General features: G+C 42.5%; 1 protein-coding gene across 1 annotated transcript; it reads left to right on the top strand.

Moving 5' to 3' along the window:
• Positions 1-24,709: 24,709 nt before the first annotated feature.
• On the top strand, positions 24,710-133,141 carry LOC126456239 (glypican-6). Its single transcript, XM_050091992.1, has 11 exons — positions 24,710-24,770; positions 26,250-26,456; positions 60,995-61,216; positions 92,813-93,047; positions 96,462-96,618; positions 96,912-97,077; positions 106,077-106,207; positions 106,459-106,635; positions 109,572-109,687; positions 117,206-117,387; positions 130,255-133,141. The coding sequence occupies exons 1-11, from the start codon at positions 24,710-24,712 to the stop codon at positions 130,599-130,601; spliced, it is 2,001 nt and encodes a 666-aa protein (XP_049947949.1). The 3' UTR covers positions 130,602-133,141.
• The last annotated feature ends 11,038 nt before the right edge of the window (positions 133,142-144,179 follow it).

Below are 144,179 nucleotides of genomic sequence, written 5' to 3'. Positions count from 1 at the left end.
CTGGTGACTAGCAATCGAATCCTCCAACAACAGTACATGTATAAAACCACCGTCTAGTAAAAGACAGATAACCTGTCATCGTGTTTAATCGCAGAGTGAAATAACTAAAGCGATTTACTTTGTCAGAACATCACTAAAAGCACTGAGAGAGATCAAGTGCCAACACACTAAGAATCTCGGTCAAAGATCTGTCATTACGTATGTGATGACGGCCATCCTTTTCGGAGTCTCACTTCTGATGCAAACACGTATTCATCTGATACGTACATTTCACACACATCCCTTCTTTAGGGAAAACAGACATTCGTGAACTTGAACAGGATGGTATTATCCTTCCATGCATTCAGTGATTGAAAGAGAAAAGGCATGAAACGATCACTGATACATACAACCGTACCGCCGTCATAGCCTGTTGTACGAGGTATGTTCTTTAAGTAAGTGCCGTTTTGAAGTGAAAAATAAAACAGTTTTATTTGTACACGAAAGCCTGCACTCTACTCTACTTCTCTGCATAATTCGGACCAATATTAAGACACTTCTTGTATCGTAAAACCAGCTTTTGAATACCATTCTCGTAGAAATCCGCTGCCTGATTAGAAAACCGTTCCAACACTGTCACTTCGGCATCGTCGTGGTGCTGACCACTCGGGCGCTTTTTCAAATGCAGAAACATGTGGTAGTCACAGCGCGTTAGATCGGGGCTATACGGATGATCATCAAGTTGTTCCCAGCCAAATGATCCCAGCATTTAGATTGGCAACTTGTGGACGGGTATTTTCACGAAGCTCACATGATCCCCTTACTCAGCAAGCCAAGCCATTTGTTTTGGATTGCACGGCGTAGTTTTTTAAGTTCTCACAATAAGCCGTAGAATTTATGGTATCACCACAAGGCAAAAAATCCATGAGAAAAACACCGTCCTGTCCCAAAAAATAGTACACGTGATTTTTCCTGGCTGAAACTGTTTACTTAAACTTCACTTTCTTGGGTGGTGTTGAACTTCATAATCCCATGGATTGCTGCTTTGATTCGAGTGTAACGTAAGCCACCCATGTTTCGTCGCCTGTGTCAAATTGGCTAAAAAACTCACCTTCCCCGCTCTCCCGTTCTAAAAGAGTTAAACAACCGGCTGAAGGTTTGCTTTTTTGCAACTCAGTCAGCATTTTTGGTAGCCAGCGTGAGCACAGATTTCGATAATTTAAACATTCCGTACCAATTGCATAAAGCCCACTTCTTGATATTTGAGGAAACGTATCGCGTAACATCGAAATCGTAAAACGTATGTTCTCTCTCTCTCTCTCTCTCTCTCAAAACTTTCAGAACCAAATCGTCAGTAATGACTGAAAGTCGCCCACTTCGTTCCTCATCATGCACAGTCGTATGGCCGTATTCAAAAACATTCACCCATCGCTCATAATGCGTTCTCCATACACCTTACTGATCTGACGGTGAATTTCAACTGCTTTCACACCTTTAGCATTAAGAAAGCTAATCACAACGCATATTTCACAGACGGCGAGATTCTCGATCGGACGAAACGTTTTAAATACAAAAAAATGCACTCCGTCTTCAGGCCACGAGTGGCCTGCCGGGACCATCCGACTGCAGTCTTATCCTCGTTGGAGGATGCGGATAAGAGAGGTGTGGGGTCAGCATACCGCTCTCCCGGTCGTGAGATGGTTTTCTTTGACCGGAGCCGCTACTATTCGGTCGAGTAGCTCCTCAGTTGGCATCACGAGGCTGAGTACACCCTGAAAAATAGCAACAGCACATGGCGGCTGGATGGTCACACATCCAAGTGCCGGCCACGCCCGACAGCGCTTAACTTCGGTGATCTTACGGGAACCGGTGTATCCACTGCGACAAGGCCGTTGCCATTTTAAATACAAACAAACGCATACGCGCTGAACGACTCTGTTATACTGTCTGTGGTTTGTCAACGGAGGGCGATACACAGCGCGCATGCGTCACATGGCGACCGCACCATTGCAGTGGCGGCATTTAAAACGGTACGTACTTCAACAAGACGCCTCTTATATTATTCCTTTACTGCCTTCCCTCTTGAATATCATTTTGGAGCAAATACGATTCTTCGTAGTGAAAAAGTTTCAAAAATCGAGCGTAAATATTTTCGCGCAGGGTGGAATTCGGACGTTGCTCAAATCGATGTCCGTGATCGCCGTATAAAACATCAAAGGAATACTCGCATCGTGGCTTAACTGAGTAACCGCCTGTGTGGAGTATACGCTTCACAGTGCTTTCATTCGGTGGACACACACACACACACACACACACACACACACACACACACACACACACACACAAAAAAAAAAATTGGCGGGAAGGGATTTGGGTAGGGTACTATTTCTATGACGGTGTAATGGTCGGACAGATTTTTTTTGCTATTTCTGCATCTCATCTATGTGTTTAATCACTGACTTCTTGATATACATACTCTTTTTTTTTAATTTCCTTGTGTTCTATGCAGATTTCGTAGGCAAAGCTGTTTGGCATGGTCTTGCAGTTGGCTCTGAGCACTATGGGACTTAACAGCCGAGGTCATCCGTCTCGTAGAACTTAGTACTACTTAAACCTAACTAACCTAAGGCCTACACACACATCCATGCCCGAGGCAGGATTCGAACTTGCGAGCGTAGCGGTCGCGCGGTTCCAGACTGTAGCGCCTAGAACCGCTCTGCCACCCCGGCCGGCGGTCTTGCAGTTGCCTCACCGTCTTCGTTACACTTTCTTTCAAAAGCTGACTTGGTTCACCGAGGCTCATTTCCAGAACAGCGCTGAAATCCACACACATCTAGGAATTCCATACTCTTACGAGAGCATAGCAAGGAATACAATACTGTCTTTCCAATCGCAAGCACGTCAGTATCACAAGAGTAAAATGGGCGATCTCATTTGCGTGTTATTCGCAGTAGACATGCAAAAGATAATAGTCCGCGACCAACCTGACGGATTTTGTGAGTTTATTATGACGCCTACATAGTTTTATATGGGTTAATCAAGGATTTTTCCGTATTGTGGGCAGGATTGTTGCAGCATTTTCTCGTTTTGACGGCTGGAAATTTTTCAACGAAATAAGAGTTCCGTCTGCGACAGCCTATTCTAAAGTTGATTATTATTAAGTCACATCACGTTTTGCCAGGTTGTCCACAAAGCGTTTGTGAAATACCTGATCCACGGCGAATGGACATGTTTATGTGCCTTTTGCAGTAACCATTTACGTAAAGTGCATGGAAGTTCATTTTGTTGCCCCACTTGCGCTATTTTTATTATCCAAAGCGTTAGTGAGGAAGAGAATATAGTCGAACTGATTTTCTGCTTATAGAAAGACATGCTAGAAGTGAAGTGAAGTTGGGTGGCAGGAGGATTGGATTGGATTGGATTGATTTGGGGGAAGAGACCAAACAGCGAGCTGATCGGTCTCATTGGATTAGGGAAGGATGTCTAGAACGATTTAGGGAAATCACGGAAAACCTAAATGAGGATGGCCAGAGACGGTTGAACCGTCGTCCTCCCAAATGCGAGTCCAGTGTCCTAACCACTGCGTCACCTCGTTCGGCAGATTGACTTGCATAGTACGGACTGCTGACCCAACCGTATAGCGTACAGCAGGGGTTCGCAACAAAATTTTCTCGAGGACCCCCTCGTCGAGCATGATTGGTACCTTGTCATATCACAGTATCAAGTACCTAAAAATGCCAAATTAAGAGTCTTTTTATACGTTTTCTATTTTTGGTACTTAGAAAAAACATTGACATATTCATTATTTAAAAAATATTGAGCGGCCAAAACAAAAAAATCTGTTATCATACGAAATATATTTAATATATTTTTTATTCTAATAGCATCTTGCGGACCCCTCTGGCATAGTTCGCGGACTCCTGGGGGTCCGCGGACCACCTGTTGGGAACCACTGGCGTACAGCATTAATAAGCAGTGAACGACAGGTGTCTCATTAGAAGCAGTGGTGGTTCGAAGAAAAAAGTAGTGGGGGGGGGGGGGGGGGGGGAGGGAGAGGAAAGTTTCAAAACTGACATAAATTTCACACAGCTTAGGTAACAACTATAGAAGTTAAAGCCTGAGTTAGAAAACTTAACTGCGCTTTCGCAAATTTTGACGTAATCCGATCTCAGAAGAATGAACCTGAAGTTACAATACAAATCATTAAAACCTGTAAAAGGCGTTACAACAAAGAACGACAATAATTACATAACTTCTGCTAGGGAACAGTTAAAATTTAAGCTAGAATACACAATTTCCAATTACCAAATAACATAAATCTCAGTCACAGCTTTTCAAACAGTATCTACCTGTGGGAGCCGATGCATCTCATTAGAAGCAGTGGTGGTTCGAAGAAAAAAGTAGTAACAACTTGGAAGTAAATAGCGATTTTCTGTAACCAACACCAAGTAATAATTACCACTCAGGAGCTTACAGCATGACAAATTAAAACATTGACTGAAGTGGGGTCGCTTTAAGAAGATACCAGACAGTTGCAGTGGGCTGGGCGCAGCATCTCCGCTTGCGTGCTGCACCCAATCACGGTACGCGATTTTGTAAACGTCTCTGCAGCAACGCCTCAGCGTTGCCAGAGCTTTATAGGCGGCTGTTGTCTCCGCCTGCAACCGTCTGCACTTTGTAGTCGAAAGCTGTGAGGGATCCACTTATTCCGACCTAACTATAGCTTACAACACGACAAATCGAAACCCACATTACTTAAGAGCCTGGCTCCAAATAATAACCCACAGGTGCAAGCCCCACTGTCAAATAGCTGCTTCCTGGTTTCTTTAACAAAACATCAGTGGTCAAGGTAGCCTTTACACTGCGTTAACAAAGAGCAGCATTTGGATAGAAATACATTTGTTACCACAAACAACAAACATAACTCAAACATAAGGGATGGAACTTATACACATGTTACTTGCAATAGCTATAGATCTGAATGTTAACAAAACACGACCAAATTGTGGTCACAGCGCTGTTCAGACGTTGACATGAGAGTAACAACTTGGCTTTCAGACGTAACCAGCGCGCGAAAACACCATTTTAAGCAGTACAAAAATCCCTACCGCTCTTTGGAGGACTGAAGAAAACCACCGACACATAGTTCTATAAACAAGCTGGAATTAAGACGGTGGCGATAGGATACCACAGTAAGAATAGCTGACAAACACAAGCAATAGTCTGCCACAGTGTCACCAATTAATTGCAGGCCCCGCGAGAGCTCACTCCACAGAATTCCAAAATAGCACACACTCCTGATCGGCTCGTCAGGATACTAACAGAGCCCTTCGAGGCATATGTGTCTCTGTCGATGGCAAGTTAGACCACGCCACTACACGCTGCTGCCGACTGCCCCGGCGCCTCCAGTCACACGTCGCTGGGAGTCACCACACAACCAATGGCGCTACTTCTCGAAACCGAAACGACGGCAACGCGCACGAGCCCAAATAGCCTTCCGCTTGCTGCACAAGAAACCCTCTGACGAGAAAAATTCGAGAGAACAATCGAATCATCGTGGAATATAGAAGGCGCAGAAAAACGATCATAAAATAATTTGACAGAGCGAGGTGGCGCAGTGGTTAGCACACTGGACTCGCATTCGGGACCTGCGACCGGCCATCCTGATTTAGGTTTTCCTTGATTTCCCTACATCGCTTCAGGCAAATGCCGGGATGGTTCCTTTGAAAGGTTCTCCTGCTTAGCTGAGGGGTTTAGTGTGCCTCGCAGGCAGCGGGCCCTGGTTCGATTCCCGGCCGGGTTGGAGATTTTCTCCGCTTGTGGACTGGGTGTTGTGCTGTCCTCATCATTTCATCCTCATCGCCGGCACGCGAGTCGCCCAGTGTGGCGTCCGCTGCAATAAGACGCATGGCGGCTGAACTTCCCCGGATGGGGCCTCCCGGCCGTCAATGCCGTACGATCATTCCATTTCTTTCCTTTGAAAGGGCACGGACACCTTTCTTCCCCATCCTTCCCTAATCCTAATGGACCAATGACCTCGCTGTTTGGTCCCATCCCCCGGAATCAACCAAATAATTTGACAACCGAACGGCTCAAGGGCATTCCTCCTACACGAAGCCTACCAGTATCTAATAAAGGCCTCAATCTGTGTAAGAAATTTCTGAGAATGTGCTTTTGGAACGCAGCAGTTTATAGAAGTGCACCGTAGACTCGGGGAAAACCGGAAAAGAAACAATCAAAGCATTGGACACAGGATTTGCAGAAGACAGTGAAAATTAAATGGGCTAGTGAGAAATCGGTTCTACGCAGTATCGTTGTAGAAAGAAATATGCGGAAGACACTGATCGGTAGAAGTGACAGGAATCACAACATAGGTTAAAGACACCAAAGAATGTCTTTCACAGTACTAGAGGAAGCCATAAACGGCAAAAACTGTAGGTAAAGATTCGATCTACTCAGCAAAAAATTGAGGATGTTGGGGTACAAATGCTACGATGAGAGGAAGGCATGGCGGGCCACATGAAACGGTACAGAATTAGCAAAAAAAAGTAAGTATCACATCCCCAAGGAGCGCCCGCCGGATCAGACACGAGAAAACATAACATGCCCTCTATTGAAAATTTAGATCGCATAACTGGTGCTCACAGACTCGTCGCTTTTCGTTCGTCAACTTGTTAGCCTGGAGTCGTGAAGAGTAAGCAGTTTTCATCGAGCTCTTTACGAGAACACTTGTAGCTTCTGGCTTGGCTGGTCTAGCCGAGCTAGGCGCCACGCACCGCCAGGGCAGGTGTGACGGCGGGAGGTGCCCGGCAGCTGGGAGGTGAGCGGACCGGTTCCCCGCAGCTGCCGGCGCCGCATTCCTGCGCGCGCATCTGTCACCAGCAGCTGTTGCGGTCGCATCCGTTTCTTTCGTCTGCCGCCTTCACCTACTGGCACCTCCGCTGACGTCTTCATGTACCAGCTGGGGGCCGCACCGCTGCCTCTACCGTGCCTCGCCGTCCTGGAATGTTCCTCTTGGTGCGTCGCGAAGTCGGGCAACCAGTCTATAAAGTGCAGCCACCGTTACGATAGGACGTTGAGAGGATGGACTTAAGTTTTGTATCCATATACTTCACATTCTTGGTGTTTTGACGGGATCCCGCAGCTTCGTCTGACTTACTCGCCTGTAAATGTATAAACTATATTTTAAGGAGCGGTATAGACTTATACCAATTATTAGAACAGGATATGTGCTTTGGTGTTGGCCTCGTTGGTTGGTTTTATCTGACCTAACAAGTCGGTTAAGCGATCTAACATTCCATGATCTTACCCCTAGTAGGTCAGACTTGCTTTTTCCCAGAAAAGTCCTCTACAGCGGTCCCCGCCAGGAGATCCGAATGAAGGACATCATTAAACCGTATAGTTCAGCCGTATATCTGCAGTAAATGTAACAGCTGTATATTCCTCTTGCTTCCAGCCATTCGCAGTACCAGTGTAGTGTTCTAACGCCAGAGGAGTCCATCGTTAAGACTGTTCCCCATGTAACTTCTGAAAAGACTGCAGCCTCTCTTCAGGCACAACACGTTAAGTTGGTGTCTGTACGATGGCCCGCCCGATGTGGTTGCACCTACGGTACATCGTCATGGCACGTAAGCCACCCCACGACGCCAAGGGGACAAAGTCCACGGTTCGTAGAGTGATACATATACTTTCAGCTAACTGACTAGATTTTGCTACTGTTTCTAGGGACTGCGACACGTGGTCTAGGAGTTGCGTCTTTGATACCGGGTTCGATACCCGCCGCTGCTTAAATTTTGAATAACAATCATCGGCAATGGCGGCCGAAGACTTCCGGCATAAGACGTCATCCTCATTCAGCAACGGTCTTGTCAAAGAGGGCGGAGGAGCAGATAGAGAGGCACTCTCTTGGTCGTAGGGTGGGAAACTGCCCCCCCCCCCCCCCCTAAAGACAGAAGAATCAGCAATGATCAACGGATAAACGCATCCTCACAGTTCCGAAGACTGCAAGAGGCGACAAGTGCGAGAATTATCGCACAGTCAGCTTAACAGTTCATGCATCCAAGTTACTGACATGAGTAATACACAGAGGAAATGAAAAGAAAATTGAGGATCTGTTAAATGACGATCACTTTGGCTCTAGGAAAACTAAAGGCACTAGAGAGGCAATTCTGACGTCGAAGTGAGACTGAAGAATAATGAAGACACGTTCATTGGATTTGTCGATCTTGAAAAAGCGTTCGACAGTGTAAAATGGGGCAAAATGTTCGAAATTCTGAGAAAAATGAGAGTAAAATATGGGGAAAGGCGGGTAATACACAATATGTACAAGCACCGTGGGAAAACAATAAGACAGGGACACTAAGAACATAGTGCTCCAGCTAAAATGGGTGTAAAACGGGGTGTAGTCTTTCACCCCAACTGTTCAGTCTATACATCAAATAAGCAGGGTGTAGTCTTTCACGCCAACTGTTCAATCTACACATCGAAGGGGCAGTGAAGGAAATCAAAGAAAGCTTCAAGAGTGGATTTAAAATTCAGGGTGAAATGATATCAATGATAAGATTCGCTGACGACATTGCTATCCTCTGTGAAAGTGAAGAAGACTTACAGCATCTGTTGAATGAAATGAAGTCTAATGAGTACAGAACATGGATTGAGAGTAAATCGGAAAAGGACCAAGGTAATGAGAAGTAGCAGAAATGAGAACAGCGAGAAGCTGAACATTACAATTGTGGATCACGAACTAGACGCTTTTAAGGAATTCTGCTACTTATGCAACAAAAAACCTATGACGGACGGAACAAGGACATCAAAAGCAAACTAGCAGTGGCGAAAAAGGCGTTGCTAGCCAAGAGGAGTCTGCTAGTATCAAACATAGGTCTTAGCGCCATGAAGAAATTTCTGAGAATGCACGTTTTTAGCACAGCACTGTGTGACAGTGGAACATAGACTGTGGGAAAATAAGAACAGAAGAGAATCGAAGCATTTGAAATGCGATGCTACAGCAGAATGTTGAAAATTAGATGGACTGATAAAGAAAGAGGAGGCTCCCCGCAGAATCGGGGTGGAAAGGTGCATGTGGAAAACATTGACAAGGAGCAGTGACAGGATGACAGGATATCTGTTAACACATCAGCGAATTACTTCTACTGTACGAGGAGGAGCTGGAGATGGTAAAAACTGTAGAGTAAGATATAGATTGGAATACGTCCAGCAAATAATTGAGGACGCATGGCGCAATTGCTAGTTTGAGATAAAAAGGTTGGAAAAGAATAATAATTCGTGGCGGACTGCATCAAACCAGGCAGAAGAGTGACGACTCTGAAAGGGAGATGAGAAAACTGTGCAGTTAGTAATGTAGAATCTGACATTATTCGAGGTTTCAGTAGTTCTAAGTTCCAGGGGACTGATGACCTCAGATGTTAAGTTTCATAGTGCTCAGAGCCATTTGAACCATTTTGAACCAAATGGATATAATTAAAATGCAGGTAGTCACAGAGGTCCAGTGTTGTATATAACTATCGTGTGGCAGCGAAAATTGATAAATATTCTAAAGCGTTTATGAGAAACCGTGTTATGCTGGAAAAAAAATAGTTCCAGTTTTAGCAACTAGGTGCAAGTCTGGCACTGCGTGTGCAAGAAAGACTTACGGAAATGTTTTCGTATGTAGTGGATTAGGTACAGGATGCAGACAGAAAAAGTTTTATAAGTGAGAACGGCATAATGTTGATTTTATTATTAACCGACACTTCAACAATTTGTTCAACATAAGCACTGTACACATCGAAGAGATGCTGTATAGCGTCACATTTGCACCTGGTGACAAAATTGGCACTAATTTGAATCGGTTCCGCGTCAACGCATTAGCATGTCTAGCAAGTCTCGCTGCCATAAGATAATTAGAGCCTACACTAGACCTTCATGAGTAGCTTACCTTTACTTATAACCATTCTGTGTATATCAATCTGCGACTTAAAAATAATCACTTGGCCAAATTGGTTTTTGTATTTTTATTTATTGGCTTTTCTCTCTCTATCCTAATACAGTTATTAAACCGTAATACTTAATTCTTAAAATTTCTTTCCGTGTTTTAAGTATGTCGGATACAATATTTTTCTTGCGTATGTAGCGAGATGTAACTAGTTAGAAACGAAGATTCAGAATTGAAAATATATGGTACTGCGTTAGGTGAGTTAAAACAGAATAGAGGTACAACTATAATGTAAGGTACATACTACATAACTAAATAATTAATAGATTTACATTACTGATAAAAGTACTGTCGTCATATTTGCTACATAGGTCCTACAAGTCAATTACAGTTAATCGTATTAACTCGCTTAAATTAACAGGCAAATTGACACGTTTGTTATACCTGTTACAAAGTGATTTATCAGACGGTATATATCTATGTTGCGTGTTGTGTACTCAAGAAGAGAGTGAGTTCCGTCATCCTGTTCCCTCTTCTCTACAGCAGCATATGTTAGACTGTTTTCTTTGATTGTCGCAGCCAAATAACATGTGGCTCACATCCTCCTTGATTCCATATTCACAAAGCAGTGACTCAACTTTCTCTCGGACGCATTTGTGATTGAAGCTCAGTCGTGCTATTGCGAATATAAAATTTTCTGCCATAACAGCTCTTCGTGTATCAAGGTTTCCTTGATTTCGAGGATTTCGCTTATTATTTAATTCATTTCTTTTTAGTCGTCTGTATTTTCGTAGGAAGTTGTTTGCGGCTATGTTAGAATGTTTTTCTTCGCCATCAGAAGTAGTTTTATGGTAATAAATATACAGTACTACAGCTTTTGGCGGTTCCACGCCGTCGTTCTTTAACGACTTCAAGCATTTGCAGCATTGTCTACAGAAAATATTGTGAAGTATTGTTTGTCGATGGCGGTACTGTTGTGATGCGACGTAACTCTCAAATAAGTTTTTGAAAGAAAAGTCAAAACGTAACGTAAATAACACTCGGGGATTAAACTTGGGCCAGTTCCTACTGGCCGACTTCTGCCTCCAATGCAGTGCGAGGAGCGCTCCAAGCGGCATACTGGATACTATTATTTAAGAAGTCTTCGAGTCACATATCTGGGAATAGTCTACACTGGGGCATCGTGTCAAATGCTTTTCGGAAATCTAGAAATATGGAATCTCCTGTTGCCCTTTATCCATAGTTCGCAGAGCCAGTAAGTTATCGTATGCCCACGGATCAGCGCGGTTTTAGAAAACATCGTTCATTCGGAAGTCAGGTCACCCGTACGTCACATGATACACTGCGAACTATGGGTGAAGCGTAACAGGCTAGATTCCATATTTCTAGATTTCCGAAAAGTGTTTGACTCAATGCCCCAGCGCAGACTTATAGCCAGATGCGAGAGTGGCTCGAAGACTTCTTAAGTAATATTTTCCAGTATGTTGTTCTCGACGGCGAGTGTTCGTCAGAGAGAAGAGTATCGTCAGGCGTACCCCAAGGAAGTGTGATAGGACCACACACATTCTCTACGCGCGTAAGTGGTCTGGTCGACAGGGTAGGCAGCAATTCGTGGTTGTTTGCTGATGATGCTGTGGTGCACGGGAAGATGTTGTCGTAGAGTGAGTGTAGGAGGATATAAGATGACTTACACAAAATTTCTAGTTGGTGTGAAGAATGGCAGCTAGCTCTAAATATACAAAAATGTAAGTTAAAGCGTATGAGTAGGAAAAATAAAACCGTAACATTAGGATACAACATTAGTAGTGTCGTGCTTGAAACAGTTACATCGATTAAATATCTAAACCTAGCGTTGTAAAGCAATATGAAATGTAACGAGCATGTGAGAGTTGTGGTAGGAACGGTGAATGACCAGCGTTGGTTCATTGGGAGAATTTTAGGGAAGCGTGGTTTATCTGTAAAAGAAACAGTCTGGGAGACGCTAGTGTGACATATTCTTAAGTACTGCTCGAGTGTTTGGGATCCGTACCATGCCGTGTTAAAGGAAAACACTGCAGCAGTTCAGGGATGGGCTGCTAGAATTGTTACCGGTAGGTTCGATCAACATACAATCCCTGGACGGAAAACGACGTTCTTTTCGCGAGGCTCTATTGAGAAAATTTAGAGAACCAGCATGTGAGGCTGACTGCAGCACGATTCTACATACATTTCGCGTAAGCGCCACGAAGATAAGATCCGAGAAATTAGGGTTTATACGGAGGCATATAGACAGTCGTTTTCCACTAGCTCTATTTGCGAGTGAAGCAGGAAAGAAAATGACTAGTAGTGGTATAGGATATCCTCCGCCACGCACTGCGCGGCGACTTGCGGAGTATGCAGATGTTGATGTAATGGTGCTGGTGCCTCTTTATTCAAGCAGCTCATCGTTTAGCCTCACATGGGTGAGTAGATCCCATTCCATACTTCCTAAGTAAGGAAAAATCTGAAGTACTGGGCACCAAATCAACGTCATTCGGGGCGGAAGGCAGTGTCGTTACCTATTCGGCTACGGAAGCGAACTGAAAGAAAATTACTAACTTCTGATTAATTATGGTTGACCTCGCTGCGAGCCGGCCGAAGTGGCCGTGCGGTTCTAGGCGCTGCAGTCTGGAACCGCGAGACCGCTACGGTCGCAGGTTCGAATCCTGCCTCGGGCATGGATGTGTGTGATGTCCTTAGGTTAGTTAGGTTTAACTAGTTCTAAGTTCTAGGGGACTAATGACCTCAGAAGTTGAGTCCCATAGTGCTCAGAGCCATTTTGAACCTCGCTGCGTTTATACTCCGTCTATGCTTCATCTCTGTATGAAACAGGAAATTAGTAATAGGTAAAAGTGAAAAAGAAAAAAACAAAAATTCCATGAAGGATTATGTGCTGCTCGGTTTCTTAGTGATGAAATTCTGAATTGTGGGTCTAAATGTCTGTGGTTTAGAGTCCCGATGACGCTTAGTATTTTTATTTGCCCAACTTTAACAAACATCTTTAAAGTGGAAATTATATAGCTGCAATATGGTTTAGACTCCTGTTGATGTATATGATCCCACTTCTGGTCACCAATGTTAATGTATACGGGCAGGGAAGGGGGAGAAGATTGTTACATATGCCACGTGACGACAGTGTGTAGGAGGCCGAGCGGTCAGGACTTGAGAGTGGGCATCCAGGGTTGACGTTAAATGACAAAACAGGTACAATAAAGAGGATGTATTTCAATGTGCGGTGTACAAGGGGCGCGCCAAGGGTCTTAAGTTACCAGGTTTAGGCCAGTCTTGGAGGTCGACAATTAATTGAAATGGGCAACGGAAGGGGAAGCGGTTCATGTTAACTTACGTTGGCGGCCGGTCGTGAAAAGCAGAAACAGAAGCTCTGCCTTCAGAAAAGACGCCTGTTCTGCTCGAGGTCTGGATTACAAGAGAGAAAGGCAACTGTGTTCCGCACCGCAGTACACTCCAGCGTCCACACACGTCACCTATATCCCGCGCACGCTATTGGCTAAAACCAATGTCATGAATTCGCTAGCAGTTTCAGCAGAGGTCTCAGGGCGTCTCGTGTCAGCAGCTTTAACTGGACAGAACTGCCTCTTTTGAAAGACGAGCAACTTGTGTCACGTTGGCACAGCGTAAGTTTCTCTGGGAGTAAACTTGTAAAGATTTGACTGGGCCTTTGAAATTTTTTTTAAACCAATTCCCTAAAGTATTCCATGACTGGCTGTCACCACGTACATTTCACTTCAAAGTGTGGCTTCCCTGTAACCGTATAGGTAATTCAGTTCAGAGGTCGGAGGAAGTCAACGTCATACCTCATATCCGACCATGCCTTGTAAAGCTTTCTGCTGTTCAAAATCGGGTCCAGGACACAATGTTGCTGCCTGGGCCCTTGCCTCCCGGATCCATAGGGATCCGCCTGAAGTACGGTATCTAACGCTGCTACGTTGAGGGTAGGAACCCCGCCCTCTCGTTTAAAGCAGATAGTAACACACTTACTTCTAGTCGAAGCTGTAAAACATTTTTCTGTCTTAAGCAATGGTCTCGCTTAAATGTGAGTTAGTGGTTTTTGTATCAGTTCGTTTAGCGTTACCCAGAATGCACTACAAGGAGGCGAACTGTCTCAGGTTTTGCTTTCCAGGTAACTAATAACACTTTTGCATTCTTGTAATTTTTTCCATTCCTAGAATTTGTCTCCTGTTGCTTCATGAATTTTAAATCCGGAAAAGACCATTCCTTCTTTTTGTTTTTTGAGAAATAGCTCGCAGTCTTGGTGTCGAGTTCATTTTTTTCAGTACCTCAAGGCACCTATATATGTCCGGGCTTCAGGAGTAGAATGAACTGCTGTACTTGCTTTGGAAACTTTCACTTTCGTTGGTGGTTTCTGTCTTGCAACTTATTTCCGCTCACACGGATGGAGGAACGAGTACTTTGTTGTCTGTATGAGTATGTGCAAATAGTTGCAGAACGTTTGTAATTTTTCACACACAGACAAGTCCTCAAAACAGTCACCAAATATATCAAGATCCAACATTGGCAAACCAGGTATATAACACAGAAACTTCAGATTTCTTTCTGGAATAGTACTCATGTGCAAATCCCAACGTTTGTATCTTTCGCTGCCAGCTCTGTTTTAAATCAAATTGACAACCTTAAGTTCTTACATTAGTCGACGCTTCACTTCCAGATTTCATTATGCTTTCAAGAAAGTCTGAAAACATTGTAAACGAAGATAATTTGAGACATACAACATTTGTAAAAAAAAAAAAAAAAAAAAAGAAAAAAAAAAAAAGAAAAAAACTGTTGAGAAGACACGTTGATAATGTGAAGTTCTCTTATCGTGCAAGAAAGAAGAAACTATTGGAATATAAGGTTCATTAACAAGCCCATGGATCGTAAATAGATGACAAAAAGCTTTGTGTAATACTTGAAAAGTTCCATCAACATATATTGTGTCACATTAAGTATTTTGGGGATTTCAGATTCACAGAATGTTATAACATTCTTGCCAGTATCATTATGGAACAACAAATCCGCCCCATCTGTAATTTTCACACTTAATGTCTTCCAAACAACATAAGCCTCCTTAATTCTCATAGGTAATTTCGGTAAAATTCTCCGCCTAGCTTTGTAAATAGAGTAATGAAAGCTGTCGACATCTTTTAATGGTTACTTCTTTCGTGTATTCTCCTGTCAGTTGATTACACATCGGTTTTTGAGAGTCTCTCACATATATCTTTGTAGCTTCCCTCTTCGGATCTCAAACTGTTTTCTTCCTCAGAATTTTATCACCAGTTATTACTGCGTTGTTGTAGTTGTCTTGACTCTCGAGCACAGCGGCCTCATCAGTGGAGTCAGTTTTGATAAAAATTTTGCAGCTATTAACGTTGCACGTCCATTACTCTACGCACACCTCAGTAGACACGGAGGGCTCGGTGCTACAACCTGCTGGTACTTACACTTTTTCGGGAGGTTTGAGTCTTCCTACCTGCCAGGCCAATCAACTAACGGGAGGATGGGTCCTGCTCTCTTCAGAGCAAATCTCAGATTGATGGCAGCTTTGCCTTCTGTAAAGGAATACATACAAGTCTCATTAATCTGGTCCTTACTTTTTCTTTTCTTGTATTTACTCACCAACACTAATAGCATTATGTTGGCTTTACTGCGTACTGTATTCAGCATCGTACTTGCCTTCTGCTCAGAGGCGGCGGTGTGGCGGTCTCACGCACGCGCAATAAACGCAATGTTTTCAATAAAACGCGGCCCCATTAGGTGGATACACAACATCATTACCGGTGGGAGGTCCGGATGAGGCGCGCCAAGCAGGCAGTTTGCGGTGCTGAGACAGCGGCTAAGAATGTTGTACGGCGGTCAAGCCCGGCTACCGCGGGCATTATAACCAACAGAGGCGCGCCCGCGCCTCAGGATAATGGGGTGTGTCGGCGGACGCCGGCCGAGCCGCAGGAATGCGCCGCACTCGGCACGACAAAGGCGGCGTTTTTGTGTCCTTACGATTACGCGGCTCCGAACGAAACATGAGTCACCGGTTCCTCCGAGAGGGAGAGGACAAGAATGTGGTAACGGTGCGCTCGTCGCGTGTGTCTGCCGGCTACCTGTCTGGCGGCCGCCACCCACCTCAGTATCTGAAACACACACACACACACACGAGAGCTGCCAGGATCACCTTCTCCTCTCGGACAGAGAGCAGTAGTTCACAAAAACTCTTCGTCCGTACCGTCCACTCCAGATCGACGCGCAACCTCATCCCTGCTCCACCCCATACAACTTTCTCGTGTGCCAGTTTTTGGTCTTCTCCATAGGAGAAAATGAAGCCATTAGGATGACAATGCCAGCGGACAGACCACCAAAAGGAGCATTCATATAAAATTCTCTCCCTCCCTCCCTCCTCTCTCATCTCTCTCAGTATCTCCCCTTATACACGCGCACGCACACGCACGCGCACACGCACGCGCACATGCACGCGCACACACACGCGCGCACACACACGCGCACACACACAAGCCACCTGCCTCTTCAATCAAAGGTAGTTGACAGAATGGGCTAAAGAGGGCCAACATGTTTCAACCTCTCATATCGCTATCAATACCACTAACACACATACATGACATGACATTCTCCTAGAACTAATAAGTCACATACGCTGAAAACGATTGTTACTAGGTTAATCAGCGACACTTAAGAGCATAGAAATCATACTGCTAAAGCTACCAGTCTGGTACATGTGATGTCTCTTCTTTCGGACATGTCTTTAATTCCTTTGAGTCTGCAGCCACTATGAATCGAGACAGAAAGGAATTGTGATGACGGCGAATGATCCCTTCAGTGCAAATGCTCGCGAAACTGGAACTCTTACGAAAAAGAGGGAGGGCCGCGAGTAATGAGGTTAATGAACAGGGGCACTACATCAGTAGTATGTGGTATAAGGTGAGAATTTGGGTCCGATGGGAGGCGTGCTAGAGTAGTCCGTGCGCTTGTGATGTGTCCGGATGGCGCTGTCGTCAGCACATCTGCCTAATAAGTAGGAGACGCAGATTCGAATACTGATCTGGCACAAATTTTCAACTTGCCCCATTGGTATAAATCAATGCCGACTGGCAGCTAACGTCTTCAACTCCTTTGTGTTCTCCCGTCTGCGACAGTTGGCCATGAGCGCTATTATAATATCCCGATAGCTCTGAAACGCCCGGAGCAACTTCAGAAAAATGGGCACACACATGACTTACCATCTTGGAAACAAATACTTTGGGTCTACGACACCCTTTTTACTGTAAGGCTGGAGTCGGGGGCTGTGAAGAAAATGGCCCATACAATAATATCTCTGGAATCCACGAAGAAATTAAACTTCGATCGTACATGTTTCGTGGTTTTTTTTCTGTCGGGGAAACAAAATACCGTTAGATTAAGACGCTCTCTAGCACCCTTAGGGTTATGGTGTGGTTGTAAAAACCACGAATACGAGATATATTAATGTCGAACCCACAGTTTTCGCGTTAGCTAGGCAGATCTGTGACTGTCCTCATGATAGTTACTTCTAGAGCTGGGATTGGCCGTAGAAATGGTTGACAAGCATAACTCTGAAATGCTTGAAGCAATTTAGCTAGCATCTTCAGAAGTGAAGTTGATAGAACCGTAACATGTGAAAATAATGTACAAGGATCGATATTAGTGTAGTATCTGCGCTTTTTAGAATATCTAGGTTGCTTTACGGCAATCTCGATCACATTTCGCATTTGGAATGGGGTGGTAGTGGAATGTGGAAATAGGCATAGCAGTGAAGTACTTGCTGATCAGTTCCCTGTTGCTGTTGTTGGCTCAGTTCTAAAGACCGGCTTTTATGCGCGTCTCTACGCTAGCCTCTTCATCTCTGCATACCTACTGCAATCTACATCTATTTGATCGTACTTGCTGAATTCATCCCTTGGTCTCACTCAATAATCCCCCCCCCCCCCTCCTCCCGTCCTCGCCGCACTCTTGGCAGGCACCATACCACATTGGCGATCCATAGTTCGGGATGTGGCTTGTCAAACGATCCCTTCTTTTAGTCAAGTTACGCCACAAATTTCTTTTTTCCCTATTCGAGTCAGTATGTCCTCATTAGTCAGCATATATAATCTTCAGCATATCACATATCAAAAGCTTCTGTTCACTTTTTGACTGCAGTTTTGATCGTACAAGCTTCACTTCCTACAAGGCTACACTTGAGACAAATATCTACAAAAATACTTGCTTACACTTAAGTTTATATTCGATGATAATTTTTTTCAGATATACTGTTTGTTTGCTATTCCCGCTCTACATTTTATGTCGCCTCTACTTCGGCGATAGTCACCTCTGTTGCTGTGCACATAAAGGAGGTCATCAACTTTTAGTGCCTCGCTTCCTAATCCCTTCAGCATAGTCAGATTTGAATCGCTAACAGTTCATTATCCTTGATCTGCTGTCGTTGATGCTTCTCTTACAACTTCTTTTTCAAGAGACTATCCACTGCTCTTCCAAATCCTTTACCGTCTCTCCCAATACGATAAGTCATTTCCTAATTTCAAAGTTTTAATTTTTTTCCATGAAAATTAATTCCCTTTCCACATTTCTTCTTGATTTCCTTCACTGCTTGTTCAAGGTACATACGGAATAACATCGGGGATAGCCTGTAACCTTGGCTGACTCCCTTCTCAACTATTGCTTCCATTTCATGTCCTTCGACTGTACAAATTGTAAATAACCTTTTGATCCCATTACCTTATCCCTACTACCTTCAAAATTTCGAGTAGCGTAATCCAGTCAATATTGTTGAAAGCTTTCTCTTAATCTACAATTTGTGTAAATATAGTGATGTCTTTCTTCAAACTACATTTGAGATCTATTTTACAGTTACTATTGTCTTGTGTGTTCCTACACCTCTTTGGAACCCAAATTCCAATCCCCCCCCTATTTCCTGCTTCCCACACTGATGTGAATAATTCGCTTCAGAGGTTGCAACCATGACTTATTAAATTGATGGTTCGGTAATATTCAAAACTGCTAGCACCTCTCTTACCTGTCTTCTTTGGTGTTCGGGTTATTCTCAATATACATGTACATGAGTACTTTGTAATTGGCAACTAAGTACCATTTCCGCTCTCTAACAGCGCGCGGGGGGGGGGGGGGGGGGGGGGGGGACGAACGAACGAACGAACGCTTATATCTTTCCGTGCGACCTCTAATTCCTCGTATTTTCCTATAGTGATAATTTCTCCCTATTTAGGTGGCGCCAACAAAATATTTTCACAGCGTGAAGTAAAATTTGGTGATTCAAGATTCATGAGAAAATCCTGGCGCAACGAAAAATATCTTTGATTTAAACTTTCCGACGTCCTCCGTCAATCTTATCTAATTCGGGTCCCACAACGCATAGCAATACTCAAGAAAAGGGAGGACAGGCGTAGTGTAATCAGTTTCTTTAGTAGACCTGTTGTATTTGCTAAGTGTTCAGCCAACAAATCGCAGTCTCTTGTTTGCTTTCCCCTTAGTTTTATCTACGTGATCGTTTCAGTTTAAGCTATTCGTGATTGTAGTATCTAAGTATTTAGTTGAATTTACAACCTTTAGATTTGTGTGATTTATCGTGTCACTGAAATTTAGCGAATTGCTTTTAGTACTCATGAGGATGACTTCTCACCTTTCATTATTTGTAGTCAATTACCACTTTTTGCGCCGTACAGGTATTACAGTTTTCTTGATTTGTGAGGATATTTCAACCGTCTCATATATCTTGCGTACCAGGTGAAACAGGTTTGTCACGGTATATTCTCCAAGGATGTAAAGAAGTCTGAGGAAATGTCTTGTATTCCATGTGCCTCTCAAAATATTTGATCTGGTGGACATCCGCAACTGTGGAGCATATTTATAGAATAAAACTCCGCTTCAGTTGCTAGTAATTTTCTAAATTTATTCCACAACCGGTTTCAAAGCTTAAAGCTTCGTCTTTAGGTGCCACCAAATGAAATGATAAATGTGTGGCGGTCGGGCCAGTCAGTCATTGAAGATCACGTCCACGTCTAAAAACGCATGGGAGTGTAGGACCAGCAACCACAGGACCTTCCTGGACAGCACGACACGGAAGTGACTAGTGCCGTGTGCCTCAGTTCGACGTGTTTCATTGCTGTCAAATCCTTCTCGTATCATCTCTCTTATCTCATCTTCATCTATTTCTTCTGCCTTTTCTATAATATTGCCATTACGTTCGTCTCTCTTGTATAGCCCTTCTATATATTTTTCTATCATTCAGCCTTCCATTGTTAGCTGAGTAGAGACTTGCCGTTTGGCGTTTTAATGTTGAAATATTTGCTGCTCCAAAGGCCGTTTATAAAGGCGGCATCTATCTTTCCCATAAGTATGCTTTTTTTCCCTTCTTCAGCTGTACATTGATCCACTAGCCGTTCTTGCTTTACCATTTTCCATTTTGTATCTGTCTTATTTTTAGACTTCTGTATTTTCTTTAGCTTGCTTCATTTGTTTATTCATTCATTCTTCCTTCCTTCCTTCCGTAAGTTTGGTATCTCGTCTCTTACACAAGGATTTCTACTGGGTTTTGGCTTAATGCCTATTTGTTCTTACGCTGCCTTCATTATTTCATCTCTGGAAGCTACCTATTGACCTTTTATACCTTTCCAATAATTCATTGAGTCGTTATCTAACATTCCTTTGTGAATCTCTCGAGCCACCTCTGATTGTTCCACTCTCGGCCTACGCAGGCGTGAATAGTAGTAAACTTTCTGAGACGGAGCTGCCCAATTATATATCAAAATATATTTTTCAATTGTGTACTACAGAACTGAAATTATCTGGTACCGATTCGATTATTTTCCTCGCGGAATGAACTAAAGACTGCCAACTTTTTTTTACAACTGGTGCTATCTATCTATAAATGTTTTTCATGCAGATAGTAGCAAGTCTTAAGATTGCGCGTTGACATACAGGTTACCTCCATGTCGCAGTGGTTTGGGGAGTTGGCTTCTGTGGAGTACAGCACTTGCGGGCTTGTATAAGTATCTAGTACATGAGAGTACGAAAAGCCTTCACATTGTTTTTACATTCCGCTGCTTAAAACAGACAACATAGGGGCTGAGCCTTCGCTCTCCAATAACTCTGTATCCTTCTATTATGCTTTGAAGTTCGGTTAGTATTACAGATATTGGCATTGGCAATGTTATACAGTGTGGTAAAGGCATGCAAAGTATGTATGAATGTGTCTCTAGACTGTACTACTACTATAATACGGTAGGATATTGTCACCACCTAATAGGAGTTTCATAACCGATTCGCTGAAATTAGGGCTGGCAGCAAGTGGTGTCGCTGAGTTGCTAACGAGTTCCTTGCTTGCTTATGGGTTTTGCTTGATAAAGTGCGTCATTTGTAAGTTTTTTTTTATTAATATGAGTGAGTGTTGTCTGTTCTTTCGACCAGTACTTTTAATAAATGGAATAGAAGAAGGGGGTGGAAAGGGGAAGTGTTAGATGGGAAATCATGACTTCCGGCCGTATAGGGCATATTGCGGTATTGTAATGATGAAAGTAGAAAATTTGTGTAAAATACATGTTTGATCATTAGGTGCTCTTATTTTAAGCCCAAATATCAACAGATTTCAGTCATGAACAATCTTCACCCATAAGGTTCAAAATGGTTTAAGCCACCACATGACATTTGTCATTACTTAAATAATGTGTAGAGCGTGTCATGAATATCGATATGACACAGGACTTTTAAAAGCAAACATACTAAGTGTACACAGAGCAATGCTGATGAGTTCTCATCAGCACTGCTCTGTGTACACTTAGTATGCTTGCTTCTAGAAGTCCTGTGTCATATTCATGACACGGTCTACACATTATTTAAGTAATGACAAATGTCATGTGGTGGCTTAAACCATTTTACATCTTATAGGCGAAGCTAGTCCGTGACTGAAACCGGTTGTTATTTGGGTTTAAAATAAAAGCAGCTGATGGTCGAACATGCATTTTATACATTCCTTTACGGCTGTTGATAGTCACCTTCCAAAAACGTTTAGAAAATTTGTGCCGGACCGGGACTCGAACCTGGATGCTCCACTTTCCTAGAACGTTGCTTTAACCGACTCGGCCACCAGGACACGCTTTCCGTCCGACACAAATTCTCAACTAATCGTACGCTCCATTGCAACGTCCCGTGTTCATTACACCAAATACGAGTAAATTTTTAATTCCCGCAGGGCTTCGAACGATAGTTGTCCATCCGAATGGAAACATACGCTATAGAGCCGTCGCGATTATATTAATGTAACTGAGGGTTATCTGTTCTGCCAGACACGTTCTACAGTTGCGGCAGCCGTTATAGAGAAGTGGAACACTAGGGTTCGAGTCTCGGTCCGGCACAAATTTTCAACTTTCACCAATGCAGTGTCCTGTGCGGCAGGGAATTAATGTTTACCACCTACCCCTTTCCCTTTCTTCTCCGTTCCTCTACTTAAGAAAAAAAAAGGTTCTTTTTGTTTCTTGAGGTTCTCCTCGACGATTTTCGCTGCGTCTGCGTTAGACAGAACTATCAGATGTTGTAAGAAGATGTAGGACTGTGACACTCCAGAGTACGATCACGGATTCACAGCCTTCCATAGTATGAAAATCACGACCCGCGACTGAACTAGCACCTTTATAGGCGAGAGTAGTAAGACGTTAATATGTGAAAACAGTGGGGGACGATCGATGTCGTTTCCACAAGTGTCGGAGTCCCTAGGCTCCTATTGCAAACAGCATAGGTACGTTGATCATCTCCAGTTGTCTAGGTGCTAAACCTACAAACCCGAAGAAATTATCGGGAATCTCTATACTGACCTGTATGCACTACCAAAATGGACGCAGGGTTAAAGCTGAACCCATACAAAACCCAAACGGTGCTGGTTGGTGATTCTAGGCTCATTACCCCGAAATATCGGGAATCCCTAACATCTTTAATACTAAATGAGACTAGTCTCGACTTCTTTCCTTCTGCAGAGAGTCTAGGAGTGATAAGAGACGAAAATCTAAATTGGGCTGAACACTTAACTGTAATGTGCAAGAAGTCTTCGTGCCGTACAGAAATATAAAAAGCTCTTCTCTCTTGACTTGAAAAAGAAACTTTTACAAAGACTTCCAATTCTTGATTACAGCTATGTTACCCTGCAAGGCCTTTCTCAGGAAAGCTGGTGGCACCTGCCTTGAACTGTTTGCGATTGCCTTAGTTCGTTATATCTGTAATATTCGCTGTTCGATCACATTGCATCATCATCATGCACAGCTATCCTGGCTGCGTGCAGACAAGCACGGAGATTTGAATACTCTGTCTTCTCTGCTGTCTTATCAATGAACATCCCTCCCATATCTCTCCTCGACCTTGACGCTCTTGTCTGAACATCATGGCAGAAACACCCGTTCTCATCTGAACAAAATCCTTTCTGTTACAGTCCGTCGTCTAGCCACCTTTTCAAGGAACAACCTTACGTACTATATTAGAGAACTAAATAAAATCTCCAGCCTCAGACGACAGGTAATGGCACATCTGCTAAAGCAATAATATTATCATTGTCCTTGTACACATTCGCTACTCTTGCACATCCCTGTTTCCAACCCGATTTTCCTCATTTCCCAGTATTCTTACTCGATGTAGTCTTTTTAAATTTTCCTTTTCTCAGAACTTCTAATATCATAAAACGTGTAAATTCGTTTTTTACCTGCCAGTTATTATTGCTATTAATATCAAAGTTATGGTATTTATTGTCATTAATAATAATAATAAGTGCTATTTTCACATTTAGTGGCTGGAGCTGCAGTGGTCCAAGTAATGCCAGTACTAACTTTGTTAGTTCGTAATCAGTATAATTTACTCACACCGCTAGTTCTGACATTCACGTCATTTAAATACCAGTTGTCAAATTAGAGTTGTTATTTTATTAGGTAACTGTGATGTAATAGAGACTGTATGTGTGAAATCCTGGTGCGACGGAAGAGGTGGTCTGATGCCCCTATCCAGATAAAGTTAAATAAGTAAATAAACGGTAGACACGATCACGTTTCTCGCCTGGAATGGATGGAGAAAGCCCTTCGTAAAACACAGCAGATGAAGCTGCTGTGTGTTTATGAAGCTAGCTGTCGTCACATATTCGCCTCCCGCCTCACACGGTTGGCTGTTTTGCTCGTGCACGTGGATGAAGGCTTGCGGGCGCCTTTCTTTTGCGCGAAGACCGCACGAGCCGAACCGGAGAACCGCGTCTCCGCAAACGAGCGACGAGGCCGGCTTGAGGGAGTGCCCGCGGTGGCACTGTGGCAAATTTTGATCTCCACCTCTTTTCTTCTCTCCCCTCCCCTCCTCTGCTCCTCTTCATCCACCGGCCGCTGCTGGCACGCGGGTTGCATAAGCGTCCGGGGCGCTGCGGCGCCGCGGTCTGTAATTACGTCCGTGCTGTGCGAGCCAGCCCAGCCAGGCCCGCTCGCTAATCTCGGCAAATAAAAAGCGGCGCGCGCTCCGCAAACAAAAATATTGCACCGCCCCGCCGGGGGCGTCTCCTTTATTTCTTCTGCGCGCTTCTTTTGTGCCCAAGGGGCATTTCTTTTTCTGTTTTTGCCGCCCCCCCCTCTCCCTCCCGCCCCCCCCCCCCTCAATCTCACGTAGTTTCCTTTTTCTGCCCCCTTTCACTGCTCCTTTCCTGCCCCCGCGATAAAAAGAGCAAAACCCGCTTGCGCGCGCACGCCGTCATAAATTCCGGTCGCATTAAGGATGCGCCACGGCGAGGCGCGGAGCGGCGCGGACAAAGGCGGGCCCCGCCGACTGTTTGCAGGTTGTCTGAGGCCGGCCGCTGCCTGAGATATTATCGCGCCGCCGCGGCTGCCCGCTTTCCGAAAAGGACCCGCCGCTGCACCCAGTGGGTCCTCCGACCGGCCAAACTGGCTGCGTGTGCGCTGAGAAAAGTCCTCAAGACCGTCTGGTGACTGTTTTTCCTTGCATAAGTGCTGCAAAAAAATTATCGTACTGTTTCTAGGAAATCACATGGAACGATCAAATACTCAGTCGTAGGTAAAGCAGGTAGCAGAATTCCACTCATTGGTAAAATAATAGCTGCCCACACGCGAGCGGATTTCCGCGACGTGTTAGAAGCGCTGCCCTGTTTCGCGGGTATATCCAACCCGCCGATCTGTGGCCCGTCGTTTCCCACTAACGTACAGGCCCCGCCTGCCGGACTATTCTCTCAGATCTCATAAATTAGGATATGGTCCTGAGGAGTAACAGCGATCTGCTGATACAGCTGGGTTAAAACAACAGTCTAGATCGGAATAATATTTTGTTAATGACTTCACGTAGTTTTCTTCTTCAGAAAATAAGCACGGTACTAACAAGAATAGCAGAAAGTTACTGGCAGATTAAAACTGTGTGCCGGACCGAAACTCGAACTCGGGACCTCTGCCTTTCGCGGGCAAGTGCTGTACCATCTGAGCTACCGAAGCACGACTCACGAACCGTCCTCACACCTTCAATTCCGTCAGTACCTCGTCTCCTACCTTCCAAACTTCACAGAAGCTCTTCTGCGAACCTTGCAGAACTAGCACTCCTGGAAGAAAGGATATTGCGAAGACATGGCTTAGCCACAGCCTGGGGGATGTTTCCAGAATGAGATTTCACTCTACAGCAGAGTGTGCGCTGATAGAGCTGGTAGAGCACTTTCCCGTGAAAGGCAAAGGTCCCGAGTTCGAGTCTCGGTCCGGCACTCAGTTTTAATCTGCCAGGAAGTTTCATAACAGTGCGGCTTTTTTTACTGTAGTTCATTTCCGTACTTTTAAAGTAGTTCATATCTTCGAGTGAAGAAAATTGTGGCAGTCGCCAGGTGTTTGTACTGTGTGTACCCATATGTTCCTCGAAAGAAAAATCGCACAAGGATATATATATAATTGCAGAATCGTGGACATTCCTCTGAGAATCATGAAAATTCAATATGTTAGGAAGAGGGCCTTTGTTCATTAACAGGAAGTACTTGAAAGACGTGACGAGTTTCACACCAAACAATATGGAACGATATTATACGAGCACTTTAATATGGATGAGAACCACAACCATCACTACTTTATCCTCCTAAATAAGTGATGAGGCTTTCAATTACACTGCGCCTCCAGATGGTAAGTAACAGAAAAGAGCCATTTAGCATCGCTAGCTCAGTTGTAGAAGGTGCGAGAGAGTGGAGATTTGTGAAATAAATGACAAAAGTAAGGAAGAGTTTCTTTTTCTGCGAGTTTTCCGGTTAGAGAACACTCTCCGTGTGTTTCAGGGGTAGAGGTCGTCATTAAAGAGAATTTTGAGACCAGATTTTTAGAGGTGCAAGTGCCAGGTATTAAGCTGTTCAAGAATATCATGCCAGAACCGACTCCAGAAGTGCCCCGGTGCATCCTTGTCTGCGCAGCCAGCGGTGTCAAAAGCCCTCGTCGCATCGCTCCACTCCTTGAGATCTGTGACTCTTGCGTCCGCTCTGCTGCAGGTGAATGGAGCTGGTTTTCTGTAGAGCGTCTTCTTACATCCACGTTAATTCAGACTTTATCTGGGGATTCCACACGTATCCAGAGGGGAAACGACTAGTTTTTGTACCAAACGGTATCTCTCCATCTGAACCAGACCCTTTAAACTCGGCAAGCATAATGAGTGGTTTTTAAATTACGTATTTCAGTCTCGGATGTCACAAACATAGTTATAATCGGTTTCGACGTATTACCAAGTCTTCATCAAATGATCTGAATGCGTCACATAGTAAATTATCAACTGTTAACCTGATGATTTTGTAGTAAATTGAAATCTTTTAGGATGATCTGCGGCTGAAATACATTATAAAAAACAACTTGCAAAATGGGCACTAAGTAAGCCGAGACTGTGCAAAATGAATGGGCTTCTCTGTCGTACACACCGTCCGGACGGCATCATGAAGGCATTTTGCGTCGTTACGTCAAGTTCTTACGCAACGAGCATCCTTTCACTAGGCCAGTAGCTCAAAACTAAAATAAAGAATGTATTTAGAGCTGTACATACTTGCTGTTGCACTCACCCTGCTTGGTAGTATTGTATATTTTTGGATATTCTAACCACCTCAATTTCTCTCATCTACCTCTCCTTGCGGTCACAACTTGGCTATTCCGGTGTACAGTAGCCGGTGCCACCAATCTGTTCTGTCTGCTACGAAGAGTTTTTCATAGACTTCGCCTTTTCTTTCTATACTGCCGACCACTAAAATTGCAAAACCAGCAAAAAGCGAATAACTAAATATTAAAATACAAAGGAATTATAGACATTGGCTGCGAGCGGGCATTGATTGAAATCTATGGGGAAAATTGAAAGTTTGTGCCGGACCGGGATTCGAAAGCGGGTCTCCTGCTTACTGGACAGATGCTCTGATCACTGAGCCATCCGGACACAATGGTCCCTGCAACTGCACGAAGTGCTAATGTAGTGCCCCCTTACCCATTCTCCTTAATACTTGTTGCATTTCGTAGATTCCCGTAAGAGTTAGAGCTTAGTGTGCATCTCTACTGAAAAGATCATTAGCCGTCTCGCATTTGACTTAGCGTTTGTACACACTATCATAGTGAGAAGACTAGTTAATTCGAACTGTAGCTTGTTTGGGGGATACAGGGCTAGTGAACTGAAAAGCGAAGCACTGAATTCGGTTTGCGAATGTGGTCGTATTAGAAACATATTGATTAAAGACTTAAGATATGTAAAATTTACTATTATTATTGGATCAACCATACAAATATAAATTAGGGATAATCTGACTGGGTGTAGACACGACTCGGTAATTTGGCAAGTAGACGATGTGGGATGGGGGGGGGGGGGGGAGAGACTATTTCATCTCGTCAGTCGATGGAATCAGTTTTACATGAACTGAGTGGGAGATACGATGTCAGCATGACGTGTTGGTCGCCCATCGTCACGTGTGTGCGGATTGACAGTTCGCAACTTTCATCTTCCGTGTAATGCAGCTTCGAGGCAATGCCATGGGTAGCTTAACACATTCCTCTTTCTGTAGAGACTGGCCTAATCCATCAGGTATTGTGTGGAACCGGCAGCTGATACGGTGTTAATGTACGTGTTTTCAGTGTCTGCAGCGATTATCTCACAGAGGTGATGTTAGTGTAATGTTTGGAGGCTGAATTCAGGCAGGGAAGTGCGGTTGGTTGTTTAAAGATACGAGCATCGGATTATCAGGAAGGTCCACTCAACGTGGAACGAAAGCATGTCATCAAGTGGCGATAGATGCAGGAACTGTGAAGCTCCGAGGCGAGGTCGTGTTGTTATCAGGTCGTCGACTGAAAAGCGGAACTGAGTGATCCCGTGGAGCGCCAGGGCGCTAATGAAACATCATTCAATTAACAATGATATATTGGCGAGAGATTTACAATCATTCCGTCTTCTTCCCGGCGCTGCCTAGCAGCGACCTTGCAGTGCCCCGCGAGGAACTTGCTGAGAGCAGGTCCTGGTTTTGCCTGTGGTCAATACAGCAGCTCGTAGAAGGATGCGGAGGCTGTGCGTCTCTGCATCTCAGAACGTCTACCGGAGCCTCACCAGCTCTCGATGAGTGAAGCTGCGCTTAGTCTCATTACCAGAATATTGCGTAACTTAGCATTCGGTTGTCGAGATGGCGTGAAGGTGGAAGACTCAACAACACCACGGTGGACAGCCCAAGTGGCGGTCCGAGCATACAGCCGGTAAGGCTGCCTCACTAGTGGCACCCAGCACCCACGTTGAACAGCTTGCAGGCGGGTAGATCGGTTCCATGGAAGATTGGCCCTGTCTCCATCCTCACTGAGTCACTGTAGTGGCCGGCAAGACTTTCAGCTTGCAGATCAGAAGTCCCCTCCAGGGCCGGACGTCTGTGAACTTCTAGCAGTGGACACCAAGTTGGCAGCAGCTTGTAGACACTTGATGAATTCACCAGAGCATTCTGCAACTTAACAGAGTTGGTATTACCTTTTATAGCAAGCTATCACGTGATGACCTCTGCACTGGTGACCGGATGTGCACTCGTTTTCTGAGCCCGTCAGCGTTCTCTGATGCTCTAGCGTTTTTCAGGGATTCACGGGGATCCCTTACGCGAAGTTTGCAACCTGAAGGGCATTCTTATGACTTCTCTAAGTGGAATTATTACATTTGGCCTCGTACAGTAGAGCGTTCTCTCTGCTCCTCACTGTTGTCAAAATGTCGAATCAGTCGTTCTTTGCTTCCCTCTAGCTTAGTCTGATGAAACTGCCTCCTAGCTTGTTTGTACTTCTGAGCATAGCCAGCAGGTGCGCCCCACACAGCGACATTTCAGTCGGTTTGTAACAGAATTTTATTCCTGCGCCTACTTACCACCCTACTGTGCAACACAGTGAATGGGGCATCACATTTATAAAGTCTGAAGACTGAGCCCGTAATAAATTGGCATACCACCATAAGGCATGTCTCTTGTCTGATTCGGACTGATTGCTTACTGCCTGATCCATTTGACAGGTTACTGACTGCTCGCACTGCCTGATCTGCAACTGCTCCGGCTCGTCAAGTTTTAAATGATCCCCCACTATGTCTTCCAAGGTGCTGAATTTCCCGTTGTATCATCTTTGTTCACTGGTAGGCTCCTCGCTTTACAATACCACTCAATGAGCGACACTGTTGTGTCACCATCTTCCCGCAGGGGACAAAAATTTCCAATCTTGTTGTGTCTGCCGTGTAACCTGGGGATTCCGCCGTCGCACTGAGGTGCACCACATTGCGATACTTCAAACTGTGGGCTGTAGCTCCCTAGCGTATTGCACACTGCTAGGATTTTCTTCAGGTGTTTGCCTGCGTTTCTGATTAATCAAGAAAGCAGCGATCCAACAGCAAACCTGTTTATTTGTATTGAGAAGCCCTTTGCTCAAGTGTCTCAAGGTATTTGTAACTCAGCAGGTTGTGGCTTAGATTTCCTTCCTGTTCTGACGGCGTGGCAGCGAAGTATTTTAGTGTATGAAATTTGTTACCCAGAGCTGCCACTCTTGGCAGCATCAAAAGCATTAACATGTATGGGCTCAGGTGGAATATTAGCTTAGATGACAGGTACACTTTTACTACTCCATATCGCTTCAATTCTATGGCAGAATGCGTCATTCGTAGGGGCTAGTCAGTGGTGGCGTACCAGTCTCTTTGGAAGACATGACCAAATGTTTCATTGGGCGAGAGACCTGAGGAACATACTGGTCGGGGCAAGAGCCGAACATGCTCCGTATCGAGATTGTTCAGGATAACACGTACAACATGCTGTACTTCCTTATCTCGTTGAAAAATAATTCCAGACACCTTGAGATAACGCACAGCCACTGGTCTTAAACGTTGGAAATGTTGCGTTTGCTGTCTCAGTTCTCGGCTGTGCGACCCAGAGGTAATCGTCTTGTTTAGCCAATGGCAGCCGATACCATTAACTCAGGTGATGGACCTGGCAACGTTCGCTCTTCTCAGACCCTCCACTCACGGATAAATCCACAGTTCTATACGCAGAGTGAGAACCTGGTGCCACGCCTGAATCCTCTCGTGGGGCGCGTCTCTGCTTCTCCGACAAGGGAAACCACAACAGTGGTCGCCGTAGTGACGCTCGGTGGTGTTCTAGAATCTAAAAGTTGTCACACTGCCCGTGCGAACAGATCCGATTGCTTAAGATTGGCATGATCCTGTATGGCCGAGCTATCGATGTTCGTTCTCTCGGGCGCTACTTTCGTGCGCTGAGATCCAGGATGGCGTTGAGTACGGCCCTGAAACCATCGATTCCATATTCGAATGGTAGTCGACCAACGTGAGCAGCAATGTCGGGCGAGTGATAATCCGCAGTCTCGACAGGCGACGATCGTGTTGCGTGCTGTTAAACGATTCTCCTTAGACGAGGCACAACAGTATCTTCTCATGAACAATCATAACTGAAGTGTCATTTACGAATGCAAAACCCACTGCGTATTCTTCCCTTGCATTCGGAATGTCCGTAAAATACTAATCATTTGCATTTTCAAGCACGCGGAGCACTTAATGCCAATTAGACGTTCGTTGCAATTTTAATGGTCAGCAGCGTAGTAGCTCTTTATGAAATATTTTATCTGTCCACTTGGTTTCACATCACGTTATTACACCAGATTCGACATGTTTGCAGTTTTTCAATTTCTTACTCTTCAAATTTCCCTTGGTCCACATTCAACAAACAGTGCTACACTCTAAACATACATCTGCAGAAATTTCTTCTTCAATTTAATGTCAATCTTTACAACTTTCTTCTTATAAATTATTGTGTGTTCACATGCAAAATCGCAGAGTTACCGGTCTCGAATGTCTCCAGCAACCTCATTCACCCTGCAGTTACCTGTTACTCGACTTGCGTGCTTCATATCCCTAAAATTACGTGAACATGTTTGTTGGTGACAGAAAAATGTTTTCAGAGGCTCAGAACCTCGATATACTTCTGCATCGAGATATGTCATGCTTTACTTACCTTTTTGTCACTGTTAATCTGCTACTTGTGCAGGCATTGCTTCGACTATCTTGTTTAATCTTTTCTCCTAGATAACAAAAATATTCTGTTCTGTCCACTTATTTTCACATTTAAACGTTTAAGAAGTACAAATTTTCCTTTGTGTTACCATTCATTATACACTGCCGCCACTCCACTCGAACTACTACAAATATTTAATTTCGGTCATACTATCATTATTGTTCCTCGCCTGGCACACGTCAATTACTTAGTGTGTACCTGATTGCGCTGAAACAATCAAAACAGAAAAGCAGCAGCAAAACTATTCTTTACATGAAAAGCATTGTAATCACATGATAGAGAGTGTCAATATCAATTATTCCTGTACTGCTCAATAATATAACAACTGTCAGATATTAGCATGTGCTGCCATTCCCCAAGAAACTTTCCAGAACCTGATTGAACGTATGCCTGCGAGAGTGGAAGCTCTCATCAAGGCTAAGGGTGGGCCAACACCATATTGAATTCCAGCATTATCGATAGAGGGCGCCACGAACTTGAGCCATTTTCATCTAGATGTCCGGGTACTTTTCATCACATAGTGTATTTCATTCAATATCATCAAAATGTCACCCTACAGAGGAACACCAATGACGTCTGCTAATTTTAACATTGCTTGTACTTTCACTACGTAGAGATTTCGAGCAGTAGTACAGGCGCTGCATTCACTCAGATTCCCATCCAGTCATATAGGCATAGGTTTTTCATCATTTCCCTGAATCGATGAAGCTAGTTTCGTGGCGATTCTTTGAAATGGCTACAAGAATAACCTTCCTTATCTTCGCCATGTGCGAGCTTCTGCTTTGTCCCTAATCAACACATCGTCGACTTGATTTTAAATTTCTGTTTTCCTCTTCTACACTTTTATCTCGGTACAAATGAAGTAATTTGTAGTTGTATCGGGTCTGCGCGGTACTTCAGTGCTTATAAACCTGTATCAGTACGTTATAGTAACTGTTATTCAGTGTAGCTTACTGTTCACTGTTTATCACGAAAATTACCTACTTACCTTCTCGTTACATGCGAGTCGTCGGCGAAAATCTACGTACCAGCATGGTAATGTTCGCGTATCGCCTGTGATGTATGCAACCCAACAGACAGCAGTGTATAACCAAAGTACCGACCTTGCAGCTAACATCTAATAGCAGACTACATCGAGACAGACCGACAGATGTTACCGTACTGGTTTAGCCATTGGAGGCACGTTTGGGTGGAACCATGCTCCAACTACCGGACTTTCATTGCGATATACGTTATTGATGGATTCCCTAGATCACCTCCGGCGACAGCTGTGGTGCCGTGAAAGTTTCCCAATTTCACCACTTCGTCGATTCACCATTAAACCAAGAGTATCACCAAACTACGTGCCACGATAATCTTGTATTGAAATCGCAGTCCGAACGTGTGTGACTCCTATCGCAGTCCAGTCGTCCTACGTCAGACTTCTCGCGGCCTGCCGAAATGAGTTGAGCAGAATGACGACGTCGATAAAGTGAGTCCAATTTCTTGAAGCGATTATTAACAATAGCTGCAGTATTTATATTAGTTTCGAACCTTACAGGTTCATTAACCGGCCTGGCCTACTGAGGCTGCTCTGACGGTGCCTGATCTTAATAATAAACATCAAAGTGGCAACACATGCTTTGTAAATGTTTGCAAAATGAATGCCACAATTCGCACAGGCCTTTTACCAAGTCAAAATAAAGTCCAATTTCTTTCGCCATTCTCCTCCAACAGTGGTAATGAGCTGTTTATTATGAAATTACTATTAAATTCTAACTTCTTCGTATAGGTACTGTCCTGAATCTTGCTACATGAAAAGACTGAAACTCACGATCCGCTCTTCAGATTCTGTCTGCTAACACCTCTCCCCTAATACGCAAACTCCTCTCAAGCTCTCCCTCAGCTCTCCTGGCGATTTGCGTAGCTGCGCGACAAGGTCTCTCTCACCAGCCAAGTTCCCCATTCGGGACTTTGTTGGATGTAAAGTTTGCGCCTTTTGTTCTTACGGATCCTAAGTGAACCAGTTTCCTGAACTATCATATCTCAAGGTTTATGAAGTTTCATGATTTAACAAAATAAGATAATACATAATTTATTTCAGGAAAAAAATTGTGCTAACAAATAATCGTGCTAAATATGGCAAATATTAATTTCAGAAGAATTGCACGCAGCCGACATAACAGGTGTTACGAGCAAGTTGATAGGTAAATATAAAAATTTGAAAAAATAAATGTCTTTCACATATCAAGAGAAACTAGATATGGTGCTTCTTCACGGAGAATGCTAAAGGAACACGTACAAGGCTACCCCCATTCAACCAACCATTCAACGATTATGCAAAATGTTAAGGGGGCACTGGAATACTACTCAGACGGTAAGGAGCAACCAGAAACGAGCAAAGCGAACGAAATAAATGTTCTGACAGCTGTTCCCCGTAGTTCAGATGTTAACTCCAGAGAAAGTGGAAGTCAGTCCACAGTAGATCGCATTTTGAGCACAAACAGCTCCCATCCGTGTCGTGTGCAGATTCACCTGTGTGAATGCAGAAGACATGTGAACCCTATCGCTCTGTTCTGATGCGACGTCAGTGCTAAAGGTTCTTTCTTCAAAGAATTGTCTTGACTAATGAAGCAACCTTTCTCGTGTCACGGGAAACTGAATGTAAGAAATAGGCATTACCTAATCGCTGAGACCCTGCCCTGGTTGAGGCGGGTGTAACATCAGACACAGAAGAGTGTGGAACTACCGTAGACTACGTGATTGGTCCTTACTTTATTGAAGAAACCTTCACAGGTGAAAAATATACTAAAAATATAAGAAAAATGTTTTGCCGAAGTGTTACCAGCCGTCCCAGAACTGGTAACACATGAAATAGTAGCACTCGTTAGTGGCCAGGGGATGCTCACCCGGCTCTTTCCTGCTCGTTGGGTAGGAAGTGAAGGCGTTTTCGGATGCCCTTCATGTTCTTCTGAGTTGACACCAATTGACTTGTTTTTCTGTGGGGGATAAACACGCAGATGAAGTGTGTGTAGAAGTTTCGTCGACCCAAGAGGATTTAAAACATAACTTCATTGCAGCATGTGCAATGAAATCGAAGGATCTGTTCAATTCACCCAGAAGTTCTTGGATCAGCAACTGCAAACGTGTGTTGGAGTAGAATGTGGACATATCGAACACTTGATGACGTAAATGGAATTTCAAAGAAATTTTTGTGATTTTTGTTGTTGTTGTTCTTGCTGGTGTAATTTTGCAGTGTATGTATGTACGTATGTATGTAGTATGTATGTATGTATGTTAGCATTAAACTAATGACGCGAAGTTGTTATTTAACAAACGTTATAACTAAATCCACTGAATTTTTGAGACTGCACCTTCATTTCTGGCCTCTGGGATTAGCAATATCGGAACAATTAACTGCTGAACCATCCTTCGATGTTACGTCCTTTACCTTGCAGCTGGTGTATTGATCCGACCACATGCATCCAAGTGTGACTAATATCAGTTTTAAATTACATTTCTCCACCATTTCGCTTTCGTCAGCACTCTTTCATCTGCGTCAAGCTGCAGCGCTCCATCAGCCTGACCCGACAGTTCCATATGACAACACCAACTTCCGCATAAGACAGCAATCGGTTATATATATATATATATAATCACACACACCAGCGGTAAACAACTGGAATTACCCTATGTAAGTGTTTTGCTCCTGATGAAACGGAGTAGCTTTCTTCGTTGCTAGTAAAAAAGAAACATATCTGACATATTTCTCACTTTTATACCGTAAAAATGTTTTCTCCCTTAAATGATTAAAAACAGAAAAATCCTAAGTACTTAATATTGTAAATACTCCGAAATTAGTAATTTGGGTTTGAAAAGTGAAGCACTGTTGAAATTCGTCTCTTTCCGAACTTGGATACTCTCAGCAAAAATTACTATGTCTATATTTCATATGGCAAAGTTGATACCGACATCTTCTTAATTAACAAAGCTATGCAAAGAGAATATAGTTCAGTTGGTGACCACTTTTTCAAGATTAATTTGGTTGAAAACTTACTTATGTCTTAAACGTTTCACTGATCTCTGAGAGCCGGCCGCCATGGCCGAGCGGTTCTAGGCGCTTCAGTCTGGAACCGCGCGCCTGCTACCGTCGCGGGTTCGAATCCTGCCTCGGGTATGGATGTGTGTGATGTCCTTACGTTAGTTATGTTTAAGTAGTTCTATGTTCTAGGGCACTTATGACCTTAGATCTTAAGTCCCATAGTGCTCATAGCCATTTGAACCATTTTGATCTCTGAGATGAGCAGTTTAGCACCATCAGCCTTTATGCTTAAAATTACAATCGTATGGAGTATTAGATCAGCTGTGCGACTGGACGGAAGAGTTTCTAGCAAACAACACAGCATGTCATTCTCAACGGAGAGAAGTTTTCAGACGAAAAGGCAACTTGGGTCGTGCCCCAGAGGAGTGTAATAGCTCTATTACTTTTCAAAATATATGTGTAAATGACGTAGTAAATAACATCGGATGTTTCATGAAGTATTTCCCAGAAGATGCTGTTGTATACAGAGATGCTAGAAAATTGTACCGAAATGCACGAAGACCCCCAGAGGATAAACGCTCGGTGCAGGGGATGGCAACTGACCTTCCACATGTAACGTATGGCGTGTACGTAGGCGGAAAAACCCATTATTGTATGACTACATAATTGCACAACAATCAGTTGAAGCAGTCACTTCCTTAAAATATCTAGGAGTAGGCGTACGGAACGATTTGAAATAGAACGACCGTATAAAGTTAATCGCAAGAAAGGCAGATACCGGGCTGAGATTCATTGGAAGAATTCTCAGGAAATGTTGTCAAATGGTTCAAATGGTTCTGAGCACTATGCGACTTAACTTCTGAGGTCATCAGTCGCCTAGAACTTAGATCTAATTAAATCTAACTAACCTAAGGACATCACACACATCCATGCCCGAGGCAGGATTCGAACCTGCGACCGTTACGGTCGCTCGGTTCCAGACTGTAGCGCCTAGAACCGCACGGCCACTCCGGCCGGCGAAATGTTGTCCACCAGCAAAGGAAACAGGTTAAAATACGCTCCTCCCATCAATGCTTCAATATTGCTCGTCACTGTGGGATTCGTATCAGATAGGAATGATAAAGGAAATAGGAAAGATCCAAAGAAGAGCAGCGCTTTTTGTTACAGGTTCATTTAGTAAGCACGAAAACGTCACAGAGATGATCAAACCAACTCCAGTGGCCTAAGTCATATATTGACGACGTAATGACTTTTATATTGATAAGCATAAGGCTGCTGGAAGCCAGCAAGAGCAGCCCAGGATTGGAAATCAGACACACGATGCAGAGAACAGGCAAAACTGGTAGCGTTTAGGTTACTGGAGGTAAACAGTAACGGCAGAGGCCTGCGAATTGCAGACGCACTGGGCAGCTGAAGTTTGACTTCAGAGATCCAACTGGGAACTCCATCTACTAGACACTATTGTCAGGCATCACAGTTAAAGATGGTCACAAGAACTGCAGTAAGCTTGATACTTGCCTCTGGAACCGCAGCCTTATTGGATTTACATAGGCTAGAGTGCTACAACAGCAGTCCCCACTCATGAGAGGCCTCGGGGGGGGGGGGGGGGGGGGGTGTCAAGTGACGTAAAACACTGTTGTCTAGTCATACGAGGAAGGGCAACGACGGTTAGCTTTCAGCTGGATGCTGTTGCTACTGAACGTGGAGTATGTTAATCTAAAATCCAGAAACACACCACTATCAACCGAGTAGGAGAAGAGGAGGTATCTGAATGTGGTTGGCCATTGACGCCCTGGAGGTGCAGAGCCACTCGTCAGAGTGGCCGAAGATTGTACAGTGCCGGTGGTTTGGTGGGCCGACTATGGGTAAGTAGAAATAGTGCGCGTCCACATTCTTTTAAAAACCCATGTCTTTGTATTCAGACAATATTCTCAGCCAGATCATTGGGTGCCAACTCCGTGTTGCTCGTTGCCAGCCTCGAGTAAGCTCAGGCAAGTCTTTTTTGTCACTTTGAGCGCTGCTCTGGAAGTTCGTACTTTGCAATGGTGCTAGTGGTTGTTATTTCTGTTAGCTCTCACCTCATGGACTCAGGCATAGACTTCTGTTGTGCAACCAGTTGCAACCTTTACTTTTTCTCATGTTTAGAACTAGCCTTCATTGGAATAGTTAGTCTGACTAAGTAAGAAGTGTTAATCAGACCCCAGAGTATCTTCGAGTCTCCTGCTGCGAGCATCCTATCGGGTCCCAAGATCTGTGCTGCTTGTAGGTGTCATGCGATTGAGTTTGGCGCTGAGCCACTCAATCAACCTCCCTTCACTGGAAGATTGTCTTTCTGATTTAGCTCCTAACCTCTCTGAAACTGTAAAATAACCTGACACTCCCCTCCCCCACCCTCTGTTTTCCCTCTATCATGCGTTAGGACGCGCTAAGACGCTGCAACAGGGGCGTTCCGCATCACGCTATGGTCTGCTGTTGAAATTCCGCGAGCGTACGTTTCTAGAAGAGTCCAAAAATATATTTCATCATCGCACGTATATCTCGCAAGAGAACCATAAAACTAGAGAGATACGAGCACACACGGAGGCTTACCGGATGCTACCCTGCGCCACACCTGCAAGGTTGCTTTTTGAGTGTAGATGTATACTGCCTGCGAATTGACTGAAGCGTGCCACCTGTGTGCATACAGCATCATCTAGATGTTTATGGAGGCTTCCATATTAAAGGACCCTCAGGTAGGGCCGTGCAGGCCAAGCAGATCTCTGCGTGCGCAAGCTACTGAGGAACGTGTAGCAGATGTGAAAAGGGGCGATCCTGCCGCACGGAGCCGCTCTGCCATGATGCTCCAGGGCCTGTAGTCTCTTGTCCCTACATTCAGAGCAGCGAATAAGACGCGAGTGCGTTGAGTATGCACTTAGGGGTATTTCAGACAAAAGCGAAACGAAACTACAAAGTTGAAGAGCGCTGGAGCCCAGCGTTGACACAGATCTTTTTTAACGTTTGTAAGTTGCATATTTCCCCCAGCGTTTGAGACTTGAGAATGCAAAGCGCTTGCCCAACATAAAGGCGCAGTGCTTACGAGATGTCGGCGTTTTTCTGCACTAGCGGTGTTAGAATCCGCGCCGTCCAACCTGATTGGCTCAATCGCTCCAGGATAATGCAGGGGTGTTTCCGTCCTGTCCTCGTTCCAAAAGTCTCAACTGATCCCATCCGTAATCTCGTTGTCGTCAGTGTTCGGAGATTCCCGATTCACCTCCCTGACCGAAATCCTCTTTTCTTCCCCTTTTACTCTGTTTTTACCCTTTTTTTTAAGGCATGGTTAGTCTTTCTATTCCCATACGTACTTTCTACATTATAGCAGTTGTACCTTTTAAGTCACAGGTGGTCTTGCCTATGATGCTTCGGCATAGTGTTGGGTTCGTTCTCTTGCCGACTTCACTCATTTTGTTTTTTTACCAATGACAACGTGACTGCCCTTTTACGTTTTTCCCTTTTTCCGTTTTATTGTTCTGACTTTACTGAGATGTCCCATTAGCGTAATGGAGCATATTTGAAACAAGGGACTGATGACCTTGCTGTTTGGTCCCTTAAACCTCAAACATCCAACCAACCATCGTTGTCGTCAGAACCTTCCTTCGTTTTCAGAGCGCTAATGTGTGATAGTTTGTAACTGGCGGACAGCAGTTCATTGTTCCACTACATGGCATTCGTCCTTAAAGGAATAATTTTCATCGGTACATTTCGGCAATTGTCTAAATAATGGAAATACTAAGGAAATAATCGTATGTGAGGAAAACTTTTTCTAGGCGATGAGGGTGTTCCTGTTTTTCGTACAGAACCTTTAATATAATACTAATGTCAGGCATCAGACGAAGAACAACAATTTTTACTGAAGACATTGATCTTTGCCATCAAATTCTACACTACGTACTTTCCGTCGGCGTCCTGTACCATGCTTAAAGCCATGAAAAGAAAACCAATTTTCTATTACAGCAAAAATTAAATGGCTCGGAATTATGAATCCGAAAACAGTAATAAATCTTTCTCACTGAATTGATTTATTCGACACACTACCTCTTTGGCAACTTGTCTTACATGTTCAAGAATGTTTGGGTGAAATCCGATAAAAAAAGCTTTGCTGAGTTAGGTCACCATTAACAGTATTTTTGAACCATGACGCAACTGTCATTGGTGACGTATTTCATTCACTGGAATAATCTCAATGTTTCGTCTTAGCACATCTGAACATCAAGGGTAGCTCACAAAGCATGTAATGTGAGGAATAAATAAACTCAGTGGCAAAACTTCAGGAAGGGACGGTATAACCGATGAACTACATAAAAAGGGAGGGTATGTAGTTGCGAAATGAATATATAAACTCGTGTCCAACTTAGAAACAAAGCCAGCTGAGTCCGTAAAAAGGACAATCTACAAGGATTCAGAAATTATTGAGGTATCTCATCAATAGGCACAGCCTACAAAGTGTTCTCTAAGATTCTCTAGAAGATTTAAGAGCTAATAGATGACAAACGAGTGCGATATATAAAGAATCTATTCACCACTGGTCAGATATTTGTACTGAAAGGAGCCATATCAAAATATTTGCTATTCAGCAAAATAGTTGCAACGTTGTTTGTTAATTTTAAGAATTAATTAGAGAATTTTTTTAGAGAAAATGCAGTAGTCTGGAATTTCAAAGAAGATTACGTACGAATGCTGTAAAAGTTAGACTTGGAGGGTAGAAAGGTATAGCGAAAATGTAGAATATTCCACGGATTTTGACACAAAAACAGGAGTCAGGAAAGGAAACAGAATGTCACCACTCTTGTTCAGCATAATAATACAGAAACCACAGGGTGCACTAGGCAGAAGAAGGAATTATCACAGGAATAAAAATAAATGTACTGGCCTTTGCGGATGATGTAAATAACTAGAAGGTGAAAAAACAGATAGAAGAGTGGATCAAAGCAGCATCCAGAGCGTAATATTCACTCAACAAATTGTTATCCAGAATATTTTCAAGAGGAACCAGAATAAGGATATATAAAACTATAGTCAAACCATTACTATATGGAGCAGAAATGACGAGAATAGATAAGTACAGAGCGAGGAAGATAGAGGTTTCGAAATTACAACCCCGCAGATGATGTTTGGAACAATATTTTAGGGAGGAGTACGGCGAAGAAGAAGGAACAGGAAGGAGATGTATGATGAACCAGAAGTTGTTGCTAAGACGGACCTGCCACCTCTTTACATCAGAGGAGGGCATCAAGATTGAGAGCAGTATCAGAGAAGACAGTCGAAGAACGAAGACTTTTAGGTAGACCGAAATAACATAGTGGCACCCGATGGCCAAGGATCTTCAGGTACTTCAAGCGAGGGAAGATGATGCCAAGAACAGAACGCCCTGGAGCAGACTACCTGACGAAGACAAAAGCAACTACAGTTTGCGGGGTCAGGAGAGTAAAGATAAGTTACCCAAGTTGCCACGTCGTCACCGTTTTATCTATGGAGATGGAAAAGTGTATGTCCGAAAAACTCTGTTAACAAATCTTCGTACATTCACCAGGTCTATATCCAAGGTGCATGGCTACCTTCTCGTCTCAACTAAACTGCTGCGTCATGTGGACATCTGTGGCAGCCACAGAGTTTCTCTGGTAACAGAATGATGTGTTGCACTCTGGCCAGGTTTATGCCATGTTTCTTAAAATCCGAAAAATCTCTGACAGTGTTCCACTCCATGACTTCGTAAATAAAATAGTCTTGCGGAATACATCGTGGGACACGTATGTTGCAGCCAGTGTATCTCAAAGAACTGTGTTCGGACTGTCGCTGTTCGTGTTATGGTAAGTACGTGGTAGAGCATTAGCTCTCTGAAGCAGATTGCAGACGACGCAGTTCATCAAAAAACGGCTCTGAGCACTATGGGACTTAACTTCTGAGGTCATCAGTCCCCTAGAACTTAGAACTACTTAAACCTAACTAACCTAAGGATATCACACACATTCATGCCCGAGGCAGGATTCGAACCTGGGACCGTAGCAGTCGCGGGGTTCCGGACTTAAGCGCCTAGAACCGCTCGGCCACTGCGGCCGGCTTTCAGTTCATCATTGGGCGATTACTTCTATAGAATACTGATATAAAATGTAGACTGATCTCAATGAAGTAGGTCGTTTACAAGTGTACAATTAATAATTTTTCATTGCTACGCGATACCAACGAAATTGGATTAATCCAAGCTGTACTCCGAAATTATCGATACCAATATGGGAGGACATTGCCGGTAGAAACAAGCACAATGAGATGGTTCAAAAACTAAAACGTAAAATGTTTACGATCAAACAGATCGTGTTACCACAAATTGAATAACTGCGCCCGTCCGTTATTTTCCAGCACAATGGTGCATCCCCCATATCGTAATTATAGCATATAGGACGTGCTGAATAACGCACTTCCTGAAAGGTGGGTGGGTGTGATGCTCCCATTGCATGCCCCCCGCACTCCTTAGATGTCACACCATTTTTGTAGTGTTACAGCAAGGCTCGCATGTGCAAACCACCAGTGAATGGTATTGCTGCACTTCGTGCCCGAATCAATGAAGCAATGAGACCTGTTGATGCTGTAATGCTGACCCGTACGTAGGCAGACGTTAATGTTCCGCGACCGACGAGTGGAGCGAACACTGAAATTCTTGCGTAACCGACAAATAAACTTTGAGAGCTGGTAAATATTTTATTGCAATCCACGATGCTCTATCTCTAATAGGTTCGGCGTTACGAATTTTTGAAACGATGGCAGGACTTTATGGACACACTCTACACCGCCACGATGAATACAGGTGCAACAGTAAGCGAAAAGTAGGACGATTTTACACCATGACGCGATGTTACACTCTAAGAAGACGTTTATTAGAACCCTTACAGCACTACCAGAACATTCTGCTGATCATAAATTTGTTAACGGCAAAACTGTGTTACTCCAACACCGGCATCCGTAATCCGCGGAGCGGAGAGATGTCACGGCACGGCATTAATCCGGAGGCGTCGGACAGCCGGCGCGAATGCTAAGTGCCACTAACCGCTCCCGGGGAAGCGGAATTTAATAAGCGCGCCTCCCCGCTTTCTTGCATTCTCTTTCGCCCGGCTTCGTGCAGCACCCTGCGCCCACGAAAGCGCGCCAGGAATCGGTGTAATTTCATTTCCGCGCGACACGCGAATCTCGTTAATTGGCGCCGTGGCAACGCGGTCCATTAAGGCCGGCGACACTGGAATTAATTAGGCGAAGCCACCTCTCCCCCCACTACTCGTCTGCCGGACAACCGACTCGTTTCTCGCCGACGCTAACGACGCCGCCGACGCGGATGCCGACGGCCGCCGTCCGTTAGCGACGCAGCAGTTCACTGCTGAAGATATGCCGATAACACTGTCCACGCTAAACTGATAACTGATTACTTGCAAAGAGTTTAGCTGGCAGACAGGTTACGTGACAGACGGCACAATTAGATTTGCAGTAAACGGGCGAGATGTTATTATTCGTACTCTGCTACATACGGGGAGTTTCGAGGTTTTATCCCTAACCTTCAGATACAGATTCTGTATGATTTCAAAGGGAGCGTTACATGATTCTTCTTGCAAAATAGTGGCAAATTCAGGCAACGACGATGCACGTAGATAGCGATCACGCTTTCCAAAGAAGACTACAAAGACTCAATAATATTGAGATATGGCGACTGTGCTGACCACCGAAAATTGCAACAGTAAATCCTCGTGCTCACAAAACCAGTCCTGGAGGACACGAGCTGCATGAGTAGGGGTCCTGCCGTCTTGGGACACAGCAGCTCCATTGGGGAACACAGATATTGTTCCGTGGGATGGACCTGGTGAACCAAAGTCGACACGTAGTTATCGGCGTTAATGCGACCTTGCAGAGAAACCACGGGGCCCATGGAACACGTGATACGGTTGCCCAAATCATCACAGGATCTCATGGGACATAAACTCGGTGGATGCAGTGTGAAACAAGACACATCCGACCAAATGAATCCTTCCATAGTCCAGGTTTTATGACTTCTCCACCACGTTTCCCTGTTCCGCGCAGTTTCACCAGTAATCAGTGGTTTTGGAATTCCAGCTCGCCGTGCAATTACCGGCTTATGGATCTCACTTCGTGTCCTTTTGGTGCTGGTAGGGTTCACGAGTGCGACATTGAGTTCTTTGTAACTTTCGCAGCTCTCGTCACAATTCTCTTCATTGTCCCTCCGACACGACTACTCTACAAACATTTTCGTCCGCATTGTGACTTAGCGAATGATTTTTTTCCACGTTTCCCTTATGCGGTACAAATCTTCGATATGGTGCGTCTTGAAATACCAAACACTTCGGCTCTCTTGGTTACGGAAGCAACCACCATATGGGCAACAACAATTTTCCCACGTTCGAATTCACTTATCTTCGACAGAATGCACTTACAACTATTCTGACCACGACTGACACTTTCAAAATATTGAGCGCACTGCTCAGGTGCCGTACGTGGTCAAATACAAGAGCGCAATCTGCAGACTTGGCCAGAATGTGTATCTATGTTCAAGCATGCATTTTTCGTGGTGTTTCTACATTTCTGCCCAACCACTGTACGTTCAGCTACTGTGGGTTGACACTGGGAAGTGGGAAATTATGATAGTAGCCCTTGAGAGTTTGGAGAAAGGTGCGATGGCATCTCTCTGTGCGAAACTCCTTGCTATTTGCAAGGGTAGTTTCTGAATCTCTCAAGACAATTATGTCGACTATTGTTTCAATTACCACCGAAAAGCGTAGCTAGGATCATAATAATTTGTGGTGGTGATCAAACTTCACCACTTATTCACCAGCCTTCCGCCGTGGCCGAGCGGTTCTAGGCGCTTAGGTCTGGAACCGCGCTGCTGCTACGGTCGGAGGTTCGAACCCTGCCTCGGGCATGGATGTGTGATGTCCTTAGGTTAGTTAGGTTTAAGTAGTTCTAAGTCTAGGGGACTGATGACCTCAGATGTTAAGTCCCATAGTGCTTAGAGCCATTTGAACCATTTGAACCATTTGAACTTATTCACCAATGCGCCAAATTTACCCCAGCAACAGATTTCTTGGCGGAGACTTTGGTTGTGTAAGTCCGCGTATTGGCTGTTCAGAAAACGTTCCACCGCCTCGTCATTCTGGAAATGCCTGTCACGTAACGGTTACTCCAGTCGAAAAAAGAGGTAGACATTAGTGCTGTCATGACGGGAAAGTAAGGTAGTGAGACAAAAAGTGGCATGTCAAAGGAGTGGCATATGAGACTGTGTCCTATGCAGAATGAGTTGCAGTACCTTTTTGTCTTGTCGTCTGCCGTACCTCGTCGGGAAATTTCCATAATATGCTCCTTTGATCATTTGTCCTGCACAAGCATAATCTGTTGCATCATATCATGGCGATACCAAAAACCACTCAGCTCCACCTTGCCCGATAATAACTAGGTCTTCGCGTTTCTCTGTGGTGGTGAGTGCAAAGGCTTCCAATGACTGCTTTGCTCTTCTGTCTCAGGATCGTACTATTACACCCATCTATCATCCATGGTGATCAGACAGTGCAAGAATTCATCTGGATTGGCTGGCTGCTTCGGTTCGGCTTGCTTCTTAAATGGGTGTTAGCAGTCGCGGATCCCAACGATCTTTGTCATACTCAAAATACCGTGCAAGTCGTTGATAACTGATCCATGACAGATTTTGACTTTATCCCACTATCGCCTCGATTGTGAATCTCAGGTCATCGAACACCAGCGCCGCCTCCTCTCTTGAGATTCCCGGCCCTTCACAAGTAAATTGTCTGCTACTTCTTTATTCTTCATTCAGACTTGTCTGACCATATTGGAAGCGTCTGCACCGCCTATCCAATGCAACACACGGTGGTGCACTGTTGCCGTATACATCCACCAACCCTGCATGGACTGCTGCAGCGGCCTTCAAATGCAGAAAACGAATTATCGCACGTTACTCAGATTGACACCGTCGTCGTTTCACTCCTTTACACAGACTCTCTTGTACCAAGAAACGGATGACCTGAAAATCCTGCGTTCTCATCTGAGCGTGAACTTCTATGTACCTTGCGACCCACGTCGATTTATGAGACCCCTTTAGTACGGTACTATGGCGCGGCGATGTCAGTGTTTATCAGGATTGCAGACATGTTCTTGCTAACGAAAAACTGATTACGTAATTTCATTATTTTCTTAGGTGATAATTAAAAATTCAACTACTCTCCGTAGTGACGGTGGAACAGTGTATCCTGCCCATATATGAAGATAATACAGGATGCAAATACCAGCTGAGAAAGCCTGTATAATATGAAGAGAGACGTTAGTTTCAACTTGGCGTATTTACGCCGAGAAAACTTGCCATACCACTTCCTTTGTTTGTTTTGCAGTGAGACGGGAAATGTCCCAGTCGGAGTTGCGCCGCGCCGTGGTAGTTCATATTGGCCCGTAACAGACGGTTGGGACCGGCATGCCGGCGCCCGGAAGGTATGCATCACGCCGCGCAGCAGTGTGAGACCGCCTGCCCCCGCATTAGGTCCTCCCCTCGGCGTATAAATGCATCCTACGTCCCCTTAATGGTTGTTATGGCAGGGGGATTAAACAGCTGCGAGCCTTATCGCACATTTATCACCGGAACAATAACCCACCGTACGTGAATGGAACATTCGTGTCCATAAGAAACGTCTCATGCTGGTCTCATCAATATATTATACGCGGGCGCCCGTAGTTTATCACGAACGTCAGCTCTCTGAAAAGTTTTTGATCCAGTTCAGTATAACTATTGAGCGGCAGCTTATACGACCAACTCCCTTGAGTTTGCTGTTTTCCCTTAGGGAAAGCGATGACGAGCACAAATGGCGGAGACCGTGTGAAATGCAGGGCAACTCAAAATGGATACAGCATTTACTGGCTATAACTACTTACTGCATATCGATATATCGACAAAAATAAAAAAAAATGTAAAAGGATCTTCGAAAATTTTTATACGTATTTCATGAATGTTCTCTATAAATCCTCTTGGTTATATGGGTATTATCTATGTGACTACCGTACGCCATGTCGGCTGCTCAGTGCGTATGCATTCCTGTACATGACATCAGAGGTAAAGTACCTTTCATCTCATCGTAATCAAATACAAGATTTCCCTTATCTAGTATCCTAACTATGCTCATCCATAAGACAAAAACTTCCGCAAACTCCATATCCATTACAGCCGTGCGCTTCTGGCACAAGCTGCCCTGCATTCTGTGTACAATCCAACGTCCTGTTTCCTGTAAGAAGCATTTCCTTCTAATAATGTTTCCCGACAACAAAGTATTTGCTAGTTTAGCACCGTCAAACCGTGAAGAAAATGCTTATATTTTGTCTCGGTTATGCTTCTTTCTCTCTCTCTTCATTTCTCAATCACCTGCGTCACTTTCTTCTCTCCTATCTTCATTAATCGTATTTTATCACGTTTCTCTTTCACCCGTCTCTCATATCTGTTGCTGATAGCTCTCATGATTTAAATCTACCTACTTTTAATTGGTATCTATTGTTGCACGTCTCATGAAAACATCTAAACAGTGTTTGTACTACACTGTAGTAACTACGAAATGTTGTATTCTATATTAGATGTGATGTATAACATGCTTGTTGTAATGTATGTAATGTAAAATATTAAGAATGCCTGGTTAGATGTGAGAGAGGACCTGATGGCTCTAATCTTGCCAGGTTAAATAAATCAGTATAAATTTAAAAAAATTCTAAGTAATAATCCATTTCACGCCATATGTTCTGAAGCATACGTGGAAACACCTACGGATGCGCATTAAAAATGCACAGTTTGCGTTCTGGGGCTGTTTTTAGCAAAGGTGTCACGTATGCAAGGTTCGTCACATAGCCCGAGTCGGCCGGAGTGGCCGAACGGTTCTGGGCGCTTCAGTCCGGAACCGCGCTGCTGCTACGGTCGCAGGTTCGAATCCTGCCTCGGGAATGGTGTGTTAGGTTCAAGGAGTTATAAGTCTAGGGGACTGATGACCTCAGATGTTAAGTCCCATAGTCCTTAAAGCCATTTGAACCTTTTTTTCTGAAATATCGCTTAAATACTTCGTCGAACTTACATTAAAAAGTTTCTGCTATTCATAAACAACTTTCGCATTCACCAATAATAATAGCAAACTCTTGCCTTTCATAGCAACGAAGAAAATATCATCAGTGCCAGTTACTTGTCGGAGGGGGTTGGGGTGGTGGTGGGGATGTGTGGGTGGGGGTGGGGGTGAAAAGAGTCGTCAACTTCCAGTTCGTTTCTTACACTTCCATTTTTCTTTTACTGCCAATACTACCGCTAGTGCCACCATTTACTCACATTTGTTTACTCAACATTTTGGTAGGGTGCAACTCTAGGTATAACCGATCTAGCGCTTTAGGAATCGGTCTACCTTATACCCCAGTGTGTGTGTGTGTGTGTGTTTGTGTGTGTGTGTGTGTGTGTGTGTGTGTGTGTGTGTGTGTGTGTGTGTGTGCCGTATCAAGCTGTGGCATCAGACATTGCCTTAACGCGTCCAAGTAAATGTTTGTTGAAAGACATAGCTTAACGAAGGAAAATGGACTGTTTTTTGAAACTGCCGATGCCATCTGCGAATATTGTTGGCATTTGGAGGTGCTCGATCGTAACGCTAATAGAATATTCTCTGCACTGGGGTGACATAACGCCAATGATTAAATTCTAACACGCAGAATGCCTTCTGTACTGGATCCGCCATTTTCACTTATGACACAAAACTTTCCACTTATGCATCACCACGTATGCGTCGGCTTCCGATTCACTGCGCTTGCACAATGATAGAAGTTTTGAGTTTCCTTTTACATTCACTGTAATTCTTATCTATGTATAGCTTCGTATTAAATCGTTATATTTCCCTGTATATCGTCTTTATTGTAAAATATTATCTGATTTCTTTGTGTGAGTGTTACATTCATTTAGACCACGCTGTAATGTAAATATAAAGATAAACCGAAATATTTTTTATTATAAAATCTTGTAATATGTAGTGGCTGCATGGTCAATACGAACAACTGCGAAAATAAATAAAACAGGAATTGCTAGTGTTGAGTTCAAAAACGTTGTGAATTCCTGAGGGATCAAACTGCTGAGGTCATCGGTCCCTAGACTTACACACTACATCCGGCGAGAGAGGCCGCGCAATCCGTTACATGGCGCCTTAAACCACACGGCCACTCCGCGCGGCGCTAGTGTTGAGTCTCTGCCGTATTATCTTTCGTTCTAAATAAGCCTTTCATCGTCACGCATTCCCAGGAATAGTATACTGTTCGGTGCAGTAATAAAAAAATAATAAACATAGAACCTATACAACAACTTCGCCGTTGCCCGAAACGATTCCGTTTTCAGAAATATTGTACAGCGAATATTATTATCTGGATTTTGTTAAAATTAACCTGTAACTAAAGCAATCGTCAAACAATTATAGGTTGTGGACTCTTTCTTCAGTTATTTACCATTGTCTTTTTTTTAATATGGCATCCCTTCCTCAATAAACTTGTGGAACAAGCACGGTGAATCAGAACAGCCATCTGTCTCCTTTCTTGATTTTAGCTGTTCTTTCAATTCCATTGAAAGTTATTTGTGTACACTGCTTCTTACACAGTTTCCGTATAAAGAGTCTTTACAGTTCCCATTCTGTACTTCGAATGAAGTTCCGGTTTAAAGTGTAACATTTGTAATCTTTTCCAAACAAATTAACTAAAAAAATGTCTTCTGCTGATTTCCAGTGATTTCTTCCGTATCATCTTCAAAGCTAAAATTTCTTCACCAGCTACTTCCCTGGGTCTAAAACAGTGATGATCTTTGTTTATTTGATGGTGTATCATGATTTTAACTCCTTTTTTATTGAATAATGCGTTTGATGTGAAGGACAAGCAATCTCAAATCAGTGTACCATGTAGTAATAATGACGTTCCATCCGTCAAATGGGAACGTTAAAACTGGCGTCCGCTTTGTTACTTCTCGATACGAGTGGACTTAGTCGGCAACTGGCTGCACCTCCTGAGTACTGATAGCTCAGCATTTAGCACCACCTTAGCACAATACTACAATGCCCTGTACTTGTATTCATAACAATAGTGCGTTCTAAATAGTAGCACTTCAGCCTAACATTACTTGTTTATGGTCATGAAAGATGTCAGGTGTCGGCAGGATCAAAACAGCTTCCAGTTCGTCAGCTCACCAATGTTACACGTTTAATTTTTGCCTCAAGACCCACAGTTAGATATATGCGCGGGTGAGGACTATCCGCAGTGATCACTACTTTGCGGATCAAAGCTTACGCCGATGCTGATAGCTGTTGATAAATGTCTGCGGATATCCGCAGTAATAATTACTTGGTGATGAAAAAAAAAAAAAAAAAAAAAACATCGGCAAACGAAACCTTGGGCCAGGAGCAATCACACCGTCACCACTCCGGCTACAAGACAATGTTTTGAAAGATATTAATGTCCGTGGATGTGGATGGCGATGCGGATCTCGTTTCTCTTATCCGCGCAGACCTCTGCCTATAGCTGTTATTCGAGTGACATAGAAAGACACTTGAGCGTGTAATAATCTCATTTAAGTATATCAGGGGGCGAAAAAAATGCAGGGTTTATTCAGCGCTCAATGAAAAAGTTTGTCTGGTAGGCTGACATCACAGGACGAATGTTATCAGAGTCGGTGATGGTAAGGTTTTTCCCTCCGGCGCCAAGAAGACTGGGACAGCACAGCTGGCTACCATAAACAGTGCGCGCCCAGCCCATCAAGTGTTTCTTGCAGCGGCTGGGCTTGCGTACACACACACACACACACACACACACACACACACACACACACACACATTCTCTCTCTCTGGGGAGACGAGACGCGGCCCTCTCTGATTTACTGACGGCTATTAATTAGCGCTCTTGACGACGGCCATAAATTGTCTGAGAGACACTCGGTGCCTACTCGCGTGTCGCTGCTTCGGACGACCACAGTCTGGAGACTGCAGCGCTCAGTGACCAGATGGAACCGACGTCTGACTTACAAGAAAGAGTTGCAGATTGTGATTAAAATGATAAAAGACGAAGTTGACAGAGTATTTTGTTAAAATACAATAATACCTCATTCACTTCTAGACTCAACCATTTCCGACTTCGTTACGTCGTCAGAGTGCGCTGATGTAGCCAGTAACATCTGATAAGTGTTCAACCAAGTTGAAACCGGTCCTTCGACAACAACGTGATTTAGAATGTACTGTACTAAAATACTGTTACCATCAGATGTGATGCTGTGTGTACATATTTAGGTATCATTTCTTCATATACAGAAATTTGTTTTGCAAATTCCATTTATCGTGTGAAAAAGCGCGCCACCATTGACGGTTTTGTGTTCGCCCACCAGCGACGTAGACCAAGTTAGTCGCTGTTACAGTTCATGCTAAGACCTGCTACAGTAAAAAACGCAACCTTCCGAAGTCCCCCTGTTCTTCCATGACCCCTGAATAGCATATTACAGTTACATAGCTGGTGATATTGCAGACGTGGTTTGAACAGTTCGAATGCTCCAACAAATATTACACTGGCATCGTGATTTGGATTGTCGTGAAAAGGAAAACACGAATCCCATTCTCTGTTCCATGCTCTCATAAAAAACTGAGGGAAGAACAGTCGATATGATCTGAGTCCTTGTCCATCTCAATCCACGCTCGGTTCTTGTTGTCACCTTACAAATGTGACGCAGTAGGTAATATTCTTAACACACTTCTGGGAATGTGTACCTTACTGATTTTACCAGTTAGTCGTTTAGTCAACTTCTCTTCGTATCCGATTGTGCTGACCGCCATGATCATCTACGAAAAACATTCTCCTGTGTGGACAAGGACTCATGACTCTTAGCAATGGTATCACGGTAGGTAATTGCGAAAGTGTTTCCATTACTTATGAGATGACTGTAAGCTTCCTCTGATGTGACAGCTAATTTTCATTTGCTTCCCGCCAATTATATTTCGTATAGTTTCACTGTATTTAGAAACGACCAAAATGTACCCCTCCAAATGTTGATTTACGCACTTGATCACAGAAGCCGAAACTCCGACACCTTTCGAAACAAAACACTCTAAATGTCTCCCGGTTTGCTGTATCCATTACTGTCAGACAAGTGCCCGAAAGATAAGTCGCATACAGACCAATAATCGTCCCAAAATATACTGCAGGGGACAATGTTTTTATGAGATTGCAGTGGTGACGCACGATTCGTGACGATACTTCATTCTCACAATCAAAATTCGTACTGCACTTGCTGATTATGAAAACTCGACAAACCGTTAACTTCGCCCTTAAATTTCTTCGCAGTTGCAGAGTATATTGCACAACGTGTTACTAAATATCGAGAATTCATCATTCATGGGTGAAACAGAATTTCAATGTTTGGTAGGGAACAATCTGCGGATGCATAGACAGTTGATTGATCTCGTAAACGTCATCAACTTTACCATGTTGGAGGGCTGCTGCTGTTATTTACAATTGACAACTGGTGTCAATCCGGAACCAATAGAACAGCTGTGGCCAGCAGTTAAAGGTTAACAGTCCAAACGATCGCCGCATGTTGCGTTCAAATTCTTATACCTTCAGTCTACATCAGACGCCCACTATTTAAACCACGTCTCGTACTTTTTTCGTCAGCGATGGTGGTTCGCCTGGTACAACAAACATGTTGATTGAATGAGTAACGAATGTGGTGGGGCCTGTTAGTCATATGAGGAGTAATTTTATTCATCCTTGAATCAATTTTACAAAGATACTGGACTGTTCGAGGCACTACAATTTACGAAAAAATTACATTAATCGTATATCCTGTACCAGAATGAAAAATGCTCCTATCACAGCAGAAAAATGTTATGTTAACCGGGGACCTAGAAACGACGGAGAGGCTCCATCCCCGCCGCAGCCGCAGTGGTCCGCAACCGCACGACGACTACCGCAGTCCACTTCACCCCTCCGCCGCCCAACACCGAACCCAGGGTTATTGTGCGGTTCGGCCCCCGGTGGACCCCCCAGGGAACGTCTCACACCAGACGAGTGTAACCCCTATGTTTGCGGGGTAGAGTAATGGTGGTGTACGAGTATGTGGAGAATTTATTTGCGTAGCAATCGCCGACATAGTGTAACTGAGGCGGAGTAAGGGGAACCAACACGCATTCGCCGAGGTAGATGGAAAACCACCTAAAAACCATCCACAAACTGGCCGGCTCACCGGACCTCGACACAAATCCGCCGGGCGGATTCGTGCCGGGGACCGGCGCTCCTTCCCGCCCGGAAATCGAAACTTCATTTAGTTATATACTGTGTCTTTCTTCGAATATTTCCATAGTCAGACACTTGTAAATGTTTCTCACCCATATGAAAATTTTTTATTTTGTCATTTATTGTTGCGTTATTGTTACAACGTTATGGTTACAATCTCATAAAAGTTCGCAGTACGTTTGAAACAGCGCATAATGTGTTCCTCCCCTGCATCCACCTCTGACCTGCAATATTATATCTCTATCCAGCCTCTTAAGCACATCTCTGACGGTGTTATCTGGCTAAATAACGGTTCTATGACGACCCATCTGTCGATTACACAAAGGGTTGTTCAGATGATGCTTCACGTGTAATGTAATGTAGAATGCAAATAAGCTCCATCATGTAGAAAGTACATTTCATTTCGTGTGGCGAACGGTAAACCCCCAAATTCTACCGCCAAATTTTAAAAAAAAGTTACTGTATACTGTAATAAAAACATGGCTCCACTAGAGAAAAACTAATGTGTTTTAAATGTAGTCTGTTCCGGAAATCATTCGGATATATTAATGTATAAACTTTTTAGCTCCAATGATCATACCTCCCACATTACCGACTTTCTCACATGGGGATGTGAAATTCCACGTATAAGCAATTACAGCTTGCAATGAACCTTGCTGGGCTAATTTCCCGCTTCTGCTAAGTTGGTCACATGGCTCATGTTTTCTTTAACTGTTGGGGTACGAAAGTTAGATACCTCGAATGTTCTCACAGCGGAAAGAGATTGACCTATTAGGAAGACGAAACCGTTGGGCCACTATCCAGCGTTCCATGAAGGTTTTCAAGAGTGCACATGCCGGATGTGTGCCATCACACTGCCTTATTAGCACGGAGACTGGCTCTCAAGCTCCAGAAAATTTGTTAGAATTATTCAGATGATCAATGTTGTTACATCCTAACGAAGGTATGAAGTATCTACGGACACAAGTGCATGTTCAAAACGTAACTAACTGTGTCCACAAAAGTCTTAAAACGTTTTAAATAATGAATTAAAATCTTTCAATTTGCTTAGAGGAAAGTAAGACTGTTTCCGGCAACGCAGTGTGCTCGAATACTGTGTGCATCTGTCTATATCTCAATTTTCTCCAGACAGCGATAGCATCTTTCCATACAAACCTCACCTAACAATCATACTTTTCACGTGCACGTCAGTATGTGTTCTCCGCGAGGACGTGTGGTATTTTCTCCGTCAGTAGTATTTCCCGTTGTTTTATAAACACCTTGAGAGTCCAGTGAGAAATTATAAGTTCCTGTATATTCGATGTAGGAAAGGCACGCGGTGACCATATGGGATACATTCCAACCTTCAATATTTATATGGGAGTGGGCGTTGCATCGAGTGGCCGGATGCGTCTTCGTATGGAGCCTTCTGTCAATGAAGGCACATCCGGTGATTCGATAAAACTCACAGTCCATATAAATATTAAATGTTGCGTTGCATACTTTGCTAGGGCTGTACCTCAAAATTATTATAAACATTTCAGTATAAATCTGTAACGGTTAATTCTACGATGGAAAACTCATGTGATACAAGTTCACTGTATTTAGAGCTTTCATAAACAACGGGTGTTTGTTTATTTGGTTGGTCGACGGTGCGAAATGATTGCAGCAGTGCTTCAGAAGCGCCATACCGTTTCAGGTACCCATTGGTTAAGGTGATGGAACTGTATCCCAAACTTATTTGTTTGTGACGTGGCAAACTAACATCTAAAAGTTACAACTTAAAAAATCTGTAAAAAAAAACACACACACACACACACACACACACACAAACACTAAATAATGTATAACACTTCGACGCAGCATACCACTTCCATAGACATAGATCAGTGTTTGATATCTAGTTAACAACTCCAGCTATGGGTTCGAGGACGTCTATTTTTCCAGAGTATTTTTTACTTGCAGCGTTGTTGGATGATGTGGTCTACTGTCCACTACGTTGTTCAGCAGTCACATTCAGTGCTATAGAGTTACAGACGATACCGTATCTGTTTTGGGCAGCCCGACACTAACGTGACAAAAATCATGGGCTAGCAACAAGCACTTAGACAGATGGCAGTAGTATCGCATACACAAGACCAGAAAGGGCAGTACATTGGCTGATGATGTGTCACCCGTACTAAGGTGATTCATGTGAAATGTTTCCGACGTGATTATGACCCCACGACGGCAATTAACAGCTTTGAACACGGAGAGATAGTTGGAGCTAGGCGCATGGGACATTCCATGTCGGAAAACGTTAGGGAATTATACTTTCTGGCATCCACAGTGTAAAGAGTGTGCCGCTAATACCAGTTTTCAGGCATTACATCTCACCACGGACAACGCAGTGGCCAGAGGCCTTCACTTAGAACAGTGACGTTAGCGTAGTGGTGTCAGTGATAAGACAGTAGCTCTGCGCGAAGTAACCGCAGAAATCAGTTTGGGACGTATGAAGAATGAGCCGGCCAGAGTGGCCGAGCGGTTAAAGGCGCTACAGTCTGGAACCGCACGACCGCTACAGTCGCAGGTTCGAATCCTGCCTCGGGCATGGATGTGTGTGATGTCCTTAGGTTAGTTAGGTTTAAGTAGTTCTAAGTTCTAGGGGACTTATGACCACAGCAGTTGAGTCCCATAGTGCTCAGAGCCATTTTCGTATGAAGAATGTACCCGTTACGATAGTGCGGCGGCATTTGGCGTTAATGGGCTGTGGCACCAGATAACAGAGTGCCTTTGCTAACAGCATGACATCACCTGCAGCGCCTCTCCAGGGCTCGTGACCATATCGGTTGGGCTCAAGACTGCTGAAAAACCATGGCCTAGTCAGATGAGTCCAGATTTCGGTTGGTAAGAGATGATGGTAGGGTCAGAGAGTGGCGCAGACTCCACGAACTCGTGGACCCAGATTGTCAAGAAGGCACTGTGCAAGCTTGTGGTGGCGCCCATAATGGTGTGGGCTGTGCTTACATGGAATGGACTGAGTCTTCTGGCCCAACTGAACCGATCATTAGATCATTAACTAGAAATGCTTTTATTCGGCTACTTTAAGACCATTTGCAGCCATTGATGGACTTCATGCTCCCAGACAATGAAGTCATGTCACCAGGCCACAACAGTTCACGCTTGGTTTGAACAACACTCTGAACAATTCGAGCGAATGATTTGGTCACCCAGATCACCCGACATGAATCCCGTCGAACATTTGTGGAACATAAGCGAGAGGTCAGTTCTTGCACAAAATTCTGCCCCGGCAACACTTTCGCAATTATGGACGGCTATAGAGACAGCATGGCTCTAAAGTTCTGCAGGGTACCTCCAACGACTTGTTGAGTTCTTGCCACGTCGAGCTGCTGCACTACCCCGGGCACAATGAGGTTCGACAAGATATTAGGGGGTACTGTCATCTCAATGTATTTCTGGCATGGTCTGCGTGGATTCTGTTTAAACGGCACCAAATATTCTTTGGACCTGGTATAGTGGGTTCTTCGTAGACGTTACGACGGCATCCTTTCTTCAGCTTCCATCTTTCTTTCCGTGCATCCTCCAGGAAGGAGGTTGACACTGAAACAGGATATAGTTTTCCCACACAGTCTATGGCACCATAGGCCGGAGAACGCAAAATTGTCCAGTTGTGCAGTGTTGTATGGATTGGAAGTGTTATTGGGAGTATGGCATGTTGGCGTGTTATCGCATCAATTCTGGCGAAGTGATATCCGCAAGTGGATTGATCCCAATTACCACTATTTAGAGAGAGAGAGAGAGAGAGAGAGAGAGAGAGAGAGAGAGAGAGAGGAAGGAGCTCCTGGACATGAGTTTGGGTTTTTTAACTGCAGCTCATTTTGTTGTTTTTGAACCACTCTAACATTTACCACTACAGAGAGCAAAACGGAGGAGAGAGTGCGAAGTAAAGAAGTTACACCCTAATGGCATATCTTAGCAGCAGATTGTAACAACGTAAACTGTCGTAACTTTCCTGTCGGAAAAGTTGGAGGGAAAGTTCGGAAACGGCCGCCGCCGGAATTGAACTTGACTCACTAGGTAGCGTAGGAAACATCTGCAACAACTCCCAGCCTCTTTTGTCGCTTTTATCGGTTCTTTTCTTATAATGGCTCTCTGTCAAGTTAGTTCGAGCTGCCTTGATATGTCTTTATGCACGCGAATCTGAAAGTTTTTCTTTATTTACACTGACAACAGCTGCCCTTGCCGTGAAGTTAAATTTTGATTTGGGAAAATTTTCTTACTTGAGTATTACTCAATAACAGAACGTCGTCTTTCGTTTTAAAATGAAATTGCTGTCATGGAAACACCATAAGAGGAGGAGTTGTTACTAAGATTTAGTCGAGGCACAAGGGTGCCCGCGCTGAAACCTTGCTGCTAGAATCTGGAAGATGAAAGACCAAGAGCGTTTTCTCCTTATGTGAATTTTCCCTCCTCGGGAAGATCAAACGTATTCCCGAAAAACACCGTGCTAAGGTGGTCTGCCAGCCTCCTACGAAGATTGCAGCAATACTCGGTTGTGTGTGAAGATCCGTAAGACTGGTGTGTGTCAGATTCCTTGCGGAAATTGTGGTAAGTCATGTATAGATCAGACAACATGCACCGTTCATGAGAGGTGCGTGGAAAACAGAAGACATTCCCCACGCTTACTACAGCCAGACAAATGAGCTGCAGCAGAACGTTGTGTAGATATGGGTCATTCGATGACTTACTGTAATGTTAAGATTTTAACATCCATCTCTTTTGGTTCCACCCGTATTTTCAAGCGAGACATAGAAATTAATTTAACAGGTAACTTAATAAGCAGAGATAATGGTACTAAGGGAGTACAGGTACTAAGGGAGTCAAGACCGCCGATTCTACCCGCTGGTGCCACAAACCACCACACTCAGCTTTTGTCTACTGTGCCGCTTGACAATGTAGTCTGTCAGATCACGGTCACCATGACACAGTATAACACATGTCAACCACCTGTTACAAGGACCTGTTGAGGTGGGTCCCCTTCAAAAACATTCCATTCAGCTACTTAGAATGTCAGCGATATATTCACGAGTCCGTCACAATCTGAAACGTTTGTGGTTTCTGGAGTGGAAGCCGACGCAGTGGCATGGGAACCAACTGCACCACACACAATATGTCGTCGTACCAACATGAAAAGCAGCCATGCGGACATAGGGACAGTCGTCAAGTGCCGTGATCACCGTGTGTGATCCGAAGCCCCTCCGTAACTGCGTATCACCTTGGCACGCAAAACTGTAGCAACAACATGTCGACAGTGGCAAAATCATTTCACAGAGACCTATCGTTTCACCTTGTTTGCACTAAGTAACTAATACGCATACATTGCACTCTTTAGCGTCGGCGAGGTGTACTGGGACTTTTGTACTCCGTTTGACGGTTCTTCGTTAAAAAGAGTAATGTGACGTTAGTGATTCAAAATCAGTTTGTTCCCTAATCCATCACAGTTGGTTGGAATAAATTAGAAAGATAACATAAAAATGTCGTTATTAAGTAGTTAGCATCTATTATAAGCGGTCTCAGTAAATGGTACAGCAAGTGTCCTCCACATTCTGCCATCATAGGAGAACGCTGCTCCTGCGGCCCTGGCGTTTCTAATAACCATCCACATATCAGTGCTCACAAAAATGGAGCATTCGGTTCACCACCAAGGAATATGTATTCGAATCCGAACACTATGACCATTTTCATGAGCGTTCATGAGATGTACTGAAATACTCTGTTAGGGTCTTATTCTTCCGCGCAAGCAATGATCTTAATAAATTGCTGGTTAGTGCAGCTTTGTTTCTGTGTTAATATATGTCGTAATATAAATGGAAGGAGAGGAGGCAGACGTTGGTGCGAACTAACGTCATTCTTTTGTCGACTGCTACCATGGAACCCAACGGATATATCATAACCAATTGCGTCATTACCTTCCCTCCATGAGGCCTTGTCAAGTGGATTGAAAGTTGCTGAACCGTCCCGTAATAAGAAACTATACGATACCATTGTTGTCACAATACTATTAACAAATATTTTTTATACCGCCGGGATTGGAACTGTTCTCTCCCTGGGTAACAGCCACCAAGCTGGAGTGCACTAAAGACTGGTGGTAAATTGCGTATGTGCAACCAGAATAGCGTCGTCTCATATGTCAGTGAAAAGGTCTGTGTTGCAGCAACTTCAGTCATTAAAGAACCATCAAATAAATTGCGAACGGAAAAGCAAGGGCCAGTAAGTCTCACCGACGTCAAAAGCATGCAATATCAGTATAAGAGTTGTTTTGGTTTGTACCGCAATTGTCCTTGATTCACAATTGTCTGTTGACAATTAATCGTCCATAATGTTGCATATCATAGGTTAGTCCAATGTTTCGTAGACGTCGAGGTCATTACAGGTGTGTTTTACAGTTAGCTGTAGTCGTTGTGCACCACGCTATGGTCCACCACGAGCTGTCTGCTGACACAGTTGCGAGGTGCACACTAAGAGGAAAGTAACCCGTGCGTATCCGCTGCTCGAGTGGCAAAACTCAGCTTTCCGGTAGCTACTAGTAGTCGTCTCGTATGATGATGTGGGTGTTGTTTTCAGTCCGAATACTGGTTTGCTGTAGCTCTCATGTGCAAGCGTCTTCATCTTGAATAACTACTGCAGCCCACATCCATTTGAACCACCACCTCATACTCACCTGTTGGTCTCCATTGACAATTTTTATTCTTGCACACTTCCTTCCAATACTAAATTGATGTCTCAGAGTGTGTTCTATCGACTATTCCCTTCCTACAGTCAAGTTACGCCACAATTTTTTCTCTCCAAATCTATTCAGTACGTCTCCGTCAGTTATGTGATACACCCTTCTAATCTTCAGCATTCTTTTGTAGCATCACATTTCGAAAGCTATTACCTTCTTGTCTAAACTGTTTACCGTCCAAGTTTCACTTCCATACATTGCAGCAATCCATATAAATACTTTAGAAAAAGGCTTCGTAACACTTAAATCTATATTGTGTGTTAACAAATTTCACTTTTACAGAAACACTTTTCTTGCCATTGCCAGTTTATATTTTACCCGTAAATCCTCTCTACTTCGGCCGAAATGTTATTTTACTGTCCAAATAGTAAAACTTATGTACTTGTTTCAGTTTCTCATTTCCTAATCTACTTCCTTCGGCATCATCTGATTTAATTCTTCTACATTCCGTTACCTTCGTTTCGCATTTGTTGAAGTTTACTTTATATCCCCCTTTTAGTACTCTGACCATTCCATTCAACTGGTCTTCCAAATTCTTTGTTGCCTCTGACTGAACAACGATGTCATTGGCGAAGCTCGAAGTTTGTGTTTCTGCTTCCTCAACTTTAGTTAGCTCTTCAGCTTTCTCCTTCGTTTACTTCATTGATTGCTCTATGTTCATATTGAATAACGTCGGGGATAGGCTACAACTCTGTCTCATTCCCTTCTCAGTCACTGCCGTCCTGTTTCGTACAAGTTGTAGATAACGTTTCCCTCCCTGTGTTTTACGCCTGCTGCTTTCAGTGGTGTGGCAAGTGGGCAGATATTGTAAGTTCAGGCTGTAGCGTCGGATCCAGCTGACGTGCCTACATGCTGTTGCGACTTGTTCTGGCGCGAGGGTAGCAGAGCCCGCATAACATAACATGACCAGTAGCTGTGCAGACAGCGCGGTAGAGGCTGGGACAACAGTACTGTAGTGAGGTTTCTGTAGCGTTCGGCCGCTGCGCGATAGTGGAGGTGCAGTTCACCAGCTGAAGCCTATCCATAAACATAACTTGTGACCTACAGCTAGCGAATCTGTAAACGACCGTATTTTACAGGTACAGTAATACGCCCAATAATTTAAATCACTAGTCTCTGATTAGAGGGCCAAATAAGAAAATCAACGCATAAACAACTGAGGCGGCCACTTTGGAAGATAGCTCAGCAGCGACAGAAAGGAAAGTGGCAACGCTTTCGGAACAAAGAGATGAACACTTCCAGCGATGGGAACGAGAATGTCTTTCTGCGCAGGTGCCAGTTTCCTTTTTGTGAGCTCTGCTGACTCCTTCACAGCGCTGTCTGGTTGACTTTTCGCGATTGCAGAGCGTGACAGCTTTTGCAGCTATTCGTGTACCGCGTGTCAAGAGCGAGTTGGTCTTGTTGCAGGGGACCACCTGACGGTGTGCCCGCAGGGGCCGACGTGCTGTACGCAGGAGATGGAGACGCGGCTGCAGCAGCAGAGCCTCCGCGAGTTCGACCGCGCCGTCAAAGACTCGCTGTCCAAGCTGGCGGGCCTCCTCAGGACGCGCGCCACGCGCTTCGACGGTAAGCTCGTGCACACGCAAGCTGTTTGCTTCTCCTTTTGTACCGGTGCATAAGTACAAACAAGTAAATTATGTGACTAGTAGCAATACAGAGCAAATAATTTATTCGTAACAGTCATTATAGTCACATAGAAAGCTGATGTAAGTTGCAGACATGCAGAAAAGGAAAATTTTGAAAATTTTCGTGCATCCAGATAAGCTGAACAGTTACTACATCATTGGTCTTCGTGTTTGCTAAACTCTGTAGCACTCAAAGGTGCGCACTTTTTCTTCAGTAGTCTGATTCAGTATCCACTATTACAGCGTCACATAGCGCTGTTGATTTATGGACGCGTAACAAACCCACAGAGTTGGTGACTGACTGTCGGAATGTGTCTCTTCCCTTTTTTGTGTCTGTGGAAATGATCAGTCACTGCCAGCAGACGCGTCGTAATTAACAACTTATGAAGCGAACGGTAAGGCGGTGAGGCGCGTAATTACACTTGATCCGGCGGCGAGTATTCGTCGGCTAGCTAGCGGCTGGACCGCCACGTGGTGCCAGGCGCTGCGGCTGATTGATCGAGGAAGGGCCCGGGCCGTGCCTCGCAGCTGACGGCCCCTGATGGAGTGGCTGGCGGCAACCGGAGACACCGCCGCGCCGGACACAACAGCCGCTGTCCCTTTCAGCAGCCTCGCCTCGCCTCGCCTCGCCTCGCCTGTTTGCTCTGCGCCTGGCCGTCGACAACGCTGCGCGGATCCCACGTACGGTGTCTGTACTCAAACAGTTCGGTCACACGGTAGCTGAAGTGCAACCATCTGCACCAGTTGTCGTCAAACCTACATGAAGTTTTCGTGCTGTCCGCGGTTCTCAGTTTTATTTTATAATACGCACCTAACAAGGACAAGTCCCCATCGGCGGGTCAGCTTTTTAAAAGCACCAATACGGTGATGTGAAAGGCTATTTACAATTTGTACAAAAACCAGATGACGGTTATAAGAGTCGAGGGGTATGACAGGGAAGCTGTGGTTGGGAAGGGAGTGAGACAGGGTTGTAGCCTATCCCCGATGTTATTCAATCTGTATATTGAGCAAGCAATAAAGGAAACAAAAGAAAAGTTCGGAGTAGGTATTAAAATCCATGGAGAAGAAATAAAAACTTTCAGGTTCGCCGATGACATTCTAAGGACTTGGAAGAGCAGTTGAACGGAATGGACAGTGTCTTGAAAGGAGGGTACAAGATGAACATCAACAAAAGCAAAACGAGGATAATGGAATGTAGTCGACTTAAGTCGGGTGATGCAGAGGGAATTAGATTAGGAAATGAGACACTTAAAGTAGTAAAGGAGTTTTGCTATTTGGGGAGCAAAATAACTGATGATGGTCGAAGTAGAGAGGATATAAAATGTAGACTGGCAATGGCAAGGAAAGCGTTTCTGAAGAAGAAAAATTTGTTAACATCGAGTATGGATTTAAGTGTCAGGAAGTCGTTTCTGAAAGTATTTGTATGGAGTGTAGCCATGTATGGAAGTGAAACATGGACGATAAATAGTTTAGACAAGAAGAGAATAGAAGCTTTCGAAATGTGGTGCTACAGAAGAATGCTGAAGATTAGATGGGTTGATCACATAACTAATGAGGAGGTATTGAATAGAATTGGGGAGAAGAGGAGCTTCTTGTGGCACAACTTGACTAGAAGAAGGAATCGGTTGGTAGGACATGTTCTGAGACATCGAGGGATCACCAATTTAGAATTGGAGGGCAGCGTGGAGGGTAAAAAACGTAGAGGGAGACCAAGAGATGAATACACTAAGCAGATTCAGAAGGATGTAGGCTGCAGTAAGTACTGGGAGATGAATAAACTTGCACAGGGTAGAGTAGCATGGAGAGCTGCATCAAACCAGTCTCAGGACTGAAGACAACAACAACAACAACAATAATAATTTATGGTCCTAGGTACCACATCCTGCAGCCATTCATCCTGGTTATCCACGTTTGCGAACAATCGACGACAAAAAATGCGGAATTTCGCAGGATACTCCATACTTTTATTAAAGCACTGCATGACAGACTGGTTGCGAAGCGCAATGGTGAAGGTACCGGCGTCATATACAAAAGGTTCCGGTTCAAATCTTCTGGAGGTTCGAAGACTTTTATTTTTAAATCTTTCTCGTCCGTCGCTATTTATATTGAATTAATTGCGTGATATGTAATTTTTTTGTTTCTATTACTGCGTCACATTATTTTAATCACTGTTATTTTTTTCAATTGCTCTCATTTTTCTGCCTCTCATTCTTTTCTACTTGGAATCTTTCAAATGGCTCTAAGCACTATGGGACTTAACATCCGAGGTCATCAGTCCCCTAGACTTAGAACTACTTATACTTAACTAACCTAAGGACACCATACACATCCATGCCCGAGGCAGGATCCTAACCTGCGACCGTAGCAGCAGCGCCGTTCTGGACTGAAGCGCCTAGAACCGCTCGGCCACAGCGGCCGTCGTGGAATCTTTGTGCACGTGAATTCTTTTTACTTATCTGTCATAATACTTAAACATTTGCAACTGCCGATGTATTGGTAGCAAAATAACAGACGAAATAATCTTTTTTTATTGACTGTGTAGTGGTGTAAAAATGCATTTTTCTTTAGGAGATGTACATCGTTTTGAATGGTAATTGTCAGACATAATTTAAAAACACTCATTGTTACTGCAGTGTGGACAAAGTAACGCAGATGAATCTTTGAACGAAAGAAAAATGACGCCGGTACCTTCACCATTGCGCTTCGCAACCAGTCTGTCATGCAGTGCTTTAATAAAAGTATGGAGTATCTTGCGAAATTCCGCATTTTTGTCGTCGATTGTTCGCAAACGTGGATAACCAGGATGAATGGCTGCCATCCTTTATTGTGACGAAAGAATGGATTATAAATGAAATGAAGTTCAAGTCAAACGGAAATAAAGAATATACTAACACGGACAAAAATATAGCATGATGAAACGAAAGCCGGCCGCGGTGGTCGAGCGGTTCTAGGCGCTTCAGTTCGGAACCGCGCGCCTGCTACGGTCGCAGGTTCGAATCCTGCCTCGGGCATATGTGTGTGTGTGTGTGTGTGTGTGTGTGTGTGTGTGTGTGTGTGTGATGTTCTTAGGTTAGTTAAGTATAAGTAGTTCTAAGTCTAGAGGACTGATGACCTCGGATGTTACTAATGACCTCAGAAGTTGAGTCCCATAGTGCTCAGAGCCATTTGAACCAATTTTTTGAAACGGAAGAAACTAAATCGAAGTTAATACATAAAAATGATTAAATTCACATCAACAGTGATTGCAAGTGGGGAAAGTATGATAGGAACAAAAATAATATTTAAACGTTAAAGTTAACACAATGCTTAAAATGATGGGACAAAGCGATAGGAAAAAATATCGAGTCAAAGTAATTAACTGAATAAAAATAACGACCAAAATCATTTCGTGGAAGATTTAAGAATTAAAGTCTTCATTCAAATTTCCTGATGAAATTTGAACGATCAACCTTTTGCATGTGACAGTCCACAACTTCGCCGTTACGCTAGAGAATCAATCTGTTAAACATACCTTTATTCCAGTTGTACAGCATCGCACAAATCTCCGAAATCTTTTTTAGTTGGTTATTCGTAAACGAGGGCGGACCAGGATGAATGGCTGTAGGGTGTGATACCTGGGACCCTAACCTACATCACCATATAGATGATATCAAAAACTCTATCCCACCGCTGGGGACCTCTGCTCGTAACAACTAACAACCGAATTCAAAACCGTCAAGCAACGGTAAGAGCTTTTACGAGTGTAGTTTTCCTGTTCAGTAAGAAACAAAAGTACTTACAGACAGTAATATTTTAAGATGCACTTAACTTCCGTGAATTCGGCCACGACCCAACTTGGCTGCTCCCCTCAGGGACGGAGGGGTAAGTATCGGGACCGCTACGGTGTTTGAGGATGCGTGCGGGAAAATGTTTTGTCGTTTGTTTTCCGGTACTGAAATCTCACCGGCGTGTGCGCCTCGAACCGATGAGCTGTTACAATAAAAATCGCAAACGGAACTCACGGTCGCGTGAATGCGCTTTACAGAGACGGTGTCCGCCCCCAGTAGCTGAGTGGTCAGCGCGACAGAATGTCAAACCTAAGGGCCCGGGTTCGATTTCCGGCAGGGTCGGAGATTTTCTCCGCTCAGAGACTGGGTGTTGTGTTGCCCTAATCATCATCATTTCATCCCCATCGACGCGCAAGTCGCCCAAGTGGCGTCAAATCGAAAGACTTGTACCCGGCGAACGGTCTACCCGACGGGAGGTTCTAATCACACATTTACATACAGACGGTCATCCTGAAATGTGTTATATATTTGTAGCAAAGAACATGAAATTAAATTAAAGGTGTTGTGATAGTAGAATAAAATTGGCCAGGTACCGAGTAGACCTTGCGCACTTAGCGTTGCGTACATACTTAATTATGCATATTCTGTAGACGGTTCGTCTATCCCAGGAACAGAGAACCTTGACAATTTTTGCCTGTTAACGGTATCGATAGTTGCAAGATATCGGTCCCAGGAATTCGAAGACCATATCAAAATCTCTATATGAAACATATTTGCAGTTGCGAATATGGACTATCATCAGCTTTACAATGGAATGACGACACTGAAAATGTGTGCCGCATTGGGACTCGACCCCGGATTTCCCGCTTAACGCAAGCGGTCACCATACCATTAGGCTATCCCAGCACGACTCAGGCCCAGACGCAAACTTCCATAGGTCGTCAACCATGTATTTATGTCCCAAGGAAATGTGCATCTTATTCGGAGTAACATAGTCAGTACGGTATCGTATTTATCGAACACCGGACAGGCGACTTTAAAGTAAAATGTCTCCTCTGTAAGGGAATCTACGGGCGTCGTTCAATAGGTGATACCCCACATTTTGTTTCTCAGAACATATTTATTGTTAAGAGACAGAATTTGGTGAAAATATACATCAACATGTGTTGTCCATGTCCTATTTTCCTACCTAGTCTCTGTCACGTTTTATGGCTGTACGCCAACGTTGTGGAAGAGCATGTATTCCCTGCTGGTAAAATTTCTTGTCCTGTAGGCGTAGCAATGTTTTCACTGCATGACTGACACTCGCGTCACCTTCAGAGTGAGTGTCCCGTAGAGAATCTGTAAGCTCTAACAATTCAGAAGAAATGGCCTCTCTTTGAATCTTGTGGTCCGCTGTGACCATTCGTGGAACCCATCGTGAGCACCTCTTTGAATATCCGAGTGTCTCGATCATTGCAGACGCATTTACAGTGCTGACCGGCAGCTGTAGAGGCAACGCGAATAATGGCATCTGCACTATTCATCATATCTGGAGCAGTGGCTGTGACAGTACGTCCCGAGCGTGACCGATCATGGAGCTCTGTTTCTGCATTTCCTGAGGCTGTAACTTTCTTTACCCATCGCCTAACTGTACTCCCATCATCTGCAGCATCACCATACACTGCATCTGCACTCAAGAATTCAATAACAGCACGCTGCTTGTAACGTGAATCTTATTTAGACGCGATTTTGACGCTGTACTACGGCTCTGCCGTCTGCAAGAACGGTTCGAAACTTCACCAGCGCAAAGACCAAACATTAAATGTGAAGCACCACCAAGGGCGTTTGTCTGTGTATATTAATGGCTTTTTTTTTTAAAAATGTGGGGCATTACTTATTGAACGACCCTCGTACATAATGGATGTACAAGTACAGGTTGTGGACACATGGTTGACGACATATGGAAGTTTGAATCTGACCATAAGACTTACTCGGGTAGCCAAATGGTAAGACGACCGCTCGTGATAAGCGGGAAATCCAGGTTCGAGTCGCGGTCCAGGCCAAATTTTCATTGTCGTCTTTACATTTCACAGCTGATGGTTGTCCATATTCGCAATTGCGAATACATTTCATGTTCTTCATAACGGCTGTAGTCGCAGCAGTGCCTGTTTCTTCGGACAAGAATTAATGCCGGAAGGAACTTTCCATCGTAACTCGGAGTAACACAGGCACTGCAATATCGCAAAATCTCTGTAGTCGTTCCTAAGACTAACTTCCACATACAAAAAGAAGCGAGCATGGGACTTAAGTTTACGTACGTATAGAGAGAAGATTTAATAGAATTTTCATTTACTTATTAAATAAAACAAGACTACAATTTATATATGCCTGCAGTAATATTTTTCTTTCACCGATGATGAATTCAATGTAACTTACAATGGCGAACGTTTTTTATTTGATATAATTACAGTTATCAATTTTCGGCTTTTTTCCTCTTCACTTTTATTATGAAACCTTACTTCTTGCCAAATTTCATGTTTCTAAACAACTGGGAGTACCCTATAGTTCTTGAGGAGTGAGTTTGAGAATACAAAAACATGTGACACAAACGGCCGTTCTTTTGATTGCACTGACTTACTTACCTTTTTTACACTACAAAGGGACGATAGATCTTGGTATGGGGCATAAATTTCAACTCGATATGTCTACCCCGTACTGACAAAAACGAGTTTTGACGGATAGGCAGGCAGGCAGACAGACAGACAGACAGACAGATGGATGGACAGCACAGAAATCCTAAAACGCTTCAGTTTCCACGGACTGAGGTACGGCACCCTAAAAATTACATTCAAAGCATTCAGTACATATTTGTGATCGTGTATAATATCTCATAACGTATTTAAATAAAGTACAACTACTGTTATCAATCATTCAGTCATACATACAACACAACACCATTTCGTCAGGCCGACCGGAGTGGCCGAGCGGTTCTAGGCATTTCAGTCTGGAAGCGCGCGACTGCTACGGTCGCAGGTTCGAATCCTGCCTCGGGCATGGATGTGTGTGATGTTCTTAGGTTAGTTAGGTTTAAGTAGTTCAAAGTTCTAGGGGACTGATGACCTCAGAAGTCCCATAGTGCTCAGAGCCATTTGAACCATTTTGAACTTCGTCAGGCAATTACAGCATCACCATTTTGGCGTCGCTGATGATGGGAGCACTCTGAAACAGAGAAAACTCGACGTGAAGTTTTATAAACGATGCCGATTTTTTACGATCAGAACTCACGAGCAATCTTTCTATAGCTAGTTTTTTGGGTCTCATAACATACTGATTTATGTAGGTTACCAATTAATAATATCGATAGATATGTGGTCCGAGGAGCCCGCCCACAGTTTCAGTATTGGCAACTGGTCAAAAAATTTTGACTACCGCTGATCTTCACTGATGCGCCAGAACATTGCAACCACCTGCTTAATGTCGTGTTGACTTTTGAAACGCAGTGCAGCAGCGATATTGCATGTCATGGATTCGACAAGTCCCTGGTAGATAGCAGTGATTTGGCACCAGATGTCTCTGCACAGGGTGCTCAGTTACTGCAGATTACGAGTCTGTATGAAACTTTGCGGTAGGTTAAAACTGTGCGCCAGACAGGGACTCGAACCGGGTGCCTTCGCCTCCCTCGGGCAAGAGCTCTATCAACTGAGCGACCCAAGCACTACTCACGAGCCGTCCTCACAGCTTTACTTACGTCATTACCTCGTCTCCTTCCTGCCAAACTTTATAGAAGCTCCCTTGCGAAACGTACGGGACCAGCACCACTGGAGGAAAGGATATTGTGGAGATACGGCTTAGCCACAGCCTGGAGGGATTGTTCCCAGAATGAATTTTCACTCTGCAACGGAGTGTGCACTCTTATGTAATGTCGTGGCAGAAAAGTTTAGAAGGTAGGAGACGATGTGCTGGCGGTAGTAAAGCTGAGAGAACTGGTCGTGAGACGTGCTTGTGTAGGTCAGTTGGAGAGAACTTGCCCGCGAAATGCACACAATTTCGAGCTGTCAGGTGGTTTCATATCAGCTCAAGCTCCGCTGCAGAAGGAAAATTCATTCTGAGCACGAGGAAGCGAAGGTGTCGCACGATAACGTCCTAGATGCGCTCCATCTGGTTCAGAATAGGTTCGCTATCATGCTACTCAAACAATTTTAGCAAAATTATGGCCTCGTGTGTTCACGCAGTCCACAGCTGTCACGGTACTTTTTGATAACTAACACAGGTCCCATGGAAGTCCAGCGAATGTCCCATGTAAAGTGAGACATGAGTCGAACTGCAATTCGCCTTCACGACAGCGTATCCAGACACGAATGACGAACTGGTATAGCAAGAAAAGCGTTCCTTCAGCCCAGGCGACACATTTCTATCGATCCACGGTCTAATCTCGATAATACTGTATCCACTGAAATAGCGTATTGACCATATGACACTATAGAATGAGTACAGGTCGTTTGTTGCGGAGCCTCGAGATCAAAAACATCGCTGTACACTGTATTCGGAAACACAGTCTGCGCCAGCACTGTACTGTGTAGTCAGATCGGTCACAGATCATCGCCTATCCTACCTTATAGAACAGACAAACCTCAGACCTTCACGTTCTCTGATGAGGCGTGGACGTCAAACAACGTGTCGCATTCTTGTGGTTTCAACGTCTTTCAACCACTTCTTATAGCTTCTCACAACATTAGCACACAAACAGCGTACTATCTTTGCCGGTCTACACAAATTTCTGGGAACTTAAACCTGAATCCTCGGAAGAAAAGACGCCATAGTTTTCGCGAAACCTTGTCAAGTACTTTCAGAGATTCTGTATTCAAATAAGGTCAACGGCCTGGCCGCAGAGGTAACACGGGTTCCCATCAGATCATAGAAATTAAGCGCTGTCGGGCTTGGCTAGCACTTTGATGGTTTATCATTCGGGTCTGCCGAGTGCTGTTGGCAAGCGGGGTGCACTCAGCCGTTGTGAGGCCGATTGAGGAGCTACATGATTGAGATGTAGCAATAGCGATCACACAAACTGGCAACGGCCAGGAGAATGGTGTGGTCACCGCATGCATCTCCGTTTCCGCATCCGACGACACCTCAGGGCTGAGGATGACATGGTGGCCGGTCGGTTCCGTTTGACCTTCAAGGCCTGTTCGGTCGGTGCTTTTTGTATTCAAAGACGTTGTTGGTTGCTTTGGGGAAGGAGACCAGACAGCGAGGTCTCATCGGATTAGAGAATGATGGGGAAGGAAGTCGGCCGTGTCCTTTCAAAGGAACCATCCCGGCATTTGCCTGGAGCGATTTAGGGAAATCACGGAAAACCTAAATCGGGATGGCCGGACGCGGGATTGAACCGTCGTCCTCCCGAATGCGAGTCCAGTGTCGAACCACTGCGCCACCTCGCTCGGTATAGTCAAAGGCGATTGTGCTGTCATTGTGCTGCACCATCGTATATCTCGCTTAGGGACCATAAGAAAAAGAGAACCGAAATTAGGGCTTTTATAGGAATACATAGTCGGACAATTTCTCCATTGCTCAAGGCAACAGGAAAGGCAATCGATAACACTCGTATGACGTATGGTACACCATGCATTGTATGATGGCTTGCAGAATAAACAGTGTGTTCCTCCTAAGAGTCGTCATTTACATTTTCTCTGGTTTTTTGGCAGATATTCGCTCTTCCAGTTTTGCAGTGTGTCCTTGAAGTCATCCCTAACAGACACTGCTCAACACGTCTTACGTCTGACACCCAGTGTCGGCGGAAAGCGTCTTCAGCAAATGGTTTTTAAAGCGGATTTTTAAGTGTCCATTCGATTGAGCAGTCCCAAATTAGCCTAGTGCGATATTAATTTTGTCGATATTTATAACAGAGACAGTAAAACACGTAGAATAACCAGTACTCTAGCAGCGACTGCATTGCCCGCGCTGACTGCTACCGTGAAACAGAAGCGGTGCGCAGTCGCTATTGGTATGCTGGTTATTTCGTGTTTTTCTGTCCCTGTTAACCTTTAGAGCCCCAGTGGTTTCTGCCACAAAACAAAATTTCGTTGTTTTCTTTTGAAGTACCAGTGCTTTTCGCATGAAAAGGCAGAGATTTCTAGTGGTACACTGTGAGGTATTTCTACGAAAGCCGCTGTCACTTAGACAGCGTTCAAAGCAACAGTCGGCGCGGGGTTTGTGCTACGTGATTGTATAGGAGATGGCGATTTTTTATAGTGGCCATACTGAGGAGATCATTGATAGTGAAACTAAGTATATCTAAGTTATTGTAACTTGAACGTGAGTTCGTACTGTTACTTTTATGTGTACTATAGAAATGAAACCACTGTGACAGTATGTAGTCTTGATACAAAATGTATTAACTTTTAGGTCTATTTCGCTTGTTATTTAGGACCATATTATTTTTTAAGTGTTAGGAGTTCCTGGAAGTTTAAATATGTTGGATTTTGTCTAGGAAAATTTCGAGTGAAATGCTCCGTCTTTGAAAACTCAATGTCCCAATGGTTCGAAAGTACAACCTCCTTTTGAAATAATTGATTTTTTTACTTTTTGCCGATTTCTTCTTGTATTCGATGGTTACTATGATAATAAATGTAATAATGTCTTAAAATACTTTTTTCACATTGTTGGACTGAGAGTTAATAAATGTTGAAAAACTAATATCGCACTAGGCTAATTTCGGACTACTCAATGGAATAGGCACTTAAAAGTCCGCTTTAAAACTAATTTTGTTTGTGACAAGAAACAAAGACGCTTTCCGTCGACAATGGGCGAAGCATGAAAGTCATGATAAGCAATATTTGTCTGGACAGAGTCGAATTACACACCGGAGAAACGAAATTGCAAATATCTGCCCTAAAGTGGACTCAGGGTGAAGGGCCACTTCTGTGCAACGTTGGGTTACGGCGGTGAGTCACAGCGAGGATGCAGCCCAAAGGCAGCTCAGATAACCAACATCAAAAGTGAAATTTTTAATAAAACCCAGGCGCCTACACTCAGTGCGGCGGTCACGCCCCTCTCGCCACATGTTGAACATGGTGCGTGGTCCTCGGCAGCGGCGGATAGCTGTCAACCAGTGGCCTGTGATGTCTGCGCCCAAACTGCTGATACCAGAAGCTGACTCAGCGGGATGCGCCCCAGTCTGGCGTTGCATGGCTGGTCGCGGACGGTGCCAGGCGCTTGGAAGACTGCCAAAATACTTGCAGGGGATGACAGCCTCCGATCTCGAATCTCGCCCCTGCGGGTGGCGTCCAGGTGTCTGTGCCATTAGGGGTGAGTGAACGACTCTGCTGTCCCCGTCTGCTGACCTGGCTGCTACTGGAATGAGCCTGGAGGCATACCACTAATAGAGGGGCACCGTGTCCAGAAAGGAAAACTGGGTGCGAAAATGGTGCGGCGGTGGAGGCCCCAACTTGTGACGGCTGTTTGCTGACCCATATCGCTCAGACGCCTGGCGTTGCCCTCTCACCATGATAAATGCTGCCCAACTGGGGATTGCTAAAATGGATGGTTATTTATGTGGACTGGGGCCCACTTACTGGACCGACGTGCTGCTTCTAGCCTCATTCGAAACTACAAACGTGTGGCCCGGCAAAGTTGAAATGCTGGGCTCGTGTTGCAAGAGTCCCGCCTTAGTGCCGTTGGCAGGATTGTTGTTGATACCGGCATACTGACATCTTAGCGCCCCTGCGTGAAGGGCCCTCACAAGTGGAATAATATTGTTAAATCGTCAATATTTTGACCGCCTGAGGGCGCGCATTGACGTACTGTCAATACTTTGAATATTGACGATCAGTATTGTCAGTACATATAACGCTAGACGGTGTGATGAAATTCTCCATTCAAATGTTGAGAGAGTTTCATGAACCAGCCACACGGCATTGTGTTCACTTTTTGTTTTCATTTCGCCTTGTTGCAGAGCGCACCTAAATCTGCATCGATACCCTGAAAATCACATTTAAGTGCTTGGCAGAGGGTTCATCGAACCACCTTCACAATAATTTTCTATTATTCCAATCCCGTACAGCGTACGGAAGAAATGAACACCTATATCGTTCTGTACGATATATTCTCGCGTGTTCATGTGGACAAATATGTTAATTTGCCGGGTGTTGATATGTGGTGTGGCCTGTCGTAGCGCAGTTCGATTGGCCCATTATTCTTTGAAGGTAATGTAACTGGTGGGGTGTATCTTCATACCCTGCAAACATCGATTGTACATGCCACCCGAGAGATGTTTGGAATTGAAAGATTCTATGTACAACAGAATGGCGCTCCGCCTCACTACCACAAAAATAGCTGAGCCTCGTTGGATGAAAATCTCCCTGGACGATGGATAGTTCGAAGAGGAATTGTTGAGTACCCACCACGGTCTACAGACCTTGCACCTTCTGACTTCTACCTAAGGGAGACCTTAAAAAATAAAGTTTATCGACAGAAACCAGCTGTACTGACCGAGCTACGAGGAACCCTCGAGGCGCCCCGTGCGGCTATCACACCGGCAACGCTCACAGCCGTAGTTCGGTCAAAAGTTCAGCGTCATCGACTTTATTTGCCTGCTAATGGGGGTCACGTAGAACACACAAAATAACCTCCCCCATGCAAGAACTGTGGCGTTACGTCATTTTGTTGCTTTAATATTGACTATTAAAGAATGTATACATTTTTCTGAACGTGTTTGTGTGTACTCTCCTGGCAGGAACTTACAAAGAATAGCGGGTGTATATACACTCTGGGTTTTCCCAGCCTGCTAGATTTGTATGCCCTGAGCTTGTTACTTTTCCTTTCTCTCTTTAGTATCCCATGGTGCCTGATTAATACTACAAGAACGGAGATATGTCCAGGTGACCAAGAATGGTGGTACAGTAAAAGTGACACACAGAATACACCATAACGTTAGGGTCTGAATAGCAACTGAACAGCTTCTGACTGCAACTGAAAGCGCATTCTAGTCTGATGAGAAACGGGACTACTCGTTAACAGTTCTTGAAGATACAGTCTGAGTATGTACACAGAAATAGTAAGGAAGCACTGTGATAGGCAAAGTCTGTATCTGCCACACTGTCTGTGTCTTGGAACTAATTGCATGTGCTGCTCCCTGACGAACTGCACTTAGTGAGCATTGATGTCAAACTCGCGAGATGAAATTGGAGCTCACACTCTCGCAGATTGACTTCAGAGTTACTGGAGGCGACTTACAAAGCCACCCGGCAGATGTCTGCTCGGAAGTAGTGATTGTATTACGTGGTCCGGGGACGCGAGCCGGTGCCGGTAACAGCGGCGCTGTGGCGCCCCCAGATACAGCACCTGCTGTTGAAGGCAAGACGGGCTGCGGTTGAGGTCCGGGCACCTTGACAGCGCGGCAACCCGCGACTCCCTGCTGTGTGGTTGGCGGACAGACCGTAAGGTGCCCGCAACGGACACTAGCAGATAGCTACAGTACTGGTCATTAAAATTGCTACACCACGAAGATGACTTGCTACAGACGCGAAATTTAACCGACAGGAAGAAGATGCTGTGATATACAAATGATTAGCTTTTCAGAGTATTCACACAAGGTTGGCGCCGGTGGTGACACCTACAACGTGCTGACATGAGGAAAGTTTCCAACCGATTTCTCATACACAAACAGCAGTTCAGCGTTGCCTGGTGAAACGTCGTTGTGATGCCTCGTGTAAGGAGGAGAAATGCGTACCATCACGTTACCGGCTTTGATAAAGGTCGGATTGTAGCCTATCGCGATTGCGGTTTATCGTATCGCGACATTGCTGCTCGCCTTGGTCGAGATCCAATGACTGTTAGCAGAATATGGAATCGGTGGGTTCAGGAGGGTGACATGGAACGCCGTGCTGGATCCCAACGGCCTCGTATCACTAGCAGTCGAGATGACAGGCATCTTATCCGCATGGCTGTAGCGGATCGTGCAGCCACGTCTCGATCCCTGAGTCAATAGATGGGGACGTTTGCAAGACAACAACCATCTGTACGAACAGTTAGACGACAGTTGCAGCATCATGGACTATCAGCTTGGAGACCATGGCTGTGTTTACCCTTGACGCTGCATCACAGAGAGGAGCGCCTACGATGGTGTACTCAACGACGAACTTGGGTGCACGAATGGTAAAACGTCATTTTTTCGGATGAATCCATGTTCTGTTTACAGCATCATGATGGTCGCATCCGTGTTTGGTGACATCGCGGTGAACGCACATTGGAAGCGTGTATTCGTCATCGCCATACTGGCGTATCACCCGGCATGATGGTATGGGGTGCCATTGGTTACACGTCTCGGTCACCTCTTGTTCGCATTAACGGCTCTTTGAACAGTGGACGTTACATTTCCAATGTGTTACAACCCGTGGCTTTATCCTTCATTCGATCCCTGTGAAACCCTACATTTCAGCAGGATAATGCACGACCGCATGTTGCAGGTCCTGTACGAGCGTTTCTGGATAGAGAAAATGTTCGACTGCTGCCCTGGCCAGCACATTCTCCAGATCTCTCACCAATTGAAAACGTCTTGTCAATGGTGGCCGAGCAACTAGCTCGTCACAATACGCCAGTCACTACTCTTGATGAACTGTTGTATCGTGTTGAAGCTGCATGGGCAGCTGTGCCTGTACACGCCATCCAAGCTCTGTTTGACCCAATGCCCAGGCGTATCAAGACCGTTATTACGGCCAGAGGTGGTTGTTCTGGGTACTGATTTCTCAGGATCTATGCACCCAAAATGCATGAAAATGTAATCACATGTCAGTTCTATTAAAATATATTTGTCCAATGAATACCCGTTTATCATCTGCATTTCTTGTTGGTGTAACAATTTTAATGGCCAGTAGTGTATAATTTAACTGCAGCTACTCACAGAGATCCAGTGTGTGCTGTAATTATCGTATGGCAGAAAACTTGGTAGAGATGGTAATGCGTTCATGCGGAACCGATTTAAGCTGGAAAAAAAAAAAAAAATTGTTCCAATTTTGGCCACCAGGTGCAAATCTGGCGCTGTACTGCAGCTCGTCGACGTCTCTGGTGCTCATACCGAACAAACACTGTAAACGATAGTTTATAATAGAATAAACATTATACCTTTCTCGCTCACTTGACGTTTACTGCCCACATCGCGTTCCTAATCCGTTACATATGGAAACATTTCTAAATGTCTTTCTTGTATTCACATTGCCAGATTTGCGCCTGATGGCCAAATTTGGAACTGCACTTTAATAATAACCCCCCGGTATGTATCCTATGCTCTAGTCACTTGTAACAATTCACTGTTCAAGGATTCTACATTTAATTATGGCTACAAATGAAGCTGCTTCACTTTCAAATTCCCAATAGAACCTCGGAAGGTTCGACAGAACTCTAGTTGACTTGATCAGTATCAGCACTGGGATACTGTATCATTCATTTTTGCACTCCCATGGAAATTAGTTATCGTCACATCCCTTGGTTTTTCTTTTGAGAAAGAACAACTGAAGTATTGGAAACTTCAGCTTTCATTTTTCTATTGCGTCCCTATATCAGCCACGTGTGTCCACACTGCTTTTTGTACTACCGACAGCCACAACATATCTCACAGAATTCCGACTTGCCCCGAAACAAAACTGGACCAGCTAGTGCGCATGAATCCCTACGTTAATATCATGAAACGGCAGTACAACGATATGACTGGACTGTCGTATCTCCTCTGAGTTCACATACCTGAACAGGCTGCATTTAAAGAAATGAAATCAGAGTTCATTCAGAAAACACTTGCAGAACTGTACATACACAGGTTGATATTTTAGCTTTAAGTTGTAACCTATGTTGGTTAGAACAGTTTCAATTAAAGCTAATACTGTGATGTACTTAAACTCAGTTGTAAAATAGTGTATGCTACGAAGGTTGTCCAGAAAGTAAGTTCCGATCGGTCACGAAATGGAAACCACTGGGAAAATCCGGTAAAGCTTTGCGCAGATGTGTTGGACAGTGTCTCTAGTATGCCCGTCGATCTTGTTGCGTCGTTCTTTTCAGGTTTGAGTGAACAATGAGCATGTAAAGATGCGTAGGGAATAGCGTCTCCCGCCAAGTATGAGGACCTGGTTAGAGATTTCGCCTGTGTCATGCAGCCCACATAACCCAACTATCGAGCAGTTCCTTCTTCGTGCCAATTCTCGGCCGCACACTGCAGGGGCAATGAAGACGCTCCTGCAGCGTTTTCGATGAGAAGTGTTTGATCACCCACAATACAGTCCGAAATTGGCTCCCCCCTGAGTCTCATCTCTGCTCACAAGAACCTCTGGCTATTAAGACAAAATTTTTCCACAGACAACGAACTGCAGACCAATGCAGATAACTGGCCGAAAGCGCAGGCGGCTGCTTTCTATGACGAGGATATTGGAAAGTTGGTACAACACTACGACACAACTCGAAGTTGGAGCGGCGACTGTGTAGAGAAGTAGGTGAAAGGTGTGCCTAACTGTTGCAAATAAAACGTTTCTTGTTTTCACTGTGATTTCCATTTCGCAACCGATTGGAACTTACTTTCTGGACAACCCTCGTGTTACGTAGCTGAAGATATTTCTTTTCTGACTGTTAAACCCGTATTGCAAAAATCTTTGTTTTCTGTGCGTGGTGCTGCTGAAGATGGCCTCCTGCCCTGTATTAGACCACTGACATAATTTATAACCTTGCTGAACTACTTCAAAATGGAACATTAAAAAATTGTACCAGTGGTATTACAGTTACGGTTTTTAATAAATCTTCCTCGCGAATTAATCACAATAAGCTTACTTCCAGGAACGTTGCGATTTCGCAGTAAGGCTACTACGGCCAGTCTTCCATTCAGAAAATATATTGCCAGAAAGCCATCTCACATCGTAATGTAACGGCTTACGATTCGGTTCTGTCTCATCCACTCGCGGGATACACTCACAGAACAAGTGTGTGTGATAGTGAACCAGTTCTTGACTATGTCAACCGAAAAGATTAATACGCTCAGTTTTTGTCGTGCATGACACATCGACTTCCGGATTATATCGTTCCTATTCGTTCACGGTGCAAGAATTTTCATTCACCCTATAGTATTAGACGTATGTACGGTTTGCCCGTAATTTAACGTTCTAAAACTCATCACAGTTTAGATTTAAAAAAAAAAAAGACCATTTAAGTTTTCCCCTAGAAATAACATAATCGCGCCAGTGAAACAACCGAAGACAGGGCCCCCTGAGCAGCAGTTATCTTTACGTACGAAATATGGCTGACGGGCTCACTCAAGAAATGTATCTTCTGTTGCTGCATTTTAGCCTTATCTGCAGTCATTTTAGATAAGTCGAGTTCCTAAGCCGAGCTCAAAGAAGTCTTTCTAGACGCAACATAAATTTCATCTCGCCTCTTTAATCTAATCTGGGCTGTAACAGTCTGAACAGGAAGAGGCTGCATTAATAGCGCCAATGGCGCCTACGCGCTTTTCGCATTTCATAGTACGACATTAACAGATTTTTTATGTAGCGTATAGCACTGCACATGAAATACAGTCAAGAGTACAGAAAAAATACATAAACAGATATTAATATGTGTAATACATTAAAAGCTGTTGTTACATTCTGATGTCCAGTCACCTTATCTTGTCAAGGCATGATGCTGTGGTTATGAAAAAGTTGCTTGGGTCGCCCAGGTAAGATGTCAGTTTACACTTCTTAACAAAGTGCCGGATGGTATGGTTCGATGCTCCACAGTTACAGCTTGGGGTGGGCTGCTTATCTACACTGCACAATTTGCGGACGAGATGGTCAAAAGACATCTGTGAGCCATATTTAGACCATAGATGATATAAACGATGCGTGACGTCATAATGTTAAACATCTCGGTCCCCTAACTATTGGCAGCATCAGTTTGCAGGCAACATCTACAATATTGTTCAGTGTTTTTTTTAATTGTAGTGCTTTAACTACACGTTTCTTTACTACACATGGTGAAATCTTGGGCAGCATTTGGTTGCCCGAAAGATATGTGAAATGAATTTCGTTCCACAGGTCAAGTTAAGAATGATAATTCAAATGGTTCAAATGGCTCTGAGCACTATGGGACTTAACATCTGAGGTTATCAGTCTCCTAGAACTTAGAACTACTTTAATATAACTAACCTAAGGACATCACACACCGCCATGCCCAAGGCAGGATTCGAACCTGCGACCGTAGGGGTCGCGCGGTTCCAGACTGAAGCACCTAGAACAGTTCGGCCACACCGGCCGGCTGACGGAGAAAAAGTCGCATCATCAAGAAGGACTTTTGCGACATAAACGAAAGTTAGTAGGTATGTTTCTGCATCTGATAGATGCTGTCTGTCCCAGTTTCGCGCCAAATCAGATTTGCTTTAAATACACGCTGTAACGGTCGTGAGCGTTATAGTCACATTTGAGATTAGACGGCTGGGTTGATGTCACTCGAGAAAGCCTTTAAGGCGACAAAGACATTGTAAACACCTCACTGAGTGTGACAGGGGCTATGAGAAGATGAACATTCCTTCTACGATACTACAGAAAAAACCACTGTGCATGATTGTTGTCAGTGGTGATATCGAGAATGTACGATCGGAAGAAGACTTGGCTCCGAACGGCCACGTGACATTACTAAGAGGGAAGACCATAGTGATCAGCGCATGGCTCTGGTGCATCGTAACTCCATCTTGCAGCAACAATTTGAGCAGCAGTTGGCACCGTGTGACACGAAGAACTGTTACAAATCGGTTACTTCAAGGGTAGCTCCGAGCCACACGGCCTGTAGCGTGGATTCCACAGGCCACCGCCAATTGCGACTTCAGTGGTGTCAAGTAAGAGATCATTGGAAGTAAGGGCAGAGGTCTGCTGTGATTTCTGATTAACGCAAGTTCTACCTCTGTGCCAGTGATGGCTGTGTGATGGTTGGAAGAAGGCCTGTTGAGCGCATGCAAACAACCTGTAATGCGTGCTGGACACACTGGACCTACAGGGCTATTACAAATGATTGAAGCGATTTCATTAATTCACTGTAGCTCCATTCATTGACATATGGTCACGACACACTACAGATACGTAGAAAAACTCATAAAGTTTTGTTCGGCTGAAGCCGCACTTCAGCTTTCTGCCGCCAGAGCGCTCGAGAGCGCAGTGAGACAAAATAGCGACAGGAGCCGAGAAAGCGTACGTCGTGCTTGAAATGCACTCACATCAGTCAGTCATAACAGTGCAACGACACTTCAGGACGAAGTTCAACAAAGATCCACCAACTGCTAACTCCATTCGGCGATGGTATGCGCAGTTTAAAGCTTCTGGATGCCTCTGTAAGGGGAAATCAACGGGTCGGCCTGCAGTGAGCGAAGAAACGGTTGAACGCGTGCGGGCAAGTTTCACGCGTAGCCCGCGGAAGTCGACGAATAAAGCAAGCAGGGAGCTAAACGTACCACAGCCGACGGTTTGGAAAATCTTACGGAAAAGGCTAAAGCAGAAGCCTTACCGTTTACAATCGCTACAAGCCCTGACACCCGATGACAAAGTCAAACGCTTTGAATTTTCGGCGCGGTTGCAACAGCTCATGGAAGAGGATGCGTTCAGTGCGAAACTTGTTTTCAGTGATGAAGCAACAGTTTTTCTTAATGGTGAAGTGAACAGACACAATGTGCGAATCTGGGCAGTAGAGAATCCTCACGCATACGTGCAGCAAATTCGCAATTCACCAAAAGTTAACGTGTTTTGTGCAATCTCACGGTTTAAAGTTTACGGCCCCTTTTTCTTCTGCGAAAAAAACGTTACAGGACACGTGTATCTGGACATGCTGGAAAACTGGCTCATCCCGCAACTGGAGACCGACAGCGCCGACTTCATCTTTCAACAGGATGGTGCTCCACCGCACTTCCATCATGATGTTCGGCATTTCTTAAACAGGAGATTGGAAAACCGATGGATCGGTCGTGGTGGAGATCATGATCAGCAATTCATGTCATGGCCTCCACGCTCTCCCGACTTAACCCCATGCGATTTCTTTCTGTGGGGTTATGTGAAAGATTCAGTGTTTAAACCTCCTCTGCCAAGAAACGTGCCAGAACTGCGAGCTCGCATCAACGATGCTTTCGAACTCATTGATGGGGACATGCTGCGCCGAGTGTGGGAGGAACTTGATTATCGGCTTGATGTCTGCCGAATCACTAAAGGGGCACATATCGAACATTTGTGAATGCCTAAAAAAACTTTTTGAGTTTCTGTATGTGTGTGCAAAGCATTGTGAAAATATCTCAAATAATACAGTTATTGTAGAGCTGTGAAATCGCTTCAATCATTTGTAATAACCAGGTATATGTAGATCTATGGTTAGGGGTGACAGCAGGAACACTCTCGTGGTTATCCCATGCACTCTGACTGCAAAACTGCACATCAGTCTGGTGTTTAGACCTCTTGTGTCCTGCCATTCGTGAACAGCATTCTCAGGGGTGTTTCCCAATAGGATAACGTTCGTCCTTGTGCCACCTTTCTAGGCCACCGTGTTCTGCAGAGGGATGATTCACGGGAAGAAATCTATGGACACAAGTCACTGAATGCTGGCCTCTGTTTTGCCTGGATCAGAGGTGAGACTCTTCCTACACGTCGGTCAGGAGGCCTGTGGATGGCGTAACGTAGCGCTGAAACTGGCTGCTCAAATAAAATAACAACTGGAAATTTAGACGGCTCTAGGTGTTTTGATACGACATTGTATAGTGAACAGCCGGGGTCTGTATAAAGAGGGACTTACAGAGACTTCTCTACAGAGTGACGACATGTTGCCTTGGCCTGCTCGATTACCAGATCTGTCTCCAATTGAGCACATAGAGAACATCATCGGACGACAACTACAGCGTCGTCTGCAGACAGCATTAACCATCCCTGTATTGACCGACTGTGTGCAACAGGTATGGAATTCCATCTCATCAACTGACATAATCCGGCACTTGTACAACACAATGTATGCACGTTTGCGTGCTTGCATTCCACATTCTGACGCTTACACCGGTTATTAATGTACCAGCATCTCACATTTGCAATGCCTTATCTCGCTCTTACATTAACCTGTGATCTTGCAATGTTAATAACTGAAAATGTCACACAGGCAAATGTATTACCGAAATTTCATTACTCTGTATTATTTTTTTTTTGTCCCCCCCCCTCCCCCCCTTGTAGCTGAGTTGCCAGCGCGACAGAATGTCAATCCTACGGACCCGGATTCGATTCCCGGCTGGGTCGGAGATTTTTTCCGATCAGGGACTGGGTGCTGTGTTGTTCTAATCGTCATCATTTCATCCCCATCGACGCGCAAGTCGCCGAAGTGGCGTCAAATCGAAAGACTTGCACTCGGCGAATGGCCTACCCGACGGGAGGCCCTAGTCACACGGCATTTTTTTTTTTTTGTGTTGCAGTTTTTTTCCATCAGCGTAGTTTTGACTTCATGTCCTAATAGCGCCGCTGTCACGTCACGTGACGAGGTGGCCTACGAGCTTAAGTTCAGTAGGCGTATGTGAATCAGGCGCGCGGGGCACCAAAGGTGGCCCATGCCTGATCTGAAGCCGGCCGCGGTGGTCTCGCGGTTCTAGGCGCGCTGTCCGGAACCGAGCGACTGCTACGGTCGCGGGTTCGAATCCTGCCTCGGGCATGGATGTGTGTGATGTCCTTAGGTTAGTTAGGTTTAAGTAGTTCTAAGTTCTAGGGGACTGATGACCTCAGATGTTAAGTCCCATAGTGCTCAGAGCCATTTGAACCATTTGAACCTGATCTGAAGGGTCGTAATTCACCTGCCCTTGGTTTAATCTAACCTACTGTGTTCTTTTTAAATACCCTAGAAAAATTAGTGGTGACAGCAAAAATACTGCGACCTAACTTGAATATTTGTTGCCAAGAGGGATACTGAAGCATTTTGTTAATAATTATAATACACAATTAAAGATTTCACTGCTAAGTTTAATTAATAATTACTATCACAGTCGTATGACAGAAAAGCTATAGTGATTCCATACGAAGCGTGGTTCGAAACAAGTGATTATTTGGTAGAAAGTGATGGAGACGCCGAGGGAAAGTTTGACAAAATTAGCCAAGTTTATCAGTAAATAGGATCGGCCGTTGCAGACACGATGAGGCATAACTGATAGCATGGTTAGCAGTGTTGTGGTATAATCATACTGAAGTCTTCTCTCTATCGCGGTTTACAAGTTCAAAAATGGTTCAAATGGCTCTGAGCACTTTGGGACTTAACATCTGAAGTCATCTGTCCCATAGAACTTAGAACTGCTTAAACCTAACTAACCTAAGAACATCACAAACATCCATGCCCGAAGCACGATTCGAACCTGCGACGTAGCAGTCGCGCGGTTCCGGAGTGAAGCGCCTAGAACCGCTCGGTCACCGCGGCCGGCAGTTTACAAGTAAGAAAATCTCGATGTCCGTGGTTACAAACGATCAAATTTTTCGCTTCACATGGTCGCCACTGAAAAGTTCATTCAAAGGTGCACCATCCTTGTCCGCAGCTCGTGGTCGTGCGGTAGCGTTCTCGCTTCCCGCGCCCGGGTTCCCGGGGTCAGGGATTTTCTCTGCCTCGTGATGACTGGGTGTTGGTGATGACCTTAGGTTAGTTAGGTTTAAGTAGTTCTAAGTTCTAGAGGACTGATGACCTCAGATGGTAAGTCCCATAGTGCTCAGAGCCATTTTTTTGCACCACCCTTGCACAATGTTTCTCTTACAGAAAATCCATGAATCTTTCTACGGATATTTTGCTACTCGCGAAGCGATTCAAAAATTGTTTTCATATCTCCACAACAGTAGTAGACGCTTTTATATGAGTGAGTGCTATTCCTCACTTGAGATTCCGTTTGCATTTAAGGAATACCAAAGCGCCATTAATTTACAGGACTTCCCGTTGCTCATACCACATAATCAGGATTGTGAGCAACGTTGTGGTCAACTGGGTTGCTGCGTGGAGATGCTATTAATATTCATGACACGGACATTACGTCTCGATCGGTGAATCTCTTACGCACGAAACCGTTTAAAAGAGCTGCGGAGGTGGTACGTTTGACTACGAAAATTAATTGCGGACCATCGGAAGAATGCGGCAGATATGACGTGCCTGCATCTCTTGGCACCTGTAATCATCTACCATTCATTTCCTTAACGTCCGACTCTGAGACATGCACGTAGCTCACGACGATCTACTGAATGAATTACACAGGAAAAGGAATTTAGCCAAAGAGAAGTTGATTGATAACTGAACGGAACATTAAATACAGCAGTTCCCTGTTCTGACTAATTTCGTTCTTCGATCATTAACTTCGGAGAAAGTTAGACTGTGTAATCTAGATTGTCAGTCGCTTAACCTGACTGTACGCAAAAAGGTGGCAATACATGACGGGCAGTTTTAAGCTATGAAGCATTTTTTTCTTTATTTTTGCGCCGGATGATTTAACGGGCGGAGTTAAAGGTCATCGCGTAATTTAAATTCCAATCGTTCCTGCACAGCGGTGTGAGCGCGAACCAGTGCCTGTTCTTCCACGCTGACGCGCTGCAGCTCTCGGTGGCGCCGCTGTACGTTATTAATGACGGTCTGCCGTCCTGCTCAACACGTGTTTTTATCACCGGCGAGCGCTGGACGTGTCTCCCCTCGCCGGAGAGTTTTCTTCTTCCTCCTCCTCCTGAATATTATTAAAAATATAAAACTCGCCGTCTTAAACAAACTGCGCAGGAGAAAATAAAATAAACCCGCGTATTTATTAAACAGTGAGGGCGCGCCTGGCCCGGGGCTCGGCTGCTCCCACACAAACACAGTGGCAGCGCGAGATAAACACGGGACGCGTGTCAAATATTTATGCTGTCTGGAGCTGAGACGGATGGCTGCGCGGACGGAAGGAAGGAAGGAAGGCGACTAGGCGGGCGCTAACGCTCGATTTTCTTGTCAGTCGCAGGGCGGGGCGCAGAAGCCGAAGGCACGCCGGTGAACTAACAACAAGAAATTCCTTCTCCGATGGTGAGAGACTGCCTGTGGAACGCCTGCGCTCAGTGCAATGTGATGCGAATGTGTCAGTGATTTGGCAGTAGACGAGGCTTCTATAAAAATGCATAGTGAAACAACTGGAAGCGAGGTGTAGCAAAGCTAATGCAGTGAGCGCTCAGCTACGATCTACTCTCTGCTGCAAGAAGGGAGTCAGTACCAAGACTAAGTTAATCTGTGCACCGTTCAATCTTTCGACCAACTTTGTTGTATGGGAGCGAAGGCTGGGTGGATTCAAGTTACCTTATCAATAAGGTTGAGGTTACGGATATGAAAGTAGCTAGGATGACTGTAGGTACTAGTAGATGGGAACAATGGCAGGAGGGTGTCCATAATGAGGAAATCAAAGAAAAACTGGGAATGAACTCTATAGATGTAGCAGTCAGGGCGAACAGGCTTAGATGGTGGGTCATGTTACACGCGTGGGAGAAACAAGGTTACCCAAGAGACTCATGGGTTCAGCAGTAGAGGGTAGGAGGAGTTGGGGTAGACCAAGGAGAAGGTACCTGGAGTCGATTAAGAGTGATTTTGAAGTAATAGGCTTAACATCAGAAGAGGCACCAATGTTAGCACTGAATAGGGGATCATGGAGGAATTTTATAAGGGGGGCTATGCTCCAGACTGAACGCTGACAGGCATAATCAGTCTTAAATGATGATGATGATGATGATGATGATGATGATGATGATGCGTAGGGAATAATGGGGCTTAGTGATCAACACAGCACTCGGTAAACACTTTGAAGCGTGACTGTTTATATTACGTAGATCGCGTCTGTGATGTTTTTGTTCGTATGTTTTAGTTGTAAAAGTTGTTCTTGCCTTTAGCTTGCAGTACGCCTATTTTTTAGTTGTTTTGAGTGGTGACGTAGGTCGCATCAAATACGCGCTGTATTCACATGAAGTTACTACGGCGTTTAAATTTCATGACGAGCTTAGTATAGATGCACACTTCACTATGTGAATGTGTAGATTTCAATTTCTAGTTAATACACGACTCTGAAACACATTCTGAAACGGAGCACGTTCCATTTGTGTCTTGTGATAGTCGATCTTTATAAACAACCTACACGGTGAAGACAGTAGTTCGTGGTGATGATGAGGATTTGCAAAAGTCTGTTGATAGTTTTTCAACAGTCATAATAAAGTGAACTGTGTTTCAGAGTCTGAGGAACCGTAACAATAGTTAAAAGTGGATCTAGTTCTGAAAGTAGTGATGAAAATGGCGATAATGATGAATGTGCACCGGCCGTTTTAAAATGTGTTCATACTAAGACACAGACTAAGCAAAGTGAATAGGACTGGGAAAAATTTTTTATACTAACCCTGTTATCTTTCCCTTCAATGTCTACAGTGGCGTACGTGAAAATTTGTTACATATAAATCACAGTCATTGTTGGAGCTGCATTTTTTTTAGAATGTAATGGTAACGTTGTTCGGACTGATTTGTGGCGGGACCAATGCTCACGCGAAAAAACTGTTGAACTAAAAGATAAAAGGTGGTGAAACTACACAAGCTTTCTTTCCTTTCATCAAAGAATGTTGTCGCCTGGTGTTTCAGCCAGCCTATAGAAAGGATGGTGAAAAATCTCCCAGTCAGAACGAATGAGACTGGGGCATATTTTACATTAGTTGTTCTCATGTGACAAGTGCGGAAGTCTAGATTCCAAAGCTGATACCTCTTAAAGCTAACTTCGCAGCAACCAGTAGGACATTTAAATACGATCTCACTGGGCCAACCTACGATTGGATATTAAAAATAAACAAATGCTTGTAGCTTCATGGCACTTGCTTATTTAGGAAAGGAGACATGAACGTCACGTCTGCGTCAGTCAGCACACTTTTGCGTTCGTCAGTGCGTGCGCAGCAAGCGGCTGAACTGGACGTCTTATTGCGTCCCCTGCCAGTCGCGATGAATGTGCTGTCATTCGCTTCCTGCAAGCAAGAAGAATCAATGCCATTGAAATTCGTCGTCAATTGCGTCGTATGTATGCGGATGGGGTTATGAGCGATGGCGTTGTGAGGGAGTGGTGCAGAAAATTCAAGGTTGATCGCTCAGACGTGTGTGATGAAAGTGGTCGAGGAAGACATTCAGATGTGACTGACGAACTTGTGCATCACGTTGACGTGAGAGCCATTGGTTCGCAATTTCCGGACCTTCCTGAATATGTGCCACGGATTTCGAGGACATCCGTCTTAAAACGGCCTCAGAGAGTGTAGGTAACCATAAGTATTGTGCACCGCTGGTACCAAAATGTTTACCAGGTGTTCACAAAACTGAAATAGTGATTTCAGAATTGACATTCTTCGAGCACTATCAAGAAGACGGGGAGCGATTTCTGGACAGAAACGAGATGTGAATGCATTACGTGAATACTGAAATTAAGTCCAAACAATGAACGCGCTCTCATTCTCCCAATCACCCCAAAAAATTCGAGCAGATGCAGTCAAATTCCAAAATGATTGATGCAGTTTTTTTTTTTTTTTTTTTTTTTTTGGAATCGCAAAGGTATTTTGACAAGAGATTTCATGGTAGTAAAGCGTGAGAATACTGTGACATCGCAGGTTTATTGTGAGACTCCGAGGATCAGAAAAGAGCGCGGGATGATTTCTAATGAACCATTCTCCTTGACGAGAATGTGTGAGCTAATACTGCGGATGGAAAGAAGGAAACACACGTTTTGGCTGGGAGATTTTTCAGCATCCTTTCGATAGTCCAGCTGGCACCAATTGACTTTCTTCTCTTCCCCGAAGACGAAGACGTGGCTGGCTCGTCAGCATTCTATAGCTGACGATGAGCTCGAGGATGCTGCCGACAACTCGTTGAAACACCAGGCGACACCATTCTTTGATGATTGAAACAGCTTGTCACGGTACGACAAGTTTGTGTATAGCTGACGACAGTGTAGGAAAGCGATATCAACCTGTAACTGCAGACTGTATGTAATTTTTTGTCTATGCTTTCTTTTTTAAAAAGCCAGTTGGACGTGAATTCATGACTTGCCGTTGTGGGTCTAGTTGAGATGACGATCCGTTCGATGGAGACACTGGCTAGAACCGAGCTATATATATGATCTGTGTAGCTCTAATGGAGATAAACGTTTCGATGGTGCTTCTTTGTTATGGAGGTTGTGCTGCCAGACTGAACTGTAGTGTAGTCCAAAGTCCAGGCTACGTTGGAAGGTGACAGTTTGGATGCAAGTTGTCGAAGCAAACGCAAATACCACGACAGTATATATAAATATACATCGCGCATTCCTTAGTTCCATTTACATTCATGATGAAAATGCCTATTTTTGCACTGTGATAAGATATAATATCATCTACGCCCAAAACTCCCTATTCCCGTGGAGGTCTTGTCAGTTTGTCTGCTTCCGTTTCGCTCACGTTTCATAAGCTGGTATAAATCTGATCAAAGCAGCAGTTGTCTTAAAATCATTCATTTGCTGCAGTGACACCGCGATACGAATTTGAAGTGCTAACTGTACAGCCTTGTAGATAGTGCATGCATGTCTTCATTTTTCATTCATGGTTGCACTTTTATATTAATTAAATTGTTGATCGGCTTTTCCTTGCAAGGTGGCGTGAATCCGATCACTAATTTATTTTGTATGCAAAAACAGACTCAAACTTCCAGTGTAGTGAGTCCTACTACTATTTTCAATTAAAAGAATTTTGATGCACGAGGGTAATCCCAAAAGTAAGGTCTTTTTTTTTTTTTTATAAGTACATAGACCTGTTTATTTCTACATTGGTTTACATCAGTTTACATCTTGAACATTTAGCTGTTTTTCGACATAATCACCAATTTCTGTCGATGTATTTTTGTAGACGCTGTGGCAGTATTTGTATGCCCATGTCATGTCAGGTCAGCTCGCCGCCAGCTCCGCGGCTTTGGTGAAGAAGGATGCCGCCACTGGCCTGATTGTTGCTTGGTCTCAGGTGTAAAGTGGTATGCCCAGGTTTCGTCACCCGTGACAACTGAGTCCAGAAAGTTGTCCTGTTCGGCTGCAAGGCGGTGAAGAAATGCGCGGCAAGCATCAACTCGTTGCCGCATGTGGTCCTCAGTCAGCATGCGTGGCACCCATTTTGCGCACACCTTCCGGTAGTTCAATGTTTTCGTTAAAATTCTGTGAGCGGTGCTTCGGGAAACCTCAGGAACCAACGTGCAGCGATCATCCAGGGTGATCCGCCGATCTTCACGCATGCTTTGCTCAATCAACACTGTCTCCTCAGAAATTGATGGTCTCTCGCTCCTTTGTTCGTCGTGAATTTCGGTCCGATCAGCTGCGAACTCTCTACACCACTTACGAACATTGACATCCATGCACGACTCACCATACACTTCCGTCATTTGGCGGTGGACGTCAATCGGCGCAGTGCCCTTTGCGTTCAAAAACCGAATAACTGCGCGCAATTCGCACTTATATTGTTATTGACGTCATCATCTGGTCGTTTCATGGAGCTCGTATTTCTACCAGTTAAGCAGCAGGAAATCAAAATTATTACTCAATTATAGCTGAGAGGTTTCAAAACGCGTCATAATTTACTGGTATTAAAATTTAGTGGTTGGTTCTGAAGTGTTTCCTGTTCGGAGCCTCAAACTAGCCACGCACATACGGTCTGTGTAAACATGGTCACGTGTAAAACTTGAAGGAAGTTTAAATAGGTGTTATAGTGCTTTCTGACAGCTAACCGAAAGCAAATACCAATTTTTAATGATTTCAGTTATTTAAACATGGGAGACAAATCACATGACGTAGTAATATTACGTTACAAATGCAGTGTGGCGTCAGCTGTAGCTTTCCCACCAGAGATGTATATAACAGTAAATCTGTTATCAACACGACAGTTGGCTTGGATGCCATAGAGCTGTACGAAGAATTGACCAATTGGAGGTTGCCATAGCGTCCCTCTGCCCTATGAACTGACTTAATGAGGAGAACCCATAGTTTAATGTGGAATCTGAATCACGGAACAAATCAGCGTTTTTCCCATTAAGAAAATTTACCTAACGTGAAAGAAATGGCAAGTGGAAGATAAAAATCTGAAGACCGATCGGAGATTGAACCTGAGTGCTTTGGATCTGTAGTCTAGCACTTCACCACTGAGCAACCAAGCCAAATTAAACAGCCGCTGTATATAAGGGCATTACCAACATTCACCTCTTTTTAAATGACCTCTTAGATAATGATGAAAAATTAGCCACAGCCTCGTACACGCACCATGGCAACTAGAAGTAAAACTGAGCGAGGTGAGTGGCGAGATACCGTACTACTATTTGGGAGGGCACAGGCTCGAAACTTTGTCTGGCTATTCAGAGTTAAGTTTCCTGTGAAATCCCTGAATCGCTTAAGATAAATACTGGGGTGATACATCTGAAATAGACGCACCCCAAATTTTCTTCCACAACCTGAACGTCCGACGTCTGTAAAATCAAGCCATTGATAGGATGCTAAATCCAAATATTTCTTCCTTCTTATTGACTTGAAGTAATTTCCTGACAAGGAATAATTGCGTCAATGACGTTTTCACAAAAAAAAAGGTTGAGGGAGAACTTCGGAATAAAATGCATTGGATATCAAGTACGAATTTTCTCAGAAATATTAAATGTTATTGTGCAAAAAACTTGTACGGTACTGGTACACGCAAAATAAACATGCACATTATTAAACTGTTCATATATTATGAGGTGACTGTCTGACATTCAGGAATACCATGGAAACATTAAAATCAAATGTGGAACATGCAAAAAGGAAGATGGAATTGCTACAGAATAAGGCAAATAATTTATTAAACGCTATGCTGCCCCTCGTGGTCCCGCGGTAGCGTTCTCGCTTCCCGAGCCCGGGGTCCCGGGTTCGATTCCCGGCGGGGTCAGGGATTTTTCCTGCCTCGAGATGACTGGGTGTTGTTGTGTCGTCTTCATCATCATCATTCATCCCCATTACGGTCGGAGGACCTTGCCTTGCCATTAGGACCTTGCCTAGTAAGGCGGTGCGGGTCTCCCGCATCGTTCCCCTACGCTCTGTAAACAAGCATGGGACTTCATTTCCATGGGTAGCATTCTGCAGCAAAACAGAACACACCTCAAGAGACATCTCAGACGTAAAGTAGCGTTTCACAAACAGTATCGCAAAAACTGAGTCACTGTGGCTTTATTCCAACTTATTCATAGGAAATTAGCCACATATTCACCCTGAGTGACATGAAATGCAGTGTTCTGCTCTATTGGGTGTTACACAACCAAGAAATGTTTGTCATCTACTCTGACATGCACACTTCCAGGGTTTCCATGTGCTTAAGAGCAAAGGAAACTATTTAAATAAATCCAATTATACCTAAAGGTGGAATCACAGGGCTGTCTGCATGTGCCACATAGGCTACTGCAATAAAACGTAACATCTATGTAGGTGGTTTTCCACATACTGCCTGGTTATATTCTATAGTAATACTGAGCTGCTAAAGCCGGCCGTGGTGGCCGAGCGGTTCTAGGCGCTTCAGTCCGGAACCGCTCTGCTGCTACGATCGCAGGTTCGAATCCTGCCTCGGGCATGGATGTGTGTGATGTCCTTAGGTTAGTTAGGTTTACGTAGTTCTAAGTTCTAGGGGACTGATGACCTCAGATGTTAAGTACCATATTCCTCAGAGCCATTTGAACCATTTGAGCTGCTAAACTGAAAATAAAATACTTCAATTGAACATTTCGAATGTTGCAAAATAACATCATGAAGTCCTAATGCCTCACGTTAATGGCGTTAAAGTATTTATCTTTCACATCTTATTTATTTGTCTTCACTCTAGAATATATTTTCAGTGTTTCAGGCGATAAGTCTGATATTACCACCTGGAGAAAAATTCATAGTGGGTGACATAAGAGTTATGTCTCTAAAGGATAATTGTGTGACTTGTGTTGTGAGATACATGATAATCCTTAAAAAAATGGGAGTTTGACAAAAAATTGTATTAAGAACTTATAGCCGCTTTGAAAGTTCAGCTGTGTATAATAAATATAAACATAAAAATTGTGAAACTGGAAATATGTGATAAGTTCCTATAGGAGCAAACTGCTGAGGTCATCGGTCCCTAGGTTTCCGCCGCGCGAACCGTGGCAAGGCGCCCCAGACCGTGCGGCTACCCCGCTCGGCAGATGTAAAAGATGGGCCCCGTAGCAAAGTGCACAAACAGTTGCAAGATAGAAATAAGTTACCCTATTAATTTGCGTAATTCTTTCTTGAACCAATTTCCCAGGAGGAATGGTCAATATTCAACGATATGACAGGAATGATCGATCATTTGAAGCAAAAATGTCTAGTAAACATACCTTAAGAGCTATGGTCACTTATTTCATCTAAGCTACTTGAAAAATATCACGTCTACTGAATAAACGCTCGTAGTTCTTAAGATACCGTATCTATGTTAGAACATATGTTTACTAGACAATTTTTTTCTTGTTTTCGTCCTACCACTACCCAAAACGTGGAAAGCAAAGAATTTGTAGCACAAGAGATTTTTTTCTCAGTATAGAAGGTGTAGTGCTCATAGCTCTTCAGGCTGCATTTTAGAGCCCATATTTACTGGACTTTTTTGCTTCGAATGATCATTCCTGTAATATCCCTGAATATTGACCACTCCGCCTGGGACGCGCCGTATAGCTTTAAGTAGCCGTAGATGTTAAACATTGTGAATGCTTAATTGAAAATAAAAGATTTCAATTGAATATTTCTTCTGTTGCAGAATTTTTCAAGAAACTTCTGACTCAGTCAAAACGTGATTTCCATGAGATGTTCAAGAGGACGTACGGCATCATATATGAACAACATTCTTATGTTTTCACGGATCTTTTTGAGGAGCTTGAGCGTTATTATGCCCGGGGAAATGTGGCACTTGCTGATGCTCTTGACAATTTTTTCAGTGTACTGTACCAGAAGATGTTTACTGTGTTAAACGCACAGTATCAGTTTGAAGAAACGTAAGTATTAAGATGCATACCACTGGAACTATATTTACAAGGAGAGGAGGCCTACTCGCATCGCCAAATTCATCCAAATTTATGGTATATGTAGGACGTGTTAGACAAGAAAGTGCCCTAAGTGGAAACTCCAGATGGCCAAGCGTTTAGGAATTTTGATACGGATCTATCAACACGTGCATCTCACCAATTGTCCCTGTGACAACTTGTATAGAAATCGGTGTTTGGCTCAGCGGTGAGAGCACATTTCATCCTATGCCTATACTTTTTGTGCTTATATAAATTAATAAAATAACCTATATGATGATGCGGTTAATTCTGATGTCAGTAGTGTACGCATTGCCAAGGAGCACAAAAATATTTCTCACCAGGCAGAATCGAACCTGTAACCCCTCCAACGCGAATCCAATGTCTTACCGCAGAGCCAAACACTGCTTCCTAAACACACTTTCCCAGGGACATTTGATAACGTTACATGGTAATAGATCCGTATCAAAATTGCTTTTATTTCCGAAGCGTTTGGCCGTCTGGAGTTTCCGCTTGGGGCGCTTTTTGGTCTCACCACGCCCTACATGTACCATGAATTTGGACGAATTCGGTGACGACGAGTAGGGGTCCTTTCCTTGATAGCGAGGAGTTTGTTCATGGATCACCCACAAAACAAACTTCGCACTTCTTGTTACGATATCACTGTACAGAAGTGCAACATAACAATTTAGTATTTTGCATATCACTTCCATTAGCACTTTCTTGTAAATCATGTTGAAGAATGTACTTTACTTAAATGTGTGCTTTCACTGTCAGTCAGTCCCGGCCAAGATTTGCGCTCCCATTGCACGCTCGCGCTTCGCAAACGCAGCCGAGTGTATATAGCGTTCCGGTTTCCTTCCACCACGGTGCTTTTGCGAGATCTGTATGTGAGACAGTTCTGTGCTGAAAACTACACATGTGGGAAAACTACACATGGGGACGACCTGTCTGAAACACCGTGGGGTTACTGCTAAGAGGGAAATATTGCAGCCTACTTTTAAAAGCATTATTTTTATCATTATTTATTTTCAACATACAATTCTTCTACCAAAGCAATATTACTTACTTTAGGATCGTACATTAGACAGTGCTAATACGGTGGACAGAACTATAAAAAGCTTTACGTAACGGAATAACATTAAGTTGTGATGTTTACAAGTTCATACACGTTTCTATTTTAGAATATGTAATATATCTGGAACTATTAATCTGTTAAAATCAGAGACATTTAGTTACTCAGATTGATATCTGTTAGACCCGAGCGCTGGTGGAACTTTATCAGTTTCATAACAGAAGAGAAACGCTCACACACTTGAGTTAAAACAAACACTGAAATAACTTTAGCGACCTGTCTGCGCAATCGAGGATATTGCTCTTGGGTAACATTTTACGAAAGTCTCGTAATTCCTGGCTCGGACAAAAATGTCGTTGAGCCGGGTGCTACACTGTGCGTCTGTCATAGTATACGTTAACGGCAGAATTACACCCATATCCGTTTAGGACCGGAGACAGTCACACTGTACTGGTACTATCTTTGAGTTAGTGCCACAAACACAGTGTTCATTTTGGCATATTTCGCTGTTTTTGTATTCAGGCCATTTAAGATTTATCACAATCCTTATGATTAAGTGCCAAGATACTTCAGTAAAATAAGCCTTCAAGTGATACTATGATAATTAAGGCAAAAGATGAAAGTCGCATGGCTTTGGCGTAGCGTAGTGGATAATGTTATGAATTAGTGAGTCCAGGAAAGTGGGTTCGCATCCCATCGTTCCCTCATATGCGAAATTTTTCATTTTCATCTTAGCGTTTTAAGACGATTTGAGACTTTCTTATGAATATAAAACAAGTAAGTTCTACTATATTCGATGTTATTTACATTTCCGAATGACTATAAAATGAAGGTTGAACCAAATATTTGGCAGTTTGTTTCCGAATATGTGTCAACTTCAGTGTGTCTAGTTAGGCAGGAATCTAAGAGAACATCTTAAATTGCTGCGAGTGAAACGAGTTGCAATAAAAATTCTTCTTCGTCACAAATATTTGGCTGTTTATTTCCTGGCGTTAGCAAACTCTTGAGAAGACAGTTACTTCACATGTTATAACCAATGGCACATACGGTTGGTGTATTTTTCCCGCTATCCACATGTGTTTGTCAGCTCAAATTGAAAGTTTGAGGTGCATCAGCAACCAAAAGTGAGAACGATCTGACATAAAACGAACAGTCTTCAGTCGTGCATTGTCCTGATATATCTTGGGGAGCCCTTGATGAAATGTTTCTATTACTGAAACATAGTCAGTCATGTCTGGTACACAAATGACTGCCTTGAATTCCGGGAAATGTACCACGTCATGAAACTGAAGCCGATTATTGCGCAGGATTAGTTTTTGTTTGACAGTGTCAATCTTGTCCACCATATCTGATTTTTACACTTGCATCAGGACATTTAATGAATTCAAATAACTGTTGATGTAGACCATAAAAGATTTTAGCATCACTCCACTTACTCTTAACTCAATTCTTTTCCTAACGACCGCCTTGATTCAGCCAGCATTCACTGTCGCTCGTCATAAGACAAATGTATCATATCGTCTTTGTGGCTGGTATTATCATGACGTTGCAATAAGCATTTTTCGAGCTCATAATAGTGCGAGCAGATATTAAGTACTTTGCATGGCCTTCAGACGTACGAAAAGGAAAGCAATTCCCATACAGCACTGGCTCCTCCACTTTTTCGTTTTGGGGTAATTGCGTAGGTGCCACACTACGCACAACATTAATTTACTTTAACACAGGTAGCATTGCCAGCAAACTGCTCAGCGTGTTACAGGGCGACTGTCTTGCTGTAGCGGCGCCCAGCTGCAGCTTTCCTGTTTCCTTCCCCCTTCGTCCCTCGCAGCCACTCACTGTTGCGTTCCGAGCGCTAGGTAGCAGCGCAGCCGAAGCACTAGCGCTCGTAGTGCTCTTTTTGGCAAGGCCAGGCCGGCTGTAACGAATGACTTTGTTAGATGATTTGCCATAGTGCGGAGAATGTTATACATCTGGAATGCACATGGAAAGGCAAAGGTTTATGTATAAAAACCGAATATTAGTTGTCAATGCCCGCTTCTCTGTTGAATGTGGATATCACGCAATTGAAGATAATGGGTGGGTTCTCTAATTTATTCTTACTGTATTTGTTTTTTTTTTTTTTCTTTGTTTTTGCTGAGAGACAAACATGGTGCTTCAGAACACCGATTTATTCTTTGGATAAATGTCTGTATTTCTTTTTTCTTTTAGCACAAAAATAAATAAGATACTCTATCCCCACACCATTGACTGTGTGTTTTGAAATCAGAAACGTTGCATATGTACTAACAGTCGATTACCTTCCATATCACTAGGTACCTGCGATGCGTCAGTGAGCACATGGAAGAGTTGAAGCCATTCGGTGACGTCCCTCACAAGCTGTCTATACAATTAAAGCGCTCCTTTGTTGCTACACGTACATTTGCCCAAGCGCTTAGTGTAGCGAGTGATGTTGTCAACAACATGGTTATGGTGAGGACCACTTTTAAATACTATGCAGATACTTAAGGAAAATGTGGCTTACAATGGTAAGCACAGGTTAACTATGATTTTCGCTATTTTACATCCAAAATTAGAAACTTAATCGTTGTCAAAATATGTCTTTCCTTAGTGTTGTGATAACATATTTTGATATGACAAAGGGGACAGTTTGAAAACATTTTATGGGTGTTAATGGTCTGTGTTGATTGTTAAGGTACATACTGTGATTCCGACGTACTTACTTAGATTTATGTATTTTTTTGTTGTTGTTGTTGTTGTTATAGATTGCCCCGAGCCAAGACTGTATCCGTGCTCTCACAAAAATGACAGGTTGCCCAGCTTGTCAGGGGCTGCCAGAACTGAAAGCGTGCAATAATTATTGTATAAATGTTATGAAAGGCTGCTTGGCATATCATTCGGAACTGGAAACCGATTGGAACACTTTTGTTGGTAAGATGTGACACATAATAATTAAATAGCTGTAGAAGTGACTCACACTATAAACATTCCGCGGTACAGTGGTGTTGATTGTAAGAGAGTTCCATGGTTCCGTGCCGCATTGTGTAAATTAATTGTTTTTGATTATATAGTTACTCCTTGTTTTGTCTCGTTGCAAACCGCATACTTGCGTGTAATTAGTTTATATGTGGAAATAAATCTTTTCACGAGTTAACCACAAATCTTTTCACGAGTTAACCACTGGTGCCGCCCGACGTGATCACGCCCAACAGTAGTTCTGCGCCGGCTTCGACGTTCCGCACCATGTCAAAACTACAACTGTTACTTCCGCGCCAGCCGCGTCGGTTTTTCATTCAGCACGAAAATGAATTCCTCGCCAGTGCCTGCCGTGCCAACCTCAAGTAATGGAATTATTAGCAAGACTACGATCAAACCATCGCCTTTTTGGCAACATAACCCCCTCGCTTTGGTTTAGGCAACTAGAGAGCCAATTCATCTTAGCACAGATCACGGCGGATGAAACGAAATATAGTTACGTGGTAGATGCGCTAACGGAGAAGTCCAGGGCATTCTCGTTACGCTCCCGGAAAGCGAACGATATGCTGCTATAAAGAATGCATTGATTACGCGATTGTCCCATTCTGAAGCTAAACTTACGGGTTATGCTGCATAGTTGATCTATTGTTTGGGAGGGTGAGGGGGGATTATGGGACTAAACGGCGAGGTTTTCAGTCCCACGCAGTATATGGCTATCCCGTCCCGGCTGCATAGAGGATTTTAACGGTATGTCCCGGAGATTTGAATGCATTAGCGCGAACAGCAGATCGGATAGCGGAAATGTATCAGGCGACAAGCGCCGTGACTATAACTATTGCACAGGATAACACGAACTCGGCGACTATATCGTCACTGTAGTCTCAACCAGCTGAGCTTACAAGTGACCGTCCTACAAAAAGCACACAAAAGGAGTCGAAATCGTTCGCCAGCGACACAGAACATACGAGATTGGTACCACAGAAAATTTGCTAAAGACGCACAGAAGTGTATGCCACCGTGTAAAGCGAATCGTGATGCCGATAAAGCAGCAGCTACAAGCACGTCCACCGGCAACACACACCATTTGTTTGCTACTGACCACAACAGTGGAGCGGTAATTTCAGTGTACCTCGCGACCAAGTTACCATGTCACAGCCGCAACGATTCTTGTGTGTGTGTGTGTGTGTGTGTGTGTGTGTGTGTGTGTGTGTGTGTGTGTGTGTGCTGCAAATGATACAAAGATTATGTCATACGGACACGTCACTGTACTACTCAACCTCGGACTTTTTTCGCACCTTTAAGTGGCTGTTTACTGTGGCTAATGTATCACAGCCCTCGCTAGTAGAGCTGGCGTTCCACAATATAGCACCGTACCTACATGTGACGCAACAGCAAACATGACTGCACAAGGTAAGGTAACCCAACTGCTACCACGCCAGTCAGTGGTATCTGAGGAAACAGAATATACTAAAAACCTAAACTCCACCCGAACAGGTCATGAAGTCCCAACAGTACTGACCAGCTGTCGTGTCATCCTCAGCCCACAGGCATAACTGGATGAGGATATGGAAGGGCATGTGGTCAGCAAACTGCTCTCGGGGCCATACGTCAGTTTAAGAGACCGGAGCTGCTACTTCTCAATCAGGTAGCTCCTCAGTATGCCTCACAAGGGCTGAGAGCACCCCCCTGCCAACAGCGCTCGGCAGACCCGATGGTCACCCATCCAAGTGCTTAACTTGGGTTATCTGACGGGAACCGGTGTTGCCACTATGGCGAGGCTTTTAGCTCACACGAAATATACGCGACTACTAAAAAATTTCACAGAGATCATGAGGCAGTCAGTAACGTTTGCATCTGTCACGCACTTCACATTTCATCATATCCCCACCACCCCAGGTCCGCCAACTTATGCACGCCCTTGACGATTATCTCCTAATAAATTACAAATTATCAAACAAGAGCTTTGTAGCGTGTTAGGTCAAGGTATCTGCTGCTCTTCAAGTAGCAGCTGGGCAGCCTCCCCCCCCCCTCCCCCTTTTCATGTGGTACCCAAAAAGATGAATGACTGGTGCCCCTGTGGTGATTACCGGCTGTTAAATGCGAGAACCATTCCGGACAGATATCCTATGCCACATATAGGGGATTCTCTGCTGGGGTACAAGGTAAAACAATTTTTTCAACAATAAATTTGGTCAGAGCACACTACTAAATTTTGGTCCAGAAGACACTCCCAAGACAGCAGTCACTAGTCACCACGCCGTTTGGTTTATTCGAGTTCACCCAAATGCCATTCGTGCTCTGTAATCCAGCCGAGACATTTCAGTGGTTCGTGGATGAGATAACATGTGATCTAGAATTTTGTTACTTATTTACTGCTCATTATGTCTGCATGTTGTTGTTGTTGTGGTCTTCAGTCCTGAGACTGGTTTGATGCAGCTCTCCATGCTACTCTATCCTGTGCAAGCTTTTTCATCTCCCAGTACCTACTGCAACCTACATCTTTCTGAATCTGCTTAGTGTATTCATCTCTTGGTCTCCCTCTACGATTTTTACCCTCCACGCTGCCCTCCAATACTAAATTGGTGATCCCTTGATGCCTCAGAACATGTCCTACCAACCGATCCCTTCTTCTGGTCAAGTTGTGCCACAAACTTCTCTTCTCCCCAATCCTATTCAATACTTCCTCATTAGTTATGTGATCTACCCATCTAATCTTCAGCATTCTTCTGTAGCACCACATTTCGAAAGCTTCTATTCTCTTCTTGTCCAAACTATTTATCGTCCATGTTTCACTTCCATACATGGCTACACTCCATACAAATACTTTCAGAAACGACTTCCTGACACTTAAATCTATACTCGATGTTAACAAATTACTCTTCTTCAGAAACGCTTTCCTTGCCATTGCCAGCCTACATTTTATATCCTCTCTACTTCGACCATCATCAGTTATTTTGCTCCCCAAATAGCAAGACTCCTTTACTACTTTAAGTGCCTCATTTCCTAATCTAATTCCCTCAGCATCACCCGACTTAATTAGAGTACATTCCATTATCCTTGTTTTGCTTTTGTTGATGTTCATCTTATATCCTCCTTTCAAGACACTGTCCATTCCATTCAACTGCTCTTCCAAGTCCTTTGCTGTCTCTGACAGAATTACAATGTCATCGGCGAACCTCAAAGTTTTTATTTCTTCTCCATGAATTTTAATACCTACTCTGAATTTTTCTTTTGTTTCCTTTACTGCTTGCTCAATATACAGATTGAACAACATCGGGGAGAGGCTACAACCCTGTCTTACTCCTTTCCCAACCACTGCTTCCCTTTCATGTCCCTCGACTCTTATAACTGCCATCTGGTTTCTGTACAAATTGTAAATAGCCTTTCGCTCCCTGTATTTTACCCCTGCCACCTTTAGAATTTGAAAGAGAGTATTCCAGTTAACATTGTCAAAAGCTTTCTCTAAGTCTACAAATGCTAGAAACGTAGGTTTGCCTTTCCTTAATCTTTCTTCTAAAATAAGTCGTAAGGTCAGTATTGCCTCACATGTTCCAGTGTTTCTACGGAATCCAAACTGATCTTCCCCGACGTTGGCTTCTACTAGTTTTTCCATTCGTCTATAAAGAATTCGCGTTAGTATTTTGCAGCTGTGACTTATTAAGCTGATAGTTCGGTAATTTTCACATCTGTCAACACCTGCTTTCTTTGGGATTGGAATTATTATATTCTTCTTGAAGTCTGAGGGTATTTTGCCTGTTTCATACATCTTGCTCACCAGATGGTAGAGGTTTGTCAGGACTGGCTCTCCCACGGCCGTCAGTAGTTCCAATGGAATATTGTCTACTCCGGGGGCCTTGTTTCGACTCAGGTCTTTCAGTGCTCAGTCAAACTATTCACGCAGTATCATATCTCCCATTTCATCTTCATCTACATCCTCTTCCATTTCCATAATATTGTCCTCAAGTACATTGCCCTTGTATAGACCCTCTATATACTCCTTCCACTTTTCCGCTTTCCCTTCTTTGCTTAGAACTGGGTTTCCATCTGAGCTCTTGATATTCATACAAGTCGTTCTCTTATCTCCAAAGGTCTCTTTAATTTTCCTGTAGGCGGTATCTATCTTACCCCTAGTGAGATAGGCCTCTACATCCTTACATTTGTCCTCTAGCCATCCCTGCTTAGCCATTTTGCACTTCCTGTCGATCTCATTTTTGAGACGTTTGTATTCCTTTTTGCCTGTTTCGCTTACTGCATTTTTATATTTTCTCCTTTCATCAATTAAATTCAATATTTCTTCTGTTACCCAAGGATTTCTACTAGCCCTCGTCTTTTTACCTACTTGATCCTCTGCTGCCTTCACTACTTCATCCCTCAAAGCTACCCATTCTTCTTCTACTGTATTTATTTCCCCCATTCCTGTCAATTGCTCCCTTATGCTCTCCCTGAATCTCTCTACAACCTCTGGTTCTTTTAGTTTATCCAGGTCCCATCTCCTTAAATTCCCACCTTTTTGCAGTTTCTTCAGTTTTAATCTACAGGTCATAACCAATAGATTGTGGTCAGAGTCCACATCTGCCCCTGGAAATGTCTTACAATTTAAAACCTGGTTCCTAAATCTCTGTCTTACCATTATATAATCTATCTGATACCTTTTAGTATCTCCAGGGTTCTTCCATGTATACAACCTTCTTTCATGATTCTTAAACCAAGTGTTAGTTATGATTATGTTGTGCTCTGTGCAAAATTCTACCAGGCGGCTTCCTCTTTCATTTCTGTCCCCCAATCCATATTCACCTACTATGTTTCCTTCTCTCCCTTTTCCTACACTCGAATTCCAGTCACCCATGACTATTAAATTTTCGTCTCCCTTCACAATCTGAATAATTTCTTTTATTTCATCATACATTTCTTCAATTTCTTCGTCATCTGCAGAGCTAGTTGGCATATAAACTTGTACTACTGTAGTAGGTGTGGGCTTCGTATCTATCTTGGCCACAATAATGCGTTCACTATGCTGTTTGTAGTAGCTTACCCGCATTCCTATTTTCCTATTCATTATTAAACCTACTCCTGCATTACCCCTATTTGATTTTGTGTTTATAACCCTGTAGTCACCTGACCAGAAGTCTTGTTCCTCCTGCCACCGAACTTCACTAATTCTCACTATATCTAACTTCAACCTATCCATTTCCCTTTTTAAATTTTCTAACCTACCTGCCCGATTAAGGGATCTGACATTCCACGCTCCGATCTGTAGAACGCCAGTTTTCTTTCTCCTGATAACGACATCCTCTTGAGTAGTCCCCGCCCGGAGATCCGAATGGGGGACTATTTTACCTCCGGAATATTTTACCCAAGAGGACGCCATCATCATGTAATCATACAGTAAAGCTGCATGCCCTCGGGAAAAATTACGGCTGTAGTTTCCCCTTGCTTTCAGCCGTTCGCAGTACCAGCACAGCAAGGCCGTTTTGGTTATTGTTACAAGGCCAGATCAGTCAATCATCCAGACTGTTGCCCTTGCAACTACTGAAAAGGCTGCTGCCCCTCTTCAGGAACCACACGTTTGTCTGGCCTCTCAACAGATACCCCTCCATTGTGGTTGCACCTACGGTACGGCTATTTGTATCGCTGAGGCACGCAAGCCTCCCCACCAACGGCAAGGTCCATGGTTCATGGGGGGGTATGTCTGCATCTGAAGCGGAATATATGCAGCATTTGACATGAAGTTGTTTGAATGTTAGCACACACAAGGACTAATAGTGAACTTATCAAAATGTATTTTTGGTGTCAAGGAATCCAGTTTCTTGGCTACACAATGGATGCATGTGGCATCCGACCATACCCATGTAGCCACAGCCGGTTACAATTCAGCAGTTGCGGCAGTATACCGCCTATCAGAAGTTTTGGTCACATCACGCATTGATAATAGTACCATGGAATGTATTCCAGCAAAAAAAAAAAGAGAGAGAGAGAGAGAGAGAGAGAGAGAGAGAGAGAGAGCATTTTTTGGAAGGCCACCATTTCAGTATCTTTACGGACCACAAGCCACTAACTTATGCCTTCAAAGTGAAACCAAATAAGTTATTTCCAAGACAACTGAGGCATATTGACCACATTCGCCAATTTGTAACCAACATCATGGATGTGCAAGACAAACTTAATGTATCTGCTGACGCACTTTCTCGGATTGAAGCAATTGACATAATCGAGCATACATCACTGCACATTGAGGCCATAGCTGCCGCTATTGATTTTGATGCCATGGCACGGGCGAACAAGACGATGAGGACCTGCATACATTGCTTGTGCAACAATCAGGTTTCCAACTATGAAGGGTGACCATATCGGACACAAACACTTTGGCTGTTTGTTCTGCAGCAGTTTTGAGCTCTGACAATCTCTTCAATACACTGTATAACACATCCTGGCGTCTGAGGAACCACGAATCCAACTAAACAGGGTTTCCTCTAGCCCAGCATGAACGTCAGCTGTAAACTGTATGTCTGACAATGTATGGCCTGTCAAAATACAAAATCACATGACAGGTAAAATATGCTTTCATGGCTGGAAATGTCACAATTAATAAAATTTGTGAGCTGTTATGCTATGGTCGAATGGATTTCAACTTAAAATTAAATGTTTCGTCCCCGTTCGCTGAGGATATTTTCAAGAGGGATCATAGCTTCTCTGAATGTTGGATTGTGAATCAATATTCAGAGAAGCTTCAATCCCCCTTGAAAATGCCCTCTGCAGATGGGGTCAAAACATTGGGTTTTAAGGGGAAATCCATTTGAACATGGCATAATAGCCCAGGATGTTTCATTAATTGTGAATAATCGCAAGACATGTCAAGGCACCACTAGGTACATTTATACTGCCTGACCAGCAATTTGAACCTGTCCATGTAGATATTGTGGGCCCACTATCAATTTCCAAAGGCTGCACTTACTGCCTTAAGATTGTGAGCAGATATTAGAGACAGCCAGAAGCATTACCTATGGCAGACATCACTGTGGAGACTGTCAAAAACGTTTTTCAGAGGATAGTCTGCATATTTTGGTATATCATTGAGAATAATGACAGATCAAGGATGTCAATTTGAGGCATACCTCTTTAAAGCCCTTCCCACATTGTTAGATGTCAAGTGAATAAGGACTATCACTTATCATCCTGCAGCGGAGAGTATGGTGGAACACATACACCGACAATTGTAATTAGCCCTTAGATGCCACTCAGCAGACAAGTGGATAGAAACTCTACAGATTGTTTTAGAAGGATTGGAAACAGTTTTCAAGTGTAACCTCCAAGCCACAATGGCAGAGTTAGTATATGGCCAATTATTATGTCTTCCTGGAGAGTTCATCCAAGATATGGGAGTTGAAATCATTGCAGCATCAGACTTCGCTATCAGGTTGAGATCCCACCTACATTAGTTTCACTCAAAGTACAGCCTCAGGACAAACTGGATGCCACACATTTGTCTTTGCAGATGTAGCCACTTGTTCACATGTGTTATTATGTAATGACACAGTCTGAGACTGCTGCAACCCCCACATGAAGGTCCAGTAATTAGTTGAGGTGACAATAATTTCAAGATGAAGATCTGTGGCATACCTATCATGGTTGCACTTGACCATATCAGATCGGTATTTCAAGATCCACAGCCAACAGAAAAAAAAACTGGCATTGAGAAACATGAAGAAGGGAGAGGCAGCAACTAAAGGTCCTCCCGCATGTCAAGCAGCAGAGGAGCCTTGATTATCATCGGATGCTGCCACAAGGAAACATCAGCAGGTGCTACTACCCCGCAGCTAGAACAACACACCAACCCCAAAGAGAAGCCCCTGGGCTTCAAGAAAAGCTGTGATTGTGCAACCTGGATGACATGTCAAATTTAAAAGAAGTATCACTGATGCTGGGGAGGGGTAAAGACTCAGTATAGTGACTCCCACTGTATACATTCCATGGTACAGTGGTGTAGATTGTTCGAGAGTTCCATGGGTTCATGATGCAGTGTGTTTATTAATTGCTTTTGATTATATAGTTATTCCTTGTTTTGTCTAGTTGACACTGAATGTCATGCAAACCATATACTTCTGTGTAATTAATTTGTGTGTGGAAATTAATCTGTTCGTTGGTTAACCACATGTTTGTCGTGAACAACAGGTAAACTGAACAATGGTTGTTATAACATTTTATGTGAGTATTATGTAAGCAAGATTGTTTATTTATGAGCCTTTTTCTGAAAATTTAACAAAATTTGACATTATTTTTATCATCTGGAGGTGTCTGTTTGCTAAAATAGTGAAAATGTTTCTTTAATTTTTAGACACAGTCAAAGTTATCTTTACAGATAGCAGGATTCAACCATTTCAACTGTCCATCTTAGGATCCAGTTGCTGTGCCAGGGTGACAATGCATGGTTGTATGCCGGAGCTGGATCTAAGGATGACTGTTTGAGCTGGTCAGAACTGGTTATCTCTAAAGATAATTATCAGTCTGCCGGAAAATAAATGAAATATTTAAAAGAGTTTGTGAATAGTAGTAATGTCTGTCATATTAACTAATGTACTTCAACTTTAATAGCATTTTCCACCTGCTGGTTCGGCACAGGCTAATATCTTTTCACAACTGCTTTCTTAACTACACATTTTTGTCTAGTGACTTTTAGTTGAGAGTTAATGTCCAGAATATAGCCTGTAAATTCATTTTGAGTGGTGTAATCTGTTTAATAGTTCATTCATTCAAATTAAAGAATATATCATTGTAAGCAGTATTTATAAATATTAGTGTGGTTAAAGGACATAGAAAAATCTTGAATCTGTGTTATTGTGTTTGATTGGCTTCATGCAAATACTGCCTTGTGTTTTAACACTAAATTTTATTTTTAATTGAACCTAGTGTTCAGCAGGATTCTCCTTCATTACTAACATACTTCCACCACTTCACAGATATTATGGACAAAGTAGCTGAGAGGCTGCTGGGACCATTCAACATTGAGATGGTAGTGGAGCCTATTGACATAAAAATCTCAGAAGCTATCATGAATTTCCAGGAAAATGGGCATGAAATATCACAAAGGGTAATTTCATAATTGGATTTTTTAAAAGTTTTTTGTTTGTTCTTGAAGCAGTAGTGTTCTAAAAAGTGATCAGTACTTGTTAACGTATTTCCTCTGATGAAAATATCTTCTCCTGAAGCTGACTGTTTCATTTTAATGTCATCATATTAATGTCATCTTATTAATGGCCATTGGAAAGATTACACCTTAATGTAATTTTCTTTTCCTTCATTATGTTGCAGTTTAAAAAAAAATGTTCTCTTCATTTTTAGGTATTCAGTGGTTGTGGAAAACCATTATTGGGAAGACGAAGGAGGCGTGATGCTTCTGAACTTAGTTTTGATACTTTCAACATGGGTGCAGACAGTGATAACCTAGATGACAATGATGATGATGGTGGAAGTGGTAGTGCAAAATTGACAAAACTTATCAAAGATATCAAGTCAAGGGTGGGTAGTGGCAAAACAAATTGCCTGAATCTTTGTGCATTCATTCAAAAGCCTAGAATGTCTACAGTTTATTACTAATCAATCATTAAATCCAGGAATTTCATAAAATGTTTTTAACATGCATGTTTAAAATGTTGAACTTTCATGAAGTAATGCAATAATGAATTTAATTAGATTGATGCTGCGACATATAGGCCTTTCTGCAATTACTTTTCCCATTATTACATTGTACGAGAGAAATTCACAAATATTGTATTTCTTATGAGAATAAATTTTGTCATGTTGTGCAAAAATAATTTCTGAAATTTAAAAAATGGAAAACAGAACTAAAGTATTCATTTCATGGTGTTGGGTTGCATGAAGCTTAATTTTGGTTAATGGATTGTTGTGTATAGTGACTACAGAACTGTCAGCAGACTTAGCATTATCAGCAGATAATTTTCTTTATAAATGCTGTACTATGGGAAATGACATACAATCCTAAGGAATAAAATACAATTTTCAGTAATTTTGTCAGCTACGAAATTTATAGAGGTGAAATGTCTAAACAAAGTCTACAGAACAGAGCAGGAACAACTTCATTTGTGATACTCAGTGGGTGAACTGTCCACAACTAAAATAACAAACTGTTTCAATAAAAGAACAGCGAGGAATTTCCAGGATGGCAAGGGGCAAAATGGTCAGCAACTAAGCAAAATTTCATCAGCAAACAAACTAATTGCAAGGACAACCGGACAGAAACACACAGTAATCCAGCTTAGAAACTATTATACTTCTTGTGCCACCAATCGTACACTGAAGGGACAAAGAAACTGCCTAATTTCCTGTACAGCCCCCAAATACGCAGAAGTGCTGCAACACAACATGGCATGGACTTGACTAATGTCTGAAGTAGTGCTAGAGAGAATTGACAATATGAATCCTGCAGGACTGTCCATAAAACTGTATGATTCTCTTCTGAATAGAATGTTGCAAGGCATCCCAGATATGCTCAGTAATGTTCATGTCTGGGAAGTTCGGTGGTCAGATGAAAAGTTTAAACTCAGAAGAGTGGTCCTGGAGCCACTGCAGGAATTCTGGATGTGTGGGATATCACATTGTCCTGCTGGTATTACTCAAGTCCACTGGAATGCATAATGGACATGAATGGATGCAAGTTATTGGATAGGATGCTTACGTACATGTCACCTGTCAGTTGTATCTAGATGTATAAGGGGTCCCATATCACACCAACTGCACACGCACCACACCATTACAGAACCTCCACCAGCTTGAACAGTCTCCTGCTGACATGCAGGATCTGTGGATTCACAAGGTTGTCTCCATACCCGTACACATCCATCTGTTAGATACAATCTGAAATGAGACTCGTCTGACCAGGCAACATGTTTCCAGTCTTAAACAGTCCAGAGTTGGTGATGACGGGCCAGGCAAGGCGTAAAGCTTCATGTTGTGCAGTCATCAAGGGTACATGAGTGGGTCTTCGGCTCCAAAAACCCATATTGACGATGTCTCATTGAATGGTTTGCACACTGACACTTGTTGATCGCATTGAAATCGCATTGTTGATCGCATTGAAATGTGCAGCAATTTGCAAAGGGGTTGCACTTTTGTCACATACAACCATTTTCTTCAGTCATTGTTAGTCCTGTACTTGCAGGATATTTTTCCAGCTGCAGTGATGTTGGAGATTTGATGTTTTGCTAGTTTCCTGATATTCATGGTACACTCATGAAATGGTTGTTGGGAAAATCCCCACTTCATTGCCACCTTGGAGATGCTGTGTCCCATCGGTCTATGGCCAACTGTAAGACCCCATTCAGACGCACTTTAATCTTGATGACCTGCCATTGTAGCAGCAGTAAGCAGTCTAACAAGTGCACCAGACACTTGTCGTCTCGTATAGGCATTGCCAGCTGCAACGCCATGTTCTGCATGTTTACATATCTCCGAATTTGAATACACATACCTGTACTAGTTTTTTTGGCACTTCAGTGTATATTGCTACATGATGACTTGTGTATGATCTGAGCAATCGTCTATCACAGCTTCAAATTTTCTCTGTCTCTGAATTTATTTTAACCCCTTGGAATGGTCATATGATACTAACCTTAGTTTTGATTGCCTGTCTCTCACGAGTAGTTAAAGTCATTGCATGCAAATATACTTGTGAGGAAGTACAGCTTATTTGTATCTAAACTACATTCAGACTTCGAAAACATTTTGAAGGCCTTTCCTCAATTAATGTTGAGTATACAATGTTGTGTATACAATGTTGGAAGACATTCCTAGGCTCCTCAGTGAAAACTAATTTTGGGATTTTGTAAGTAAATTTTTTAACATCTAACAGTTGATACGATTTGACTTTTGTGTAGCATTCTCAGTTGAATTCAGATCTATAACCATTTTTGGCGCTTTCTCTGTATACGTTACATGTTGCCTTTTAATCAGTGTAAGCTTTTTCTTTTATTTAGGAATAAAAGAGCCCAAATAACTGTTTTATTTATTAATCAATGATACACTAACATGTTACAGAGGAAAAATGCACAACCTTAGGCTAGAACGTTGAAACTGTGTGTGAAGCTTTTTGTGTTTCATTATTTTGTTTTGGGTTAGTTTATCAATAACAAGACTATTTGGAGGTTTTTCAAGTCCAATTGTTTTCCTTTTGGTGGAGGTAAATAACATTGGAAGAGAAAGTTAACATGAATATGTGTGTTGTCCTGTTACTAATGCTTCAAACATATTTTATTTTGGTAGTTAACATTCTGACAGAAAGAAGATTAATTTAGGTTACGTTGTCACTGATGTGATTATCCTCACTACCAGAGTTTACATTATGTGTGTGCTTATGGTACTAGTGAAACTCTTCATTTTTTTGTGCAAAATAAAACATTTTCTATCATGAGGTTTTTATTACTTACGTCTTTTTTAAGGTACAAGATACAAAAATGTTCTGGTCACATTTACCATACCAAATATGCAACAATGATGCTGTAGCTGCTAGTCCTGCCAAGGAAGACAGCTGTTGGAATGGAGCAATGAAAGCCAGGTACATATTCTTTCCTTTTCATAATATTTTGCAGATCATTAGTCCAGAACAACATCAATACAAACAAATATAAATGTAAATAGTTGACTGAGGCTATAATCTAATAACAATGTATTAGAATCCAACACTCATTCACACTCAAATGGAGGAAATAGTACAGAGAGATCAGGAAACGATTGTCGTCACCAGAAAAGCCTGTATGTGGAAACAGTTATACATACTAGCTGAATACCCTAGCTTCACCTGCTTATTTATGTACTTCACCTTTACATGCCTCTTCCCAACTTGTCCTCTATCCACTTGCCTCCTCACATACTTTACGTCTTCCACCTCATACCGTCTCGCTCTTCTAGCTGTACTGTCATACCCGCACATTTTTCGTAAGCCAACTATCCCTCTTCATCCTTCTTGTGCCAACATTTCCCTCTTCCCTCTCCCTTTCCCACTCACTCCACTCAAATCCATATCATCATCCTCCTCCTCCTCCTCCTCCCCCCCCCCCTCTCCTCCTGCTGTCCATCACCTCCCCTATCTCTCTCAACTGTCACCAAGCTGTGCTCATCCACACACGTGCACAGCTGTGCCAATTCACATGTGTAAAACAGGTTGATAAAGTGGGCAAATACTACTCCAACACAATGCCTGTCGTGCAGGATAGTCTACATGTCGAGACTTCAAAACAAATTCCTGCCCCTGACATGTAGGCTGCCCTGCAGAGGGCATTGATAAGGCATGGTCATGCTATCCCCAAAGAACACAACTGTTATGTAGTGCCACTTATAAAGGAGCAGCTGAAAAACATTTTGTTTTGCCTGTATCTCTGCTCCTGTCGGAGCTAGGAGATTATGAACCCCACAGTTCTGATGCTCATGAAGTTTCCTGTTCGTGTGCCAACATTGGTTGAAATTGATCCAGAGGTTCGGAAGGAGATCCTGGTCAGACATATGTACATATATGTATTTCCGTACATGAATACAGTTTGTTATGTAACTGGGTAAGTAACAAAATGTACTCACCAAGCAGCAGGAGAAAACATGCACAAAGGTAAAGAAATGCACAAGTTTTAGTAATCTCAACAGCTCCTCCTCCTGGCAGGAGGGTTAAAAGGGAAGGACAGCAGATCAAGGAAGAGAACTGGTGAGGTTTCTGAAATGAGGAGAATGATGGAAAAGTTGTCCAAACCCCAAGTTACAACAGACTCCCAGACAGGATAAGAACGAAAGACTGACTGTTGGGCACTGCACTGGATGACATTTGAAAACCTGAGCTCAAAAGTGAAATATAGGGTAATAAGCAACACAGAGATTACTGACAAAATGTTGTGCAAGAGTTAGAGTGAAAAGTGCATTATTTGTGATACGGTGGGGGTGGGGGAAAAATAGACAGGTCAGAAAATAGGAGATACAAAAAGCTGAAAGTGAATAAAGAAAGGAATAGTTAATGAGAATAAATGCTGAGACTGAGAAAACTAAAGAAAATAGTTAATGTAAATTAAGGCCAGGTGGGTTGTGAGAAGCAAGAACATGTTACATTGCCAGTTCCCACCTGCAAACTTGTGAGAAACCAGTGTCTGGTGGAAGAATCCAAATAACATGTGTGGTGAAACAGTCATCAAGGTCACAACTGTAATGTTGTTGAGCATGCTGTGTGTTCCAATATATACCCTCTATATACACCCATTTGTTCTAACTGGGAACTAGGTGGTAGTCACACCAATGTAGAAGGCAATATAACAGTGTTGACATAAAAGCTGGTACATGATATGTATCATTTCACAGGTGGCTCTGCCTTTGGTAATATATGTTTTGCCAGTTACAGGGCTGGTGTAGGTGGTGGTAGGAGGGTACATAAGGCATGTCTTCCAGTGAGATGGTCACAGGGGTAGGAGACCTAGGGTAGCCAAATTGGTGCAGAAAGAGCATAGGATCCAACCAGGAGTTTGCAGAGATTGAGGGGGGGGGGGGGGGGGAGAGGGAGACAAAAAGCTATTCTAGGTGTGGTGAGCATAAGTCAGATAGAATGGACCTCATTTTAGGGCATGTTTTATGAGGTCAAACTAGCCATTTAATAAATTCAAGGCCAGGATAATACTGAATGATTAGAGATGTAACCGTACCATGTTTTTTTGGAGGAATCAATAGTAGTAGGATTGGATGCGGTGACTCAGGAAATCTTCTTTTGAGCTAAGCTGATAGTCATTATGCTCAGTAAAAGCCGGGGTGAGATTGGTAGTGTATTGCTGTACAGTGTCTGCATTTGAATAAAAATGTTTGCCTTGAATGCCATGGCTCTATAGAAGGAAACATTTCACATGGAAAGGATGGGATTTGTTAAAACATAAGTACTGCTGTTTTGTTAGTATGTTTAATGTGGACATAAGTTCATGGCTGACCCTCAATGAGGACGATGTCACCATTGAGGAAAGTGGCATAATATTCGAAAAAGAACCATGTTAAGTGTAACTGGGAGAATGTTTTCACTTCATCAGACTTCTCTTCTCCTACAAAATACTGCAGTTATCTTCCCCTCATGTTTCCTTGGATGGTTATCATTCACCAAGCCAACTTTAAATTGCAACAACTGGCCAGCCTTCACCTTAAAAAGCTATCCTACCTTCTAATAAACTACCTCGGTAGCAGTGTTTCCCTCCCTGCCCCTCTCTAGCTCCCTAAACAGCCGTATCATCAACCACCTCTCCTCTCCTCTCCTACAAATGGAGTTTGGCCAACCTTCTTAAGATCTCCATCATTTACCACTGCCTCCCAGAGCAATAACAACTTATTATCGCAATAACTAGCCACAACAATACTGTGTTCTCAACATCTCATCTAAGGGACTTTCCTCTCCTGAGTTAACTGTGTTGTTGAAGTTTCTCACTTTGAACTGTAAACCTGCATTTGATCATGCTCTTTTGGTCAAGGACCTAAAGTCCTTTACACGTTGAGTGTCAACTAGAAGTATCACTTTGCCACCCAAACCCAAAACCTTCCCAACAGAAAATTTGATATTGAACCCTGTTTTGAACAGTTCCACCCACAATCTCATCTTGATCCATCTCCACTACCTCAAGATCACCCTTTGCAGGCCTTCCAAGAATTCCTAAAATCCAGTATCATTTCACAACCCTTTCTCATGTCCCTGTAACCTGACCCTAACATGTCCTATTCAGAACTCCAAGCTCTTTGTTCCATAAAAACTGATGACTCAATCAGCATCCTCCCAGCAAACAGAGATCTACCACTGTTGAACTTGATGGATGGGAAACTCGGGTCTCTCACAAGTACTAACACCTCGATCCATAGAACTTCTTACCACACCCAAACCATGCACTCCCACCTTTTACCTGCACCCTAAGATCCACAATCATCATCACCCAGGCTATCATGTAGTTTCTAGCTTCAAAGAACCCACCAAATCTATATCTGTCTTAGCTGATCAAAACTTGCAACCTGTAGCACAAAACCTCCCCTCCTATATTAAAGACAACAACCATTTCCTAGATCATTTGAAATCTCTGCCTGTCCCACTCACATTGCATACCTTGCTAATCACCACTGTCGCCAACTTTCTGTATACCAACATCCCCTGTGTACACGGTCTGTCTACTACTGAACATTAACTCGATCAGCACCCAACTGAATCCTAACCTATGAGGATCTTCCTGCTCACCTAAACCACCTTTATACTTCCCATGAACTACATGCCATTCAAGGGGCAGACATACAAACAGGTCAGGGGCATGGCCATGGGAACCAGGATGGCTCCTTCTTATGCCAACCTTTTGATGGGTCACCTGGAGGGGACTTTCCTGGGATCCATAAGTCTTCATCTCATGGTTTGGTTTAGATGCATTGAGGACATCTTTCCCATATGTACACATGGTGAGGCTGACCTGTTAAAATTTTGGGAATTTCTAAACACATCTCCCAGTTAAATTTCACATGGTCCTATTCTGAATTCCATGCCACTTAACTTGGCATTGACCTCATCCTCACAAAGAGTCAGCTACACACTTTTGTTGACATGAAACATACTAACATACTAAAAAGACAACAGTACTTACATATTAACAGTACTTACATATTAACAGTACTTACATATTAACAGTACTTACATATTAACAGTACTTACATATTAACAGTACTTACATATTAACAGTACTTACATATTAACAGTACTTACATATTAACAGTACTTACATATTAACAGTACTTACATATTAACAGTACTTACATATTAACAGTACTTACATATTAACAGTACTTACATATTAACAGTACTTACATATTAACAGTACTTACATATTAACAGTACTTACATATTAACAGTACTTACATATTAACAGTACTTACATATTAACAGTACTTACATATTAACAGTACTTACATATTAACAGTACTTAAATATTAACAGTTACCCATCCTTTCCATGTCAAACATTCCCTCCCATACAGCCTTCGCATTCAAGCAAACATACTTGTTCAGATTCAGACTCTATACAGCAATGCACCACCATTTTCACGTCATCATTCACTGGACACAATTACCCCACCAAACTAACTCAAAAGCAGGTTTCCCAAGTCATCGCATCCAACCCTGGTACTGTTGGTCCCTCCAAAAAAACAAAATTTAGGTGTATACTTCTCATCACTCAGTATCATCCTGGTCTTGAATGCATTAATTGGCTACTTTGACAGGGCTATGAAATTCTAAAATGATGCACTAAAATGAGGTCCATTCCATCCAACACAATGCCCACCACTCCTATAATAGCTTTTCGTCTCTCTACCTCCCTCCCCCCTCCACCCCCCCCTACTCCCCTCCGTACTCTCCTCCCCAGTCTCTGCAAACTCCTGGTCAGACCCTATGCTCCTCCTGCAACAATTTCCCTATTATAGGGCTCCCACCCATGTAACCATCCCCATTGTAAGACTTGCCTTATGCACCCTCCTACCAGTCCCATAACTGGTGAAATATATACTATCAAAGGGAAAGCCCCATGTGAAATAACACATGCTATGCACCAGCTATAATGTCAACATTTTTTGGCCTTCTGCATTGGTACAAATACCAGCAAGTTACTAGTTAGGATGAATGGCATTAAGTGACGAGTGTGTACTGGCCACACACAGTATCCTGTTGCACAGCATGCTCAACAACATGACAGCTGTACCTTGATACCTGTCTAACTACACATGCTTTCTGGATTCTTCTCCCAGACACCAGTTTCTCTGAATTCCACTGGTGGGAACTGACAATATAACATGTTTTTGATTCTCATCACTCAAATGATCTTAATTTATATTAACTATTTTCTTTAATTTCCTCAATCTCAACATTTCTTATCAGTAACTATTTCTTTCTTCATTCTCTTTTGGTTTTCTATACCTCCTATTTTCTGCCTGTTTATCTTTCCCCCACTATCATCTCTGCCACATATAACGCCCTTAGCACTCTGCTCTTATTAACTCTTGCACAATGTTTTGTCAGTAATCTCTGTGTTGTTTATTACACTATCTTCTACCTTTAAGCTCTCAGGTTTGCAAATCTTAACCAGTGCAATGCCCAACAATCAGTCTCTTCTTCTCATCCCATCCAGGAAGCCTCTTCTGACTTTGGTTTGGACAACTTTTCCATCATTCTCCTCATTTCATAAACCTTGCCAGTCCTTTTCCTTCACGTACCTTCCTTCTCTTTCAACCCTTCTGCCAGGAGGAGGAGTCACTGACTCCAAAAGCTTGCACATTTCATTACCTTTGAGTGTGTTTTCTCCTGTCACTTGGTGAGTAGATTTTGTTACCTACCCAGTTAAATAGCAGACTGTATTCATGTATAGAAGAAAGAGCCTCTGGTGCTGGAAGCTTGTTCATCCATTTACCTGTGTAAGTGCTTTATCCTCCCACCACTTGGTGAGTATATTAAAACCAATTGAGAAATTAGAGTATAAAGGGATCAGTTAATTAAAGGCAGAATCTGTTGGCAAAAGGAAATACCTCTCAGAAATGTTTCACAAAATATGATACCATACAAAAAGTTGTGCTATAAACTACAGGCTAAAGGGCAGAAAAATAATATACAAAATTTCGTAACTAAGAGGTAACTCGGCAAGAAAAGTTGTCCATTCACATAGCAGGGTAAGAAACGACATTTGCCTGAAGATAACAGTTGATCTGATATATAAATATGATTTCTGTGGATCTTTTCTCTCATTTTTATATCAAGTATAATGACAATTACCTATGTAAGTTAGCTCTACTGCAAAAACTGATCTGAGTATGAAGCTATAGGGAAATGTAAAATTTTTAGCAGTTCCTTGGCTACCTTTCTTGCAATAGGAAAAATGATGATTTATTATAGAGCCTTTCACAGCCACTCAGCTACTGTGAAACATTTCCTGGAGTTTGGAAAGGGCTAGGTGCATGGCCCACATGTCTTGCCTGTTGGCATCTCAGGTTTACTCTTATTAGTGTTAGGCCAAGTGACTTGATGTCTACACAGTCACCTTTGTGTCCATAGGATATAACTTAGATTATTCTGAAACATTTTGGGAGGAACAGGATTGTGCTACATCCAATAGAAGTATTAACAGGGCCAAAAAGTGTGTTCTGGGCTTTGGATTGCTACGTTTCTTTTCTTAGTCATACCTCTGTTCTGTGATGTGCATTGAGCAGAAGGACAGATATGAGGTGTCGACTTTTATATCTTACCATGATGTAGTGGTTTGGTGTGAATGCCTTCTCATTGGCTGTTGACCAGTATTGATAAGATGATTGATATGCTTCACAATCACCTGTCTGTTATTACCATTTGCAGTAGTCAGTGGCCATACTGGCACAAAAGGTTATTGCCATGATGCTCAACAATACTGGTTGCATAATTAAGATAATTCTTATTTATTGTTCCATCTCAGTTCAATTTCACATTTCAGTCACTTTGGATTATCTTCAAATACAGGCTGCTGATGCAAAGGCTGAAATCTGAAGATCCAGAGTTCTCAAAAGATTTAATCTAATTAAAAATGTGCAACTGAGATGGAACAATAAATGATAATTATCATAAATATACACACAGTTGCTGAATATCTCAAGATGATTATTTTGTACTATAGTGTATACTGGTTGCAATTTTCCCCAAATTAAAAGACACCCATGACTTAGTGGTATGTGAAAATCACAGTATCTAAAAAATCTCAAACTTGAAGTGTCCCCATGAATTGGGTACCTATGATCTCACCATGATAAATTTCTCTAATAATGTGTCTCTCATGCCTTCATGTACTAGACTGTATGTCAACAGTCAGCATAAGGTCTGGTGATATCCCGGTTGTGTGACATGTTAAACTACTCCTTTGACTGTGCAAACAGTAGCATTCGCCCTCCAACACTGATATTCGCTCTTGTTCAATTGATTGTGGCTCTATTTCAAGTCTAAGAAGATTGTAATTGTTGTATACAACTATTCAATTCTCAATGCTCTAACTGTATGGACATTCATTGCATGTGTTTCACATTTTCTACAGGTATGAACCCCAGATAACAGGTGACGGAATCAGCAACCAACAGAGTAATCCAGAAGTCAATGTTGATGTAAGTCACCCTAGCAGTCTGCTGAATGAACAGATGTTTACACTCAGATTAATCACCAGTAAACTGAAAAGTGCATTCAATGGGCTTGATGTGGACTGGATGGACATGGATCCTGGTAGGTCATCATGAAACTATTTTAACATTAAAATATAAATTACTTTCTTGTTATTTCTGTGATATATTATACCATTTTATAGCTTACTTTAAATTAACATTTTAAATTTGAGAAATTAAAATATGAATAAATGAAAAAATTGACAGCATTATTTTCAACTGAAACAAATACTAACAAAGAGATAGAGGGGCTGTCCAGTACTTACCTCAGCTCAGTACAGCCGATAGATACACATAAAACAGAACTGAAAATTTACATTCCTAGCTTTCGGAACTTTGTTCCTTCATCAGGGAGGCGAGAGAGGAAAAAAGGGAAGAAGGGAAAGTGTATTCAGTTACTCACAACCCAGGTTATGAAGCAACAGGGAAAGGTAAACAGGGAGGGTAGCAAGGATGGAGGCATGGTTGTCAGAGGGAAGCCAAAGATATTCTACTGTAAGTACTGTGCCAGCTTCAAACCAAAGAGGATGCATACAGAAGTAAAGAGGTATATAGTATAAAGATAAACACAACTATGTAGGATGAAAAGATGCGTGAATGGCTAAAGAGGAAAGGGAAAGAGGAGAAGACTGAATGGGAGTGAGGTTGTTTAACGTAGGTTCAGTCCAGGGGGATGGCGGGATGAAAGGATGTGTTGGAGTGCAAGTTCCCATCTCCGCAGTTCAGAGGGACTGGTGTTGGGTGGGAGAAGCCAAATGGCACATACTGTGTAGCAGGTTCCTAGGTCCCTAGAATTATGCTGGAGGGCATGCTCCGCTACTGGGTATTGGGCATCTCCTAGGTGGACAGTTCGTCTGTGTCTGTTCATGCGCTCAGCCAGTTTGGTTGTTGTCATGCCGATGTAAAAGGCTGTGCAGTGCAGGCATGTCAGTTGATAAATAACATGTGTAGTTTCACAATTAGCCCTGTCTTGAATTGTGTATGTTTTACCAGTAGCGGGGCTGGAGTAGGTGGTTGTGGGCAGATGCATGGGGCAGGTTTTGCAGCGGGGTCGGTTACAGGGGTAGGAACCGCTGGGTAGAGAAGGTAGTCTGGGAATATTGTAGGGTTTAACAAGGATGTTACGGAGGTTAGGGGGGTGACGAAAGGCAACTCTGGGTGGTGTGGGGAGAATTTTGTCAAGGGATGATCTCATTTCAGGGGTTGACTTGAGAAAGTCATATCCCTGGCGGAGTAATTTGTTGATGTTTTTGAGGCCAGGATAATATTGGGTGACAAGGGGGATGCTTCTGTGTGGTCTGGGGGTAGGAACATTGTTGTTGGACGGGGAGAAATGTATTGCTCGGGAAACAACAATGTTCCTACCCCCAGACCACACAGAAGCATCCAGACCACACAGAAGCATCCCCCTTGTCACCCAATATTATCCTGGCCTCGAAAACATCAACAAATTACTCCGCCAGGGATATGACTTTCTCAAGTCAACCCCTGAAATGAGATCATCCCTTGACAAAATTCTCCCCACACCACCCAGAGATGCCTTTCGTCGCCCCCCTAACCTCCGTATCATCCTTGTTAAACACTACAATATTCCCAGACTACCTTCTCTACCCAGCGGTTCCTACCCCTGTAACCGACCCCGCTGCAAAACCTGCCCCATGCATCCGCCCACAACCACCTACTCCAGCCCCGCTACTGGTAAAACATACACAATTCAAGGCAGGGCTAATTGTGAAACTACACATGTTATTTATCAACTGACATGCCTGCACTGCACAGCCTTTTACATCGGCATGACAACAACCAAACTGGCTGAGCGCATGAACGGACACAGACGAACTGTCCGCCTAGGAGATGCCCAATACCCAGTAGCGGAGCATGCCCTCCAGCATAATTCTAGGGACCTAGGAACCTGCTACACAGTATGTGCCATTTGGCTTCTCCCACCCAACACCAGTCCCTCTGAACTGCGGAGATGGGAACTTGCACTCCAACACATCCTTTCATCCCGCCATCCCCCTGGACTGAACCTACGTTAAACAACCTCACTCCCATTCAGTCTTCTCCTCTTTCCCTTTCCTCTATAGCCATTCACGCATCTTTTCATCCTACATAGTTGTGTTTATCTTTATACTATATACCTCTTTACTTCTGTATGCATCCTCTTTGGTTTGAAGCTGGCACAGTACTTACAGTAGAATATCTTTGGCTTCCCTCTGACAACCATGCCTCCATCCTTGCTACCCTCCCTGTTTACCTTTCCCTGTTGCTTCATAACCTGGGTTGTGAGTAACTGAATACACTTTCCCTTCTTCCCTTTTTTCCCCTCTCGCCTCCCTGATGAAGGAACAAAGTTCCGAAAGCTAGGAATGTAAATTTTCAGTTCTGTTTTATGTGTATCTATCGGCTGTACTGAGCTGAGGTAAGTACTGGCTAGCCCCTCTATCTCTTTGTTAGTATTTGTTTCACATCTTATATGAGATTTTCCTTTAATCATTTATTTTCAACTGAATATCACCTCATAACAAAGAAAAAGTACAGGGAGATTGTAACCTACTTCATGTGGTCCATTAATAAGTATGTTTCAGTTCTTAAGAGATAGGTAAAAACAATAAGAAAAAAATTCAACAATATGGAAAAGAATTCTCTGCAGCCATAACTGATGGAGTAACAAGCACTCATGATCTAGCGCTACAGCAGACCTACCTGTTGATTCCTGCAACTCAGTCCAAATAACTAACACTGCAAGCTGTTAAATCTCACCTCTTTTATGTGGTCTGCACTCATTCTGATGTTCTGTTCCAACTGTTATCACATACAAATTCTTGGATTAAAAGATGTGCCAGATAATAGGATGGTTGATGAGCAAAGAAGCACCCAATGTGTCTGGTAAAAACAAACTATTTTGTTGAGGCCTTGTGTCCTCTAGTTAAGTTGGTGTGTACATCAGCAACAGTTTCAAATCTGAGATAAATGTGCATCACACCGGAATTCATGGACATCACTAATTCAAAGCAATCATCTTCCCAATGTACCTTGGACAAACTGGTGCTCACAAATAAATTATGGTGGCTTGTGTGACTTTGTAAGTGAAACACAACATTAGTTCTGATTCTTCTTGGCATCTCAACCCACAAGATTTGCTACTACTATTCAATTTGCATATACAATTGCAACCAGAAGGCCATCTATGGTTATCTACCACAACACTTACCAGTAACATTGTGAGAGACGACATAATAGCATGGCATAAGCATTGCTCATTGGATCTAATCACATCTAAATCTATAGTTACTGTCACAGTTAGTTTTTTAACTTTTAAACACCAATTAAAGTCACTTCCTAAGTGACTATAAATAATCATACTTCACAAACATAAGTCAAACTAACAATAACGCTTATTGCATCACTGAAGGATACCCTCAGTCAACACCCATTGTGATCTGCCAAGAACAAGGTGATGTTACCCCTATTTGTAACTTTTTCAGAGACTATGATGTCATATATCATTATTCCTAATATTCATAATTTAATTACTTCGAGCTACACCAGTAATTCGCTTGTAAATAACTTGGAACACTTCTTGTAACAATTCTGTGATTGCACTATCTGCTTCGGAACATTTTTTGCAAAAGAGTGCTTTTTCTCCTACCCTTTAGAGTGACAGATGAATCCTTCCTGCTGTTGCTAAGGGATTTCTTCCCACTAAAACTGCAACTTACATTTTAGTTTTGATGGAAGCACGCCTATGATAAGCTTCCAGAATACTGGAAATGTCTCGCCTTCACCACTCTTCGGACCTCACTTCTGCCTACCTAGTGGACAAGCCTCCCACAGATGCACCTCACCAACTCTGTTGCCAGTGGTTGAACATGGCTGCTGGTCACACCTCCCCAAATCCTGACGTCCTACTCAATTTAATTCACGCAACTCTTGAACCAAATGTCAGATTTAGATGCAGTTTGCATCAATAAATTGCTGAGTTCATAGAACATATATTTAGGTTGTGTTCTATAACTAATTATTCTTTTCCTGAACTTAAGAGATTGATAAAGCTTTATTTAAGAAATAAGTGTGGTCATTGAAATAGCATATCACTGCCATGTCTCAAGATCAAGTTCTCTTTCAGGGTTTGAGTGCATCAATAATTTTGCAAGAGAATAATTAACAAGACAGGTTTATTTTTTATTTTCTGTGCAGTCACGAATTGATTTCATAATAATCTAACTGTACAAGTAGTAGAAATTTTTATCTGCTTTTCCTATTGTGGCCAATGAAAATGATAGTATAGTTAGTTCAAAGAAACTGCACACCAATTCCTGCTGGAATTCAGCTAATGCTTTGTTTTGCTTTGTCCTTGCGCAATGACATGGTGGTAAATAGCACCAAAGAGGAGATACCATTTTTTTTTTATTTGGACATCCATATCAAAAAATTTGTTGCCGATTTTCTTACTGACTGCTGACTTGAAGAAAACAATTTTGTGCCGATTTTAATTCATTGACTCAAGCTACATCTTATTAAACTTGTGTGCCTCTCCCTCCAACCTTTCAATTGTTCCACACATTCTGAAATGCAGAATTATACTGTTGCATGCTCACCAATTCATAGTTTACTGAATGATCTTAATTTAAGTTCAAATGTGAAATGGTTTGTTGTTTTTTGTGGTTCTTAGTCTGAAGACAGTTTTGGTCCAGAGTTCCACAATATTCTGTTTTGTGCAAGTCTCTTCATCTCTACATAACTATTACAGCCCAGATCCATTTTAACCAGCTTACTGTAGTTGAGCCTTAGCCTACTTCTACTGCTTTAACTCTCACACCTCCTTCCATTACCAAATTGACAGGTCCTTGATGCGTCAAGATGGGTCCTATCAATAGAACCCTTCTTTTATACAGTAGTCATATTGTGCCATACGTTTCATTTCTTCCCAGTTTCATTGAGCCAGTGTCTGTTCATTGGTTAGCCTGTCTACCAGTCTAACTTTCAACATTTTTCTGTAGCACCACATCTCAAAATCTTCTATTCTCTTCCTGCCAGCACTGGCTATTCTCCATATTTCACATCTGTATAAGACTACATTCCATACAAGGACTTTTAGAAAAAGCTTCCTAACACTTAAATTTATGTTTGTTATTAACATACCTTTCTTTTTCAGAGAAACTTTTTGCTGCTCCAGTCTGCATTTTATATCCTCTATACTTTAGCCATTGTCAAACAGAAAAACTATTCTACCAAATTTAGTTGAATAACTTTGAGGTAGGCTGCAACCCTATCTCAATCCCTTCTCAGTTACTGTCAACCTTTCATGCCCTCCAACCCCTAGAATTCGTGTCTTGTTTCTGTATAATTTGTAGATAATTTTTTTCCCCCTGCACTTTGTTTCGAGCACCTTCAGAATTTCAAAAAATGTATCCCAGTCAACATTGTCATGAATCTTTTCTAAATCTACAAATGTTGTAAATGTGGGTGTCTCTTTCTCCAACCAATCTTCTAAGATAAACTTCAGGGCCAGTATCACTTTATCCTGAATTCAAACTGATAGTCACCCAAAACTTTTTCTATCAGTCTTTCAATCCTTCTGCAAATAGTTTGTGATCATATTTTGCAACTAGGTGGAAAGATGTTAATAATTCTAGGGAATGCAGTCTATTCAAAGTGCCTGTTAAGTTTTTGGTTAAAATTTGATGAAGTGCTGAGAGATTTATTAACATATATTTCTTTCACCTTTCAATCTATCTGTTTTTGCTTAGTAGTGGTTTCTTCTGAGCTCTTGATGTTCATACAGTTGCTTCTCATTTCTCCCGAGGTTTATTTAACGTTCCTATGCATGACATACATCTTTCCTATAGTCATGCATGATTCTACAGCTTTGCATTTCTCCTCTATTCACTCGTGTTTTGCCATTTTGTACTTTGCAGTCTCTATTTTAGATTTCCTATCCCCTTTTAGCTGCTTTTATATTTTCTGTTCTCATCTGCTAAATTTAATATCTCAACTGGTATAAAAGGACTACTAATGAGCCCAATATCTCTGCCTTATTGTTCATCTGCTGCCTTTACTAGTTCATGTGTTGTAGCTAACCATTCACCTTCTGATCTGCCACAGCAGTGGCTACGTTGGCAAATGTTACAAGGCCTAGAGAATATTGCTTCTGCTGTCTTTAAAAAGGTGCTGTTCTCATCAGGCATCTTATTTTAGTCCAGCCTCTCCACATACACTCTTCAGAACTGGTTGCATCTACAGATCTCTAGTATTGCGATTTATATCTCTGAGGCGCACAAGCTACCCCACCACAGCAAGATCCATGGTTGATGAAAGATTGAAATGGTTTATCAATGGAATGGAAAGCAGTCTTTTGATACAAGTGCTAAAGTAACCAAAATATAATTTTAAGTGTTTTGTAAACAGTTTTCATGAATGGTAACAAACAAGCAAAATGCATATTTGTAAATTAATGAATTAGTGTGAGTAACCAGAGATCTTCTTTGTCATGGTAACTTGAACACACAGCTCGGAATCTCATCCTTTTAAGTTTTTCTGCTGCAAATTTTAAAATTGCATAATCACAATCGATACCTTTGATCTTCTGTAGAATATGCCTTGTGGTGGCACACACACATCACATTATGCACAGTAACAGAAGAATCCCAATGCTCACAATGAGTCTGATGCACAAGAATGGCAGTTTAATGCATGATACTAACAGTGACTTCATTTATACTGTTCCAAATATGTAGACAATACAAGAAAATATATTCCTACAGAAAGTCTCAGAAGAGGAAAAACAAAATTTTGTTGAGTTGTTCTGGTCCAGTGTGAATACTTACCTATTTGCATTGCATAACTCAAAAACGTAAAATAGTTCTGAGAAGGGCACTGCATCCAAGAACATGCTATCACAGTCACATGATTTAACAAACATAGCAAGCATGTATTTGTTGCAAGCATATAGGACTGACTAGACCCTAGAACAGGAGTGCCCAAAGCAACTGCCCCAGAACCTGATCATGAAGGAAGCTATAATTAAACATACTTACATTGGCACAGATATTCGCCTACACATTTTGTGGAAAAACACTTTTTTTGAATCCAGGAAGCCATAAACTGTATATCTCCTCAGCTTCACTGCTCTTTACGATTGCATTCTCTCTGTTAATAACTCTTTACGATTGCATTCTCTCTGTTAATAAGGGACTGATTTTCTTTATTTTCACAGGTGTCTCTTACTACAAAATAAAACCTTCATAGCACAACCAAATTATAGAAATATTTTAACTGACAAACTATGTTATATGTTAACAATGCCGTCACCCCCCCCCCCCCCCCCCACTCCCGACAAAAAGAATATGCAGTAAAACTTGCAAAGGGGAATGTGCATAATTTGTAAATCTGGCCAAAATGTACACACCTTTCAGTCTTGACGTATTCAGTACAAATTTATATGCCAATTTTGTGTATAAAGTGGAATGTGCTTAAAGCAAAAACAGAGTGCAAATTTTAACTCTTAATTAATAATTCTTTGTATTATGTGAGGAAAGCTTATACAGTACTACTATATTACAGTATACCTGAATTATTCACATCTATACAAGGATGCTACTTTTAATATGAAAATTGCACAGCTCTGACAATACTGTTACGTGAAAGAGGTGGTAGTTGTTCTGTTAAACAGTTGTATTACCCAGCAAGGCGAAGCATTTCCAAAGAAATGCATTAGATGCATTACTTTATACCATGTGCAACCAGCCTCATACAATCAAAGGACCAAGTTGTGTTTTACATTCCAGTTCCATAATAGATGATTATTTTTAGTGCTGAGGAAGCCGAAAGAGCATTTCTCTTATGGATGCAGTAAACTGGATTGGCTTGGTAGTAAGGGAAATTATCATAAAGTGCTTCAACAAAGCAGGGTTTTGAGGCAATGAAAAAGATGCCTATGTCCTCATGGAAGCTCAAGAAAAGGCAGCAACAATTGCTGACTTAATTCAAACACAGAACATTTCATGTAGTCCAAGTGACTATATTCGAAGTGAACAATATTATGAAACAAATAGTTGCTGCTCACCATATAGCTGAGATGCTGTGTCGTAGATAGGCACAACAAAAAAGACTGTCACAAAATAAGCTTTTGCCCAAAACACACACACACACACACACACACACACACACACACACACACACACACACACACACACACACAAAATCACAGAAGCCAGATTATGAGCAGCAGCAGGAGCTGTGCATGATATGATTGGAGAGGCAACTTGGTGGGAGTAAGTCTGAAGCTGGGTGGGGAGGGGTAGGGATAGCAGTGTAGGGGTAGGGGACTGTGAATTTCTGCTGGGGAGCATGCATGGACAAGATAGAGAATGGATAGGGTAGCTAGCTGCAGTTGGGAGGTTAGACGGAGTGTGGGGGAGAGTGTGGAGATAGCCAGAAAGAAGAGAAGTAAAAAGGCTGCATGGATTGGTTGAATAGAAGGCTGTAGTGCTGGAATGGGAACAGGGAAAGGGCTAGACGGTGAGGGAAATGACTGACAAAGGTTGAGGCGGGGGGTTGTTTTGGGGGAAGAGACCAAACTGCGAGGTCATTGGTCTCATCGGATTAGGGAAGGACGTGGTGGGAAGTCAGCCGTGCCCTTTCAAAGGAACCATCCCGGCATTTGCCTGGAGCGATTTAGGGAAATCACTGAAAACCTAAATCAGGATGGCCGGACGCGGGATTGAACCGTCATCCTTCCGAATGCGAGTCCAGTGTGCTAGCCACTGCGCCACCTCGCTCGGTAAAGGTTGAGGCCAGGAGGGTTATGGGAACATACAATATATTGCAGGTGGAGTTCCCTCCTGTGCAATTCGGAAAAGCTGGTGTTGGTGGGAAGGGTCCATATGGCACAGGCTGTGAAGCAGTCATTGGAATGAAAAATGTTGTGTTGGCCAACATGCTCAGCAACAGGATGGTCCAGTTGTTCCTGGCCACAGTTTGTCGGTGGCCATTCATGTGGACAGACAGCTTGTTGCTTATTGTGCCCACATAGAATTCAGCACAGTGGTTGTAGCTTAGCTTGTAGATCATATGACTGGTTTCACAGGTTGCCCTGCCTTTGGTGGGATGGATGATGTTTGTGATCAGACTAGAATAGGTGGTGGTGGTCAGGGGGGATGTATGGGACAGGTCTTGCATCTAGCTATATTACAGGGAAATTAGCCATTATGTAAGGAGTTGGGGGCAGGGGTTGTGTAGGGATAAACGAGTGTATTGTGTATGTTCACTGGATAGTGGAATACCACTATGGGAGGGGAGGAAGGATACTGGGCGGGATATTTTTCATTTCATGACATGACAAAAAGTAATCTAAACCCTGGTGGAGAATGTAACTCAATTGCTTCAGTCCTGGGTGGTACTGAGTTACAAGGGTAATGCTCCTCTGCGCTAGATGGAGAGGCTTTTAGAGGTGATGGATGACTGGAAAGATAAAGCACGGGAGATTTGTTTTTGTACGAGGTTGGGAGAATAATTACAGTCTGTAATAGTCTCAGTCAGAACCTTGTTATCTTTTGAGAGAGACCGATCGTCACTGCAGATGCAACAGCTGTGGATGGCTAGGCTGTATGGAAGGGACTTCTTGGTATGGAATGGGTGGCTGCTGTCGAAGTGGAATAATTGCTAAGCTTCAACCCCTGTGCTGCATTCTATGTGGGCATGACAACCAACAAGCTGTCTGTCCACATGAATGGCCACCAACAAACTGTGGCCGAGAAGCAACTGGACCACTTTGTTGCTGAGCAAACTGCCCAACAGAGCATTCATCATTTCAGTAACTGCTTCACAGCCTGGGCCATATGGATCATCCCACCAACACCAGCTTTTCTGAATGCACAGGTGGGAATTCTATCTGCAATATATCCTATGTTCCTGTAACCCTCCTGCCCTCAACCTTCATAAGTCATTGCTCTTGCTCATCTAGCCCCTTCCCTGTTCCCATTCCAGCACTATACAGCCTTAACCAATCCATTCAACCTTTTTACTTCTCTTCTTTCTAGCTACCCTCCACACTATCCCCCACAGTCCGTCTAACCTCCCAAATGCACCCTAGCTTCTCTATCCACTCTCCACCTCATCCCTGCATGCTCCCCAGCAGAACTTCACCGTCCCTTAACCCTACCCTACTATCCCTCCCTCTCCCCGCCCTAGCTTCCTCCTTACACCCCCCCGTTGCCTCTCCCATCATGTGCTGCTGCTGCTGCTGCTCATAGTCCGGCTACAGCTGCCAGAGTCAGTCTCTCTCTCTCTCTCTCTCTCTCTCTCTCTCTCTCTGTGTGTGTGTGTGTGTGTGTGTGTGTGTGTGTGTGTGTGTGTGTGTGTTTTGTCTGTTTTTGACAAAGCTTATTTTGTGACAGTCTTTTTGTTGTGCCTATTTGTGACTCAGCATCTCCACTATATGGTGAGTAGCAGCTATCATTTTCATAATATTTTTATATTCAAAGTGATGACTTTCTGTCAAATAACTCCACTTTTACTCCAGCAACACTTCCAATAGAAATCTGCAACACAGTAAATGATCAGGAAGAAATAAAGGAAGAAGAAGAGGAGCAAAATAATATTTCTAGAAAAATTAATACAGCTGAAGAAGCTATTCCATGCATAAATGATGTTATGCAATTTGGAGCACACACAAATTCTACCAAGCTGTTTGAACTATTGAGCAGAGCAAAAAGTTGCACAGAAAAAAGTTTTGAACAGGAAGTTCAAGCAGATTTCCTTCCTTGATATGTTGCAAAAAATTGAAATGTAAAGCAAATAAACATAGCAATAATATGTATGTGCAACAATAAACTTAATTAAAGTTAAAGTAAAAATACATGCTTGCCATATTATGTATCAATTAATGTAATAGTCTAGTATTCTATTGTACAATATACAGTAAATGAATGTCTATGATATAGGAATAAAAGTACATTAAATGTATGCACAATTAAAAGTTCATACTTGTGTGCATGATATTGGAGAAATTTTATGTAGTCTAGTGTGTTTTGTGTAATCAGGTAACTTGTCCAATTAGGAAATTTATTTTAGCCCCATGTTATTAATTTTGACAAGTTTCACTGTACATCAAAGCAAGATCATTGACATTGCCTTAAGGAGGGGTTAGTGTTGCACCTAGAGTATATTGTACCTAGGAAACCATGACTTTTTTTGGGTTGGCACTTCAGTCTAGATTTTAGAATCACATGAAGGAATGCACACTAGAGATCATTGTAAGCAGTTTCTGACATTTTCTTACATCTGTATTTGTTGTTGTTGTTGTTAAGAGTGAGGCTGTGTTTTATGCAGCATTTGTAAATATTTTACATTCAAATCCTATGTAATAAATTAAATCTATTTGGAATATATTTTTAATTCTTCAGGTAAAGAATTTTGTAGTGATCAAAATGTTACATACTTTTAGAATCACTTATGTAACATTTGGAGAGTTAAGCCATACTGTTAGTCTTGCCCATCTGGTACCTTGCAACAGAAGGAGGTCTTCTACCATGGAACATGTGGTACTTGAAAATGAACAGTGTTTCTTATATGTCCTAACAATTTAATCTGTTTTGAAAATGGAAATTTATGTTACTTTCTAATAGCTTCTGCTTCAAAGTGTATTTAACTTGTAATGATCTTTTAAAATGCTTCTGCATAATTTGATTTCACTCACTGGTTATTTTTATGTGGTAGAATAATAATGTAACAGATAGCTAATTAAATATGACATGACAAGATTTTCTTGGTAGCAATGCTTTTAAATTTCAATTGACAGTTTTTTCCTAAATACATAACCATGTTGTACCTTGGAACATCATTTTCACATTTGGGAAACCTTAATTCTCTAGAGTACTTTTTGCAATTTCAGAAAAATACAGCAGCACATAAAAAGTGAATGCCATCATTTAAAAATGGCATAATAAATCATGTTAAACTTGTGAACAGTGTACCAAGGTACGACTCTCTTCCCTTCTATGTGTGAATAGTTTTTGTTTGCATGCACTTTAGTGGTGAAATGTGCATATGTGTTCATAAGCTCTCTAGTTGCCTACCTGCTCCCATAAGTGTCAGCTTGCTACACCTCTCCTTGGACTACTATAAAATTGCGTACTATATAAACTTCCCCTAGCCTTCCTGTGTGATAGGCAAGGTACTGTTTTTGATATCTTATATCATAAAGTTTTTGAAATTCTTTTCTACATCTACATCCATACTCCACAAACAACTGTTGAGTGCATGACAGAGGTTGCTTACTATTGTGCCTGTTATTAGCAAATCTTCCCCTTCCATTCCAGGATGGAGTGTGGGAAGGATAAATGTTTAAACATCGCTGTATATGCTGCAATCAGTCTAACCTTGTTCTCTCAATCTCTATGAGTGCAACACAGAAGCGGTGTAAAATGTTCCTAGATTCGCCATTTAAACCTGGTTCTTATCTTAAGCCTTGAACTGCAAAGATCATTATACAAAGTTCCAAAACACTGTTCTTTCCATCTAGCTACTTACCTTGTTTCTTCATGATAAGATATATGTAATACAAGTGAACTCATGTATTCTGAAGTTAAGTATCAGGATTATCATGTGCTGAATGGTTTGACCCAGTTACTTCAGAAAAGAGTAATGTATATAGTGGTTTTCTCTGGTCAGTTCTAGAAGTGATTAGAAATACTTATCACACATGAAAAATTAAAGTGATATCTGTATCTCATACTCCAAAAAAGATAATAGAATACTGAAATACTGAAGAAAGAGTCACAGGTTTTTTTTTTTGTGTTCACCAATACACTAGAAATAATTATTTACTCATTGACACTAATTTATGCAGATTACTTAATTCTGCACTTTTTAATGCATCTTAAGTCACAGATTTTGAAGTTCTATAATTTTAATTTTTTTACAGAAGATGTATCATCTGGAGCTGGTAGTGGATCTGGTGATGGAAACACTGAGCTCGATGATGATACCGAGGATGGAGATGTGGATGAGGGTTCTGGTGATTTTGATTATGGGCGAGGTGGTTCTGGTGGACGCCCTGGTGGAGTAGGAGGTGGCCCATATAGGCCACAAGGTGGTGACGAGTCAGGCAGAGGTGCTGCTGGCCCTGATAGGCAGCGACCCAAGAACACCACTTCGGGTGGCAATGGGCATATTAGGGAACCTGTTATCTCTGTAACACGTGCTGTTACTTCATACCTCCTACCAATAGTAGTCATGTGGTTTGGAGGTATATTTTCTGATTGGCTGTGATCCTCAACATTACGCTGCTTTGCAGAGTTTTGGAGTGTATTGGTTGGTGTAAATCCCACTATAATGACATTGAGAAACTAATGAAATATGAAATATTTAATTTGTCATGGCAACATGACATCAACAATGGACCTCCACATTAATGAGAGCTGTAGCATATGTGCGTAAATAAAAACTCTTCGTGTCTCAAACTGGACTACTTAATTGTGAAATCTTGAAGTTCTAGGAAATGAGATGAAGTGAGATTTAAATGTGTGTTAGTGGCTTTTAAATGCACAAGAACACTGCTTCAAGCAGTGACAAACATTTTTGTGAATGATTTTAATGTATATTTTAATACTTTCTTTGTATTTATTATACTTTTTGTTACTGACAAACATAGTAACTGAAAGATAGCAAAAATGTCGTAAGTGATTTATCTCTTTCTTCTTGTGTTGGTGACCAGAAGGCACTGATACATTTTCTGTAAAACAAAATAGGAATGGTATATCAATAGAATCATTTTATTGACACTGCCACTAATAATTATATCCCAGATTATTTTGTAAATCAAAATGCATTTCACTGGTTGTTAGAAATTATTGTGAGGAAAGCCTTGACTTGCTGACTTTTGTGACAAAGAGGATTTTATACAGTATTTTAGATTAAAAATGAGAGTGAAATATTGTTGTTAAATTTGATGGATTTTGAAAATGTTCATATGGAGAATGATAACATTAAGAAATTGTGTAACTTTAGACAGCTCATTCTTACAAAGATTGCATAGAAATTGTTGATTGATAACGGAATATGTACGTTGGAAGGGTGAATATGTTTCCATAATATTGTGAACTTTGGAAGACAAATCAATGCTAAAAATGCTGATCCCATGAAATAAAGTTGTGGTTCCGTCATAGGTATTTCAGAGGGATCTTTTAGTTTTTAGAAAAACTTATGCCTTCAGTTCTGAACTTTGTCTTCCCATAAATTATTTTGAGATTATCATGTTGGATCTTATAAATTATTTTTCTGCAAAACTACTAAACTACTTTACTGAATTGTTCTTTTCTGACAGATGTGTATGACTGTTTAATTTTAATGCTGACAGGAATCCATAAAGCTTCAGTTAATGATATTAAAAAATTTTGCTTCAATTGATCTTCACCATTGAGGTCTAATATTATTGCTGTAATCTCCTACTGCATAATCCTGAGACATATTTCATAGCCTCAGTTTCTAGTCCATCCAATAAGTGATGTATAAAAAAAGGCAAAAATACTCAGGAAGGCAAATGCATGGAGACTTGTAATAATACAGAATTGAAAAATGACTATTATGCAGGATGCTGCTTGTTGAAATAATAACCATGTATTTTAAAAATTGTATTTGAATAATGATACTGCAATATGCTATTTGTTGACCAAAACAATCAGCTTCACCCAACATCATGATCAAGGGACAACCAATATGATCATCGTCTTTACTCTGCCATTTTAAGAACTGTTTCCTTTGTGCATAAGTAGTAAATAGTGGAATTGGCTTCTATTTAAATTAGTGCCAACTCACATTGAGAAATGGTGCCTTTCTCAGATACACACAATGGTATTTATTCATGTGCCTTTCTGATCATGAATAGAGAGAAGAAAATGTGCCTTTCTCATTTTTAAGAAGGAAATGAAATGACTGAAGAAATCTATTATAGGGTATATACTTTGTATGTCTTTTGTTGTGGTTGGGAGAATAATACTTAAATGAATCAGATCATGGAAATGCACATTTTCTGTATTATTTTCAGAATTTGCACACACAGTCAACAATAAGCCTATTGCAGTTTTATTCGCCCATGGAATAACATTCTTTTCTTCAATTGTTAATCAGAAGTCTGAAATGAATGTCAATTGAACCTTATTTAAATAACAAAATACACTAATGCATTTCAGTTTACTTTAATTTGTGACTGATGTTGGAAAGAGTGGTAGAAGCAGACCAAAATAAAAGACAACTAAAATGTTGTGTTATGATGACTTTTGATACGAATACTTCTGTTACAGTCAGTTACTTCTCACAGCCTCTTTTATAGAATAAGTCACCTTACTATCTGAATATCAGGGAAGGAAGCAAGCTTAGTGTTTAACGTGTTATCAGCATTGAGATGGTTAGAGAAGGGCATAAGCTTGGAATGGGGAGGGTAGTCAGCTAAGCGCCTGCAGAGGAACCATCCTGGATTGTGACAGAAGAAAATTAAGGAAATACCAGAGAACATAAATCTGCATAGGCAAATGGGGATTTCAACCACCATCACACTCCCCCCCTCCCATTACAAGGCCAGCATCTTATCACTGTGCCACGTTGTTTACTGAATCATACAGGACATGAATTTGGTTCTCAATATTTCTCACACGTGGGAAGTATGTCAATCGGTTTTGTAATACCAGATGAGAAGTTGTATGAGTATAGAAACTACATTGTTAAATCTTTGATGAAAGATGTGAAAAGTAATTTGGATTTAATTTTGTAGCAAGTAACATAATTTTGTTTCCTCGTATGCCAAAGAGCCTTATGACATTTACTTGACCCACAAATAAACTGAAAAATGAAAAGAACATTCTTCTGTGAAAGAGGAAGTAGGTTTATTACAACAATTTTATTCTCAAGTGTGTGTTTCAATCATCATCATAGCTTAATAGTATGCAAACAGTGTTGTGATGTCAGCCAAAAAAGTAGAAGTAGCAGCAGCAGCAGCTTATTCAGCCAGACATAATAAACATTACATGGATTTTGCCAGAAAATATATACAACAAAAATACTACTATGTTTAGTACCCTATAAAATATAACATTCAAACTTGCACATGCAGGGTGAGTCAGGAGGAAAGGTACACGATTTGAGATGCAGTAGTATTAGTGATTCTAACAAAAAGTTTCATATGGACGTATGCCCTATTGTGGATGGTTTCCTAGATAGAACACATTTAATATCACTTTTGTACGTCTTTCTTTAATAACTCAAAAACTCCACACTCCAATGAAAACGTGTCTCAGTACACAATTAAATTAAATTAAATTTGCTACAAAAAAAGATCCTATTTATTTTTTGTTGAGGACTAACAGTTTGTGCAGAGAGACCACAAGAATATTGAAAATATCATGTGACGCACATGCACTGTAGCTTAGGTACTTTTTGTAGGCCAGTTTGAGGAAGTTTTCCGACTTGATAGACCACAAGTGTCCTGTATCAAAATGTTTGTCTCAACTTCCTCTATATTACTGTGGTATGTAGTAAACAATGAGAATGAATAATACACAAAATAAATAGAAACGTACATTAAAAGTGTTGTATCTCGGAAACAATTTTGAATAGGGCATATGTCCACATCAAGCTTTTTGTTCAGAATTGGTAATGCTATCACCTGTCAAAAAACGTGTATCACCCTGTGTATAAATCCGCTAACTTACAAAAATGTTTCACAAATGTACTTTACCTAGAATGCATACAGTTGATATTTATATAAAAGTAAAATGTGAGTGGTCACATGTTGTAGATGAAAGTTACAAGATACTGGAACACAACAGGCTCAGTTGTGCTTCAATGTCCCTGATGAACTCTCCTCATTGTCATCAGTAGCATTGAAAAATAAGAAAAGTTGCATGAAATGGTGGGTGGGTATTACAGCTGCTGGAGCAAGATAAGCTAGTTGAACAGCAGAGTCAAATGTACTACTTTCAGAGGCCCTGTGAGTAGTGGAAGGCTTTTTGCATCACAACTTGGTCTATGATTATCACCCATGGAGATAGATTAAAGTTTTTTTTTTTTATCCATCTTCTTGTCACATAGCCAGTACCAGCACCATGCAATGGAAATAAAGGTGTAACTTTGCCATCTGAAGACAAGCCAGAGAAGACTCAAAAACTACACTGAAGAGCCAAAGAAACTGGTACACTTACCCAATATCGTTTAGTGCCCCCTGAGCATGCATAAGTGCTGCAACACAATGTAACATGGACTCAACTAATGTCTGAAGTAGTGTTGGAGGGAACTGACACCTCGAATCCTGCAGGGCTGTCCATAAATCTGTAAGGATACAAGGGGGTGACGATCTCTTCTGAACAGCATGTTGCAAGGCATCCCAGATATGCTCAATAATGTTCACGTCTGGAAAGTTTTGTGGCCAGCAGAAGTGATTAAACTCAGAAAAGAGTTCTTGGAACCACTCTGTAGCAGTTCTGGATGTGTGAGGTGTTGCATTGTCCTGCTGGAATTGCCCAAGTTCGTCGGAATGCACAATGGACATGAATGAATGCAGGTGATCAGATAGGATGCTTACATACGTGTCATATCTAGATGTATCATGGGCCCCATATCACTCTCAACTGCACATGCCACGCACCATTGCAGAGCCTCCACCAATATGAAAAGTCCCCTGCTGACAAGCAGGGTCCATTGATTCATGAAGTTGTCTTCATATTTGCACATGTCTGTCTGTTCAAAACAATTTGAAACATGGCTTGTCTGAGCAGGCAACATATTTCCAGTCATCAAAAGTGCAATGTCGGCACTGATAGGCTCTGGCAAGGTGTAAAGCTTTGTGTGGTGCAGTCAACAAGAGTACATGAGTGGGCCTTCGGCTCCAAAATGATGTTTTGTTGAACGATTCACACACACTGACGTTTGTTGATTGTACAGCATTGAAATCTGCAGCAATTTGTGAAAGGGTTGCACTTATGTCACATTGATCTGCTTCAGTTGTTGTTAGTCCCATTCTTGCAGGATCTTTTTCCAGCTGCAGCGATGTTGGATATTTGATGTTTTACTAAATTCCTGATATTCACAGTACAGTCTTGAAATGGTTGTATGGGACCATCCCCACTTCATCACCAAATCGGAGATGCTGTGTCCCATTGCCCATGCGCCAACAACACCACCACGTTCAAACTCACTTAAATTTTGATAGCCTGCCATTGTAGTGGCGGTAACAGTTCTAACAATTGTGCCAGACACTTGGTGTCTTATATTAGCATTGCCAACAGCAGTGCTTTATTCTGCACACACACACACACACACACACACAGATATATATATATATATATATATATATATATATATATATATATATATATATATATATATATATATATATATATATATATATATATGAATTAATAGAGGGAAACATTCCACATGGGAAAAATATATCTAAAAACCAAGATGATGTGACTTACCAAACGAAAGTGCTGGCACGTCGATAGACACACAAACATACACACAAAATTCAAGCTTTCACAACAAACTGTTGCCTCATCAGGAAAGAGGGAAGGAGAGGGAAAGACGAAAGGATGTGGGTTTTAAGGGAGAGGGTAAGGAGTCATTCCAATCCCGGGAGCGGAAAGACTTACCTTAGGGGGAAAAAAGGACGGGTATACACTCATGCACACACACACATACCCATCCACTCGTATACAGACACAAGCAGACATATACAGAGGCAAAGAGTTTGTGCAGAGATGTCAGTCGAGGCGGAAGTGCAGAGGCAAAGATGTTGTTGAATGACAGGTGAGGTATGAGTGGCGGCAACTTGAAATTAGCGGAGATTGAGGCCTGGTGGATAACGGGAAGAGAGGATATATTGTAGAGCAAGTTCCCATCTCCGGAGTTTGGATAGGTTGGCGTTAGTGGGAAGTATCCAGATAACCCGGACGGTGTAACACTGTGCCAAGATGTGCTGGCCGTGCACCAAGGCATGTTTAGCCACAGGGTGATCCTCATTACCAACAAACACTGTCTGCCTGTGTCCATTCATGCGAATGGACAGTTTGTTGCTGGTCATTCCCACATAGAATGCGTCACAGTGTAGGCAGGTCAGTTGGTAAATCATGTGGGTGCTTTCACACGTGGCTCTGCCTTTGATCGTGTACACCTTCCGGGTTACAGGACTGGAGTAGGTGGTGGTGGGAGGGTGCATGGGACAGGTTTTACACCGGGGGCGGTTACAAGGGTAGGAGCCGCCCCATTGTAGCTGGTTACCAAGCCCCCACAGAACGTATCTCTGCCTACGTAGATCAACACCTTCAACCCATTACATGCAGTCTCCCATCCTTCATCAAAGACACCAACCACTTTCTCAAACGCCTGGAATCCTTACCCAATCCGTTACCCCCAGAAACCATCCTTGTAACCATTGATGCCACTTCCTTATACACAAATATCCCGCACGTCCAGGGCCTCGCTGCGATGGAGCACTTCCTTTCACGCCAATCACCTGCCACCCTACCTAAAACCTCTTTCCTCATTACCTTAGCCAGCTTCATCCTGACCCACAACTTCTTCACTTTTGAAGGCCAGACATACCAACAATTAAAGGGAACAGCCATGGGTACCAGGATGGCCCCCTCATACGCCAACCTATTCATGGGTCGTATTTTGACTAAAGTTCAGTCTTGATCACATCATGTATGTTTTAATGATACAGGTGACCGGTTTCGGTTCTTTCTATAAAACCATCATCAGACCCTGGCTCCTTTATGACGGTAGGCGGAGCTCTGCTCGCTGCTACGCAGTCAACTGATGGATCAGTTGACTGCGTAGCAGCGAGGAGAGCTCCGCCTACCGTCATAAAGGAGCCAGGGTCTGATGATGGTTTTATAGAAAGAACCAAAACCGGTCACCTGTATCATTAAAACATACATGACGTGATCAAGACTGAACTTTAGTCAAAATATAACAATTTATTGATCACTGCTTTCCAGAAATGTTTACCAAAATTGTATATTCATGGGTCGCTTAGAGGAAGCCTTCTTGGTTACCCGAGCCTGCCAACCCAAAGTTTGGTACAGATTTATTGATGACATCTTCATGATCTGGACTCAGTGAAGAACAACTCCAGAATTTCCTCTTCAACCTCAACTCCTTTGGTTCCATCAGATTCACCTGGTCCTACTCCAAATCCCATGCCACTTTCCTTGATGTTGACCTCCACCTTTCCAATGGCCAGCTTCACACGTCCGTCCACATCAAACCCACCAACAAGCAACAGTACCTCCATTATGATAGCTGCCACCCATTCCACATCAAACGGTCCCTTCCCTACAGCCTAGGTCTTCGTGGCAAACGAATCTGCTCCAGTCCGGAATCCCTGAACCATTACACCAACAACCTGACAACAGCTTTCGCATCCCGCAACTACCCTCCCGATCTGGTACAGTAGCAAATAACCAGAGCCACTTCCTCATCCTCTCAAACCCAGAACCTCCCACAGAAGAAACACAAAAGTGCCCCACTTGTGACAGGATACTTTCCGGGACTGGATCAGACTCTGAATGTGGCCCTCCAGCAGGGATACAACTTCCTCAAATCCTGCCCTGAAATGAGATCCATCCTTCATGAAATCCTCCCCACTCCACCAAGAGTGTCTTTCCGCCGTCCACCTAACCTTCGTAACCTCTTAGTTCATCCCTATGAAATCCCCAAACCACCTTCCCCACCCTCTGGCTCCTGCCCTTGTAACTGCCCCCGGTGTAAAACCTGTCCCATGCACCCTCCCACCACCACCTACTCTAGTCCTGTAACCCGGAAGGTGTACACGATCAAAGGCAGAGCCACGTGTGAAAGCACCCACGTGATTTACCAACTGACCTGCCTACACTGTGATGCATTCTATGTGGGAATGACCAGCAACAGACTGTCCATTCGCATGAATGGACACAGGCAGACAGTGTTTGTTGGTAATGAGGATCACCCTGTGGCTAAACATGTCTTGGTGCACGGCCAGCACATCTTGGCACAGTGTTACACCGTCCGGGTTATCTGAATACTTCCCACTAACACCAACCTGTCCAAACTCCGGAGATAGGAACTTGCTCTACAATATATCCTCTCTTCCCGTTATCCACCAGGCCTCAATCTCCGCTAATTTCAAGTTGCCGCCACTCATACCTCACCTGTCATTCAACAACATCTTTGCCTCTGCACTTCCGCCTCAACTGACATCTCTGCCCAAACTCTTTGCCTCTGTATACGTCTGCTTGTGTCTGTATATGTGTGGATGGATATATGCGTGTGTGTGTGTGTGTGTGTGTGTGTGTGTGTGTGTGTGTGTGTGTGTGTGTGCATGCGAGTGTATACCCGTCCTTTTTTCCCCCTAAGGTAAGTCTTTCTGCTCCCGGGATTGGAATGACTCCTTACCCTCTCCCTTAAAACCCACATCCTTTCGTCTTTCCCTCTCTTTCCCTCTTTCTTGATGAAGCAACCGTTGGTTGTGAAAGCTTGAATTCTGTGTGTATGTTTGTGTGTCTATCGACCTGCCAGCGCTTTCGTTTGGTAAGTCACATCATCTTTCTATACCAGTTTCCTTGGCACTTCAGTGTAGTTAATGGGGATAAACAAACATTTCAAAATGTGACTGGTCAGTTTTCTGTATTTATATTCAGTACAAAGTCAGAGGTTCTAAGTCATTCACAATGGATAATCTTAATCAACTAGGTTGCAAATGTGTGCAACAGACTTATTAAAATACTGTTACAATCGCACTGTTGAGACAAATGCCTTCGTCCTCTACTGCAGTGCCAAGTTCTGCTTCTCACTGCTTGGAAGTAGTGAGAACAGTTATTTCATTACTTATGATTGTCATCTGCTGCACTCTGATAATGTTTTCTGGGAAGGTGTCATTGACTTATCTGATATTGTGATTTGTATTCCCGATTGAGAATCCCCAAGTGGCTCTGCTAGTACATTCTTCAGTTGTCCCTTAAATATCTATTCCATACTATGAACTGGTAGCTAATGAGTAGCTTATGAATTGTTTAAGTGACACTGGTTGTCAGTGATTTGCACTTACCTTGTTAAAATGGCAGACTAAACAATTCTGACGTGCTGTGACGTCAAAAAGTATTAGTTCTTTGCTACATATTGTAAGACCCTAAAATAACTGTTTAATAAAATAGCTACACTTATTTTTAAAGTAAAATTTTTATTTAACTTAAAGATATTGATTCTTTGTCTTCTTTAGAGCGTTCCCGTAATCCATCCTATACAATTATTTTAACATAGCTTCTGCTCCACTATGCAATACAAGAAAGCTTATTTTGAAATATCTTTCACAACCCACAATTAATTCTCCTGAATGTGATAAAGTGGTGTTGAAAACAAGAAAAACCACATGAGTGAGATGTGGGGAAGAGAGTTGCTGGGGTTGGACACTTGTGTGATTTTTGGCACAAAATTCTACATATTTACAATGCTGAACTGACAGGCATCTTGTCATATTCTGTTGTCTCTATTTTTGTGTATGCCTTGTGTAACCTTTTTCAAAATACTTGAATTCTAATAATGACTGATGTTTGTCTACCACATTAAAAATCATGCACAAAATGTCCTGAGCAACCCACATTTTAAAAGGTTCACCAAGCAATAACTACCAGATGTTGACAAAAACTAGAAGTAGGTCAAAATCTAAGCTGTCTTTTTACTGAATGTAAGTTAATACAGCAATAAAGAAAAGCTCAAATTGAGGAAGCCTGTAGAAAATGATGTAATTGATCCTGAGTTTATTAAAAATCGGGGTGTTTTAGCTTAGAAGAGGACTCACAAAATTCTGCTTACATAGTCCCAATGCCAAAAGAATCCCAAAACAATTTAAAACAATGCAAATGCTGCTCAGACTACGCTATAAACCATTAGTAAAGTTGATTTACAATAGAATGTATCATCACTGAAAAAATTATACCAAGTAAGTGGCTTTTTGGATTTTCCTGAACTTCAGTCAGCTGGGATATTTGACTTGGGCTACCTGCTTTTATCAAGAAAACGATAAATTTTCAGTCCTTCACAATGAAAATGAAGATGGAAATAATTCTGAGTAAGTCAAATAACTTGTAAATTCCACATAATTGTAAAATAATGAGAGACTGCATTAACGGAGTGTTGATAGCTTTGTGAGGCTATTCGCAGACGATGCTGTTTACTGTAGGAAGGTTATAATGCCAGAAGATTTACTGTAGGAAGGTTATAATGCCAGAAGATTGTAGCAAAAGGCAGATAGATCTAAAAAGAATCAATGATTGGTTTCATGACTGACAGTTGTCAATCATTCTCAAAAATAAATCTTCACTTTCATATACTACTTTTAAGCGAGCAAGAATTTATTTGTTAGTGAAGAGATGGTCTTATAAATCAGTGTCCCAATTCCATCAATTGAATTCTTGACTCAAGAATTCCTTTCCAATACAGAGAGATGTATAAAAAGTGCAAAAAAATAGTAGTACTGTGGCTTCATGCACTTCTAAATTTGCAAATCAACACAGACAAATATGTGATATTATTTCTTCAGCGATAATATACAATTATTGACAGCTTAGTATCCTCCAATCAGATTGATTTTGAAATAAATTTAAATAGTTAGGAACAGGTTTTTGGTTTTCATCTGTTGAAATGAGCTTCAGAACAGGGCAGAAACGTTTTTTGTTGATCTGACTGCAACCCATAATATTATATGGCTAGATGAACTATTGAATATGCTGGCATGAACCGTATGCTCATTAAACTACTGGAGACTGTACTCAATATGTGATGTTGTGAGAGAGATGATTTGGTAAACAATGTAGAGGAACAAGTAGAGGATCAAGCTAGGGTGTTGTTTTTATCCAAAAAGAAATTTTCAACCACTGAAATCAGGTGAAAGTTTGCCCTTTGGTTCAAAACACAATATGTGCTGCAGCAAAGTTGTGCAACTCATAATAGATCCATTTTTTCCTGATCACTATTGTAAGCAGTACCTAAAGTCCAATAAAATCCTTGATGCCAAGACAGAAATATTTCAAAAGTTCACAGTAACATGTTTGTTGTATACTGCTAATTGTTGGGGCCAATACATTGTTGCACACAACACGTTTGAGGTATAGTACTGTGCTTTTATGTGGGCTTGCAGTTCCTACTCTTCTGGATCCAGGAAGTGACAGAAGGGCTTAGTGGAAAAAGGAGTGGATCAGATTGAAAGGTAAGTTTTTATTTTTTTATTTTTTTTATTTTTTAATTATTTTTTTTATTTTTTTATTTTATGGAGTTGACTACCCTGTGAAATTTCTCACTTGAATATTAAACACTCCAGTTGCTACATTTTAAGTATCCACTTTGCCCTTATTACATGTTTTGGGATGATTTATCCCGTCTTTTCATTTAAAAGCACAAGTTGTAAAGCATCATTGTACCTGAGCACCTGAAAATCAGATGGGTGATAATACTTTGCCATTTGCTCATACGTACATTGTTAAAATTAAACTACTCATTACCAAATAAACAGAAAATCTTGGTCATGCGCAAGTGCTCATTTGATTGCAGCCAGAATATATTTGAATCTGAAACTAGTTTTTATTTTAGATATGTTTTGGCAGTGAGAAAGACACATGCTAATTTTCTAAACATTCTGGCTGGAGCTGAAAAGAGCACTAGTACACAATGAAATCATGAATGTATAATATTATCAAATGACAATGCCTTATGAATTAAATGATTGTAATGTGCTCCAGCATGATGATGCTTTACAGCTTATGTTTTTAAGTGACTTGAAAATGAGGTAAGGCGTCCAGAAACATGTAATAAGGAGCAAATAAGTCCTTTAAATGTAGAATAAAGTCAGAAAACAAGAGAGACTTCATCAGTCTTCTAAAACACCACTTCAGTCACAATTGGTGTGAAGATGAAAGCCTACAATTTTATGTTTACCTTCTTGAGAGAGAAGATTTGGTAAACCAAGTTGAAGATGAAGAATATGACTGCTTGAAGGAGCAGCCTGGATACCAAATGCTTTGAAGAGAATTAAAAAGCTTTTTGTGATAAACAAAAATGTATGATTAAAATAACAAGTTCAATTACAATATTAGGGTGTACTTTTTAAATATTGTTTATAAATACATTGCCTAATTAAGATTCTGAATGATACAACAAGACAAATGGAAATTTCTCATATAAACAGTATGCCTTTTTCTTGAATAACTCAAATACTGTGGCCTCTATCGAATGTGTATCCCTGTACAAAACTTAATTACATTAAATTTTCTACAAAAAGGCTTTATTCATTTTCTCTGTTGGACTAATAATTTGCACATAGTGAGTGAGAGAATATGAAAAACTTGCACATGGTATTTGAAGGTATTGTGGGTTGCATAAAAATCGGTGGCATGGGCAGCTGAATCACCCTGTATGTATAGTGATTGCTCTCTCTTGGTACTTTTACTTACCCTTTGTTGTGTAGCCTCTTTGCATAGAGATAAATTTGATACATGAGAACAATTATGAATAACTTAAATTGAAACTATCACAAAGATAGTGTTCTGAGGAAAGCAAATCAAGGACTGGAATTTATTGGCAGAACACTCAGGAAGTGCAACAGGTCTACTAAAGAAATTGCTTGCACAATGCTTGTTTGCCCTCTTCTGGAGTATAGCTGTGCAGTGTGGGATCCACATCTGATGAGACAGACAGAGGACCTCAAAAAAAGTTTTAAAAAAAAGGCAGCTTGTTTTGTATTATTGTGAAGTAGGGGGGAGAGTACCATGGACATGATACATGAATTGGGTTGGTAATCATTGAAACAAAGGTGTTCTTTATTGCAGCAAGATCTTCTTATGAAATTTCAATTGCCAACTTTCTCATCCAATTGTGAAAATTTTCTGTTGGCACACACTTACATAGGGAGAAATGATCATCATGACAAAATTAAAGAAATGAGAGTTCACACAAAGATTTGTATTGTATTGTATTGTATATTTATTGGTCCTGTGAATCATACACTGTACAGGGGTACATAATGATATAGGACAAGTCAAATAATTTGCAATAAAGTTTAACAGAAAAACTGTAGTATGGTTTTCAGTATATAGCAATATAACTCTAACATATGGGAATAACATTTCACAAATATGCAAATAAATTTTACATGCACACATTTCATACTTTCAGCCTTGATTATACAGACACACACATATATGTAATAGATCACATATAATACACAGATAAATCTACATGTACACATTTCTTATTTTGGCCTTAACTGTATAAACTATTTAAATTGTTCACATATTTCATAATTCATCAACACTATAGTAGCAATTCTGTAGCAAGTAGTCACTCACTGCAGTTTTGAATTTTTGCATGCATTATTGCCTTAATTTTTTTAGGTAGTTTGTTATACTGTTTTTTTTTTCTTTTTTTTTGTCCCCCCCCCCCCCCCCCCCCCCATGCTTGCAAGGGTCCTTTTTGTTTTAGTGTTGTATGTGAAAACTGTATATGTAAATCTTGATTATTCCTTGTGTTGTATGAATGGATATTTTGGTTTTTTGGAGCAATCTTGCTATTTTCATCTACGATTTTCCTTATAAACATTATTGTTTCTAGGATATACAGGCATGGTAATGGAAGAATATGAAGCTTTTTAAATGAGGGTTTGCATGAAGATCGAGGTGCTGAGCTTTCCATGGCTCTTATAATTCTTTTTTGTGCAATAAAACAGCTTTTGCTGGGTGGTGAATTTCCCCACCAAATTAAACCATGTCTTAGTAGTGATTCTGCTTGGCATAGTACATATTTTTTATGGCTTGCATTGATGTGCAC

Source organism: Schistocerca serialis, chromosome 2, assembly GCF_023864345.2.
Source record: "Schistocerca serialis cubense isolate TAMUIC-IGC-003099 chromosome 2, iqSchSeri2.2, whole genome shotgun sequence".
In the NCBI taxonomy this organism is placed as follows: domain Eukaryota; kingdom Metazoa; phylum Arthropoda; class Insecta; order Orthoptera; family Acrididae; genus Schistocerca; species Schistocerca serialis.
Note: the sequence above shows the minus strand (reverse complement) of the source record. Positions and strands in the feature narration are given on the sequence as shown.

Coding starts and splice junctions, on each gene's coding strand:
- LOC126456239 (XM_050091992.1), top strand. CDS start 24,710: ATGCGCCACGGCGAGGCGCGGAGCGGCGCGGACAAAGGCGGGCCCCGC. Junction 26,457..60,994: donor TTGCGTCCGCTCTGCTGCAG/GTGAATGGAGCT, acceptor TCGCGATTGCAG/AGCGTGACAGCTTTTGCAGC. Junction 106,208..106,458: donor GGCATGAAATATCACAAAGG/GTAATTTCATAA, acceptor CTTCATTTTTAG/GTATTCAGTGGTTGTGGAAA.